Source organism: Neolamprologus brichardi, chromosome 7 (assembly GCF_056152115.1).
Source record: "Neolamprologus brichardi isolate AB-2024 chromosome 7, ASM5615211v1, whole genome shotgun sequence".
Classification (NCBI taxonomy): Eukaryota; Metazoa; Chordata; class Actinopteri; order Cichliformes; family Cichlidae; genus Neolamprologus; species Neolamprologus brichardi.
Genome location: NC_142110.1, coordinates 49127285 through 49271463, shown reverse-complemented (window position 1 = coordinate 49271463; position 144179 = coordinate 49127285). Strand labels below are relative to the sequence as shown.

Sequence of the window (144179 nt, the reverse complement as noted above, 5' to 3'; positions counted from 1 at the left end):
AAGACATCTCTTTGCATATGTAGATGCAAGACTCAAACAGATCAAAGGGACTCAGAGACCCTTTGGAGGCATGTCAGTCATTGCTGTCGGAGACTTCTATCAGCTACCCCCAGTGCGACAGTCTAAACCTCTCTGTGTGCACGACCCGTCCGAGATCGACCTGTGGCGGGAGCATTTTCAGATGATCACTCTGACTGAGATTATGCGTCAGAAAGATGATGTTGTCTTTGCTGAGATGCTGAACAGAATTCGTGTGAAAGGAAAGTTGGATGAGCTTTGCGAAGCAGATAGAGATTTGTTGTCAGAGGCCATAACTGAACCAGCCCTTTGTCCGACTGATGCGTTGCACATTTTTGCAACTAATAAAGAAGTGGATGCACACAACTCTTCAACACTGGCTCTGCTCCATACTCATGTCATTGACATCCATGCAGATGATTATAGAAAAGATCCTAGAACTGGCAGAATGGCACTTCAAGACAGACCATTGAAAGGAGGTAAAAACGAGTTACCAGACACACTGAAGGTTGCAGAAGGAGCTCGTGTCATGCTCACCAGAAACATTGACATACAAAATGGTTTGGTTAATGGCGCATTTGGAATACTACTTAGAGTAGTTTACTCTGAAAATGACCAACACATCATCAAGCTTGGACTTAAAATGGATAATGAGACATCTGGAAAGAATAACCGCACACCAGCAGACGACATGGTGTACATTGAGAGAGCTGAAGAGAATCTGAAGCAGAAAGGAGTGGTACGAAGACAGTTCCCAGTGAAGCTGGCCTTTGCATGTACAATACATAAGGTACAGGGTATGACAACCACATTAGCTGTTGTCTCTCTTAAGAGCATTTTTGAGCCTGGCATGGCCTACGTAGCTGTCAGTAGAGTGACGTCTCTCAGTGGACTGTATCTTCTTGATATGGAGGAGAAAAAAATATTCACCAACCCAGAAATCACTGCAGCGCTTGAGAACATGAGACAAGCCAACCTTGATGACATGATGCCTCTTCTACACGTGAGACAAACACTGAGCAGGTCAGACGTTTTCACCATTGTTCATCATAATACAGAGGGACTGCCAGCTCACATTAATGACATCAAGAGTCACCATGAATTGTGTCTAGCAGATGTTTTGTGCCTAACAGAAACACACCTGCGGGGCTCTTTTGTCGCAGAGAGTCTCCACTTGGAAAATTACAATTTGTTCAAACGCAACAGACACCTGTCCTACACAAACTTTCCCCAGATGACAAACAGAAGTGGTGGTGGAGTTGCTGTTTATGTGAAAAGTGACATTCAAGTGCATGAAAAACAGTACATCCATAATGTAACTGACCTTGAATTTCTGGCTTTAAAGGTTGAAGCACCAGTCAGTGCTCTGATTGCAGTTGTGTACAGACCTCCAGACTACACTCTGAGGCCATTCCTGAAAAACCTGGTAAGCCTATTAGACTCATTAGAGATCATGGACTGTCATCCCATCATAGTTTGTGGTGATTTTAATGAGAATGTTTTATCCAGTGCAAACAAACCAATCCTGGAGCTGTTTGAGTCTAGGGGATACGCACAGGTCGTCACTGCCCCTACCACAGAGAAGAACACACTGCTTGACCTAATTTTCATTTCTCAGCCAGAGCAATGTCTCCATTCTGGAGTCATGAAGACCTACCATAGTTACCATGACCCTGTATACTGTGTATTGTCCTGTGATGATTCATGATCTAGATCTTTGAATACAGTAAGTAATTTCTATATTTTTGAATGACATAAGAAAGTAGAGCGATATTTAAAAGTTGGCTTAAGAAAAAACGCCCTGCATTGCAGTATAATGTTTGAATTGTTTACATAAAATACAATTAAATGAATTAAGTAATGATATCAGTAAAAGATGACAATTTTATTTATTACAGAAAATCTAAAAATCACCTACAGTAATCTATGAATGTCAGAAAAATCAAATATACCAGTTTAAAACGAACAGTGTAGGCATATCCTCTCTGCAGCCAGGCTTCAAAATCCTGCCAGGCTGCCCCAGTCTCACTGTGGCTGGGAGGGAGGGAGGGTGGACCAGAGGATTGCCCAAACAACGCATATATGTTCAACAGCTTCTTCGTTGTTTCTGGGAGAACAACACAGACTAAAGGTTTAAAATACCTAATTACAGCAATAATGACAGTTAAGCCACTTTATGTGTGCCTTTATTTTAAAATACTATTTACAAAAATGTTATTGATTTTGGTTTGTTATAATCTTTAAACTTTTTCAAAAGTATACGATTATATTTTTGGATAAATCTTACGATGAAACATACATTTTTATGAGCTTTTATCATGTTTCAGCCAGTGCATTTATCAGGGTGGGTCTGGGATGATAAATGCACTGGCTGATAAATGCACACTTCTGGCCAGAAGTGTTTCAGCAGTGTCACATATGTACTACATATGTTACACTTGCTTTCTGTTACCAGCTGATACCCTACATTTGTATAGACATTGGACCTTGTGAGGCTGGGGAGTTGAGTGGGTAGGTGGGAGTTGAGTGGGGGGGGAGGGGTGCGGTGGGAGGTTGTTAGGTTTTTGTTTTTTTGTTTTTTTTAAGAGAGACACAGTCCTCCTGTGTCTTCTTCAAGCTTAAAAGCGTAAAAGCCAACAGTGTGAAGCACATAGCAGCCAGAAACTGTAATGCCACAGATCAGAGAGGCTTCATCATCACCATCTTCATTGCCGTACGACCAGAGTGTGAGACTTCACATCTGGAGCACAGGAGACATTCTGTCTTCCTTCTAGCTTGTCCCACAAGCAGTCGGTGAGATTTACTCGCATCAAAAAGGGTTAATGACATAATTTCCATTAAAACATGTATTAAGTTTTTGTAAAGTGTTTAAATTGTGTTTTCACCTGACCTTAGGAGTGTAGATTGTAATGTCTGTACTCAGGTGTTTCCCTCTGTGATCCATCCCTTTCAGAGCTGAGACACTCAGGACTGAACAGACTGCACAGTTTCTGTGACTGAGCCTCCAAAACACCTTCTTTGAAACCACACATGACAGAAGGGCTTCATATTTGCAGCAGCACTACTACAGGTATTCAGTTTATTACAGGATGTGTTTGTTACAGGACCAGCTCTAAGTGCACACTACCTAATATATACACCTTTCTGTTCATTACAAACCAACTATTCTGGATCATATGGCCAGTTGGCAGGAATGCTGCTTCAGGAAAACATCCCTGGAGATCACCATCATTGTCAGACTGACTGTGCCTCCTCTGTGCAGTGTCAAGAGCCTCCCTAAATGAGTGTGTAAGTTAACATATTCATTATTTTATTCCCTTTGACAAGACAAGTATCACTGATATTTACATTTACAACTACATATGTTCCTGTTTTCTGCTCTTCTTTCAAGGCCTCAGCTATCCTGCGTCTGTGCTGCTTGCCACACATCAAACACTGGCTGGATGACAGGGAGGATCCACTCTGAAGTCACTGGACATGATGAGGATCATCTGGGACTTTATAGTTTCACAGAAACGTTGTGCTCTTTGATTACAGGTTTTAAATGGACATAATGACTGCCTCTCTCTGATCAACAGGCTAAAGGATTGTTTTCATTATTAGAGCTCTGTACAGTGTATGCTTATTTACTATTTCAACACAGAGCAAACCTTTATTTATTTATTTAACATATTTTTATTTGTTTTAGTGTTGAATTAACTGTGGGGATTTTTTCAAGTGGGCACTCGGGATGTCATATGACCAGAAATGTGGTAACTGGAATTCAACAGTATGGAAAAAAAATTTGCTAAGAACAAAACACACACAAAACCCCCAAGAGAACTCAAATTCATTCCATGTAATCCAATCTAAAACATTTTAAACTGCTGAACAGCAAAACAAACAGTATTTTAAAAAAAACAAAACAGTGTTAACAGAATGATTATGATGAGTTTTTACCAAAGTTTCAGGTCACATGGCACAACTAGTGTGTAGTGTGGGGTATCAGCTGGTAAGTATAGGTTTTTTTATATTTGTGTCCTTAGAGTTCAGATGGATAAAGCCTTGTGTATAATAATTAGTCATAAACACAACTCAAAGGCAGGGACTTACTGAGATAACTAAATTTGGGACTTTGTGTCTGAGCCCAGGTTAAAACACTGTGTAAAAAAGCATTTAGTGGCATGGCTGAACAATGCTGTAAACTATTGATACTTATTTATCCATGTTCACAAAAAGGACTAATGTGTTTATTTGATTATTTGTATGTGTTAAACTGTGTCACCACCTTAGGCTTTCATTTGAATTTACTCAAAAATCTCTATACAGTTCTCTTTTACCACTGTGTGGACTCTGTTTACATTAAAACACAAAAAAGAATGAGTAATAAAAAGATGTGTAGACAGATCAGTAGATTAAGAAGACTGATAGAAACAGCTGTTCAGCCATGTTCTAAGAAACCAACACAATTTAAAGGTTCAGGGTTGTGGTTTTAAAAGTTTTCATGTATTTCATACGTTGCTTAATATTTTTATTTAGTTATTTAATTTAGTTATTTTTATTTATTCTACCAATCATTTTCAGAAAGGAGCTGTAAAATATGACTTAAGATTTTTATGTTATTTTTTTATGACATACAAAACAAATTGATGTATATAATACTATTAAACATAATATACACAATATGTCTGAAAAACATTATGCTGCATATTAAAGTTTGTATTTTCTCCAGAATGTTTGTTCATCTTTTAAGTTCATTTCAACAAATTTGTTTTTACATTTATTTTTAATAAGTTATTTTTTTTAATGAATTGGAGATTTATAATACATAATTCCACTTTTTAAGTGATTAGAAGACTATAAACTTTTAATATTAATTCAGAGGTTTTCTGACTCTAAATTTTCTTTTGTCAATACTCATCTTTTTCTAATGTTCAGCTATTTTCCAAATTCTTCCTTTGTGTAAACATCAGCTTTTAGCAGTTCAGCACTTTTGTTTTCAGGTTAAAAATTCATTTTTTTAATCTCATTCAACATTTTTAACTTAATTTCATCAATTAATTCATTTCAGTGCATACATTCAGATTCAAGCATTCACACTGCAGTTTCTTCAGAAAATGCACTTTCTAGTTCTATTTTTTTATTTTATTATTATTATATGTTCCGTACGTTTTTTGTACTCCATCTCCTTCAAAACCGTTCAACTTAGAAAAACCATTCAAACACCGTTAGATTCCTCTTCTTTTGGACATGACTGCTTCTATTTTTCTCATTTTTAACATTTATATTTTTAATTTTATTCAACTTTTTTCAACAAAAATTTCCCATGTATTTCAATGGGGAGACTCTTCAAATCCTCATTCAACTTACTCATTTTTCAAATCTAACTACTTCCACATACATTGACATAGAGCCACCATTCAAAATTTAAAACGAAGCCAAGACATTCAACTATTCAACTTGTATTTATCTTTTCAATATCTATTATACTTTTTCTTCAGTTCCAGTTTAAGTTTCATGATGTTTTTTCAGCCGTTTCAGAGTTTATAATGGGAGTGTATGGGACGGAATGTTGGCGCTAGAGTGAGACAGCTCAACTGCTAGAGTGAGAGGAGCGAAAAAATTAATCTTAAAATCTTTTTTAAAAACTGCTGCTGTGTCCGCAGCGTTTGCTCTACAGGTATGATTTTACCCTCAAAACGTAGCCATCGCTGTCCTCTTTCATCCAATGTGTTTATTATTGTACTAGGTGTTATGGTTCTTTCATAAATGTCACCAATGCACAGCCTCCTCCCTCCAACTCTTCCATAGACTCTAATGTTAAAATGGCTCAGAAGGTTCATTTGAAAATCAGAAGAGCATGGTGTCTTTACACTGTCACCACGTCCATATAATAAACTCCACAGGCATGAAAACTGAGAATTCAGTAGACCAGACATTGCTGCCGCTCACGGTGAAAGAATTTTGTCAATACGACCTGTACTTTTAATTTGGGAACGATTTGTTTCGACCTGACTTTTCTGTTCATTTTAAGCATCAAAAGTGAGGCGCAGGTCTGTGTGCTTGTCACACCTGGCTGCCTAACGAGCTCTGCCTGCCACTATGCCAAGATTCATCTTAAACACTTCTCTTTCAACTGCTGCTGTGTCCACAGCGTTTGCTCTACAGGTATGATTTTACCCTCAAAACGTAGCCATCGCTGTCCTCTTTCATCCAATGTGTTTATTATAGTAATAGGTGTTATGGTTCTTTCATAAATGTCACCAATGCACAGCCTCCTCCCTCCAACTCTTCCATAGACTCTAATGTTAAAATGGCTAAGAAAGTTCGTTTGAAAATCAGAAGTACAGGCTTTCTTTACACTGTCACCACGTCCATATAATAAACTCCACAGGCATGAAAACTGAGAATTATGTAGACTAGACATTGCTGCCGCTTACGGTGAAAGAATTTTGTCGATACAACGTGTACTTTTCATTTGGGAAGAATTTGTTTGGGGCTGACTTTTCTGTTCATTTTAAGCAGCAAAAGTGAGGTGCATGTCTGTATGCCTGTGTATGGAGCCATTGGGTGAAGTCACTACAGCAACTAGGCTCACACCTGCCTGCCTAACGAGCTCTGTCTCACTCTGCCAAGATTCATCTTAAACACTTCTCTTTGAACGACTTCTGTGTCCACAGTGTTTGCTCTACAGCCATCATTTTACCCTCAAAACGTAGCCATCATTCTTCTCTTTCCAACACTGTGGCCCTTTCTCAATTCTCAAGGACGCAAGTACGTACTCGCGTTCTCGGCGGGTACGTACTCGCCGAGAACGCACGGGAGTACGGACTCGCCGAGAACGCGAGCACGGACTCGCGATTTGTACAATTGGAACACCAGCGTACTTGATGATGTCACAGATCCGGAGTTTTTACTGCCGTCCTTAATTTAACTGTGAGTAATATGTTATGAAGCTTAACTTTAATCACAGCCAAACCGGTTTACTCAGGAACAAATAAAACACTGAAATAAACCAAACATTAACATTTAGAAGTGATCTAAGTGACTTATATATCATGTTTAACCTCAGTAGTGAAATCTCTATTAATAAAAATAGTGTACATGTACATACGTGTACATACCTTAATAAAAACAAGCAGGTGAGATGTTAGAACGCTTTTATTTTTATTTTAGTGGACACTCAATACAATAGACAACTACTGGGGTTTGGGGTTTGTTTAACCTGAGTAGCGAAAAGACCGCGGGGGGGTTGAAAACGATCTGCCGGGAGTCGGCTGTTCTCGCCGGCTGTAATAATCCTCGACCTCGCTGTCTGCTATGGAGCTGGCGGGTCACAGACGTCTCCGAAAACGTCGGACCTCGTTTGGAAATATATGATATCTTGATAAACTGAGCAGATATTCGAAGTTTACACAGCAACATTCTCGCTTGAAAAGAACTTAAAAGTTTATTTTGTGACCCAGAAAGAGTAATATTTAAAAGTTTTTAGACCCGCTCGTCCGCCATTGCCGCGTTTGAGTTTTGGACGAAATGCATTCTGGGATATTTAGCTGTACCAAGTCCACACAAGTCACCACCGATGCATGCTCGATAAAACGGGCGGAGCGAAAACACATCCGGGACTTTTTCGCGTTCTCGGCTTGATGCGTACTTCGAATTGGAACAGTACTTTGTCTCCGACTGATGACGTATCACGAGTACACGAGAACGCAAGTACGCACAAGTACGCATATTGAGAAAGGGCCTGTGTCTTTCAAAGCTCAGAGATGTAAACTTTTTAAACTGTGTGGATCCAAGTGGAGGGATCACATTTTAGTCATTCAGTGATTCAAAGAATATGAACTTTTAATATTCATTCAGATGTTTTCTGACTCTAAATTGTGTTTTCTCATTTCTTAGGTTTTCTAATTCACAATTAAAACAGTTTTAGCTATTTTCCAACTTCTTCTGTGTGAATGTCAGCTTTTAGCAGTTCAGCACTTTTGTTTTCAGGCGAAAATTTCTGTATTTTTCATTTCATTCAAAATTTTTAACTTAAATCAAGCAATTAATTCATTTCAGTGCATACATTCAGATTCAAGCATTCACACTGCAGTTTCTTCAGAAAATGCACTTTCTAGTTAGTGTGAATGCTTGTAAAAGCATTCACAGTATTGTTCTTCTAATCTTTATTAGTGTGAATGCTTGTAAAAGCATTCACAGTATTGTTGTTGTAATCTTTATTAGTGTGAATGCTTGTAAAAGCATTCACAGTATTGTTCTTCTAATCTTTATTCTATTTTATTCTGTATTCCGTACGTTTTTTGTACTGTATCTCCTTCAAAACCGTTCAACTTAGAAAAACCATTCAAACACCATTAGATTCCTCTTCTTTTGGACATGACTGCTTCTATTTTTCTCATTTTTAACATTTATATTTTTAAAATTATTCAACTTTATTCAACAAAAATTTCCCATGTATTTCAATGGAGAGACCCTTCAAATTCTTATTCAACTTACTCTTCTTTAAACTGTATCTACTTTCACATACATTGACGTAGAGCCTTCATTCAAACTTTAAAACGAAGACAAGACATTCAACTATTCAACTTGTATTTATCTTTTCAATATCTATTATACTTTTTCTTCAGTTCCAGTTTAAGTTTCATGATGTTTTTTCACCCGTTTCAGAGTTTATAATGGGTGTGTATGGGACGGAATGTTGGCGCTAGAGTGAGACAGCTCAACTGCTAGAGTGAGAGGAGCGAAAAAATTAACCTTGAAATCTTCTCTTTAAACTGCTGCTGTGTCCACAGCGTTTGCTCTACAGGTATGATTTTACCCTCAAAACGTAGCCATCGCTGTCCTCTTTCATCCAATGTGTTTATTATTGTACTAGGTGTTATGGTTCTTTCATAAATGTCACCAATGCACAGCCTCCTCCCTCCAACTCTTCCATAGACTCTAATGTTAAAATGGCTCAGAAGGTTCATTTGAAAATCAGAAGAGCATGGTGTCTTTCCACTGTCACCACGTCCATATAATAAACTCCACAGGCATGAAAACTGAGAATTCAGTAGACCAGACATTGCTGCCGCTCACGGTGAAAGAATCTTGTCAATACGACCTGTACTTTTCATTTGGGAATGACTTGTTTCGGGCTGACTTTTCTGTTCATTTTAAGCAGCAAAAGTGAGGCGCATGTCTGTGTGCTTGTCACACCTGCCTGCCTAACGAGCTCTGCCTGCCACTATGCCAAGATTCATCTTAAACACTTCTCTTTGAACGACTTCTGTGTCCACAGTGTTTGCTCTACAGCCATCATTTTACCCTCAAAACGTAGCCATCATTCTTCTCTTTCCAACACCGTGTCTTTGAAAGCTCAGAGATGTAAACTTTTTAAACTGTGTGGATCCAAGTGGAGGGATCACATTTAAGTCATTCAGTGATTCAAAGAATATGAACTTTTAATATTCATTCAGATGTTTTCTGACTCTAAATTTTTTTTCTCATTACTTAGGTTTTTCTAATTTACATTTAAAACATTTTCAGCTATTTTCCAACTTTTTCTGTGTAAACGTCAGCTACAATAAGTTCTGCACTTTTGTTTTCAGGTTAAATTCTGTTTTTTGTTTTGTTTTTTATTTCATTCAAACTTTTTAATTTAAAATTCAGCAATTAATTCATTTCAGTGCATACATTCAGATTCAAGCATTCACACTGCAGTTTCTTCAGAAAATGCACTTTCTAGTTAGTGTGAATGCTTGTAAAAGCATTCACAGTATTGTTCTTCTAATCTTTATTATTATTTTCTTTTCCGTACGTTTTTCGCCGTCTATCTCCTTCAAAACCGTTCAACTTAGAAAAACCATTCAAACACCATCAGATTCCTCTTCTTTTGGAAAGGTGTGCTTCTATTTTTTTCATTTTTAACATTTATATTTTTAATTTTATTCAACTTTTTTCATCAAAAATTTCCCATGTATTTCAATGGGGAGACCCTTCAAATCCTCATTCAACTTACTCATTTTTAAACTCTTACTACTTCCACATACATTGACATAGAGCAACCATTCAAACTTTAAAACGAAGACAAGACATTCAACTATTCAACTTGTATTTATGTTTTCAATATCTATTATACTTTTTCTTCAGTTCCAGTTTAAGTTTCATTATGTTTTTTCAGCCGTTTCAGAGTTTATAATGGGTGTGTATGGGACGGAATGTTGCCGCTAGAGTGAGACAGCTCAACTGCTAGAGTGAGAGGAGCAAAAAAATTAATCTTAAAATATTTTTTAAAACTGCTGCTGTGTCCGCAGTGTTTGCTCTACATGTATGATTTTACCCTCAAAACGTAGCCATCGCTGTCCTCTTTCATCCAATGTGTTTACTATTGTACTAGGTGTTATGGTTCTTTCATAAATGTCACCAATGCACAGCCTCCTCCCTCCAACTCTTCCGTAGACTCTAATGTTAAAATGGCTCAGAAGGTTCGTTTGAAAACCAGAAGTACAGGCTGTCTTTACACTGTCACCACGTCCATATAATAAACTCCACCGGCATGAAAACTGAGAATTTGGTAGACCAGACATTGCTGGCGCTCACGGTGAAAGAATTTTGTCAATACGACCTGTACTTTTCATTTGGGAGCGATTTGTTTCGGGCTGACTTTTCTGTTCATTTTAAGCAGCAAAAGTGAGGCGCATGTCTGTGTGCGTGTCACACCTGCCTGCTTAACGAGCTCTGCCTGCCACTCTGCCAAGATTCATCTTAAACACTTCTCTTTCAACTGCTGCTGTGTCCACAGTGTTTGCTCTACAGCCATCATTTTACCCTCAAAACGTCGCCATCGTTGTTCTCTTTCCAACACTGTGTCTTTCAAAGCTCAATCATTTAAAAATTTTAATCTGTGTGGATCCAATTGGAGGGATCACATTTTAGTCATTCAGTGATTCAAAGAATATGAACTTTTAATATTCATTCAGATGTTTTCTGACTCTAAATTTTTTTTTCTCATTACTTAGGTTTTTCTAATTTACATTTAAAACATTTTCAGCTATTTTCCAACTTTTTCTGTGTAAACGTCAGCTATAATAAGTTCTGCACTTTTGTTTTCAGGTTAAATTCTGTTTTTTGTTTTGTTTTTTATTTCATTCAAACTTTTTAATTTAAAATTCAGCAATTAATTCATTTCAGTGCATACATTCAGATTCAAGCATTCACACTGCAGTTTCTTCAGAAAATGCACTTTCTAGTTAGTGTGAATGCTTGTAAAAGCATTCACAGTATTGTTGTTGTAATCTTTATTCTATTTTATTATTATTATTATAGATTCCGTACGTTTTTTGTACTCTGTCTCCTTCAAAACCGTTCAACTTAGAAAAACCATTCAAACATCGTTAGATTCCTCTTCTTTTGGACATCACTGCTTCTATTTTTCTCATTTTTAACATTTATATTTTTAATTTTATTCAACTTTTTTCAACAAAAATTTCCCATGTATTTCAATGGGGAGACCCTTCAAATTCTCATTCAACTTACTCCTCTTTAAACTGTATCTACTTCCACATACGTTGACATAGAGCCACCATTCAAACTTTAAAACGAAGACAAGACATTCAACTATTCAACTTGTATTTATCTTTTCAATATCTATTATACTTTTTCTTCAGTTCCAGTTTAAGTTTCATGATGTTTTTTCACCCGTTTCAGAGTTTATAATGGGTGTGTATGGGACGGAATGTTGGCGCTAGAGTGAGACAGCTCAACTGCTAGAGTGAGAGGAGCGAAAAAATTAATCTTAAAATCTTTTTTAAAAACTGCTGCTGTGTCCGCAGCGTTTGCTCTACAGGTATGATTTTACCCTCAAAACGTAGCCATCGCTGTCCTTCTTCATCCAATGTGTTTACTATTGTACTAGGTGTTATGGTTCTTTCATAAATGTCACCAATGCACAGCCTCCTCCCTCCAACTCTTCCATAGACTCTAATGTTAAAATGGCTCAGAAGGTTCGTTTGAAAATCAGAAGAGCATGGTGTCTTTCCACTGTCACCACGTCCATATAATAAACTCCACAGGCATGAAAACTGAGAATTCAGTAGACCAGACATTGCTGCCGCTCACGGTGAAAGAATTTTGTCAATACGACCTGTACTTTTCATTTGGGAACGATTTGTTTGGGGCTGACTTTTCTGTTCATTTTAAGCAGCAAAAGTGAGGCGCATGTCTGTGTGTGTGTCACACCTGCCTGCCTAACGAGCTCTCTCTCACTGTGCCAAGATTCATCTTAAACACTTCTCTTTCAACTGCTACTGTGTCCACAGTGTTTGCTCTACAGCCATCATTTTACCCTCAAAACGTCGACATCGTTGTTCTCTTTCCAACACTGTGTCTTTCAAAGCTCAAACATTTAAAAAATTTAAACTGTGTGGATCCAAGTGGAGGGATCACATTTTAGTCATTCAGTGATTCAAAGAATATGAACTTTTAATATTCATTCAGATGTTTTCTGACTCTAAATTGTGTTTTCTCATTTCTTATGTTTTTCTAATATACAATTAAAACATATTCAGCTGTTTTCCAACTTCTTCTGTGTGGCTGTCAGGTTTAGCAGTTCAGCCCTTTTGTTTTCAGGTTAAAATTTCTGTATTTTTCATCTCATTCAACATTTTTAACTTAAAATTCAGCAATTAATTCATTTCAGTGCATACATTCAGATTCAAGCATTCACACTGCAGTTTCTTCAGAAAATGCACTTTCTAGTTTATTAGTGTGAATGCTTGAAAAGCATTCACAGTATTGTTCTTCTACATCTTTATTATTATTAGTGTGAATGCTTGAAAAGCATTCACAGTATTGTTCTTCTAATCTTTATTCTTCTATTTTATTATTATTATTATATATTCCGTACGTTTTTTGTAGTCCTACTCCTTCAAAACCGTTCAACTTAGAAAAACCATTCAAACACCATTAGATTCCTCTTCTTTTGGACATGACTGCTTGTATTTTTCTCATTTTTAACATTTATATTTTTAAAATTATTCAACTTTATTCAACAAAAATTTCCCATGTATTTCAATGGAGAGACCCTTCAAATTCTCATTCAACTTACTCCTCTTTAAACTCTTACTACTTCCACATACATTGACATAGATCCACCATTCAAACTTCAAAACGAAGCCAAGACATTCAACTATTCAACTTGTATTTATCTTTTCAATATCTATTATACTTTTTCTTCAGTTCCAGTTTAAGTTTCATCCTTTTTTTCAGCCGTTTCAGAGTTTATAATGGGTGTGTATGGGATGGAATGTTGGCGCTAGAGTGAGACAGCTCAACTGTTAGAGTGAGAGGAGGGGGGGAATTTATCTTAAAATCTTTTTTTAAAACTGCAGCTGTGTCCACAGGGTTTGCTCTACAGCCATCATTTTACCCTCAAAACGTAGCCATCGCTGTCCTCTTTCATCCAATGTGTTTACTATTTTAATAGGTGTTATGGTTCTTTCATAAATGTCACCAATGCACAGCCTCCTCCCTCCAACTCTTCCATAGACTCTAATGTTAAAATGGCTCAAAAGGTTCGTTTGAAAACCAGAAGTACAGGCTGTCTTTACACTGTCACCACGTCAATATAATAAACTCCACCGGCATGAAAACTGAGAATTCAGTAGACTAGACATTGCTGCCCCTCACGGTGAAAGAATTTTGTCAATACGACCTGTACTTTTCATTTGGGAACGATTTGTTTCGGCCTGACTTTTCTGTTCATTTTAAGCAGCAAAAGTGAGGTGCATGTCTGTGTGTATGCCATTGGGTGCAGTCACTATAGCAACCAGGCTCACACCTGCCTGCTTAACGAGCTCTCTCTCACTCTGCCAAGATTAAACCTACAAATGTCTACTGCATCTAAGCAGTTGTAGTAAGATGAACTTTTTCAATAGGTACAATAAGACAGATTTGACAGGGTTTTGCCACAGATTAATAGTTTGTCAGTAGTTAGTATATGCCAACTAAGTAGAGCATTGTGATTGGGACACAGGCTTTTCATATCTGGGCAGTTGGAGTCAGTTGATGATTTTAAAATCATTCTTTCTGACTGGATAATTAAAGCTCACAGCATCTACCTGTCTGTAGTTGATTTTTCCACATTTTAACTAACGTTTAACTAATCTAATCTCATTTAATGTCTCTGTTTATAGTCTGTATAGTTTATCTCCCCACTAACACACTTAAAGTAGTCTTAAAATAAAACCTACAAAACAGTTCGAGATGAAATACTTTTTATTTGCTCATGTAATTCCAGTTGCCCTATTTTTCTGTATGTCACTCATTCGCTTATACTCGGGCAAAAAGTACCAATTTGTACACTAGTCTAGTGTATTTTTTTCCCTTTATCTTTCTATGTCTCTCTCACACAGACATGTATATGCTCATTATTGCTGTTCAAACTGATGGTCAAATTTCCAAGCACCACCTGAACGCCTCATCTGTTTTTAACCCATCACTGGACCAACTGTCTCATTCCGCTTTGCTCTCTGCTGTGGTAAGTACAGTATACTCAGTACTGCACTGTTTTACTTTTATGATGGTAAAAATAGATGTTTGACATTTAAACTCACACATCAAGTCGAACAGAGTTCAAAGAATAGATAAAGAAAGAAAAAAGAATAACCTTCGCTATCATTTATATACGTTTATGACGTTTTGCTGTTAGCAGCAGTTCTATCGCTAGCTTCAATGCTAATGCTAGCAACAATGCTAACGCTAGCTATAGTGCTAACACTAGCCTTACCAGTTGTTAACTGACAAAAAGAATATTCCTGTGATATTTCTGTGATATTTCTTGGTGGTCAGTGAGACAAAAGTAACAAATGAGCTTTATTATTGCCATTGTGGCTCAGTTTTAAAAGTAAGAGTGTTAGTGCTAGCAGAATTGCTAATGCTAGCTGCAATGCTAACACTAGCGGCAGTGCTAACACTAACTGAAGTGCTAATGCTAGCCGGAATGCTAGCGCTAGCAGCAATGCTAAGGCTAGTAACAGTCTAACAGTAGCCTTACATAAGTGGAAATACTTCAGGTAATTAGTTTGAATTATGAATAAAATGGCTGCTGTTTCTGTTGGTGTGCTGTATTATTATATAACCCGCTGACTATAAGTTCAGTGTATCATGTCGTGTGGGCTTTGTATTTCTGTTAGTCTGATAACACTGTACAGACAACTAACATTATTTCTCGTCTTACACTTTCAGGAACTTGACTCACATCTGTGCTTTGCCTGGTAGGTGTGCACATACTGTAAGAGAAGTAGACCAAAAAAAAATAAATAAAATATGACTAATATAAGCTTTGATGGGTTCAAACTTTGTGCTAGACCTTTTAAACACAATTTTATAATAAATACACATAAGTGCAGCTTAACAATTGGGCTAAAATATTTTTTTCGTACATTTTTGTAGTCACACTACATGTGATTAGTTAATCATATTTGTATTTAGAAATATTATTGCTGAATTTAATTAAATATTTATTCTTTTAAAAAGTGCCCAATTATGCAACTTTTTGCACATGGCAGCCAACAACAGTTTAGCTTGAATATTTGTTTTATCCTTTTCAGTAGTCACAATTAGTTCATACAATTACCATGTGATATAATTTTAATAAAATTATTATTTTTTTCTTGTTTTTTGTTCACAGTGTGCAGAAGAAGAACAAGGACGAGATCTCCAGTCTTCTCTCTCACATCCCAACCCCCCAATCCCTCTATCCTCTGTCCTGCTCCACCTGTTGTCTCTGCCTTCTTTCCATCTGTATTTCACCCTGTGGTTTGTGCGAAATTGTGCCAAACCAAGAATCTTATTGCGGTTTGATTTAAAGCCGTGTCTCTCCTGCTCTGTCTGTTCTCTCTGCTAAATTTTCTCTCTACCTGTTTTTCACTCTTGGCTTGCTGCTGAAAAACGCCAAGCCAATAAAGCAACGAAGAGTGCATAGTTTGCCTCAACCTATGAACAAACTGAACAAACAAAGAAAACTCTACGGTTTGATTTCCAAGCCGTGTCTTTCGTGCTCTGTCTGTTCTCTCTTCTAAATTTTCTCTCTACCTGTTTTTCACTCTTGGCTTGCTGCTGAAAAATGCCAAGCCATTAAAGCAATAAAGAGTGCATATATTGCCTCTACCCTGAGAACGAACTGAACAAACAAAGAAAACTCTAATTCACGGTGTGATTGTGATTTCCAAGCCGTGTCTCTCCTGCTCTGTCTGTTCTCTCTTCTAAATTTTCTCTCTACCTGTTTTTCATTCTGGGCTTGCTGCTAAGTTGTGCCAAGCCAATAAAGAGAGTGCATAATATTCTCTCGACTGATGAACAAACTGTCAACTGAAAGACAACTGTTTCAGACAAATAAAAACTGAAATATAAAAACAAAGACATCTCCTGGTGTGTGCCACTCTTATCTTGTGAACATATTTTCTAAAGACTAAGAAACACTTGCAGGTGTGTGAAAATGCCAAGGAAGCAGAAAAAGTCACAAGCTGCAAAACAACGCTGGAAGAAGTTCCATGAGTTTCACAGTGTACCAATATGTGCACAAGCTGAGTTTGATTTTCCTCAGAGCTCTGCAGAAGACAGTGTTTCTGCAAAGATCAATTCTGACAGTGTTAAACAGGCAGGTCAACATGTTCCTGCACATGTACAACAGGTATCTTATGCTGATGCTATAAAGATTGGACTGCAGCATGAATTTAATGAACAACATGAGGTTTCAAGTCCCCCACAGGTGGGTTATGCTGATTCTTTGAAAAGAGGCTGTCACAGTGATGTGGCACGACCATCTCATGCAGAAAGAGTGAACCTTGAAAATCAGCCCTCTGTGACACATGTCTGTGCATCTCACAGCCAGGCACATCCTAAATATGGAGACTCCAGAAACCACCAGTGCACATGTAACTCTCTCACATTTCTTGCATTCCTTCATGAGAATGAAAACATGACTGCAGCTGACCTTAATCTGGTCTTGGATAAAGGTGATGTGATTTACAAAGAGGCCAAGAAAAGATTTCCTAAAAATATTCATTTGGCAACCGATGAGCTGCCAGACAAAGTTGATGCTCGCAGGTCTATGTATCATGTCGACATGACACAGTCTTCCCGGTATGGGACATTTGAAGAACCTCCAGAGGAAGCAGTAGATACCTTTCTCAGCTTAGAAGCAGGACTGAGCTGCCTGTTGTCAGATGTGCAGTATGCCTTACTGATTATGAGTGGATTGTGTATTGCAGTGTTCAGATCCACATCAGGCAAATATGGTTTCTTTGATCCACACTCCAGAACACCCAGTGGTCTTCCTTTACCACTACAATCACGTAATCGTGGTACAGCAGTGATGCTGAAATTCACACTACTCAGTGACATGATTAAGAGGATCCAAGATTCTTATGAAATGATGGAGATATCACCTTCTTGTAACTATGAGCTGAAGCCTGTGCAATTCTACAGTATGAGCACAGTCAATCTGAGTGATACTATCACAGACACAGTCTGCAGACCAACAGCTGCCACTGCTGTGGGACCTACTGACTCTGATAAAACTGTTGATGAAGCAAACTCCTCTACTCCAAGGAGAAACACAACCACTGATCTGACTGGGAACATCTTTTGTCAAATGTCCATTTGTATGGCACTGGTGAAACAAAAAGAAGTCCACATGACTCAGTTCACATCATATGAAGATCAGAATGAGCCTCCTAATATACCAACTGAAGAACTATGCAGTGAATTAAGTTTCCTTCCATCAAGGGATGCTTTTTTATGTCAATCAAATGCTGCAATAACAAATGTTGCTGCCTGTGATCTTTCTGATATAGTTTTACAAAAACTGAAAAAAGTTAATAAACAACAAAGGCACAAAATGAAAAGAAGATCAATGGCATCAGAGAAACCCAGAAATCAGAGAAAAGAAAACCAAAAAAGGAAAGAACGACAAAAGTATGCTTCAAACAAAGAGTACAAAGAAAAGAAAAAATCTTGCACAAGCGAGGCATATAAAAACAATCCTGAAGTTAGACAGAAACATCAACAATACATTAAAAGATGTTACCATGAGAATGCAGAATTTAGACAGAAACAACAACAGTATGTTAAAAGACGTTACTGTGAGAATGCAGAATTCAGAAAGAAACAACAACAGTATGTTAAAAGACGTTACTGTGAGAATGCTGAATTCAGACAGAAACAACAACAGTATGTTAAAAGACGTTACTGTGAGAATGCTGAATTCAGACAGAAACAACAACAGTATGTTAAAAGACGTTACTGTGAGAATGCAGAATTCAGACAGAAACAACAACAGTATGTTAAAAGACGTTACTGTGAGAATGCTAAAGTTAGACAAAAACAAAAACAATATATTAAAAGACGTTACTATGAGAATACTGATTTCAGAGAGGAGAAAAAAAGCTACACCACTAAAAGGTATCGAGAAAACCCAGAAGTCAGAGAGAGACAGAGATCTCGAGTGACTCAGCGTTATGCACGTGACAACGCATTCAGAGAGAGACACAGACAACTGATGAAACAACTAATGCGAGACAGGTATCAAAGTAATCTTGCATTTAGGATTATGCACAACATGAGATGTGCAATGAAAATAAAAAGGAAATACAGATGGGTGAACAGACAAACCCAAGAGAGTGACAACAGTGTGATCAACGAGGCCATATCTGTGTTCAAATCACAAATCAAAGCTGGACCATCATACCCATGTACTGTATGCTTCAAGGCTTCATTTCCAAACCAAGTGCGACCCTGCAGAAGGTCAAATTATGTGAAAAACCCACATGTGGTTGCAACATGTTTGACAGGAAGGTTTGTTCATGTTTGTGATGAAAACTGCAGAAATGAGCAGTGCAATGTGCCTGATGAGAGAAAGAGAGAGTGGATTTGTCACACCTGCCACAATCATCTTAAAAATGGATCCATGCCAGCACTTGCTGCTGCCAATAAACTGGAGCTTGCTGATATTCCAGCTGAACTGTCTGATCTCAACATACTGGAGAGACATCTCATAGCCAAGTGCATACCATTTGCCAAGATTATTCCTCTTCCCAAAGGCAGACAGAGAGCAATTAGAGGGAATGTGGTCTGTGTCCCATCAGAGGTACAGGAAACTGTTGAAGCACTACCTCGATTGAGAATTAATTCTCAGGTGATGAGAGTAAAACTGAAGAGACGCTTGTCTTACAAAGGTCATCAGCTGTTTCAGACTGTAAGCTGGTCTAAACTTGTGCAAGCACTGCATAAACTCAAGCAGATTCATCCACAGTATAAGGATGTGACCATCAGAGATGATCCTGAGCTCTGTGATCCAACACTTCCTGATGAAGATGAGGAGGAGGATGATGATGAAAACATGAATGAGGACGATTATGATGAGGCTGATTTAATGGAAATTGACAGCTGTGAGAAAAATGCACTGAGTGAAGCACAAAATAAAAATGAACAGGACATTGACATGTTACCCTGTGATGGTGAACAATCACATGAACAGATGAGAGATGATTCAGAGCAAGCAGATGGACTGACTAATGGTGGTTTTGCACTCGAGTCCTGTTTGCAGCCCCCTGATGTGGCTGAGGAGATATTATGTTTCAGTGAAGGAATCTACTCTGTTGCTCCTGCAGAGAGAAACAATCCAATAAGTTTTTTCAAAACACCTAAACTGGAGGCCATGGCCTTCCCTGTGCAGTTTCCTACAGGCCAAAACACACTTGATGAAAGAAGGCTGATCAAAGTATCCCCCAGTGGGTATTTCAAATCAAGACTTTTCTGCATTGATGATCGTTTTGCCAAAGACACAAACTATTTGTTCTTTGCACAGTTTGTGACTGAAATACACTTGGCTACTTCCAGCATGACAATACAGTTAAGGAAGGCAAAGCCTCTGACCAGAGATGGGAGAAAAATAACTTCAGGCATGTTACAAGATAAACATGAGGTGGAGAAACTGGTGCGAAATAAAGATGCAGTGAGATTCATGCAGCCTCTGAGAGGAACCCCAGCCTATTGGGAGAAAACAACAAGAGATCTTTTTGCCATGATCAGACAGTTGGGAACTCCCACGTTCTTTTGCACATTTTCAGCTGCTGAAATGCGCTGGCCTGAAGTGATTGAGGCAATAACAAGGCAGCAAGGTGAACAAGTCAATTTTGAAGGACTCGACTGGTCGGCAAAGTGTGACATCCTGAGAAGCAATCCTGTCACAACAATGCGCATGTTTGACAAGAGAGTTGAAGCATTATTCAGAGATTTACTCTTATCTCCTGCAGAGCCACTTGGCAAAGTCATTGACTACTTTTACAGAGTTGAGTTTCAGCACAGAGGAAGCCCACACATACACTGTCTCCTGTGGGTAGAAGGTGCTCCTGTGTTTGAGGAGGATGATGAGCAAACTGTTGTGGATTTTATAAACAAATACATCACAGCTCAGCTGCCTGATCCACATAAACAACCTGAACTGTACAAGAAAGTAACAGAAGTGCAAAAACATAGTAAGAACCACACAAAGACGTGCTTTAGGAGTTTAAGCTCCGGGTGCCGTTTTGGTTTTCCTAAACCACCCTGCAATGAGACAATGATCACAAGACCCAGTGAGGATGATGCACTGGAAGTAGAAACAGCAAAGAACAAGCTCAGACCACTGAACCAGCTGCTGAATGAGCCTGAAACTGCTTCCATGAGTTTAGAGCAGCTCTTGGCAAGATGCAAGTTGACACATGCAGAATATGAGAGATACCTGAATAAAATGAACACAAGGAGTACGATCATACTAAAGCGTGATCCAAAAGACTCTTGGATAAACGGCTATAATCCACATCTGCTTGAAGCCTGGAACAGTAATATCGACATAAGCTTTGTTTTAGATGCTTTCGGCGCTGCAAATTATTTAATGAAATATATATCAAAAAAAGAGGGCGGGCTATCTGAGTACCTGAAAACTGTCATTGAGAACTCCCATAAGGACAGTGTAAATGAGTGCGATGAAATGAGAGCCGTCATGCAGGCATATTCAAAGAAGCGAGAGATCAGTGCACAGGAGTGCGTTGCTCGTGCATGTGGTCTTCACATGAAGCAATGTTCACGTGCTGTAATATTCATACCAACAGATGATAATCCTGTGAAAATGAGTCGTCCCCTGTCAGTTCTGGACAACACAACACCCGAGTCTTCCAATGTTTGGATGACATCTTTGAATGACAAATACAAAGCCAGACCTGAAACACCAGAGTTTGAGGAGATGTGCATGGCAGACTTTGCTGCTACTTGCAGGATTGTCTATGGCCAACAGACAAAAGGTAAAGATGTTTTGCCCCTTCTCAATGAGATAGGATTTGTGCAAAGGCGCAAAAACGATAAGCCTGCTATCATCAGATTTCACCGCTGCTCACAAGAAAAACATCCAGAGCAATATTACGGAAGACTGCTTAAACTTTACCTTCCTCATCGTTCAGACCACGAACTGAAAACACCATCGTTGCCAACCTATCAGGCTTTCTATGGTGCTGGCTGTGTACAGCTACCAGGTACTGACCGTCTTGAGTACGTGCAACACATTGTCAAAAGAAACAGAGAAAAATATGAGAAAAACAGTGAGGAGATCGAGAGCGCTGTTGAGGAATATGAGCAGAACAGAGGTGTGACTGACGAATGGTGTAATCTGGCACCTGAATCAGATCTCGTAAGGTTGCCACTTGTTGAACAAGAAAGAGAGCGAGACAATGAAAATGAACAGGAAGATGTGCCCGACTACAGCCGTCAGGCTGATGCTTCAACAGAAGTCAGAGCCATCAGGGAACCCCCTGCTATTGATCCCACATTGTTACGTCAGATGTTTCAGAATCTGAATAAGAAGCAAGCCTGCATATTTTATGCAGTTAGAGACTGGTGCATTAAAAGAGTCTGTGCTCTAAATCCAGAGCAGTTTTTCTTTTATATTAATGGTGGTGCTGGAACAGGAAAATCACATCTTATCAAATGCATCTACTCAGAAGCATCTAAGATACTGAGCAAAGTGCCCAGATACGCAGACGACGTTGACATATCAAAACCCACTGTCCTGTTAACTGCTTTCACTGGGACTGCAGCATTTAACATTTCTGGAACAACACTGCATTCTCTTCTCAAGCTGCCTAGAAGCTTAAAACCTCCCATTCAGGGACTTGGCAATCAGCTGGATGAAGTCAGATCAGAACTTTTGAATGCTGAAATAATCGTCATTGACGAAGTGTCTATGGTGTCAAGACATCTCTTTGCATATGTAGATGCAAGACTCAAACAGATCAAAGGGACTCGGAGACCCTTTGGAGGCATGTCAGTCATTGCTGTTGGAGACTTCTATCAGCTACCCCCAGTGCGACAGTCTAAACCTCTCTGTGTGCACGACCCGTCTGAGATCGACCTGTGGCGGGAGCATTTCCAAATGATCACTCTGACTGAGATTATGCGTCAGAAAGATGATGTTGTCTTTGCTGAGATGTTGAACAGAATTCGTGTGAAAGGAAAGTTGGATGAGCTTTGCGAAGCAGATAGAGATTTGTTGTCACAAGCCATAACTGAACCAGCCCTTTGTCCGACTGATGCGTTGCACATTTTTGCAACTAATAAAGAAGTGGATGCACACAACTCTTCAACACTGGCTCTGCTCCATACTCATATCATTGACATCCATGCAGATGATTATAGAAAAGATCCTAGAACTGGCAGAATGGCACTTCAAGACAGACCATTGAAAGGAGGTAAAAACGAGTTACCAGACACGCTGAAAATTGCAGAAGGAGCTCGTGTCATGCTCACCAGAAACATTGACATACAAAATGGTTTGGTTAATGGCGCATTTGGAATACTACTTAGAGTAGTTTACTCTGAAAATGACCAACACATCATCAAGCTTGGACTTAAAATGGATAATGAGACATCTGGAAGGAATAACCGCACACCAGCAGACGACATGGTGTACATTGAGAGAGCAGAAGAGAATCTGAAGCAGAAAGGAGTGGTACGAAGACAGTTCCCAGTGAAGCTGGCCTTTGCATGTACAATACATAAGGTACAGGGTATGACAACCACATCAGCTGTTGTCTCTCTTAAGAGCATTTTTGAGCCCGGCATGGCCTACGTAGCTGTCAGTAGAGTGACGTCTCTCAGTGGACTGTATCTTCTTGATATGGAGGAGAAAAAAATATTCACCAACCCAAAAATCACTGCAGCGCTTGAGAACATGAGACAAGCCAACCTTGATGACATGATGCCTCTTCTACACGTGAGGCAAACACTGAGCAGGTCAGACGTTTTCACCATTGTTCATCATAATACAGAGGGACTGCCAGCTCACATTAATGACATCAAGAGTCACCATGAATTGTGTCTAGCAGATGTTTTGTGCCTAACAGAAACACACCTGCGGGGCTCTTTTGTCGCAGAGAGTCTCCACTTGGAAAATTACAATTTGTTCAAACGCAACAGACACCTGTCCTACACAAACTTTCCCCAGATGGCAAACAGAAGTGGTGGTGGAGTTGCTGTTTATGTGAAAAGTGACATTCAAGTGCATGAAAAACAGTACATCCATAATGTAACTGACCTTGAATTTCTGGCTTTAAAGGTTGAAGCACCAGTCAGTGCACTGATTGCAGTTGTGTACAGACCTCCAGACTACACTCTGAGGCCATTCCTGAAAAACCTGGTAAGCCTATTAGACTCATTGGAGATCATGGACTTTCATCCCATCATAGTTTGTGGTGATTTTAATGAGAATGTTTTATCCAGTGCAAACAAACCAATCCTGGAGCTGTTTGAGTCTAGGGGATACGCACAGGTTATCACTGCCCCTACCACAGAAAAGAACACACTGCTTGACCTAATTTTCATTTCTCAGCCAGAGCGATGTCTCCATTCTGGAGTCATGAAGACCTACCATAGTTACCATGACCCTGTATACTGTGTATTGTCCTGTGATGATTCATGATCTAGATCTTTGAATACAGTAAGTAATTTCTATATTTTTGAATGACATAAGAAAGTAGAGCGATATTTAAAAGTTGGCTTAAGAAAAAACGCCCTGCATTGCAGTATAATGTTTGAATTCTTTTACATAAAATACAATTAAATGAATTAAGTAATGATATCAGTAAAAGATGACAATTTTATGTATTACAGAAAATCTAAAAATCAGTAATCTATGAATGTCAGAAAAATCAAATATACCAGTTTAAAACGAACAGTGTAGGCATATCCTCTCTGCAGCCAGGCTTCAAAATCCTGCCAGGCTGCCCCAGTCTCACTGTGGCTGGGAGGGAGGGAGGGTGGACCAGAGGATTGCCCAAACAACGCATATATGTTCAACAGCTTCTTCGTTGTTTCTGAGAGAACAACACAGACTAAAGGTTTAAAATACCTAATTACAGCAATAATGACAGTTAAGCCAGTTTATCTGTGCCTCTATTTTGAAATAATATTTACAAAACTGTTACTGATTTCGGTTTGTTATAATCTTTAAACTTTTTCAAAAGTATACAATTATATTCTTGGACAAATCTTTCGATGAAACATACATTTTTATGAGCTTTTATCATGTTTCAGCCAGTGCATTTATCAGGGTGGGTCTGGGTCTGGGATGATAAATGCACTGGCTGATAAATGCACACTTCTGGCCAGAAGTGTTTCAGCAGTGTCACATATGTACTACATATGTGACACTTGCTTTCTGTTACCAGCTGATACCCTACATTTGTATAGACATTGGATGATGTGAGGCTGGGGAGTTGAGTGGAGTGGGTAGGTGGGAGTTGAGTGGGGGGATGGGGTGCGGTGGGAGGTTGTTAGGTTTCTTTTTTTTTTCTTTTTTCTTTTTTGTTAAGAGAGACACAGTTCTCCTGTGTCTTCTCCAAGCTTCACATGTAAGATCCAACAGTGTGAAGCACATAGCAGCCAGAAACTGTAATGCCACAGATCAGAGAGGCTTCATCATCACCATCTTCGCCGTACAATCAGAGCGTGAGACTTCACATCTGGACCACAGGAGAGATTCTGTGATAAGTCCTCCTTCTAGCTTGTCCCACAAGCAGTTGGTGAGATTTACTCACAACAAAAAGGGTTAATGACATTATTTCCATGAAAACATGTATTAATTCTTTGTAAAGTGTTTAAATTGTGTTTTCACTTGACCTTAGGAGTGTTAGAGTGTATTTTAATGTCTATACTCAGGTGTTTCCCTCTGTGGTCCATCCCCTTCAGAGCTGAGACACTCAGGACTGAACAGACTGCACAGTTTCTGTGAGTGAGCCTCCAAAACACCTTCTTTGAAACCACACATGATAGAAGGGCTTCATATTTGCAGCAGCACTACTACAGGTATTCAGTTTATTACAGGATGTGTTTGTTTCTTAGGACCAGCTCTAAGTGCACACTACCTAACATATACATCTTTCTGTTCATTACAAACCAACTATTCTGGATCATATGGCCAGTTGGCAGGAATGTTGCTGCAGGAAAACATCCCTGGAGATCACCATCATTGTCAGACTGACTGTGCCTCCTCTGTGCAGTGTCAAGAGCCTCCCTAAATGAGAGTGTAAGTTAACATTTTCATTATTTTATTCCCTTTGACAAGTATCACTGATATTTACATTTACAACTACATATGTTCCTGTTTTCTGCTCTTCGTTTAAAGTCCTCAGCTAGCCTGCTTCTGTGCTGCTTGCAACACATCAAACACTGGTTGGATGACAGGGAGGATCCACTCTGAAGTCACTGGACATGATGAGGATCATCTGGGACTTTATAGTTTCACAGAAACGTTGTGCTCTGTGATTACAGGTTTTAAATGGACATAATGACTGCCTCTCTCTGATCAACAGGCTAAAGGATTGTTTTCATTGTTAGTGCTCTGTACAGTGTATGCTTATTTAATATTTCATCACAGAGCAAACCTTTATTTATTTATTTAACATATTTTTTATTTTGTTTTAATGTTGAATTAACTGTGGGGATTTTTTTAACTGGGGACTTGGGATGTCATATGACCAGAAATGTGGTAACTGGAATTTAACAGTATGGAAGAAAAAAATCTGCTAAGAACAAAACACACACAAAACCCCCAAGAGAACTCAAATTCATTCCATGTAATCCAATCTAAAAAAATTTTAAACTGCTGAATAGCAACACAAACAGTGTTAAAAAAAACAGTGTTAACAGAATGATTATGATTAGTTTGAACCAAAGTTTCAGGTCACATGGCACACCTAGTGTGTAGTGTGGGGTATCAGCTGGTAAGTATAGTTTTGTTTTTTTTTTCATATTTGTGTCCTTAGAGTTCAGATAGATAAAGCCTTGTGTATAATAATTAGTCATAACCATAACTCAAAGTCAGGGACTAACTAAATTTGGGACTTTGTATCTAAGCCCAGGTTAAAACACTGTGTAAAAAAGCATTTAGTGGCATGGCTGAACAATGCTGTAAACTATTGATACTTATTTATCCATGTTCACAAAAAGGACTAATGTGTTTATTTGATTATTTGTATGTGTTAAACTGTGTCACCACCTTAGGCTTTCATTTGAGTTTACTCAAAAATCTCTATACAGTTCTCGCTTACCACTGTGTGGACTGTTTACATTAAAACATAAAAAAGAATGAGTAATAAAAAGATGTGTTGACAGAGCAGTAGATTAAGTAGACCAATAGCTGTTCAGCCATGTTCTAAGAAACCAACACAGTTTGAAGGTTCAGGATTGTGGTTTTAAAAGTTGAATTTTCATGTATTTCATATGTTGCTTATTATTTTTATTGACTTATTTAATTGAGTTATTTTTATTTATTCTCCTGTGAAGTGTTTAACAAAAAAAGCTACTTTAATTTCAATTTTATTTGTTTATTGTTTTGTAATTTGTTCTTTAGGAATGGAGTCGGTGCCAAAAACTAAAGTTGAACAGACACATGACAGAATCAGATTATTAACACCTTAAAACATTGCAAACGTCTCTTTTTAAAATGATTTTTATTCTATTTTGAAAAAAAAAAAACATTTGTTGAATTAATTGAAGTCCTTTTCAGAAAGAAGCTGTAAAATATGACTTAAGATTTTTATGTTATTTTCTATGACATACAAAACAAATTGATGTATGTAATACCATTAAACATGATATACACATGTGTATATGTCTGAAAAACATTATGCTGTATATTAAAGCTTGTATTTTCTCCAGAATGTTTGTTCATCTTTTTAGTTCAATTCAACAAATTTGTTTTTACATTTATTTTTATTATTATATTTTTTTTTTATGAATTAGAGATTTATAATACATAATTCCACTCAGTGATTAGAAGAATATGAACTTTTGCTATTAATTCAGAGGTTTTTCTTTTCTTTTACTTTTTAAACATTTTCAGCTATTTTCCAACTTCTTCTGTGTGAAAATCAGCTTTCAAAAGTTCAGCACTTTTGTTTTGAGATGAAAAATTCTGTATTTTCCAGCTCATGAAAAAATTTTTAACTTAAAATTCAGCAATTAATTCATTTCAGTGAATACATTCAGATTCAAGCATTCACACTGCAGTTTCTTCAGAAAATGCACTTTCTAGTTATATTTTATTATCTATTCCGTACGTTTTTTGTAGTCCTACTCCTTCAAAACCGTTCAACTTACAAAAACCATTCAAACACCGTTAGATTCCTCTTCTTTTGGACATGACTGCTTCTATTTTTCTCATTTTTAACATTTGTATTTTTAATTTTATTCAACTTTTTTCAACAAAAATTTCCCATGTATTTCAATGGGGAGACCCTTCAAATCCTCATTCAACTTACTCATTTTTAAACTCTTACTACTTCCACATACGTTGACATAGAGCAACCATTCAAACTTTAAAACGAAGACAAGACATTCAACTATTCAACTTGTATTTATCTTTTCAATATCTATTATACTTTTTCTTCAGTTCCAGTTTAAGTTTCATGATGTTTTTTCACCCGTTTCAGAGTTTATAATGGGTGTGTATGGGACGGAATGTTGGCGCTAGAGTGAGACAGCTCAACTGCTAGAGTGAGAGGAGCAAAAAAATTAATCTTAAAATCTTTTTTTAAAACTGCTGCTGTGTCCGCAGCGTTTGCTCTACAGGTATGATTTTACCCTCAAAACGTAGCCATCGCTGTCCTCTTTCATCCAATGTGTTTACTATTGTACTAGGTGTTACGGTTCTTTCATAAATGTCACCAATGCACAGCCTCCTCCCTCCAACTCTTCCATAGACTCTAATGTTAAAATGGCTCAGGAGGTTCGTTTGAAAATCAGAAGAGCAGGCTGTCTTTACACTGTCACCACGTCCATATAATAAACTCCACAGGCATGAAAACTGAGAATTTGGTAGACCAGACATTGCTGTCGCTCACGGTGAAAGAATTTTGTCAATATGACCTGTACTTTTCATTTGGGAAGGATTTGTTTGGGGCTGACTTTTCTGTTCATTTTAAGCAGCAAAAGTGAGGTGCATGTCTGTATGCCTCTGTATGGAGCCATTGGGTGCAGTCACTACAGCAGCCAGGCTCACACCTGCCTGCCTAACGAGCTCTGTCTCACTCTGCCAAGATTCATCTTAAACACTTCTCTTTGAACGACTTCTGTGTCCACAGTGTTTGCTCTACAGCCATCATTTTACCCTCAAAACGTCGCCATCATTCTTCTCTTTCCAACACCGTGTCTTTGAAAGCTCAGAGATGTAAACTTTTTAAACTGTGTGGATCCAAGTGGAGGGATCACATTTTAGTCATTCAGTGATTCAAAGACTATGAACTTTTAATATTCATTAAGATGTTTTCTGACTCTAAATTTCCTTTTCTCATTACTCATCTTTTTCTAATTTACATTTTAAACATTTTCAGCTATTTTCCAACTTCTTCTGTGTAAACATCAGGTTTTAGCAGGTCAGCACTTTTGTTTTCAAGTTAAAAATTCTGTTTTTTTCATCTCATTCAAAATATTTAACTTAAATTCAGCAATTAATTCATTTCAGTGGATACATTCAAATTCAAGCATTCACACTGCAGTTTCTTCAGAAAATGCACTTTCTAGTGACTAACTACTCTTGACATTTTGGAGATGTTAGCTCTTTATACAGTAAAGTTACAGTGGGATACAAATAACATCAGGCTGATCCTGCCACGATTTGTTCCCCGGTTCAAATCACGGACAAACAGCGTCCAACAGTTGTTTATGTTTTTGAACCCATTTTGCACAGGGATTTTTTGAAAAATGTATTGATAGCAATGTTGAATATTATTACACAGAAAAAAACAACTACATGTAAAATAATTACACCATGACGCCTCTGCCTTTGTAAATGGAGGGACAGTAACTGCATGTATATGTGAGTGTGTAAAACCTGCAGATAGTCAGATTAACAGTATTTCGTCTCTACCTGCCATTCTGCAATTCATCTCATGTAAACAATAACGTGCACACAGCGTGACGTGAAAAAAGGCACATACCTTTGACATTGCATGACGAACTCTGTATTCCTCGTCCAGTAAACGCAAAAAAGGAGTTTTAAAAAATCTCCATTCTCGGTGATTCGAAACGCCGTTTACGTGTGGACGAAACAGCTGCGTTTTCAAAAATACCCGTGTAGGTGTGGACATAGCGTAAAAGAGTTAGTAGTTTATTTTCTTACTACCTGTAATTTATTGCAGATTACTTGTAATTATTTGCTTAATTGTTTACTAAATGTTTGAGGTGTGAAATAAACCGCAATGGAGCAAAATATGGGTGTGTGTGGTTGGAGGATGTGTTCGTGCGCGCGTGCGCGTGCGCGTGCGTGAGGGGGGGTCGCGAACATTTTTCTTGTAAAACAAGGGGGGCCCAGCAAAAAAAGTTTGGGAACCACTGCTATAAACCATATAAATTGGTGCTCGCTGGATATTTTTGTCTTTTTTTTTGGGACCATTCTCTGCAAAGAGACGGTTATGTGGGAAAATGAGAAGAGAGATGAGAGAAAGAAGATGAGTAGTTTCTGAAATACTCAGACCAGCCAGTCTGGCACCAACAACTATGACACATTTAAAGTAACTTAAAATCACCTTTCTCCTCCATTCTGATGCTCACTTTAGACTTCAGCAGGTTATCTTGAGTATGCCCACATGCTTAAAGGCACTGAGTTGCTGCCATGTGACTAATATTTGGTTTTTGAGTGTATACAAATGTTGATCAGAACAAGATGGGCTTTTTATGGATATGTCTTTGCAGCAAGATCTTATTCTGTGTGAATAGATAAAAAAAGAACACCTTTTTAATCAAACAGATGTTGTAAAAATCACACTGATGCTTATAATACTGTCTAGTGATCTGAAACAATGTGGTTAAAAAATGTAAGTCACAATGTAAAACATGGCTTTATTGAAGTGTGTGCGTAACTTTGTGAGCCCCAGCCCTGCTGTGGTGTGACTTCCTGGATTCCTCACCCTCTCTTTGCTTGGTTATTAACTTAATAATCCTCGGAGGCCTGCAGTAGTACGCACAGTGACTCCTGCTGCGTCTGCGTGTACAGTGTATGTGTGTGCCTGCAAACACACAAAGCATTTCTAATCGAACATCCTCTGAGGAAGCAGTCTGACAATGCAGCTACAAGTTGACCACAGGGGCTGTTGAAGGTAACACAGTCTGATGTTCTCTGCGGGATTTCTGAGAGACTAAAGAGGAAACGCCTTCAATACAAAGAACCTTGAAAAAATAACTTTTTTTTCCTCATGCACAAGGAACAATACGCATGACGTAATCAGAAAGCAGCTTACCATTCATGTCAGTTCAAAGCGACTACATGCTGTAAATATCTGGGTGCTGATAGAATTCAGCACAGAATAAATCTCATTATAAAAGAAACTCTGTTTAAATTCTAGTCATCTAAAATCATTGACTATAATGACTATACTGACCATATCTGGATCAATGGTGTAATATCCAACAGTGTGACCCCAGGGCAGCCCCTCTACATCACACTGGATATTCACCTTCACAATGTTTCAGTAAATTGGACACATTATAGGAGTTCCTCTACATGTTGTATGTATGTTTAACTTTTACTGGGTAATTTCACACATCATTGATTAAAATGGGCACCTTTGCTGAAAATACTGGCAAATATTTTACCTATATTTCCTAACCATGCTCTCTGCCATTTGTGCAAAATGCTTGCAAACCTGTTGATGTCAACTATGCAAGGATTTGTCTTTCTGCAAGTGTCTTACAGAGAAGTTAGACAGCAGCAGCATTTTAAGTTATGTTTAGCAAGCATAGCAAAAAAAACCCAACAAAAAACCCAAAAGTGCTGCTCAAAAGAGGAAGCAGGGAGAGAGAGAGCGCAGGATGAGTGTACCACCACTAAAACTTCGGATTATCTGAGCTGAGCACAAGGTCTGAACGATGAAAGATAAAGTTGTCATGGATGAGTGCTTTGTGTTTTTGTAAAGTTTAGGTGTTGATAAAGGGTATTCTTACTGTGATACCTGCTTTCACGCTTCTGACCTAGGTGTTGCCAAAACACCTCAAACACTTCCTTCAAAAAAATTATGTCATGATAACCACAGAGAATGAGAGATGTCTCGTTTAAATGACAACTACTGCTATGTATTGTGCATCCAGAAGGTATTCAAAATGTTTATCATAATAACAATGATAATGACAAACTGACAAAAAAAAGAAGTTGGCTCGTAATTCTTGCCGTCTATTAAAAACAAAAAGATTGCACCCAAGTATTCTTTTTTAAAGCACCTCTGACAGCCTAAAATTTTTGTGAGTATGATGCTACAAGCTTGGTACTCCTATTTTTGGGCAGTTTCTCGCATTCACCTTTGTAGAACCTCTTAAGCTCCATCAGGTTTGGGGAGCATCGGTGCACAGCCATTTTCAGATGTCTCCAGAAATGTTCAACTGGGTACAAGTCTGGGGTCTGGCTGGGTCACTCAAGGACTTTAACAGAGTGGTCCCAAAGCCACTCCTTTGACTGTGTGCTTAGGGTTGCAGTCCTGTTGGAAGATGACCCTTGGCCCCAGTCTGAGGTCAAGTGTACTCTGGAGCAGATTGCCATCAAAGATGTCTCTGTGCATTCCTGCATGTATCTTTGCTCCACACTCTCCCAGTTCCTGCTGACAAAAAACATCCCCACAGCATCATACTCCTGCCATCATTTGGAAGCGCAAACAGGATTCACCTGAACTCAGTTTTGAGTATCACAAGAAATGCTGTGAATATTTATGTAAGACTGGTGTTTGTTTGTCTGTTTTTTCATTCTTAATAAGTTTCCAAGATGAAAAATGAATTTGATCCACTTTGGAATGAGGCTGTGACAACATGTGGAATAAGTGAAACGCTGTTGTTGTCACGCCTGTAACCTATTGATCTATTGGCAAACCAAGACTTGACAGCGACAACACCTACTACACACTTTACCTAACTGACTTTCTTACATGGCACTTTCTGACAAATCTCCCACAAATTCCAGGATTTCATGGGATATAACTCCCTATAAAATCACAAATAGTTTAATCTGGTCCAGTATTCCTGAACTATATTACACAATCATAAGTGTGCAGTGATTACATCTGCAGCAACTTGGAGTTTCTTTCTAGCCCAACTCTAAATAATGTATGTGTCCAGTAATAAACATATTTAATCATAAATTAAATAATTCACACCCAACCCTTCCAGTCCCATTCTTTATTGTCCCAATTCAAATTTAAATAGGTTTCCACCTGTCTTCTTGATGGTAAAACCTTCCTTGTCCCAGTTCTTGATCAACAGAAGAGCACAGACATGCCTAATTGGGTGACCTTGATATAAAGGCCATCCAATGTAGCCACTCCCTTTTCTTTCCAGTTTTTCCATTATAAAAGGGGTTTTTGCCCAAACATGGCTTTGGGTTCGAATAGATAGTGGATGAGATGTTTAAGTATGGTTGTAAATTAAACATCCGAGCCACTTTAATCCAGATTGCATTCAGATAAGCAATTTCTGGCTGATATTTTACTGCTTTAGCCAGTCTAGAAAAAAGACTCTGCAATGCTTGATACTGGGACTATATGATGATATTCAATACCATACAAAGGTAGGTCTCTCTCAGGGGTAATCTTACTTGTATTTGAAATCTAGTAATCTAAAGTGGTTTGCGTGTTAAAAAGTCATGAGTCATGCTCTTTAGAGGGAAGAGTGCAACACCTGGGTGTTGCTAACTCAAACACTTCCTTTAGAAAAAATGATGTAATGGTAGGCATAGATAGTGACAAATGAGCTACATTTGTACAACAACAAAAGTAAGTAGTGGCCGAATTTTTTTGCAATATTATAAGCAATCACCCTAAAAAGAGCAGATAAAAATGTACAATACATGCTGACAAAGAGTTACTTACACATCTAGCAGATTGAGCATTGACAGGCACACCAACTGTATCTGCCTTTGGGTGGTGCTCTCACTTTGGTGTTGGTTCTGTTTGCGGTGAGTATTACTTCTTGTTCCTGTCACAGTGTTGTTTTTGTGTAGTTTATCTGCGTACCTTATTAAATTCAAAACGTAAAGATAACGTCTTATTTCATAGTGTAATCTTTACGTGCTTCATCCAAAGCACACGTTTAGGGATTCGCTAGCTGAGGTTAGCTCCTAGCCTGGCCAATTTGCAAGCAGCATAGCCTCTTCAACTGTCCCTCCTGCACTTTCCTGCTCATTGTGTCAGATGTTTAGTTACTCCTTGGCACCTTCAGTAACAATGATACTTGTAATAAATTTAGCCTGTTTGTCATTCTGGAGGCTAGGATAACTGAACTGAAGAACCAGGCTTTGCAACCTTGTAACCAGTGCAGCCGAAGGTAGCGTAAGCCCTGTTAGTGATTGTCCCAATCACCAGGAAAACAGGATGGCTAGGTGATGGTGAGGAGGAAGCATAGTCTTAATCAGAAACTCCCAGGACACTACCAACCCATTCATGTGTAGCTGCACATTCTCCTTAAATTGCTGGCTGTCTGACTCCAAAAGACAATGTGGGGTTTATAGATAATTGGATAACCTTCTGGGGAAAAGCTGGTCTTGTTGGGAGAAACTGCATCCATCACACTTTGGATGGAGCAGCTCTCGTTTCTAGAAATCTGGCCACATTTATTACACCCCCCCCCCCCCCCCCCCCCCCCCCCCACACACACACACACACACACACACACACAAAATGCCACTGTCCAGAGTTGGGACCAGGAAGTTCCAGTCATAAACATTATGTCTCTTTCTTTCAAGTCCATGTTAGTACATGAATTGATAATTGATCAACAAATTGATTTACTCTGCCTGACAGAAACCTGTTTACAGCATAATAATTATGTTAGTTTAAACACCCCTGAGTTATACTAATTGCTGGAGAGCGAGGGCAGCAATCTCCCACTTCAGCATGTTAATCAACCAAAGACCTAGTGTAGCTGCAGTCATAGGCAACTCGCGCATTTAAGTTCATATTATTAGATATTTAAAGTTGAAACAATAAGTAGTTGAAATATTAATAAATAAGAAATAAATAGTAATTCATGTTTCATTGATTAGATTCATATGTTTAAATGTGTTATTTGTGCTAATTGTGCAATTAGATGGGAACCTTTTCTAAAGTTCCGTTCAGCAAGCTAATTAAGAGAAGAGCCACAAAGTTTGCACGTCTCCAGAAAGTTATGAAAGAGTGCCTTTTTTTGGATCTTGCCACGATGTAAAGATTAAAGTTTTATTCCCTTTGAGTGAGGCCAATGAGGTAAATGTTTTATTTTGTTTCTTATCATTCATGTGAATGCGCGAGTGTTGCGTGATATTCAAGTGCAGTTACCGCAGTGTGAAGTGTAATGTGCACTTTATTGATCCTTTTGTTGGAATGTTTTGTCATATATAATGCTTAAGGACTTTATTAGGAATATACATTTAAGTTTGTATTTCTTTTTAGTTCTGACGGCAATGTATCGGCTGTGGTTGGACGTCATTACATGTTAAGACATGTCGAAGAATCCTCCTGTCCGAAATAAATGTCAGTTAAAATGAAAAGAACAAGTTGAGCTTTGTTAAAACTCGTGGGGAGTAACACCTAGACAGTTTCTATTCATTTGAAAGCTGGATTCAATTGACTTGATTCAAAATGTAAAAAAAAATAAATAATAATCATACATCACTTTAATCACATTCAAGATCATGTTCTGACATATGGCATATCACATATCTTTCTGAAAGCGCTGTAACTAAGTTTAAGGATATAATTCATCCACTGTTATCTTCTTCAGTGCTTTGATAATGCCAAATAATGGAAAGAGTAGCAACCTGAACGCTACTCCCATAGAGGTTGATTATTAATATTTTTACTTCAAGTGTGCCTACAACTCTAGATGCTGCTCCTCTGAAGAAGAAAAAAAGCCTCAAATCAGAAGTACTTGACTCCCTGGTATAACTATGAAGCCTGCACCTTAAAGCAGATAACTCATAAACTGGAGAGAAAATGGCATCTCACTAATTTAGATGATCATTTAGCCAGGAAAGTTAGTTTGCTGCTCTATTTTTTAAAAAAAGCCCTCCGGTAAAGCTAGAAAATCTTGGTATTCATCACTGATTGAAGGAAATAAGAATAACCCTGGGTTTCTCTTCAGCACTGTAGCCAGGCTGACAAAAAGTCAGGGCTCTGTTGGGCCAAACATTCCTTCAACATTAACTAGTAATGACTTCATGCTAAGAGCAGTTCTGTTTCCATCATACATGCTTCCCTTAGGCAGTATCATTAGAAGGCATAGCATAAATTTTCACTGCTATGCAGATGGCACCCAGCTCTATCTATCCACGAAGCCATATACAACACACCAATCAGCACTGCAGGACTCTCTTAAAGACATAAAGACCTGGATGACCTCTAATTTTCTGCTTCTAAATTAGATCAAACTGAGGTTATTGTACTCGACCGTAAAAATCTTAGAAATGTGGTTTTTAGCCAGATGGTTACCCTGGATGGCAGAACCCTGGCCTCCATTAACTTTGTGAGGAATCTTGGAGTGATTTTTGACCAGGATATATCCCTTCAATGCACACATTAAACAAATATGTAGGACTGCATTCTTCCATTTGCACAATATCTTTAAAATTAGAAACATTGCGGATTAATGCTGAAAAATAGTTGATACATTTATTACTTCTATGCTAGACTACTGTAATGTGTTATGATCAGGATGTCCTAAAATTCCCTGAAAAGCCTTCAGTTGATCCAAAATGTTGTATTAGCGTAGTAGCAGTAGAGTACCGACACAGACTAGAAAGAGTGAGCATATTTCTCATATACTGGCTTCTCTTCATTGGCTTCCTGTTAAATCCATATCTTAATGACCCAATAGTAAAGTATCACTCCATTAGAGCTCTTTGCCCTGAGACTGTGGGCTTATTAGTGATTCCAAGAGTATTTAAAGTAGAATGGGAGGGAGAGCTTTCAGCTTTCAGGCCCCTCTTCTATCGAACCAGCTTCCAGTTTGGATTTGGGAGACAGACACTAACTCTACTTTTAAGATTAGGCTTAAAACTTGCATATTTCCCTTTCTTACGCTGCAATAGGTCTAGTCTGCTAGGGGATTAACCTAATGCATTGAGTGTTTCTTCTTCAGTCACCTTTCTCACTCACTATGTGTTTAAACTCCTCTCTGCATGTAATTATTTGGTATTACTAATCTCTGGCTCTCCCCTGCAGCATGTCTTTGTCCAGTCTTTATCCACTCACCCCCAACCAGTTGCAGCAGATGGCTGCCCCTCCTCTTCTTGAGGTTTCTTCCTGTTAAAAGGGAGTTTTCCCTTCCTACGTTTGCCAAAGTGCTTGCTCATAGGGCATCATATGATTGTTGGGGTTTTCTCTGTTTTCTTTGTATCATGTATTGCAGGGTCTTTATCTTACAAAATAAGGGGCCTTGAGTCAACTGATAAATAAAACTGAATTGAATTGAATAGCAGTCATTTCAAGTCACGTTTCTTGTAAACAGTATATCCTTTTTTTTTTTTTAATTCTCCTTCAGATGTGGCATTCATCATAGTTGTCATGGAATCCATTAGTTTTTAGTTACTAGACATTTTCTTCCTGTGCCCTCTGTGCATTCCTGTCTCTCTCTTCTTACTTATTGTTACTCTTCATGTTTCTCTATTGGTTGTTTTATCTTCCTGTCTTACTTTAAAGTTAGACATCTTCCCCTTATCTGCCTTCACTTAGCCCAACAATCGATCCCTATCAATCTGGCCGAGCAGTCACATGAAGGTGATTATCAATAAATCAACCAGGATTTACGAGTCCACCTACGAGCGTCCTCACATAAAAGAAGCAGTGTTGGCAGTATATGACCAGTCAGAAACATATACGGGTCTCCCAGCAGCAGAGTGGTATAAAAGATGAAAAGGGTACGCAAACAATATTATCTATCTAGTTATAGAGCTGTGTGTAAAAGGGTTAAGTGCAGAAACAAAGTATTAAAAGGCACTCTGTGAATATGTTTTCACTAAGCACTGAGATCAGTAAGACCAGAAAAGTGCTATATTAATGCTGACACTCAGCTATGTATAGCAATATAAGGTCTGGAAGTACTGTAAAGGTGCCCTGTTTTATGATCATGTCACTATATTAAGGCTTACAGAAAAATGCAATTGATTTAAACTTGCTTGCAGGAAATATAAAAAAGAAAAAGAAATAAATTAGCTCTGAAAAAAATCTATCTCTTAGTTGATGCCAATCTAAAAAAGACATCAAAGACATACACTGACTGGCCAGTAGGTGGTGATTTGGTGTGTGACAATCATTTGTCTTGAACATAATGTGCTCCCGAGAAGGTTAGGTTTGCAGTGCAGGTTACCATGGTAATGTAACATGCGAGCCAACTTTTAATACTGAAACAAGGGTTAACCCTGAAGTTATGTAGCTGCTCACTACGGCCCTTATCCAGCTCTGTAGAACAGGGCTTTGTATTTTGCTTGTTTGTTTGTGCTCTTTGTGTTTTCCTACATTTCTTTGTGCTTTTAATTCTTATGTTCTTAAGATGCTCATTTTTTATTATTAGTTTAGCCTGCCTCTGTAGGTTCAGGGGGATGATGTGGGTCTCAGCTTTGACCCAGAGTCTCCACCTGGTTGGATATGCCCCTTTACCTAAGGAGACATTCAAGAGGTATTCTAGTCAGGCTTACTCATGCTATTTGAGCTTCTGTACTTATATATAATCAAAATAGCTGCTTAAAAAATACCCCTTCATCATTTTAAACTCATGTCTTCAACCTGGTTGTGGTGGCAGCAACACCTGCACAAGGTTACAAAAATAGAGAGATACATGGCTTGCTGAAACAACACCAAAGTGACATCACTTCTGTCTTCCAGCATTGTTCATGAGGGATCGAATGCAAGCATGTGCCCAGAGTCCTCACCTTTCAGTATCTCTAATGGTGAAACAGGACAACCTATAGAAGAAACTAATTTCTGCTGCTTGTGGCCATAGTTCAGGGGTTTGTGATTCAGTAGATGGAGCAGCTGTTTGTGCATAAGAACAGACTTCTAGCCCTGAACAACAACCCAAAGGTAGTTTAACTTATCCATTTGCAGAAACACCCCAATTTCCTACTCATAATGCAGCATCCAACATTTTTCAGGTAGGAAGCAAGGCTTCAGGCTTGGAGGGACTAACTCTACTCTATGCTGCAGGAGTTCATCACCTGATTAGGCCAAGAGGAGGACATCATTTACAAAAAGAAAAGATGTGATCCCGAGTCCACTAATACCCGTACTTGTCAATATTAAGTGCTAAGAAGACAACACATTGACACTACAGAGATATTTGATTACATGTTAATGCCTAAACATTGGTTAAACTTTTGCAATGAAGTTGCAGTGAAGTTAAAATTAAGTTTTTTGCAACTTCATTTCAGTTTTTGATTTTAATATCAGTCTTGTGTCTTTGTTTCCGTATGGCACCAAATATCTGGAGGTTTGTTTAATAATGTGGATGTCTTTATGATCTTTGTGACACAAATTCAATTTTACATCTATATTTACTTCTATTTTACTTCTATATATTAATTCACAACAACAGTTGCCTCAAAACCCAACCCAAACATAATGATGAGTTTACTGTACTGAAATGGCATCCATAATCACCAGAACTTAATCCAACAGTGAACCTTTGGGATATTCAAATGATAAATCTGCAGCAACTGTCTGATGCTGCCGTGTCAATATGAACCAAAATGTCTAAGAAATGTTTCCAGCCCCTTGTTGAATCTGTTGAAAACAATTGAGGCAGTCCTGAAGGCAAAAGATGTATCTAATAAAGTGTCTTGTGAGTGCACACATTAGAGAATATGTTGTTGTGTATTAGAGTAATTTATTGCATGTGCTGCATTTTGTCATCTGCCTTCTCAGACTTTGGTTGATCAATGCTGTAACTCGCAGACAATCCCTCCACAGTTATCAATGGCAGACTGAACTATCAGTGTGTGTGTGCTTGGCCTGAGATAACTGGGGTCAGGAAGGCACCAGTCATAGGACAACCAATGAAATATTTATAGGAATACAACACTAGAAGGTTTTACTGTACAGAGCAAATTCACTGTATATAACTGTGACGGCAAGTCCGCACACACGAATTCAAGACATCACCAAGAAGATATAACAACAAAGAAAGTGTCTACACAAGGACCAGTTCTTCTTTTAGTTTATTCATGTTTATTTTTAACCATGAGGTGATTTTAACCACCCTCACTGACAATCCTGTGTGGAGTATTGTTCTCTTCCTGGGATCTAGTCCTAATTGTTTTTTTTTTTTTTTAATACAGTTTGACATTTAGGTTCTCTTAATGTTCCACACACACTCACAACTGAAATGAAGTCTAAATAAAGGTTTACATTATTAGCGACTGTTTTTAAATCTAAAAAATCTTGACCTCCAATTGCTGCAGACGAACAAGTAAACTGAAATATCCCAGTCTACGATATTTCCTGTGTCTTTTGTGATCAATTCTCTGGATAAACAAATGTGTATTGTTTCTACTATAGAGCTATACAGCCAACTTAGAGAGATTAGCTCTGAAGACAGGTAAGCTGCATATACTGGCATGTAAGTTTTCCATCCATCACCGGGATGCACAACAGGATTCTGTGGTATGATGTCCATCTGGAGTTAATTAGAAAAGCTATAGTGGTTTCCTGTACACTTACTATGCATCTTACAAAGCTTATTGCTAGCTAAAGAGACATTTTATTGATTAACAGGAAGCAACACATGACACACCATTTCTTCTCTATCTTGGAAGGCGTCAGCTGAAACCATACTGGTAATAGCCCGCAAGAGAAGTGTATTTAATTTTGAGTCTGTTGCTCTGGTGGCGCACAGACACAGAAAAATAAAAACAAAAAACAAAAAAAAACTGTTTAATACGGTAAGGCTTCACCTAGCCGTCTGCTGGAGCTCCTAGATGTCTGGTGGATGCAAAAATATTGATCCAACAGAGCATTTATTTGAGATAATATTATTATGCAACACTGATGTTGTCTGCCTTGCGCTAGAAAGAAACGATGATGGTACCTGAGGCTTCCAGTGGAACATTTCAGACATAATGTGGTTTTAAATATGCTCTTAAGGTAATAGTACGTAGGTTATGGGAAATTAATAAAAATAAACAGTCGTGATGACAGAGACATTGATTTGAAATGCATTTTGAGCCGACTTAACAATGGCATGTTGCTCCTCCGTATTTTCTCACCAGCTAAGCTCTTTCAGGATTTCAGAAATTTAACATTTAATTTTCATTTTACATAAATACAAAAACCTATTTAAAGTGTATACCGAACTGATTTTGAATCTAGTTTTTGAAGCTACTTTAAACTGTGGCCCATTATTGCACTGAGCTAATAATGATGGCATAGGCTTTTTACTAGTTTAAAATGTCAGTAACCTTCGTGAAATTTGTTTGAGTTGTCCAGAGAGGGAATACCTAATTGTGTTGAATATAGGTACCTTGCATAAAATTATATAGCTTCCATGTCATGTTACTTACTGGTTTAAAATCTTAAATGTGCAATTGCAAGCTGCACACTGTGTGGTAAGGTTTTGTCAGTAATGTTCAAAATACAGTTTACAGGTGTAAAGTTGACATCAAAGACATGCTAGGTTATTGTGGCCTTGGCCAGTTTGTTGCATCCATGGATCCTGCATGGTAGCTGCCCCGTTATTCTAGTTTCCCAATAGGGATGAATAAATATATCTAATTTGTTCCTCTTAGCAACAAGGCCAAGTTTAAAGATGGATGTGGTCCAATTCATGAGTATAACATGGTGATGGGTTCACTGAAGGGACCTACAGTCTATATGCCATCCATTCTCTTCTCATGTCCAGTTCAGGGTTGCAGGGGGGCTGGAGCCCATCCCAGCTGTAATAGGGTGAGAATACGCCTGCTGCAGGGCCAACACAGAAAGACAGACAACCATTCACATCTATGGCCTATTTAGATTTATTAAAATAAAATAAAAAATAATAATTAATAAAAAATGTAAAATATATTAACCTATTAAACCACTAACTGCATGTCTTTGTCTTTGTCAACTATAAGTACGTTTGGCAGTTTTGGTTTGGACCATTCACCACAATCTTCCCATTAATGGATCCTAGCCAATTCAGCTCAGGGTCCGCAATGATCAGAGAAACTGTGAAAACCCAGGAGCTATATCTCTCTACAGGCCTCAGTTAGTATGTTAAATGTTAAAGTTCATGACAGTACAATTAGAAAAAGACTAAACAAGTATGGCTTTTTTGGAAGAGCTACCAAGAGAAACCGTCTTCTCTTAAAAAACAAAACAAAACATGGCAGCACGGCTTAGATTTGCAAAGAAACATCTGATCAAACCTCAAGACTTGTGGAACAGGAGCGTCTTCCTTGGAGGGCTCAACTCGGGTTTGTGGTCATGACCTGTTATGGGCTTTGGTGGCTCTTAGATGATGGTTTTCTTGTGGCTGCGTGTAGTGGGGCTGGGGGAGGGTCGTGGGTTACTGACCTGGTAGCCTGGCTGCCCCTGGGTGGGTTCGGGGCAGGCGTGGGGTTCTGGTGGTGCTCTGTCTCCGGGCTGGGCCTTGGGGCCTGGTTGGTGTGTCGCTGAGCTTGTGGGCAGGTGGGTGCATGGGGTCTCAGCTCTGGCGTGGGGGGCCTCTGGTGCATCGAGCCAACTGGGGGCTCTTCAACTGGTGGGGAGGCTATATCATTGCAAATGTTCTCTTTGCAGGTGGGGGAGAGATTTTAGGAGAGGTGGAGAAAGAACTCCACCTGGGTGTCTATTGTCTTGTGTAGTGTGGGAGATGAGTGAATGTTGGGGTGGGTGCAGTTTTCCCTGTGGTGGGGTGGGGTGGGCGGCCCCGGACTCTGTGGGGCCGGGGGTGCTGCTGCTGTGGTCCCCGTTCCGGATGGGCCTGGGCCCCCTTACCCTGGTGGGTTCCAGAGTGTGGGGGTGCCTACTGGGGTCAGCGGGGGAACTGGCCCCAGGGAGGGGCCTCTTGCCCCTCCCTTCCTTCCCTCCCCATCTCCAGCTGCACGCCCTCTTCCTACTCCACCACAATTACCCACACATGCATGGCCTTGGGGTGCAGGTGTGCCACCAGGGAGCAGGGGAGGCATTCCCTGCCCCTCTGTCCCCTTCTGACCGCCTGTGCCTCAATTTTATTCAACAACTTAGACAACCACATTACCCGCACTCTCATAACACATACATATAGGACCTTGGGGGTGGACATGCCACACGGCATCTAGAAGACCATCAGGGAATACAACCTCACCTCTGGCACTGGTGCCCACCTCTCAAATGGATGTGTGTATCTGTGTGTGCCTGTTTGTCTGTGTCTATATGTCAGGTCGGGTATTAGACGCCACCTCTCTAGGGACACCTCAGGACGTCCAAGGTATGGAGGCCTATCTCCGCCCACCACTCCCCCTGCCAGTGGCTGACGCCCTCAGACGTCGGTGCATTGGTGGTTCTTGGTGTCCGGGGCTGCGCGATCAGTTATGCACCGGATCACTCACGGTGGCTACTTGTCAGGGCCTGGCGCCTGTGGCTTGGTTGGGCCCCTTCGGGGGGTGGGGTGCCCTCGGCCTCTGGGCCTGGGACTTGGTCCACTCTGGCACAGCTGGCTGCCGGCGCAGCTCACGGGCACTTCACTGCAACCCTCTCTGGCTTCTGCTCCGCAGCTGCTAAGTGACCCCTCATCTGGGGCTCTCCTCAGCTCTTTCTGGGATAGTGACGCGGCTATACCCCTGAATTGGACGTTGGTCTTCCTTGGTCTCTTGTGCTCTGAGGGCCTCTGGATGTCTGGAGTTTTGATCTCCTCCATACCTGCTTCATGCCCTGGAGGACGGGGCTATGGCTCCCCACACCCTCTAGCAGATCATTACATGAAGGAACCTTTTAAAAACAAGCGCATCCATGCTCACAGGTGTACACACGGGAGCTCACAGACACAAACTACACCCTTTTTGGCTGCTAAAGCACACTGTGCGCTGTCGATCTTACATGCTGCACAATAATATTCCATATTTAGTATTTACTGTTATATTCACATAGATTATCGCGATGATGTTGTTTATTATATTGCTTTCTTTTTTGCTTGTTTTCTCTACTTTTTTTTCTCTCTCAACAGGTGATCCAGGTGATTGATATATATATGTTTTTTTTGTCCCCCCACCTCTTTTTTGTTTTGTGCCCTTTATCACCGTTCCTCTTCCCTGCTGTTTTTCTTTCCCTGCTTCTCTTTCTTTCTCATTTTCCCTTCCCCCAGTCATGTCTGTCCCCTATGTAACAACTGAAAATAAAATAAAATAAACAATAAAAACAAAGGTCATTCAAATGGACCAATACGGCAAGGTTGGGGTGGTCCACTTGGTGAAGTAAATCCGTTGGGCATCTTCCTTGGCCTTTAGACAATAATTCTGATGGCAAAAGATCCAAACAGGACAGGCGGACAAAAAAAAAAAAAAAAAAAAAAAGACTTGTGGAACAAGTCCTTTGGACAGATGGGATCAAAGGGATAAGGATTAGGATTCAACTTTATTGTCATTACACACGTATAAATACAGAGTAACGAAATACAGTTTACATCTAATCAGAAGTGCAACGAGCAGTAAGTGCAACAAGAGCAGATTAAATATAGGTAAGGGTAGTATAAAAGGTGGGAACAGTTATGTACACAGCAAATTCAAAAGTGTTAAATGTTTTGGTGTTAGTAGTCTCAGAGTTAATTTTACTCTAAGTAGAGTCACATTCTTTTAATGTAACTCTGAGGTGTAAAATAATCGTAGTTAAAATCGAGTGTTAAAAATCAGTGTTTCTATTTCAAATCTGGAGGTGTTACAATGGAAACATTAACTCTTGACCTCTTAACTCTGAACTCCTACACGGGCTATGACACCAATAGAGTAAATTCACAGACTCCGCCCCCAGCACGGCTCCAATCGAAGCTGAAGTGAAGCCGTTTCAAAACATTTTGCTCTACATATTTGAGTTGTTTGCCATGCTTGGTAAGTCATGTTTTCAAAGATTGTTTCAATTATTGTTATTAGCTTTTACTTCTGTGGCTCTTTGGAGTTGAGACAAAGCTGTGTGAAAGGCATTAGCCATGTTGCTCGGTGATAGCATAATATTCTGTTTTAGCTAGCTGAAAGGTATTGTTTCCGGGCAAATACCACAGCCTTGAAAAAAAAGCTTGCATGTGAATTTTCAGTCAAATTTCTTGGTCAAATACACTTAAAACAATGTCTAGAATGTGAAATGTTGATATAATGGTGCTACTTGAAGCCTGAAAACGATCTCCCATAAAAACGAGCAAACAGCAGTATCACATGTCCCAAGTCCCGACTGAGTTCTACGTTAGCATTTAGATTCCTCCAGAGTTTTGTGCACACGGTTTTAGGTAAAAATGAAAAAGGTTTAGGTTTTACATTTAGTTCAGTATTACCTGTTGTCTGTGTCCTTGTCTTTTGGGAAAATACTTTACACAAGTAATGGCTCAAAAAGGATTCCTTTTTTTTTTTTTTTTTTTTTTAACTGTGCTGCAATTGATTTGTGCCATTAATTAGTGTCAACTAATTTTTATTCAATCTCCACATAGGATATGCTTGTGAAGATGGAATATGGGGGAGAGCAGAAGTGCGTTGAAGTTCCACAAAGTGATGAATTAAGGACATGCATATTGTATTTTGTATTTATTGAAATAAGTGATGAGAATGCTGTTATTTGCATTTACCAGCTCACCTATGTCAGACCTTTTGATAAACGAAATTCTAATGAAAGTGAGAACATGTACACTGTTACATCTTTCAGAAAATGTTTTGAAATTGTGGTGCACAGTTCAGAATAAATATTTTTCAAAAACCATTGCGTCTTTTTAGTGAATGTTTATTTCCAAAAGAAATTTCTAGAAGTTCAGAACAGTAAAATTCCCGCTTTTTAGAATTAATTATAAGATAACTCTTACGTAGCTAAACTAAAATACTCTTTGAGAGTTAATATATAAACTCTTAACACCAAGTGCCAAATTATCAACTCCAGAGAGATTTGGTGTCTAACACTAAATCAGAGTTAACGTACCAACTCTCCAAAAAGAGTCAAATTAACACTCTCTGGTGTGGACCCATATAGACACTTTAAAGTGTTGAAATCAAATCTGACAGTGTTAATTTGGACATGCTGGATTTGCTGTGTACAAATAAGTAGTGCTGTCAGTGTTAATCTTGTTAAAATAACGTTAACGCCATAACCGCATTAACGCGGCAAATCTCCGTTAGCGAGTCACCCCGTGCGTGGGGCTGCATGACGCTAATGTGTTAATGAGCTAACTGCGCTAACGCGTTGACGCCGTGCAGCCCCATGCACAGGGCGATCCGCGCTAACTCGCTAACGTATATTTGCCGCGTTAATCTGGTTATGGTGTTAATGTCATTTTAACAAGATTAACGCTGACAGCACTACAAATAAGTTAAGTATACAGAGGTTTGTATTGCTACACAGAGAGCAAATATACAGATGTACTACGGACAAATGTACAGATGTACTGATATACAGCTGAACTGTACAGCATACAGATGTTCTATATTGCTATACAGACGGGCAGATATACAGATGTACTATGAACAAATATACAGATGTGCTATATATTCAGATGTACCGATGTGTGGTTAACAAATCTAGTGCTATGAATATATCTACAGTAGTGGAAGAGTAGTGCTCTGAACAGACTATAATAGTGAACAGTGTAAGTGTAAGTACGTACTATAACAGAGACTATGCTATGTCAGTGTCCTAAACTATAGCAGTCCCCAATGTGAGCATACAGTGAATGTTGAGAATGAATGACAATTATGATCATGGTCACTGGGAGGGATAAGGGGGAGGAGGAGTGTAGAAGGTTAAGTGAGTGTGGGGGAAAGGTTCAGCGGAGGGCTGAGTTCACAAGGGTGACAACTGTGGGGAAGAAGCTGTTCCAGTTTTAACCTGCTGTAGCACCTTCTACAGGACCGTTCTGGAGGGGAGAAGCTGGAAGAGTTGATTGGCAGGATGAGAGGAGTCCCTGAGAATGATGTGTGCTCGGCGTACACATGTCTTCTTGTGGACATGCTCAATGGCAGGAAGTGGAGTCCCTGAGATGCGTTGGGCAGTTTTCACCACCCGCTGCAGTGCCTCGCGGTCAGCAACAGAGCAATTCCCATACCAGACTGTGACACAGTTGGTCAGGATGCTCTCTATTGCACAGCGGTAGAAGTTACCCAGTATGTCAGTAGACAGGTGGTTCTTCTTCAGTGTCCTTAAGAAAAAGAGGCACTGATGGGCCCTCTTGACTGGGCTGGAGATGTTAGTTGACCAGGACAGATTTTCAGAGATGTGGGTCCCCAGAACTTGAAGGTGGAAGTCCGTTCAACAGCCGTGCCATTTATGTAGATGGGGACATGGGTGTCTCTCTTCTGCCTCCTTAAGTCCACAATGAGCTCCTTGGTTTTGCTGGTATTCAGGAGCAGGTTATTGTCAGTGCACCATACAGCTAGGTGCTTTAGCTCTTCCCTTTAGTCAGACTCATTGTTGTCACTGATGAGACCAATCACTGTGGTGTTATCCAGAAAACTGATGATGGAGTTTGATCTATACCTAGGCTGCAGTCATAGGTGAAAATGGAGTAGAGAAACGGGCTCAGCACACAGCCCTGTGGAGTGCCAGTGTTGAGTGTGATGGTGGTAAAGCAGTTATGGCCTGACCTAATATGCTGGGGTCTATTGGTCAGAAAGTCCATGATCCAGTTACAGATAAAGTCCAAGATCCATATTTTTAGTGATCAGTTTAGAGGGAATAACTGTATTATTGTAACTGTAATATTCTTGTTGTCCAGGTGTGAGAGTACACAGTAAAGCTCTGTGGATATAGCATTGTCTGTGCTCCTATTGCTTCGATAGGCAAATTGGTGAGGATGCAGTGCGTGCGTGTGTGTGTGGAAGGGGGGGGGGGGCATGTTTTGAGGTGTACCAGGGCCAGTCGCTCAAAGCATTTCATAACTATGGGTGTGAGTGCTACAGGGCGATAGTTGTTCAGGCACGTTGGTGATGAGTGTTTCGGCACTGGCACAATGGAGATGGTCTTGAAGCATGCTCGTACTACTGCCTGGGCAAGCGACAGGTTAAACATGTCTGTAAAGACCCCTGCAAGATGTTCAGCAAATGCCCGAAGCACACGTACAGGAATGCCATCAGGGCCAGCAGCCTTGCAAGCGTTGATACTGCTCAGTGCGTTATTGACATCTATGATGGTAAGAGTGAGGGTATAGCAGTCATCAGAGGGTAGGGTTTTGGCAGACTTTTCCTTGTTGTTCTTGTTATAATGAGTGTAAAACTCATTTAGCTCACTGAGGGAGGACACATTCATGGCTGTCTGTGTGGAATTGCTGGCCTTATAGTCAGAGATGGCCCGAGTTCTCAGCCACATGTGTCATGGGTCAGACTTGAAAAGGGTTCCTCCACCTTCAGCTTGTAGCTGTGCTTAGCAATCTTGATGCCCCTCCTCAGATCTGCCCTGGACATACTGTAGGCCTGAACACCACCTGATCTGAATTGTTACGTGCCTTTAGTAGAATCCGTACTTTCTTGTGCATCCATGGTTTCTGATTGGGTACATTGTAATCTGCTTTTCTGTGGTAACATTGTCAATTGTGGTGTTGATGTATTCCAGTACTGAGTATGTGTAAGAGTCGATGTGAATGTGAGAGCCACAGGTGGCCTGAGATGCAAACATGCTCCAGCCCAGTCTGTGTTTTTAAACCAGTCCTGGAGTACAGCATCTACTCCCGCTGGCCACACTTCGATTGTCTTCATTAATGGTTTCATATGGTTGATGAGCGGTGAATAAGTAGAAATGTTTGGCAAAAACAAAACACACCATCTCATACTAACTATCAGCTGGTGGAGAGGTGATTATTTGGGATTTTTTTGCAGACACAAGATTTGGTCACCTTGTAGTTTCCTGAGGCTAAAGTTTGGCTCAAACATGGCATGCAACAGGAGAATGATCCCAACAAGCACAGCAGCAAATCTACAACAGAATGACTGACAAAGAAAAGAATCAAGATGCTGTAATGATCCAGGCCTCAACCTGATTGAAACGCTGTGGTGGGATTGTAAGAGAGCTGTCCAAGAAGAGTGGACCAAAATTCCTCCATAACAACACGAAAGACTCTTCTACAAGTTATGGAATCATGGTCTTAATTTTTAACAAGATTCCATCTGTAAGGTTTTATCCTTGTGTCGTGCACTGTTAAACCAACACCTCTACAAATAGTCTTTAGCCACAGGAGCTAAGGTTTTGGTACTGCCTTCATAGCTTTGAGCCATCCACGCAAAATGCAGATTGCATACTCATTGTGATTACAGTAACATCTGTTAGATTTCATGCAATTTGCAGTAAACGATCTCCCACAGGCATTGTAAATTATTTGCGTGACTCGTTTAAACATCCTCCTCTTGAAAGGGAAACTCTTACAAATACACGTTACACAGCCAGCTACAAAAATACTCCCGCTCGCAACTTTCAGTAACAAAACTGACACTGTGACTCTTTAGTAAATACAGCAGCGGACATCAGTAAATCTGGTCTTAAATGTTCATTCTTCCCCAAAATTCCAACATTTGTATTGAAGGGCTATCGTTTACATGCTGTTCTCATTTTAATGATCTGCATAAAACAGCGGAGTTGTGGTGAATTGAGGGGTGTGTCCATTTTCTGCAAATTGTAGTTTCAACACGGTGGACGCATAGCTTAATATTGTTAAAGACACTGATCAAGATTGTTTGGATTCTCAGCCCACCACCTTCCCCCTTCCCTAAGTCAAAGTTATCAATTCTCCTGCTCACTTTTCCTCAAACTCAATGATATTTTCAACCTCAGGTAGGAAAGGTGAGTAAGAGAATAGTAAGAAGAAAAAGGAAACGGAGGAGGAGGGGTGAAAATGTGAGAGATAAAATAACATCTGTGATGTGTAATAACTATATTTACACTTAATGCAATGACATTTTGTCATAACTGCTGCTAAATGGGCAACATTTGACAGATTTTGCAGCACAGACATCATATAAATCAATTTTAGCGATGACGCTGTTCTATGTAACATGCTTTCCTCTGTAACACATCTAAATTACTGCATTGGCTGCATCTTGCCAGTTTGCCAGTTTGTGGTTTAACTGAATTTCTTCTGACTCTAACTTCAAACGTGGTTTCACAGCAGTGTTGCACAGATGGATTTCTCTGTCAGCACAGAATTAAAAAGCGCTAACTTCAAAGATACTAACAGATTACAGATATCTATTCATTATTTTTGATATCTCTTTCTAAACAGAGCGGTGTAATAAGAAAAGGAACAGGTCACAAATGAGGCAGCTGTAAATAATGAATAAAATACATGCTTCACAGAGCTGTTAGGAGGAGCTATTATGAACTTTCTGGTTAATGTAATAGCCATCCATTTAGCAATAAGTCAGGTGATGAACAAAGACTGTTGGACATCAATACCACACTCTCTAAGTACTGAAGACCTAATGGACCTGAGAGAGGAAAGCACCGCTCAGCCTTGTGATAAATGGACTCCTGCACACGCTCACATTAACTGTTTGGACGACCAGTGCAACTGCACTCAACAAAGTAAAAAAAAAAAAAAAGCTTTTGCTCACTACCTAATGCCTACCACTACCTAATTCTCTTTAAGTTGTGAAAGCTTGTGGGACAGAATATGTTTTTAGAAGAAACACCATTACCCTTTAGGTTCTAATAACTCAAGATGATAGAAAACAAATGATGTCCTTGATAGAGTCTGGGTTTTTTCAGGATATTTGAAACTAAACTGAAGCTGGCTTTGTTCAGATGTTAATTTGCAGTCGGTAAATACGTTCTTTAAATTGAGCATTAAATACATAGAAGAAAACTTTGAACTCTCTTTGGCGAGGTTTCTTGTAATTTATTTAATGACACATGACACGACACATGGTCTATACCAGGGGTCGGCAACCTGCGGCTCTGGAGCCGCATGCGGCTCTTTTGTCCTTATACTGCGGCTCCCGGTGGTTTGGGAAAATAAATTAGAAGTATTTAGCTGAAGTGTATTTTATTTGTGTTTAGTTCTTTTTTTAACTTGTAGTTCTAAATTGGAAGATTATTGTGATTTTGAAATATAAAAATAAAATTATATCTTATTATTTTTTCACCGCTCAAAATAAGCGTCACACTCGCGGAAGCCGGTATACCCGCCGAAACGCCGTGCATTTATCGAGACTTTCAACCCCAGGTAGGCCAGTTATGGATCTTCGGATCCACATTATGTCAGCAGCTCCACCATGAACTATGTTAAAACAAACACCGCTCACGCCTCACAGATGACAGCTTACAGTCCTGCGTAAAGATGAAAGCCCCGATTTGCAGATGCTGTGCGCAGAGGTTCGGGACCATAAGTCTTATTGTAAACATATCACGGCAGACCCGACGAAGTTTGCATGAACATGCTTTTCAGCATCTCTTTACTGACCACTTTTCACACACGGTTGCTGTACGCATACAGCCGGCTGTAGCTTTTCAGCTCACAGCCCGACAACACAACAGCAGAGAGAACACTTTAAGGTGGCGAGGCGTGATTGCGGGTGCAGCTCAGGTGCGTCCGCCTCCCCTGCAGCGGCGCTGCAGACCACGCCCCGCCACACACATTAACCAGGTAAAATACATATTTAGGCAGAATTTTTCAAATATCTATTTTTCCTTTTTTAGCAGCATAGTGGTTTTTTCCAATTACTTTTTAAAAGTCAGGTCAAGGCTCCAAAAGCACAAAGGCGATATAAGGGTGGCGGCTCACAGCAGTTTTTGTTTACTACATGGATCATTTTAGTTCAGCTGGGTGTCTTTCCTTTTGTTATATTTCTTTAAGAGATCAAAATGTGTTAATTACATAAATAAAATGTAATGTAGCACTTCATGGATTTCATAAGCAGCACACCTTATTTGCTCTGTAGATTCTTTTAAAAAGCAGTTGAAAATTTTCCTGTTCAAACAAGCTCTACGTATTTTATATTCTTTACATTTTTTACATTTGATCTTTTACATTGTGTATAATGTCTATTGATTGTATTATTTATTTTAATATTTGTGTACAGCGCTTTGTGACTGCCTGTCTGTGAAAAGCGCTTAATAAATAAACTTTACTTACTTACTTTAGTTGTTCACACAAAGCATAAAAGTAAAAAACAATATATACAGTGTTATCTTCATTTTAGATTTCAGAAAGTATTTGCGGCTCCCAGTGTTTTCTTTTGCGTGGAAACCGGGTCCAAGTGGCTCTTTGGGTGTTAAAGTTTGCAGACCCCTGGTCTATACAAACAGACAGTTTGTATAGGATCCAAATAGAGGGTGAAAGGGAGGCCAGGGAGGTAAAAACAAAGAGAGCCAAGCACCCACCAGATTGCCAAGCACTCCTTTTTACACCGTGCTGTAGCAAGCTTCTCATTCCAACTGCTTATGGCTGATGAAGACCACGGGGTGGTTGATTCCCCTTACCTGCTGGGAGAAGTAGCACCCCAGAAACTGTACCTCACTCTGTCCAACAGCACACTTCTTCGGATTGGCCGGCTCTGAACAAGCCGAACGGAAGCGTGACAAATTGGTACAAATCACATGGAGTGGAGCTGGTAGATGATGTTTAACCTATTCCCATTTCCCCTGGAGGCCCCTCTATGAACTACTCCAAGACAAGGCCATCCAGGTGTAACTCTGGAGAGTTACTAAGGGTTTCAGTGTGTTATGAGCAGAGTTGGTCAAGTTATTTGAAAAAAATAATTAGTTACTAATTACTGATTACTTCTCCAAAAAAGCAATTAATTACTTAGTTAATTTTCAATAACATGATACACAACCTGAATACATAATAAAGCAATAGACCTTTCAGCCCAATTCTATTTTTTATGTATAATCCATCATATAAAATTGAATTAAATGGAAAGCCTCTTTCTAAAAAAAATTTATTTGTTTATTTTGTTCTTTTAATTTTATGCACATTGCATTAAGCAAAAAGTAAATTATATTCAACTGTCTTTGACTTGAAGAAATTGTTTCTGCTTATTCCATCATAGAAAATAAAATAACGTTTTGTGTTTACACTCGGTCTTTCAAATAGATGCAAGTAAAACACAGCAATAAATAGATAAAATCAAAGATTCAGTGGCATTAAGTCCTGTCACTCTTAAATCTGTTGTCACCTGTTTAGCAGGAGTGGAGCAGGTGGAGGTTTGTCCTGTGTGGCAGTGGTCATGTCAGTGGAGGGATCCGGGGGTTTCTCTGTGAATTTCACATTCCCATGGCAGTGTGCTAGGTGCTTGCTCAGATTTAAAGTTTAATCTGAGAAGTTTTCTTCCCACGCAGAGTGGACGCTAATGTTTTTGTCACTTTTTAGGAACTAAAACTTAAAGTAATGTAAGTACATCCACGCTTTAAATGCTGCATGGTCGTACTCTCTCCCGCACTCCATATATATATATATATATATATATATATATATATATATATATATATATATATATATATATTATTCATTGTTGATCTACACACGTCTGTTGCTGCCACGGACATTGCGCTCGCTTACATCATTGTCATGAGACACTCTCACAAACAAAATCACAACGATTTAGTAACCAGGTAACATGTATGCTGTAGAGAGTGTATGTTCCTGTATCAACCCCTACTTGTGTTCATTGTGAATTGAAAGCAGTTTAAAGAAAAGGGGATATGTTTTTTTGTAGTTGTGCTACGAAGCTGCACCATCACCATTTTGGAGCTTCAGGAGAGCCCATTTTGTTGTTTACTTTGGTAAGGAATTATCATTATCAATGTTATGTGATATTTTGTCATTCTTTCTGTATACTGGAGAGATGGAAAGAAATTATGGGAAAGAATGTATGTATGAAAGTCTAAGTGTAGATTTTTGAATGTGACTCTGACTGTGTTATACAGGTCAGGATTTTGTGAATGTACGGTTCATTGATGATCCAGTCCAAAGATGGCGAGCCACTGTTTCAGGATTCCTTGAGATGATTGGTCTGAGAAGAAAATTAAATTCTTTGGACGAGCCTTGAACTGCACTACTACTACTTAAGTAGCAGGATAGATTTGCACCTCATTTCTCCTTCGCACATCCTGCAAGGAGAGGCCTTATTGCTGGACTTACACTTAAGGGTGTGGGCAGACATGATAGAGACACAGATTCAAATCCTCCAGGGGTGTGTTTTGTTTATTATTTTTCTTGATTTGGGACCAATTTTTCCTGTCATGAAATGCTATTTTCAATTGTATATATATATATGTGATTATCAGTAATGGGAATAACAGCGTTACAAGTAACGGCGTTACTTTTTTCAGTAACGAAAAAATCTAATTACTATTTCTATCGTTACAACGCCATTACCATTACTAACAAGAAAATGCGGTCGCGTTACTATTTTTCAACAAACAGACAGTTGAAGCTGTCTTCAGTTTACCGCATCTTATATCAGTTGCACGGAAGTAGCTGTAAGTAATCTGGACGCTACAGCTTTAAGCAACTGCGGGCGCTCCCACAGGCAGCAATCACTTTCTGCCCAACGATCACTTTTTCCCACAACACCTGAAGCTAAGGGAGCAAAACAATCACATGAGTGCTGCTGTTTGACTGAGGAAGAATAAAGTAGTCATGGTAAGCCAATCACATGACCACTTCAAGATGACAAAGCAAAAAGGTGATATATACCAGTTTTTAAATTGTGTTGAGAGGCCACGTAAAACCAGACGAGTTATGATAAACAATATATACGCGCATTTTTTCCTGAATGCTTTTGTCACGTTTGTCACGGCAAGCACTCTCTGCTTATGAGCAAAAAAAAAAAAATTGTGACGTTTAGCGTGTTTGGAGTGTGTAGTTAGTGTGTAGTGTTGTGGATAGTTTTGTGTTGTGTGTCAGAACAATGAGGCGACTGCTGTCTCCAGGTAAAAAACAGAAGCGGTGATACACCTGCTGCTGTCAGACCTGCAGGTGTCAGGCTGTGATGTTCTCCTTTATAGTGGACAGAAATTATTTTTTTGGAGTGGCACAAATCATTTGTGTGGCATCTTATTTAATGGAGAACACCTGATGGTTATGTAAATAGTTATTTAAAAATAGAGGGTAAAAGGTAAATGGGTGCAAATAACTTATGATTTTAAAATTGACAATTTATATTTGCATTTAAAGTTATAAAATATGATTCATTAAACATGTTTGTGGTTGTTACAGTAAAAAATATAACTTTTTCTACTATGTTTTTTGTCTGATTTTAGATCAATAGTGTTAATACAGTATGTCAAAATGAAAACATAACTGTAAATTCAGACACGTGAGGTTGTGCTGAAAAGAATGATACCAAACAAGGCAAAGTAAATAGTTTTTAAAGGTGAAATATAGAGGTCAAATCAAAATTAGTTAAAATGGCCAATTATACTCTGGACCCCACAGGATTGAACATTTTTTAAAGTAACGCAATAGTTACTTTTCAAGTAATTAATTACTTTTAGAATCTTGTAACTCAGTTACTTTTTTGAAGAAGTAACTAGTAACTATAATTAATTACTTTTTCAAAGTAACTTGCCCAACACTGGTGATTATTCATTTGTGAATACAAGTTCATCAAACCAAGTTTTCTGAGCATTTAATTAGTCATCCACTTTGCTCTGCGGTCGAACCTTAGCTATTGGCCCAGCACCCAGGTAAACATTCAAATCTGTATCCTAACTATCAAAAGGGGTGTTACAGATAATTGGCGAGCCAGCCACAAGCAAGGGGCAGACTTGCAGATGTTCTGCTTTCATTTTTTTATCCTTTTGGATGAAATTCTTATCTTTTATCGTCATACCAGTAATTTATTAAATTGGTGACATGGAAGTAGTGACATGTGAGCTGGTAAAAATCCCCAACTCTTTTATGATTGGAGGGTTAACCTGGACTGAGGTGGACAATGAATCCAGACCTATTTAGACAGTCATGGTCCTGTGTATAGATGAATCAAACTCAGAGTTCCATAACAATGCAATTGTTGAGTTCACTTTTGGTACTGCGTTGCAAACACTTGCTCCCTTGTTGCCATTTTACCACACGGCCCAATGTGACTTTCCACGTACGTGCGATTGCTAGGGCATATACACCTGCAGTTAGCCACAGTGTTACTGAGAGTTAGATATCTGAGTTGCAAACCATTGCTAAGTTAACAGGGAAGTCATTTCAGCTTCTTTTGTAAGATAAGCTAACTTGGTTGAACTCTACAGTTCCAGCCACAGTAGAAAATTCCCCTCTAGACAGGAGCCATCATGAAGGAAGTCAGGCACCTAGTCTTAGCTCAGAGTTGTTACTGCCCAGTGCAATGCAATCAGGAATTGCTCCTGATACCACTATTCGAGGCACTGCACTGCGCTCAGCTCCAAAGATACAAAACCTGACCAAAGAGCAGGTTTTGTGAATACCACCACTGAGCCCCAGTGATTTCAACCCACCTGAGATACAAAAGGTGGCTGTGGAGCATACTGTACGAAATTAGGAGACACCAGCATACCATTACGCTGCCTCATGCCTTTGAGTCTTTTCAGGCAGATTGCCGCGGCTAAATAATGAAACAGATTATGAGACCTGGTGCTCAAGTTGTGGAACTTCTTTTAACAGACCCAGCATTGTCTGATTTAAGATGCTCCAGGAAGATTGTTGATAGCTTGATGCCCCCTGCTTCAGATTTCATTAAGCATCTTGGTTCACAAGCTTTACCTTCAGCAAATTTGCAGCTTCTTGACTTGGCTTATGGTGCTGCAAAATGCTGGTGAGAAACCATCAAACTACCTTCACAGACTCCAAGTTGTGCTTAACACGGCTACAAGGAGAGGAGGGGCCTCTACTGATGAGTTTGATAGGCAGTTGTTGAAGCAGTTTTGTAGAGGCTGCTGGGATAACTCTTTATTAGCAGAGCTCCAGAACAAAAGTTTCAAAACCCTCCTTGCTTCCTTTGCTGAATTACTACTCCTGCTACGTACTGAGGTAGACAACCATACTAACAAGGCAGTACATAAGAAAAAGCACCTTGGTGCCTCCAGACAACAGCCAACCCCACCCAAACAGCATGTTTGGTCTCAACTCCAAGGCTAAGGCTGCAGCAGAAACCAATCTTCTGAAGAAACAAATCACAGAGTTACCGGCTCAAATTGCTCATTTAACCCACCAAAAGAAAAGCAGAAGTAAAAGGGCAAACCCAAGTGCAACGGTAACTGTGCAGACAAATCCTACTTATCAGCAGCAGCCCTTGCCAGTGCCTGTTTGCCAGTGCATCAGCCACCTCCCAGGCCACGCCCATGGTACTGCTTTTGGTGTGGAGAGGATGGCCACGTAGCCTCGAGATGCAGTAATGAGGCAAACCCCGGGCTGGTAGCAACAAAAAGGAAGCAATTTCAAAGAAAACAGCATGACTTAAATGGTGTGGGTGCATAGAATGGCTCTGAGGACCCACACCATTTAAACTGACAGAAACTCCTGTCAACTCCTGTTGCGGGTCAGACATGAGTTGAGTTTAACACTAGTCCCTTTACCTCCAAGCAAAAAGGCAAAAGACAGCCAAAATGTCAGCCAAGTGGGCTGCCACAGAGTTTGGTTGGAAGCAAATGCACTGCTGAAGTGTGTGTTGCTGAGAAAAGAGTCAACTGCCTTTTTGACTCTGGATCTCAAGTTACAACGATCCTGTTGTCCTTCTATGAGAGCAACCTAGAGGACCAAGAAATTAAATCATTTGATGATTTGTTGGAGGTTGAAGGAGCTAATGGACAGGAAGTTCCATATTTTGACTATGTGGAAATAGATATCCCAAAGCGTTTGTAGGGCAGGAGGTTGAGATTCCTACATTGGCCCTTGCCCAAGAGCAAATCCTTATTGGCACCAACACTCTGGATGTGTTGTACTTAAATGTTGCTGCTCACATTAATGAATTTGGCCTACCTATCCAGAATGGCTACTATGCAGTCCTCAAAGTCTTGGAGCTTAGGCACAGACAACAACCAAATGGCAAACTGGGCCAAGTAAAACTCTCTGGGGAGAAGCCGGAGACGATTCCTGCTGGACAAACTGTTGCATTAGAAGGGGTAGCCCTTGTTGGGAGCTTCTTTAATGAAAAGTGGGCCTTGGTAGAGCATCCAACAACGGCTTCCATGCCTGGTGGCCTGTTGGTAGCGAATTGTTTAGTCACATTGCCTGCGAAAAGGGTGAGCACATTGGCTGTGATAGTCAATAATGAAACCGCCTGTGATGTAATAATCCCACCAAAAACAGTGATAGCTGAACTCAGTGCCGTTCAACAAATATTAGTACATAGGCCTGACACAAATCTAACTGACTCTGTCAAAGACAACTCAAGTCCAGATTTACAGTTTGATTTTGGAGATTCTCCTCTGTCAGCTGACTGGAAGGAAAGAGTAACACAAGCATTGAATTCAATGCCAGAAGTGTTTGCTCATCATGAACCCGACTTTGGTCATGTAAGTCAGGTCAAACATCATATCAGACTTCATGATCAAACTCCTTTTAAGACAGCACGACCAATGTTGCAGACGCAAGCATCAGAGAAATAATCACTCAGTTGCAAAGCGGTGAGGCACCTCCACCTCAAGTGAGAAAAGAGCTCCCTGAGTATGGACTCTTGTTGAGAAAAATGGAACCAGCTGGAGCTCAAAAATAAAGTCTTGTTTCGTAAGAGGCAGGGAGTGATGGGAGTGATCATCACCTTGTCCTACCAAGAGAACTGCGAGACATGGTACTTGAATGTGTGCATGACAACATAGGCCATCTTGGTATTGAATGCACCCTTGATCTAATGACAGCTAGATTTTATTGGCCTAAAATGTCCTCAGTGGTTGAAGAAAAGATGAATACTTGTGATCTTTGTGTGAAAAGAAAAACTCCACCAGTGAGAGCAGCCGCAATGGTTTCAATAGAGACCACCAGGCCATTGGAATTAGTCTGCATGGACTTTCTGAGCATACAACCAGATCAAAGTAATACCAAGGACATACTAGTAATAACGGACCATTTTACTAAGTATGCCCTCGCAATACCAACACTGAAACAAAAGGCGAGTACCATGGCTGAGTGTCTTTGGGAACATTTCATATCACATTATGGGTTCCCTGAGAAACTCCATACTGGTCAGGGCCCCAATTTTAGTCCCGTACCATCAAAGAGTTGTGTGAAATGGCAGGGATCCGGAAGTCGCAGACAACCCCATACCATCCAAGGGGTAACCCTGTGGAGTGCTTTAACTGAGCACTGCCAAAGATGTTGGGCACTCTAAATAACAAGGACATGTCTCATTGGAGAGACTATGGTAAGCCTCTTGTGCATGCATACAACTGCACAAAGCATGAAGTCACAGGATTTGCACCTTATGAACTTGTGTTCAGGAGACAACCAAGACCCCCTGTGGACTTAGCTTTCGGGCTTCCTGTTGATGCTCTGCCACTGTCTCATACACAATATGTGCAAGGCCTGACAAACCGCCTGAAAGAGAGTTATGAGCTTTCAAGCAGAAATGCTAAGAAATCTGCTGAGCGCAACAAAACTAGGTTCGACCAGAGGGTTACTGGGTCTAGCTTTGAACCAGGAGCTCGAGTGCTAATTCAAAATGTGAGACTGAGAGGAAAGCACAAGCTAGCAGACAAATGGGAGGCAGATGTCTACGTGGTTGTGTCATGTGCTAGTGACCTTCCCGTGTATATAGTGCCTCCTAAGGCTAGAGATGGTTGTCTTTGCAATTTATACAGGGACCTCCTGTTGCCCTGTGGGTTTCTGTCTGTAAGTGCTCCTGAAACCCCAGCAGTGCGAAGGCCAAAAACCCATCAAAACCCAGGTTATGTAACGGAGCATTTTGATGATGCCATATCAGACAATGATGAAGTGTATCCTTTAAGGGTGGTACTTTTGTATCCAGCTGCCTCCACCATAATGCCTGAGGTTGATCCCATGTCACCCGACATTGCATTAGAGCAGTTTCAGATGAAACTGAGGTGGAAATGCCGATAGAGGCAGGGGAGGAGCCCCCAGCAGCAAGCTCACCTCAGGTCAGCCTTTTTCACCTTGAAGAGCCAAGAAGAACGGGAGGTGATGAAAGTGAATCTTCTCGGAAGGATAGTGAGATTCCAGTACCCCTCATTTCACCTGTTGGGGAATCTCAGCTTCTTGACATTGAAGGTATAAAAAGTGTCCCTGAACCTGGTGACACAGCTAATTTAACCCACATAAAAACAGTCGCAGAAGTCAAATCTGTATCCCAACTATCAAAAGGAGTGTTACACAAGAGCCCCGCTTCCCCCTGCATCAGGTTGGGCTGCATCCAGTCCTTCACTCCCAACCCTGGAACCGGCAGTGATGGACCTAAGGGGAGACACCCAACTGATTTAGGATGGCCCCGCAGACATCAACGAAGCTGCCCCTTGAAGCCGCCATCTGGGTCTCACCTGACAAGAGGGGAAAAAGCCACAACGCCCACTCCTCTGGAGGCCACCAGCATGCCACTGCCATAGCCTGAAACACCTCCATGAAATATTCCTCCATCCTGTGCAGCATCACCGCCGGAACAGGAGGGCACACCAGCACAGCGGCCCCAGACTGAGTGACCAGGTTGTCCTGCATCTGCATTTGCTGCTGAGTCTGGGTCTGCAGCTCTTCCAGGTGTTACGTGTACCACCACCTGCTGCTGCTGCTGCTGCTGCTGCTGCTGCGCAGCCTCCATGTCAGCCATCATTTTGGCCAGCACCTGAATTAGCTGGAGGGCTTGCGGATTCACCATGTCATGCCAGTAAGTTTGTTACGCTGATCCGCCACCACAGTAGTCTTTAGGAATATTTCTCCAGGTTTCTTGAAGGACATTCAATGGTCTTCTCTGGATGTTGGCTGCTTTTTTTTGCATTCTCCATCAAGATGATCTCACAGTGCTTCAGGCCAGAGCTTTGGGGAGGCTGATCCATGATCCTTTGGATGATATACCAAAGATTACTGATGCCTGTGGTGGCAGTGGTATAATCTGAGTTGCTTCAGTTGGTTGGGTCTAAGTTAACCAATCCTAAGTGCCAAAGGATGAGGTCAGCTGAACTTCTGATTGTAATGAATGACCAAGCTCTTATATCATCAGTAAAAGAGTTTTGTGAAAAATTAACAACCGTGAATGCAACCATGAACGGAAATAAATGCTATGACATTGCAGAGGTTTATCAAGCAATGCTACTGCATGCTGTCATTAAAGCTAAAGAAAGTCCAACAAAACATTAGAGTATGTGATCTTTTTGTTGTTGTTGTTTTAGGCTGGACAGTGTAATTAATATGTATATAAAACAGCAGGTATTATTCATCTCTGTCTCTCTTCCAGTCACGTCAGATGGCTGCCCTTTTTGTGAACCTAATCCTGCTGGAGGTTTCTTCCTGTTAAAAGGGAGTTTTTCCTTCTCACCGTTGCCAAGTGCTTGGTCACAGCGGGACGTCTGAATGTTGGGGGTTTTTCTCTGTATTATTATACGGTCTTTACCTTACAATATAAAGCACAAGAAGATTCTGGGTTTGAATCTGCCAGCTGACTGAGGTCTTTTTGTGTGAAGTTTGTATTGTTTTGCCTTAAATCCCGCCAGGTATTGTGGCTTTCTTACGCTGTCCAAAGTGAATGAATAAATTATTGTTCATCTCTCTGTGTCGGCCCTGTCATGGACTAGTGACCCTATCCAGAGTGTATACAGGGCCTGTGTATACAGCTGGGTTCCAGCCGCCTTGTGCCTCTGAATTGGGTAAGAAGAAAATGGATGGGGGGACTACTAGACTGATCTGATAATGACATGTTATGGCTTTAGATCATTTACTGGCTATTATGTACTGAACTGTAGTTCAGGTATTTTGTTCCTTTATGCATGTTCCTTTATTCAAATTTGGAGCAGCTAAAAGCAGAAGATACATGAAAGTGGAAACAATGTGTGTGTCTGAATGCAACAAAACTTCCAGTAACCTTTGCCATGAACCATGTTAATTACCACAGGGTGCTTCCACAGCACTGTGCCTCTGAAAATTGTGAAAATTGTGACTTCTAGGGTTTTGAGGCTTTTATTTTTGTCACTGTATTTTATGCTTGTAAAGTAATGTCAGTCAGTCTGGCACTGGGTAGTATATTGAGGGCTCACTGTACTATCACTGAAGTCAGTTCCATTGGCAGAATCTCAAAACTCATAACCATCAGATTACTCCCACAGCTGGAAACAAATGAAATAGAAAATTAAAAGTGCTGCACTTAACAGTTAAGGAAGGTAAGAGCACTAAATATCCCTGCAGCCAAAGGAAATGACAGAACTAAAGACCTATTTCTGTCTGTGTGGCCTTCCTATGTTGGCAGACTAGACTAAACTGTGCCACAGCTGAAATTATGCCCCAGAAACCTCTCAGAGGCCTTGTTCTGTTAAGAGACCGCCATGCCTAGAAATACTGCCGCCACAAACCCACAGGGCAGGAGGGGACTGTCCGCCTCAGATTTGAAGCTCAGACTCACGGGGTGTGTTTTTTTTTGCCTCAAAATGGCGAGGGTGAAATTAAAGGCAGTGTCTTCATGTAATTGCACATGGATGTGCCCACTGCCCATGAATCTGACCCTAGCTCTTGCACTCTAATGAAAGGTTGAGAGCTTGAACAAGGCAAAACCCTGGCAGAGTGATGGCTACAGGGATTTCAGCCAAATAGATTTTGTAATGTGCCCATAGTACTATAGCAAAGGGCCCTTATCTTTATTCTATCCGGCCATTTTCATGTAACCACTAGTTCTCCTGTTTGAATGAGAGGCTATTATGTTAGCAGTCAGAACAAAGCATGATAATCAATTATGAATGTCTCTGGGATATGTTATCCAAATAGGTATTTGTAAGTGTACTTTCTTTTTGTATAGCATAACTATAGCATGAATAATTGATATCTTTATAGGTTTGGACCTCGAATCAAGTTATATTATTAGTTAAATGTTCTATATATCTATAGAGAGCAAGTTGACCTTGTGCAAAGCTGTTTAAGAATAATAGACACATCAAGCATGCTTTATTATACTGCAGGCCAAAAATGTCTAGATATATGTAAAGCAGTACAGGCTGCAACATTAAACTGATGTTATATGGCAAGGTCTCTGTAATTATAAGCGAATAATGTAATAGATATTAATGCACTAAAATAGAGGTTGCTAAGTCAATAACCTTTAGCCATAGAGTACTTCTACATTGTGCAGCTTTTACCTAAAGAAATTATGTTAATATTGACCGCCATGTCACATAACACTATATACTTTAAAAAGTCCGGGGCCGACTGTAGCTTAGCAGTGGAAAGTTTCCCCGAGGAATGGACTTACCATCTGTGAGGCCAGCTACTCTGAGGGAAGCAAGGTTATACTGTACAGTACTTTCAAATGATGGGTTGCAGCTTGTAGGTTATACTTAAATAATATGGCATTATAATAGCAGGAAATTGCACATAACACACATGGTGCATTGATGATTTAGGGTAGTTGTAAAACATCAGATCATAAAGAGTGGAAGCTACACACACCACTTGTTAAATTAGTGTCCTGCACACAAGATGATTCAGCCCGGTTTGAACCAAAGACGTCTGCAAAGGAACAATTTAGTGAGGGTGGTCTTGAAAAAGTGAAAAGCCCCCCACTTCCACCCATGCTCCTCTTCTGTAGGCTATGAATACACATAAACATAGACTCACTCTGACCACATATTATGGGTTAGTACTTGCTGATGGTTTCATATTTGGAACTACGTTTATGTAAATGCAGATGTGAGCCCCACATCACTGCAGTTTGCTGAAAAACCCAAGGTTTTTCCAACCATGCTCCCAGTTTGTTAATCCAGCTGCCTTTTACATACACCCACTCCGTGATTGGTCCCAGATTTGCTGCGGGTCCGGAGTAACTATTTGGCTTTTTCCCTGAAATTTTTCCCATTGCTGCTGGCACAGTGTGTGACCTGCAGGAAATGACTGAGAATTGTGACTGTAACAAAGCTAATGGACCGGTGCCAGACCGCAGCTGTTTATTTAACCACACAAAGCATTCTTCTGGGTTAATAGCCGCAGACACTCCAAGATATTGACTATTTAATGATTTGGTCTGAGACACAGTACAGTATGTGCTTGGTTTGGGGGGGAAATTGCAAAAAGCTAGATGTGTGGCACCATATCAAGCAAAGCAATAAGGTTCCTAGCAGTGGAAGCAGTGACTCAGTTATTCTGGGCTCGAGCTGCGGACTTTTGTTTGAAAATGGAGCTTTGTGTTTTAGTCCTACGTGGTTCGCTGTGTTTCGTTACAGTCAGGGAAGTCTTAAGAATCTCCTCAAAGCGCTTTGTCACATCTGTTTTAAGGAGTTATTATCTGTCAGTCTGCCTCTCAGACTCTTTACTGCCAGCCCTGCCCATCCTTCCAGGATGTGAGGTCACAAGAGAATGACCAGAACAAAGGATGGGCAGCAGTCATACACTCTTACAGCACCGCTCTCTCCTTTGGGTCCATGTCAAATAAAAAGTAGTGATTTGCATTCTGTTCACAGGTTTTATCAGTGGTTTACATCAGTTGTTGTGACTAGCATTTTGATTTTTCTTTCGATGCTTATGATTTATTATTTGTAGTTTAAAACAAAAATTATAACCAGACTGCTGACTTCCCACTGGGATTCATCATTACCTGAACCAGGTCAGAACCTCCACTCAACCTAAATTTAACCACTCAATTTAAACATTGGACTCACGTGAAATAAGGCATTACAGTCCTATCAGAGTTTTAAGTAGCCCAAAGATATATATTTAACATTGCTGCTCACATTAAGAGTCACTGTTGTTACCTAGTGAGCTAGCAACGCTACCAAAGCTCTTTAAACAAACAAACAAACAAACCCAAAACACTTTGATGCGCAGGCAAACGATAAAAACAAGTAGGTTTGCACCTTTGGTTCCCCAGTTAATAAAACCCTAAGTAAGTGTTTTGTTGTGAGTGCTATAACGAACATAGCTGAGGACAACGTGTGAGAATGAATCTTTGCATCTCGTGTCCACAAACATACCTCCTGTCGGCGCGCGCGCGCTTCTGACCCCCAGAGCAGCCTCCCTGCGCTCGCAGTCCGGGCTGAAGAAGGGGAGGGAGGGGTGTGACTACCAGCCGACCGTCGACAGCTCCGGAGTTTCCAGAGCTCAGTGAAAAAAAAAAAAAAAAGATGAGGAGCTGCTCTCTTCTGCCGAACAACGAAGAAAGAATTAAAGTTCAACGGAAAAGAAAGGAACTCAGATAATCGACTGCGATGAAATGTGCGTCCAAAAGTGCGGGACTGACTTTAAAAACAAAGCGAACTGCGAGCATCCAGAGGTAAGTTGTTTTAAAGCTGCTGGTTCTTTCTTGGAGATTTAGACAGCTTGAAGCTGCAAAAAAAGAACTCAGTAATTAAACTGGCGCTATTTGCTGAAATCCGTCGATAATTTACACGTGACGACTGAAATATGCTAATTTTATGCATAAATAGGTGTTTTCAAATGGGCAGCTTCGATTTTCAAGACTTCTCTGTTTCAAAGGAGAGGGGGGAAAGCGACATCAGAGTTTATTTCAAGGTGTTTTTTACAATAACGAGTGTGTTTCTGGTGAATAACCTTTTGTTTCTATAATTAGTGGAATTTAATCAAACAAACCGCACAAGGACAATGATGGCAGCATGATGTTCTGTAAATTGGCTGCTCTCTATAATAAAGCTCAATCTACTCCTGCAGTTGAACACAGTGGACACCGCGCTCCCTGCTCAAGTCTGACCTCCAGTGTCGGCAGCTGGTATTCTTTGGACAATGATCAACTCTCAGATCCAGCTCCACTACAACTACACAGGAAAGCTGGCCAACCGGCCAAGCATTGGCGCGAGCCCCGGCACTGTGGACACCAAAACCGTAGTTTTCCTCATCGTTTGCAGCTTCATCGTCTTGGAGAACCTCACAGTGCTTGTAGCCATATGGAGGAACCACAGGTTCCACAACCGCATGTACTTCTTCATCGCTAACCTGGCAATGTGCGACCTGCTGGCTGGAGTCGCTTACCTGGTCAACCTGCTCCTGTCTGGAGAGAAGACCCTGCAGCTCTCACCTGCTCTCTGGTTTGTGAGAGAGGGGAGCATGTTTGTAGCACTTGGAGCCTCCATTTTCAGTCTCCTGGCTATTGCTATAGAGAGACACCTTACTATGATCAAAATGAGGCCTTATGATGCGAACAAGAACTACAGGGTATTTCTGCTCATAGGGACCTGCTGGCTGATTGCTATATCTCTTGGAGCTTTGCCTATTCTGGGCTGGAACTGCCTGAATAACCTCCCTGATTGCTCCACAATCCTCCCTCTTTACACCAAGAAATATGTTGCTTTCTGCATCACGGTTTTCATGCTTTTGCTCTCAGCCATAGCCATCCTGTATGCCCGCATCTACATCTTGGTCAAGTCCAGTAGCCGAAAGGTGAGCAAGCACAGCAGTTCAGAGCACGCCATGTCCCTACTGCGCACTGTCATCATCGTAGTTGGAGTTTTCATCGCCTGCTGGACTCCCCTCTTTGTCCTGCTCCTGGTGGATGTAGCGTCCAAGCAGAGGTCCCCCATTCTTTACGAAGCCCACTGGTTCATTGGGCTGGCGGTGCTCAACTCCGCGATGAACCCAGTCATCTACACTCTGGCCAGCCGCGAGATGAGGCGAGCTTTCCTGGGTCTGGTTTGTGGCTTTTGCTACAGGGCGAAGGCGTCTGCGAACGGGAGCGGAAACAGACAGTCCCTGGAGCCCAGCCGCAGCAGGAGCAAGTCGTGGAGCAGCCAGAACCAGCAGGGCTCCAGGCAGTCAGAGCCGGAGAGAGGACAGGAGTCAGACAGGGGCCACGGAAAGGTTTCAGTGGTGGCTGGAGCAAGCAGAGGTACTGCTGAGGCTGCGAGTGACAGAGAAGATTAAAAGGAGACAGGAGTAATTTACAGTAATACTCTGAGCTTAAGGGCTTGTGCAGTAGTCACAACGGAGAGCATTGTTCCCCAAAAAAGTGTTTCTTTAAATGAAGGGTAGATTTCTGACATTAGCTGCAGGGCAGTGGTTTCTTTTTGCTATATGTTCATCATCTGTAATGTATGGCTCTTTCAAGTCCAGCCTCCAGTGCTCAAAACTTTGGAGTGCTCAAGAGTTTGGAGTCACATTGTCCTTTTTTTGTTGTTGGGGTTTTTTTGCTGGATAACAGTCACTTCCACAGATGACTGGTGCTCTTACCCTCAACAGAAAGGACTTTTACCTCCGTAGTTGCAGCTGTGATCTCCTATGATAAATTAGAAGTAAAAATTTACCCGCAGTTACCAAATAAGTGCAATTATATCACTGCAAAAACCAATGTAATGAAGAATGATTGTAGACTATTATTATTGCAATGACACACAGCTGAAGGTATTTATTAATCTACGTAGTTTGTATTTACTCAGTAATCCTACAGTATGCTGGGCAGTTACTGTAATCTGCATTGTATAATAACCAAGGCAAGAGTTACTCATAGTGAAGAAACAAACAGGTGCGTTTTTTTGTATTATATTAGTAGCATTGTGCTCAAAATGAAAGCGTTCGTGATACAAGGGCTCCATCTGCTGGTCTTACTCAGTACTGCTGCATGTTCTCTATGCAGCTACAGCAGTTCTTTGTGTGCATTTGTTTTGAGCTTTAAAAGCATGACGCTAGAAAGCTGAAGACTGTAAAGAGGCACGTGAATGCAGCATGTGAAATACAAATTGCAGATATTCATGTTAGATAAAAAAAAAAATCAGCATTCACTCAGTAAATTAAAATGGAAAACTATTAAATTTACTGTGTAACAATTCATTAGAATCACCTTGTGGCCAAGAGAGTGCAGCTCTGCTTTGTTTATGAGAGGAACTTATAAAGGCTTGGTTCACCAATAAAAGTATTTACTGTGTAATCTAGCCATGCTTTTGATTTTGTTAGTCAAGATTCAGAAGCATGGGTCTCGCTGTAGCTCACCTGGCTGTACAGGTGACTCAGTGCTGAAGGCTGCTGCAAAGGTTAGGCTCTGAGTCTGACCCAGACCATTTTCTGCATGTCCTTACCGCAACTCTTTTCCCTGCTTTCCTGTCCACTCCCTGTACTGCACCATCTAATAAAGGCTGAAAATGCAAAAAAAAAAAAGATAAAAGAAGATGTAAAATATTATGTTTTAACGATTTCTGGAGGCAATCTAACACACAATGCATATACACTAAGTTGTGTTTTCCGTGGCTCACAACATCTATTTCCTAAAACCAATTTCCAGTCACTGTGGACAATCCACCTGGAACTTATTTACTCTTGCTTTTCATGGGAACTAATATAAATAGTGCGGACTGTGGATGACCCAGAGTAACACATCTCAAAGACAAGTATATGTGAATGTGGGTAAATTAAAACCACCTGCGCGTTTTAGATGAGAAATCTGTGACTCATGAGCAGAAATATTAATACCTGAAACTATTACAGCAGAGAAACAACAGCGATTCTACACATTCACGGTTTTATTGCCAACAGTCATACAGAATAATGATTAACTAATACAACCAAAAGATTAAATCTGTAAACATCATTTGGACTTGTTGTCTCTATGTTTTTATTTCCTTTTTCCCCCCCAGTTTTTTTTAAATACCTGTCCCAAAATAGTGAGTTTCTGTGTGATTTCCTCTGACAAAGATTTATATTTAGAATCTCGAAATGATACATTTATAATATATAATAGAGAGGGAGGGAGGGAGGGTGGGAGACAGATAGTGAGAGGGAACAGTAGTCTCAAGCAGCAACACGCAGCAGGGCAAAAACACAACCTCTAGTGAACAGGCATGCCCCATTGAAGATCAGCTATTGCACTTTGAAGGAAGAGAGAAAGGAGAAATTAAAAACAAACATTGTACAAATAAAAGGCACATTTTCATCAACAGAAATCTGGAAAGACGCCATGTTCTTAGTTTTTGTCCCGGTGAGGAGTTTGGTCATTTCTTTAAGTCTCAAAGCTGATCCTCGGCGAGATTCGAGTGCGGTTGCTTTTGATATACGCTTTGTTTGTTTGGAATTTTGCACATTTTCCCAAAGTGTTCTTACAAATTCAGATTTTAGAAATAAAGCTTCTTTTTTCTTTACATTAGCAGAGTGCTTTTAAATAATTTAGCACATTATTCTTTCTTCAGAGTTATTTGATTTGATGAAATTATGTCGCAAAAAGAATGCAAAAGTAAATGACAAAATTCTCTTTGTGTCCTTCTCCATTGGGACACAATGAATCAAACACATTAACCCAAAACGGATGTGGTGGATGGTTTTTTTGATGTTGTTTTTTAAAATTTTCATAAGGACCCCAGTGCTGTGGGTTGTGAGATGCATGTACTGTACACTCCCTCTTGCAGCAAAACACAGGCACATTATATTACATTGCATCTGTCTTGTCAAACTCATTGAACACATGCTGATTTGGGTTCAACTGAAGTGATCCAGTGCATATCAGATACAATGCCCCATTCATTTGGTATCCATCGGTGTCCTGACATTAGTAAGGATAAAAGCATTAAATAAAAGAAAAAGAAGTCAGTTTCCAGTGCTGCTGTGTACCACTTCTATGAGCTTTTTAAAAACAACATAAATACTAAACTGTCCAGAGGAATGAGAGCGTACAGTGGATTGCAAACTGAAAATTAATGGTTAAAAACTGGCTTAAAAGCTGTATTTTCCTTTCAAACGCAGTGTTATCCAAAGCAGATGTAACTGACAGGGGTAACTATCCAACTCTAGGGTGACATCTTGTGGCAAAACTGTTTTTATCATAAGATGTCGACACTGAGAAATCAAAAGCTAACAGTAACTGAAAACGATCGAAAGCATCTTAAACATTTGGCGTAAACACAAGACACTCGTCTGACACGCGTGAACTAAGTGACCTAACTTTGTTTTGTGCTATTCGTTTCAGATCCTTCAAATAATAATAGTAATAATAATATTTAAGATTTTAAACGTTCACAAAAAGCGGAAAATGTGAATCAAAGTGGTGAGAATATCCATTGCAAGCCCCAAAACTAATCACCGACTACACACCTAAAATAATTCAGCGAAAAACCAATTCGGAAATAGTTTGAAAAGCATATATTTTTTGTCTTTTTTATTTATTTATTTTTTACAGTGTCAGCATACATAAGCACCTCTTTCAAATAAAGGGGTATCAAGGTCTACGAACATGGCCACGAGAACGGTTGATTTTAAGTCATGCGACTGCAGTGACACGAGAAAATACTTCTTAAAAAACTTTATCGTTAAAGCCATTGACAGCACTGTGAAAGGGTGGCTGTTTGCACCCCCTCCCCCCACCCAACAATTTGTGACAACTGCAAAGCAAAAGAAACAAAAAACACATTCAGGCCTAAACCCGATAAAAGCTAGGTTTTTCTTATAGTGACTAATCGAATAAGCTGTCACGCTTGTTGGTGAGATTAAAGGACGTTTTTCCGAACGTAATTTCGTTATAAAGAGCGTTTCCGTTTCCTCAACCTCTTAGCCGACGGTTCCTGTAGAAATGTGGTTGTGCTTGACAGACAAAACTAAAGTTTCAGATTTTTATTCTAAAATACTCTTGTTAATACCTCTTTGAGGTTTGATTTGCGCTTTGTCTAAACTACAAGAACAATAGTCTTTTTCTTAATCTTTTAAAACACCAAATCGAGATATTGTGTCCAAATGCACCTAAGTCTTGTCAAAAATATAGCATTTCAGTCATCACAACAAAATAATAACAGTTCTCTATTGTTTTTTTCATCTTTAACAACTCCTGCATCTTCCAGCGTCTCCGGTTAAGTAACTGCAGATCAGTTTGTCTCAATAACTCTTTGAGCGAACTGAGCCTTGAAGCATCGACTCATGTTTCATCTTCAAGCTCCGTAGTGAGAGGCCACTTTAGCGCTTCCTATTACCGGTCAGGCATCGCAAGCATCACTGTTTCCTTCCCACAGGCTGTAGGAGACACAGTTCACTCCCGGCTGAAACAATCGGCAGGTTGTTGTCACGGTGATGGCCAATAAGGTGGCTAATGCTGTCAAATATGTGATCTTTTGTCCGTACCTTAAAAAGAAAAAGGAAGACAGATATTCAGATTCTGCTTTGGTCTAATGAGAGTTTCATCTTTTACTTTCATGCATTCACAAAAGAGTTAATGAATCAAGCTCCGTGTGTCCTGCTACACCCCCCTCACCCGTCTTACCGTGCCTTCAGGGTCCACCAGCAGCAGGTGTTTGGCAATTCCATTGTGCATGCCTGTCAGTACGTAGGACCCTGGGTTGGTAGTGCTCTTACGGACGAGAAAGTCCCCGTCATTTTTCAGAAGTTTTTCAGCATCGCGGCGACTCATTTTACCGTGGTACCACATTTGGCCCTCCAGCTCCTCCTGAGCCCGGAAGGCCAGAGAGCAGACAAGCAGAGGGCTCGAGTTGTCCACGGATGCTGCCTTGTGAAGACCGGATACCTGGGACTGGGCCTGTCCCTGAGACAGCGGCTGGGACTGGGACTGGATTGCATCTTCGAAGGGCTCTGGCACGATGAGGACAGTGCCAAAAGGTGAGTTAAGAGAGGAAAAGTAGGTACAGTAAATTTTAAATCAGCATAACTATCAAATAGACAAAAAAGGAATATAAATGTGTTTCTTCCTTTTGACTTTGACACACCAAATGTTGATTTTGTCAATAACTGCAAATATATTAGCTTCATTTTTCTAAATTCAGTGTTCAACAGAGGTGATCCTCAAAATAGAAACACATACTGTATTCATTCCCCAAATATACTCCATCTGCCGTGCTGTGATAAAATATTTGTCCCCTTCTTGAGCTTTTAGGGTTTTTTTTATTGTGTATATTATCATATAAAGATAACACACATAAATCCAAACTGCAGTTTTTAAACAATGATTTTATTTATTAAGGGGATAAGACTATCTAAGCCTACCTGGCCTATTTGAAGAAATCATTTAATAACTGTTAAATCATGAATTAACTACATGAATTTCACTAGCCATCCTCAGGTCTGATTATTGAGAAATCAATTAAATAGAACCTGCCTGACAAAGGTAGGTAGGTAGCGAAACAATCTCAAAAAGCACCATATCATGATCTAAAGAACCAGCTGAGACACAAAGTCTTTAAAATCGAGCTAGAAAGCCATTTCTAAGGCTTTGGTAGGCTTTGGTACTCCAGCAATTCACAGTGAGAGCCATTAGCCACACATGGCTCAAAAATGTTAATGAAGGTTTTGGAGTGAAAATCCAGACATAAATTTGATTGGGATGCTGACCATAAACAGGGTGCTCATACTCAAAAATTCTCCAGTGTGACTGAATTCAAACAATTCTGCAGAGGCCACAATTCCTCCACAGTGACGTAATATACTCATTGCCTGTTATCACAAACAACTGATTGCAGTTCTTTCTGCCAAAAGTGGCACAACCAGTTATTAGGTTTAGGGGGCAGTTTTTCCACACAGGCCCAGGTAGGTTTGGATACCATTGTATTAATAAAAGAAATCCTCACTTTGAAACTGCATTTTTTGCATTTACTTTATTTATCTTTGCCAAATGTTAAATTGGTTTGATGATCTGAAACATTTAAATGTGACAAATATACAAAACATCCCCTGAATGTGCCTGTACTGTTTCCCATAGCATGTAAACTGATGTGATGATATGCCGATGACACTGTTTTGTGTCTGATGGTTTGAAAGGTGTCCTAAGCCAGGGTCGCAGAGAGAGGGCTGCTGGACTGTCAGCTGCCTACAAAGGTATCAACCTATAACTTAACCAATCAGAGTCAGTCACTCATTTGTTTGGATGGTGGGGAGCAGCTCAGAAACTGTACATAATATTTATGAAATAGAACAGTAACAATGTATGTATTTTTTCAGCTTAAAAGGTTTAGACAAAAGTACAGTTTTTTTTGTTTTTGTTGTGTTTTTACTTGTTATATTGTTATCTGTTGGCCCTCTTGACCAGGTCTCTATTGGAAAAGAGATTTTAATCTCAATGACTTTTACCTGGATAAAAAAAGGTAACAATTAACATGAACTCACTAAAATGTGATTAACTGTTATAGAACTACAGTAGGTGGACATTGAAGCCTGAATTTAAACATTTCCAAAAGAAACATTCACATTTAAATTGCGCAGCTCATGCTTTACATGTAATTTGTGTCATGGTTTCTTCATGTGTTTGCCTTTGATCTTCCATGTGTATTAATAGCAAAGCTAAAGCTGAAGTTAGAAGGAGGAAGGGGACAACCACACACTGCCATTATCACAGTCGTCCTTTTGTCTTCATACTGACATGATGTTATTATGACGCCGCGCTTAAGTCACTGAGAAACAAAATCTGGGAAACCTCTATAATTACGAACTCTGATTCTAGTCGTCTTACAGTATTATTCTGAAGGAAGCCAACAGATACTATTCAGCTTCTCTCTACTGCTTTATCATACAAGCATTAAATTATGTTTTCATCAAAGTCACGAAAGATAAAAAGTGAAAATAAATAAAAATGTACTGGCAAATGTTAAACTGTGTTTACCATAAAAATAAATCAGACAGTACTTCCAAATCCGATATCTGAATACGAACTGACTTTTTAATACAAGGTAACCAAGTCTTACTCATATCAAACAGGTCCTTCTGTGGGCTCTCTTTGGCTGCAGCTGCCATGCCCTTTGTCACATTTTCAGCCTCTGCCTGGAGAGCTGCGAGCACCTGGGCATCAATCTGCTGGGTGTTCACATAGGTGGGCATTTCTTCTGCATTTGGTGCTTGACCTTTAGTCTCTGGGAGTCCACTTATATCAAATGATCCTAGAGATTTGAAAAAACAATCAATTATACTTTTGAAGACATAAAATGTTGAAGAACTGAATATCTTGCATATTGGATGTACTTACCCTGTTGCATGAAGAAAGTCTTTCTTTCATCTCCCCAGCTTTGCCGCCCTTGGTAATATGTCTGATCAACAGATCCTGGACCCATCTAATGACATGCAGAAAAACACTGGATATTTAAGATTATTTTGAAATAAATGATGATGTGTTGATAAGGTTTAAGACTCATTTAAGTATTGTTTACTTTTTATATATACTCACTGGACACTGTATTAGCCACACCTGCTGAATCGCTTATTGACGCAAATGTCTAATCAGCCAATCACATGGCAGCAACTCAATACATTTAGGCATGCAAACATGGTCCAGGAGACCTCCTGAAGTTCAAACTGAGCATCAGAATGGGGAAGAAAGGGGATTTAATCGACTCAGAACATGGCACAGTAGTTGGTGTCAATCAGGTTAGTCTGAGTCTTTTAGAATCTGCTGATCTACTGGGATTTTCCCACTAAAACATGTCTAGTGTTTACAGAGAAAAGTCCAAAAACAAAAGGAAATATCCAGCGAGCAGCAGTTACTCAGGATTGATGTCAGAGGTCAGAGGAGAATGCCCAGACTGCCTTGGGTTCATATAAAGGCAACAGTAACACTCATTATAGCCAAGGTAGGCAGAAGAGCATCTAGCAGCAGAAGACCACACTGGTAGACACTCCTGTGAACTAAAAACAGGAAGTCGAAGCTATAGTGGTGTTGTTGGGGATGTTGGGGATATTTTTATCCAAACTTTGGGCCGTTAATACCAAAAACAACTCATTCTGCTTGAGTGTTATTGCTGACCACGTTTATACCCACAGTGTGCCCTCTTCTGATGGCTGCTTCCAGCAGGAAAATGCTCCATATCACAAAGCTCAATCGTAACTTGGTTTCTGGAATATGACATTAAGTTTACTTTTTTCAAATAAAGGCAAAAGGGGTTCAACCAAGTACTAGTAAGGTGTAACTAATGAAGTGACCAGTGAGTGTATATTCATGATTTCAGCAGGATCTCATTGGGCAAGTTTCCATTTAACTGAGATCTTGAAAAATGTCTAAATGGCACCCAGCAATTTAGGCTAAAATCAGACAACTGCTATGTGTAAACAAAATCACCAATGTAACTGCAGTGGGTCCAAAGAGACTAAGTGTCCTGAGCATGACCATTAGAGCTGCCAGAATAAGCTTCCAAACTATTGGAGATTACAGTTTTTAAGATATCTTATAATTTAGAGGTATTATCATTAGGTACACTGACAATCTAGAATACTGGAAACATGCTTAGAAAGAAATATAACAGGAATATAAAAGAGGTGAATCTCTGGTCATGGAGTGTGCATTGTGCCATATTCACAGAAACTGTCAAACAACATCAATGAAAAAAAGTGACATTATTTTGTATCATTTGAAAATATTGTTTATATCCTTCTGATTTCTTCCCCATATATCAGGACACAGGATGACACATTAAAAATAGCCAATCAATTTGTATACGTTTGTTTACAAAAGAAACACAAAGTTAAACTAAGCTGTACCTGGCAACCATCTGCATTTTGATTGGTCAGCCTGGTGTCAATGAAGCCTCCAGGGGGAGGCATCTTCCCGGGGATGTTGTTATAGTAAGGGTGCTCTGCTGACTCCTCCTCTTCCTCCGTCCAAGGTAACTCCTCCATGTTTAATACCCTGAATAAACACTTCAGTCATGAAACTTAACACTGTACTGCATTGCTGTGCTGTATTTGATAAAATTATCATCATCTATATTTTCTTGTGTTAGTGAACAGGTACTTTGTGATGCGCTATTTTTATCTCACCTGTCATGTGTGGACGACAGCTTGCTTGAGGGACACTGCAGGTACTGCTGGAAGCGAAGGTCAAAGGCCTGGCCGATGGTACTGATGACGTCCTGGGCTAGTCCATCAGAGCACTCCAAGATGTGGCACGCTGACAAGAGTCACAGCAACACATTTTCATAAGCATGACGCTGCAAGTCTACAGAGCGTTTAATCAATGAATGCTCACCTCTTCTGTTAACTGGGTCCTTTGCTACATAGGCAACATAATCTGTTGTATCCTGTAATGAATGATACATCTTGTAAAATACCACTGATATAATTAAAACTAATTATAAAATTAAACAAACAGAATTATAAAAATTAGATATAGTGTAGAATTTTATAATACATTCTATTAAAATAAAATATCGGCAGCATGTCAGTACTTAAAACAGCACTTATAATTGTATTAAGATAATTTTTAAACATCTTTAACAAAATGTAGTGTTTTCAAAGTCAAATTTCAAGTACTTTTTAAAAATTATATCCTTATTCTGTTATTTGAGTACTTACAGGGTCTCCACCTGATGCAAAGGAAATGGACTGCATGTGATGGTTGGCTATAATCTGTCAAGAAGAAAATACAGTGCATACGTGTTATCACATGGTAATGCATACATACAAGCATACATGAAGTCACTATGTTCTCATGTGTACTGATAAAATTTGAATTTCACCATCTGCTCTTTTATTAAAAAAAATCTTTAAAAGCTGACCTTCATCCCCTTAAAACTTCTTAGCAATAAAACTAAAATATGCTCCTATCTTTCGCTCACTTGTTAGGTGAATGTTCAAATCACTATACTATGGAGCCATTCCTGTGAAAATGCTAAATAAAAAAAAATAAATAAAATTATTAATTAATAAAGTTATTTTTGAGGTTTCAAGCATGTTTCACAACATGCCAGTGTCTGGGTTTTTTTTTTTTTGGTCTTTACACCAGCTGTTTCCAAGTTCATTAAGGTGTCGGTAACTTTAGCCCACTTTCCACTGTGTTCAGCCAGTTGAAACAGCTGTTTGTTCAGATACCCGGAGAGAACCTGAGTTTCATGGCATTGCAGTCTGAATCATGGCATGTGTAAAATGTGTTATTGTACAGGTATTTCCTTGGAAGTATTCTAGGAACTGCTAAACTGCTATTTTAGACTCAATGCTGTGTTCTTGCCTGCAGATTTTTGTTTTTACTAAATCTCTGGATATTCTTTTAAATAGATTACATTGAACAGATTTATGCTGCAGCTAATTAACTGCAGTGTTGCCTAACAATAGCTTGCCTTTTCCATATCTAACTCTCATAGTTTGATGTTTTTCGTTGGGTTTCTAAAGCTCATGCTTTATTCAAACTTCATTAAAAGTTGGTTTGTGGTTGCTTGGATCGGCTGTCCAGCGGCTTACAAACACCTGCTTGTTGCTAATTTGGCTAGCTTGCAGGTCTGGATTGTAAAACACATCTTTGACATATATGTTCGTATTCATGAGGTGCAACAACAATACAATACAATACAATTCATTCTCCTAAATATTTATCTTAGGTGAACTAAATGGCCACGCAACAATTCAAGGGGAACTCCAACATGCTATTGCTTCACATGGGTTTGGCTTTTAGTTTGTTTTTAGTGCAGTTTCTCTGTGGTTGTCTATACTTCTATTTCCTTTTGTACCAGGGTGTATTAGGATCTTGCTTTTTCCTATCAGAAACTACAAACAATCAAATCAAAGATTAGAGGGGTATTCTAGCATTTAAGGGAAACTGCAACATAATTTGTAGCCTTGTAGCTATATTAGGTGTTAGGTGGATCAATCACTCCCCTCAAAGTTGGGATAACTATAACTAGGTACATGCCCAGGGATTATACTGCCTTGGCTTTTATTGGTCTCTGGTTGTCACATTCCTGCTAGTCTCTTCCTGTGTGGATGCCTCTTAAACTCTAAAACTCTTTAAAAAAAAAACTCACTTCCTTGATGTAATTGTCTTAAGCAGCAGTTTTAATATTAGTAGTAGTATTATGTATTTCTACTACATGTTCTGTAATTGTTAACAAAGATCCCGACTGACCTGTTTGCAGTCAGGGGTCATCAGGTTGAGGCTACTTGTGGAGATGTTGAGGTTGATGGACATGCCGGCAAACTGCAGATTGCTCTTTCCCAAAATACTGGACAGAGCTTTGGATGGTGGCTGTAAGGATCAGACACAATAAAACACAAATAAAACAAAACTGATTTAGCCTAGAATAGAGACTTGGAAGGTAACAAAATCAGAAGACGAGCACCTTAGAAGTTCCCCAACAAACATGTAGGCTCTGGAATTGTTTGCATCCTGGTACTTTTTTAAACCTCTACTAGTTTCCTTTGGGCAGTTTCCACTGTTTATGCAAAGGTACACTAACCAGCTGCTGGCTTTTTCTCTTAAACATAAAACAGTTCCTTTACACAGTTCACTGATGCATAACTGAAGTGCAACTGCATAAAATCTGTGGTAACAGGATTGTTGCAAACACACAAACATGTGCTCTCCTCCTGCACGGAAATCCAGGCAGATGTTTTGCCAGTAAGAAAGACAAACAGGACTGTAAAGTGTTGGACAGGATATGTCCGATAAAGGTAGGATTCAAAGAAGCCAGAAAAAATAGTCAAAACCCATTCAACATTCTCAGCGTGAAGCGGATGTCACAAGCGTGTGTCTGTCACACAGCCAAACCAGCAGCACCTTATACCATACATCGATTCTAAGAGGAAGAAAAACTAGCCTGCTTGGATTTTGTGTTATGTACTCTTCCCTGACATTTGAACAAGCTCTAGAAAGGAGAGCAATGCTTCATTTCACACCCCACATTAAGACACAGATCCTCACAGGCTGTGGACGCACACACAGAATACAGACGGTCATATACATGCGCACCCACACACACACTAGCTTGGCGTCCTGATCACAGATATTGTGCGCTACATGAGTCACTAAGCACTGTGTGCGGTGTGCAGTGCATCGTGGGTTGGAGCTACACCCACGCACACAGTCCCATACCTCTTCATCTCTCCCTCTTCTCTCCTCAGCCTCTCTCTTCTCTAATCTCCCCCTCTCTCCCTCTTTATTTTCCCTCTCTTTTTATATAAACCAAGGAAGGAAAGGAAACATAGAGATGGGACGCTATATATAGAATGTGCATGGGTAAATTAATATGTAATGCCATTTCCTATTTTTCCAGCTACTGTATATCTTACTAACATTCAGGTCTCATGGAGTGGGCATTACTTTTCCTGTGATTATGCCATTCTTTTATCCTTCTTCCCTCCCTCCCATTCTGTACATCCATGCAAGCTACCTTTCTCTTCCGCAGAGCTCCTTTGGTCCCTGGAACAGCCTCACACACCAGGCTGATGGCTTCCCTAGAAGGAGAGCAAGAAGAAGATAAACTTGTAATTTTGATTGTATTTGCAGTAACTAATCATCCCAATCATACACAAGAAACGTATTCTGTAACTTGGTACTAAACCTCTTCACACAAACATGCCTACAGTGATGATGTTAGTGCAGTAATCTTCAGCAAGTTCGACATATTTGTTATTTCTTTAAATTTTAGTCTAGCATGCTTATAAATGATTATTGGCACACAACACAAGGTCCAGCGGAGGCTGATGGAAACTTAGTTTTTTTATTCAGATGTACAAAATAGGTTTTCTAGTTTCCAAAACCACAACATCAACCTTGTGGCAGTGCACTGAAAATTTGAACCTCCCGGCAGCAGTAGGTGACACATCAAAGTTGGCATGATTCATCCTCTGGGAACCTGAATGTGTGCATAAAGTTTAATGACAGCGCTTCCAATTCTTTCAACCAACCCCGTCATCCGAAAAGCTGTGCAACCAGCTTGGTTTATGATTGGGACGGGCATCCCATGATGCTTATGGCTAAGGCACAGATGGCATGCCTGCATGGCATGGTTATTGTTTGATTTTCAGGAGGACCTTTGCTGCAGCTCATATGCTTCCGTTTCCATTAGTTCCTCTCTATCTCTGTGCAAACTGTTTTGAAAGGCAAACTGTCAATAATGAAAACAGTCAGCTATCATAATTTTAAAAAAATAATATAAATTCTTTCTTCTAAGACCAACATGAGGGTCACATGTTTGAGTTCCCCTAACTTTCATAATGCCCCAAGGATACAAACTCCCAAAGTCCCTTTCATGTAGTACCATCAACATTTTAGTTAGTCCACTACTTTGTTCTATGCTAAAAATGTTTTAAAATGGAAACATAAACTGAGAGCCTCAACTATGTTTTGTGCTTAGTTTTAATTTGTTAGCATGCTAACATGCTAAGTCAAAATGATAAATATAAGGTGAACAGAACTGCTAGCATGAGCGTGAGCTTTGTTTTGGATTTGGAAGTTACTGATACTGATGCTCCTCACTCGCAGTTTTTGAAAGTTTGACCAAAAAACTACAGATAATTACATGTTTATAAAATTACTTTGGCTCATAGAGATTTAAGTAAAACAAAACAAAACAAAACAAAACCCAGCATTGCAGTGTTTTGTTTTGCACAATAGGATATATTACAAATACTCTTGAAATGCATTGAAGGGGAATCTGAACACGTCTCTCTCTGTATGTCTTTTTTTGCCATGCCTCTCCATATTAGAGAGAAACACAAACACGCAGTGGCAGAGAGAAGGAGAGAAAGCCTGCTACTGTGTGTTAGCTAATGTTACCAACTTCAGGAAGTCAAGCAGAAAAGTAGACATGACACGAACCGATTCGCCCGCCGCCCTTTGCCTGACTGCACATCGGTCAAGGATTTCAGAGGCAGAAAATTCCATGCAAACAAAATGTGCATCCTAAATGCACTCTAAAGTCATATATCCTTAAAGTGTTACATTTTTAAATGTACAATTTTCTTCATGCAAGTTTCATTGTGCAGGCATGTAAGGCATGGTAGAAGGTGAACATTTTGTTCAAATATTGTTTAATACAAAATTGGCTTAATACAAAAAAATCAATGCATCTATTAGTGAGAAGTTTAATGATATAATACATTTGGCCACGAGCAACTACTCAGCAATATGTTTCTAGATACTGACAGCAAATGTTTGGATGCATTTTTTTTTTAAATTTTCAATGAGTTTGATAGTTGAAATGAATATACAAAATATTTTGTTAATAGTGACAAGTCTCTTATTTTCCTATGGTTGTTATGTTATGCTATGTTATTTCTTAGATAGAAACCAAACTTGTAAAGAAAAATGGCAAAATTATTCCTTTACTTCACCCAGTAAAAACGTTCTCTCCCCCCCTCCCCCTTTTATTAACCTCAGCATGTGAGCTTGCTATTCAGCACTCTTTCATCGGTTGGATCATAAAATGTATTTTTCTACTTTTCTTATGTGTTTGTAAATTGGTTCACTTTTCAGAAACCAGATGTTGCACTTACACTTTCACAATATTCTTTATATTCAACATACGGTTATAACATCATTTTTCTTTTTTTTTTAATTTTTAATTTTTTTTTTATTTAATCAGTTATTATGAATTCATTATTTTTATCATACAGCACAAAATGTCAATTCAATAACAATGACATAAAAATTAGGATTGTGAAATATCATTTTAGGTCTGGTGTCATATGAATACTGGGTGCTGAAACCACATCTTCAATACTATCTGACAATGAAAAGATGCAAATACTGCTGATGTGGATAAAACCTGGGTTCAGCCTACTATAAAAGTGAACCTCCCCAGTATTTACTGGTGGTGACAAACATTTGGCATTGGGACCAAGACCCAGCATACCAAAAGGTCAAATCTGGCTCACTGGAAGGCTTTGGGAAACCTGAAGAATGCAAAAGAGGGCATAGATTTCCAACTTTTACATTTTTTGGTCAGTTATACAACCTTCTTACAAAGGAAAAATAAAACTGGGGCCTGCTATAAATCATCAACGTAAAAAAGTAACTCTGAGATAAACTCTGATAAAAATAAAGATTTTATTGTTAATATTTTCTTCTATTCTATCTTTTTGTTCTTGTTTTGTTTTGTTTTTACAGTAAATTTACAGGAAAAAGTTACTACAGTGGCTGTAGTGGGTGGCTGTAGCTCAGGTGGCAGAGCAGGTCAGCCACTAACCAGAAGGTCGGTGGTTCGATCCCAGGCTGCTCCAGTCTGCATGCCAAATATCCTTGGGCAAGATACTAACCCTGTGTTGCTCTCCGATGCATCCATTGGAGTGTGAATGTGTATGAATGGTAGACTACTTAGCACTTAGGTCAGAAAAAAGTGCTTGTGTGATTGGGTGAATGAATTAGTTGTATAAAGTGCTTTGAGTGCTCAGACAGAGTAGAAAAGCGCTATATAAGAACCAGTCCATTTACCATTTCTTTGCTGCACTTATTTTTCTTAAGACATGTACTTAAATGTCTTTACTTAAAAGTGTTTTTTTTTTAACCTTGTTTTATTTAGATTGAACATGTATGACACCACAGCTGGGATAGGCCCACATCCTTTTGCCATGGATGTGTTTCAGTTGTTTATTGGAAATAAAGTAATGGATTTAAATAGTTTTAAATGTGAAAGTTGTTCATTGCTGAACAATTTATGTGTGTGTGTGGGTGTGTGTGTGTGTGTGTGTGTGTGTTTAAGTATTTTATCAAACTCTCATCATAAGCAAGAATCAATTTAATTTCAACTTGTCTTGTCCTTGAAGAAATATAAATGTGTGAACATACCTTGTTATTTGTGACCTTGTAGTGAAATCCAGGGATCTCATCGACCTAAGGACTTCTATACAGCCCAGATACTGCAAAGTAAGAATGAAAACCCTGTATGAAATAAACAAAGACTACACATCATTATGCACAAAACAAATCTTTGTGTTACCTTTCAAGGCCTAAAAATAATAAATTACTGCAGTCTTTAAGAGCATACAAAATCACCACACACACAAGTTTTGACACTAGGGGCTTGTTCTAGAAAGGAAAGAAATGGACCCATTGTTTAACATCAGGCATGATACAGTTATTAAAACTTGTGACGCATGCATGACTTTCAAAAGCAGCGGGGGCATTTAAGTCAAGTTATCTTTACAATTCGCTTATTAGCTACTCTGAAAAAAACAACAATATTACGTTTGAGATGAAGAGATTGTATTTGTTTGGAAAGGAAATAAAATAAAATATTGAGTTTCTCTAACTTTTTAAACACTCACTTGCCAGTTCAATAGCTATATCTTGCTAACTCTTGGTAGGACCACATTTTGGTCTCAGAACTGTCTTAATTCTTTGAGGAATAGACTCAGTGAGGGGCTGAAAACATTCCTCAGAGGTGGCAGGAGGCTATTCCAGCAATCATAGAGTGAGAGGCAGGGTACACCCTGGACAGGTCACCAATCTGTCGCTGTGCTCCATCTAAATATCGCAGCAAAAACAGAGACAAAAGTTTCCCAATCTTCTGTTGTCCAATTTTAATGTCAGTGTTAACTGTAGCCTCAGGTATTTGTTATTAACTGACAGCTGTGGCACCCAGTGTGGTCTTCTGCTATTCAGGTATGCTCTTCTGCATACTTTGGCTGTAACAAAGGGTTATTTGAGTTATTGTTGCCTCCCTCTCAGCTCACAGCAGTTACAACACTTTCCTCTGACATCTGACATTAACAAGGCATTTTCACCAACAACTGCTGCTCATTTGATATATAAACCCTAGAGATGGTCATGTGGAAAAATCCCAGTAGATCAGCAGTTTCTCAAACACTCAGACCAGCTTGTCTCACGCTAACCACCATGCCACATTCAAAGTCACTTAAACGCCTTTCTTTATGATTCTGATGCTCAGTTTGAACTTCAGCAGGTCTCTTGGCCCATGTCTAGATGCCTAAATGTGTGATTATATAGGACAAAAAGTTAAACAGGTGTACCCAAAAAAGTAGCCAGCTAGTATTTATGTAGTATAATTAAAGATAATGGTGAAATCTGAGATCTTTTTGAACAAAACAAATTAAAAATAATCATTTTTCAACGTATGCTTTTGTAAAAAAAAAAAGAGCTGCAGGTAGACCGACACCCAAATTAGAACAACAGTTCGTTTTATGACCAAGCGGATGGTTTTCTAGTTAAAAATAAAAGCATCCAGCCATACAAGAAGTTTACAAAGTTAAATCTAATGAAGCCAAAGTTGATGCTAACTCAGAAATAAAACAAGTCAAGGTTTATTCACCATTAAAAGTTTCCTTTTAAATAATCAAATTATTTCCAGAACCAGACTGCAACAGATCATGCACAGGCCAGGAACATTTGGTGCTGATGAGTTCCATCACTTTTAAAATCATATTTTGAATTTCTCTGTAAACAAAACAGACTTCCAGACACATCAGTGTTTCCACTCTGGCCTTTAAAAAGAGCCAGTTCAAGAAACTAACTTGTTACAATCATAAATTTCCTTTTATAACTCTGTGTCTTTCTGCTCAGCATTTTGCGCTCAAACAAAAATATTATTTTGTCAACATGACATTCTCAAATTGCCTATGTTCTCTATTTTTATAAGGGTGTGTTTGAAGTGGGTGCTTTAGCAGGGCCAAAAATACATCAAGCACTTCTAAAATTAGCAGAGCTCTATTCTGAGCTCACGCAGGGTTTATATTCCCTTATGTTGTATAAGAACGCACATAACCGAAACTCTAAAACTGAATTTCGGATTAATAACTAGGTTTCCAAGTGATCTAGATCTAGAATACAAACTGTAATTAATTTCAAACGTTTCTAAATATTTAAGCCATACTGTATATTGCATTGTCTAAACCTGCTTCTGCTACGGTGTTTATTGTGTGCATTATCTAAAAATTTCTTCTGTATGAAAAGTGTGAAAAATCCATTGGTTTGTGCTCACGAACACAAACTGCCCCATCTTTTCATGACAGCATGCACAATTTTTAAACTACTCTTTTAACATGAAGTATATTTAGTGTCTGCAGCATGTTTTTTCTTGAGACTCTTGGGAGGAATCATCCTGACAACTGAACGCCCACCTTCAAGTGTGGCTTCTTTCCCCTATTTTAAAGGTGAAAATGTTTGTATATTTATGATCAGAAGCATGAAAAAAGGGAACATTTGTGTCCAAAAACAGGAATCGGTGGATAAAAAGTTGCAACTTTACACAGACTGCTTTGAGACTGTATTGCTTCTGTACAGTCTAGACAGGATAATCAGGTCCAGGAAATAATGCATGTGATCAATAAAAAAGAATAATTAATTGGTTGCAATTGAATTTAATAATCAAATAATCATGTGAGAATCGTTGGGGGGGGTTTTAGGCAGTAAAACATTTATGGGATACAACTTTTGCAATGCGGCAATGCGGTCAGGAATAATAACATAATTTAATAACTATAATTTAATAACTGGATTTATGTTGATCAGGTGGCCAAGCACACGTTTGCCACATCAGCTTTGCAAACAATCGATGCGTCAGTGTTATTTGGTTCTGAAATGCAAAGAAAGCAGGTCTAAGAAATGTAGAAAGCGATCGGTTAATTACAGCTTTAATATCCTGTATTTCTTTTATTGTTTATGTGTATTCTATACATATTATTGTGTTAGTAGTATTTGTCACATATTGCTCCTGTAAGTAAAGTGGTAGGCTTGTGCTAGCCTTGAGTACTTGGAAGAAAGGACAACTTGATTTTCATTCACTTAAAAAAGTCTACTTGCCTTCTTTTCAATCATTCGTGACCTGGATGACTCAGAACCTACACAGCCTGAACTCTGACCTTCCTAAAAACACAATGAAATACTAGGAAAGACCCCTGTTAAATATGTTTGCAACAGAAACTGCTACCAGAAAACCTTAACATATCTAATGTGCATTTCTTTCCTTTTTTTAATTTTTTAAAAACACAAGACTAGTACGAGATAAAAGTGAGAGTGTAAACAGCATCACTGTCAGTCAATGCCGCTTGGGGGTAATGGTGCGTGATGTGCGAGGAGTGACCACATGACGCTAATTAAAAGTGCTGTGAGCAGAACACCATGTTGAACTCAATACACACGGGACTGAAACCACAGGGAAAGCCGGGGGTGGAGGGTGAGCACAGGACAGACCCATTTCCCCTCTCACAGTGTGGCTGCTTTCAGCGGCATTGACTGGACAAATAAGTGCTCTCTGCCTTAATGCAGTTAATGGAATGTCACGCTGGTCACAGATACTGTAGGCTTTGTTTGGGCTAGCTGTAGTAGGTGTCATATGATGGCAATCGTAACTTGATTTGGAATATAACACATTTCCCCTGGCAGTGATGGCCTCAATTTTCATTTTTCTCCAAAAAGCTGCATTTCTCTTTGCACTGCAGTACAAGACAAGGCAGAAAAAAATAGCAAAATTATTCCTTTACTTCACCCAGTAAAAATGTTCCCCCCCCTTTCACACCTTAAAGAGCCAGGACTCTGCATCATCACTCCTTATGCTAGTGACTCATTGCCGGCATGATGACATTCGCAGCTCCTGTAGTTTTGCGCCAACTTGCTCACCTTTAAATGATGTACGACGGTTGGACAACAGTAACAGCAGCCAGCGATAAGTGTGATAAGACAAGGATGCTCCGAATATTTTTTCCCATTCAACCCATTCACTGTTGGCAAGCTAAAGCAGCCACAGAGGTGCACAATGTACAGAAATAACTCATCACCATGGTTACAAAAGCATAACGTTGCCTCTCTGTATACATGAGACTGGCCAAAATATCGGAGAAATGTAAATGCTTACACAATATTCACATGGATAATTACCGTTTTTGTTTTGCCGTTATGAGCTTTTCCTCTACTTTTCCCCTTAATGGTGACCTTCTCCTTTTTTCCTGAATTATTCAGTGCCAGTTTTCCGGTTGCTGCTATTTCACCCAGCCTACATACACCCACTCAAGGGCATGTTGTGAGAAACTACATTATTCCCACCCCACCCACCCCCACTTGCAGGTAGCTAAAACTACACTCATTCAAAGAAAAGAGAGAATGGGAAAATGACTGGGATGAACAAAGAACAAAACGAGACTGTGAGGGGAAAGAGTGAGTCCACCAACCTTTACAATGTATGTGACTCCGGGACCAGAGATCTTCTCGTTTGAGTCTAGCCATCCTTTGGAGGGTTTGCTCACCAGTCCACCGCCTCCACCTGGATTCCAGTCCTCTCCGCTGGGCTGGTGCTCATCCAGCCTGCTCTTCTTGCTCATGCTGACAGATGGCTCCAGCTGTGAACAGGGGGTTGAATGGGAGGCCGAACTGCACAGAGAGACACCCGCACCAGAGGCTGCCGCTGTAGCTGCGCTGGGACTTGGGCCACTGGAGCTGCCTGAGCCCGATCCCCCACCCCCCTGCAGCTTTGACACAGCCAGGTCCTTAACGGCCGAGGGCAGACCCTTTATGCCGAGCAAGCTGCCGGAGTTGCTGAATTTCAGGCTGGACACCTTGTTGATGAGGGTACAGAGGGTGGTGCCTCCATCTTCCAGGTGGTCAGAGCCATGGCCGGTGGGGTTGCTGGAAGGAGCGGTGGCGGAGGAGGGCTGAACCTCAGTCGGGGGTGTGTAAGACGTCTCGGCTGCAGACTGGGGGGTGGCCGAGACCTTGGGGTTCATGGACAGGCCGTGAAGAAGCTCATCGACGGATGTTACTGACTCATTTCTGAAGCGGTTGTATTTGGTACGGTGAAGCATACCCTTCTCTCTCTTTGCTCTCTCCCCTCTCTCCACCAACCAACACGCACAGCCTGCCTCGTTCACAAGCGTGCTGGCAGACGTGGCTGAGCGGTGCTGATTACCCTCTCCTGTAACATAGCAGCAACGGTAGGCAGCAAACGCCTTTTTAGCAATCACAGGCCACCTGACTGTAATTTTCTCTATTGAGGTTACAGTGGTGGTTGTGTTGAGCTGCTGCTGCTGCTGTTGTCGCCAAAGTCCAATCTCCTCTCTGTAAAATCCAGAGCTGCAATCCAATCCGTCAGAGAAAAAATATACAGACACAATCCATGGAAACAACACTGAAGCAGAGGGAGGGGGGGAAGGATGGAAAGGTCTCTAAAAGGCTTCCAGTGTTGTGGTGCAGCTTTTAGTTTCCAGCGGTGACGCTGCTGCTGATTTCTAGCTCAAAATCCAAAAAGTTAAGAACAGAAAAAGATCTGTGTTGTTGATGATCACGGACACTGCAAGGGAAGAGCAAATACCCTCTACTGACTGCTGCCTGCCTGCCTGCCGGCTCAGAGCTAAAGCATGACTCACTGATCTGAGAAAACCTTCTCAACAAAAGGCTTGCTGAACACTGCAAATCACTTCCTGTTGGAGGGAGAGGGAAAAAAAAAAACCTCCCACTTACAGCACACTAGAACCAATCAATTTTTATATTCCCCAGTCTCATATTCATTCTCCATAATTCTTTTCTCCTTATTTGTTTTTCTGTGAAAAGGAAATGAGGGATGAGAGGTAACTTGATTGTCTTAGTAACTTCGTGAAGTAATCATTCATATTTTGCTGGAATTTGCGTCTTGAACAGTGCCATAAAACTGACGACCTAATAAAAGTTTGATAAAAGGATGACACACCATAAACTAATCACTTAGATGACAGTAAATGAAGTGAAATATGTAATGAAAACATCCTTTCAATTCACAGCTAAACTGAAGCGCCTGTCAAAATCTTATGGCACAAAAATAAAATAGACATTTCTATTTAAAGAAAAATAAAGATTCACCTTAAAATGATGCAAAAGAAGTCTTCATAAATCATCAAGAGAAGCAATATTGCAAAATTTTAGTATGATTGGAAATAGGTGAAACATTAATATATTGCCCATGTTCAAGTATAATTGCATATTGTCAGCAGACATCAGTCCTGGACCACTCACCAAAATCTACCACCAGTTATTTCCACAGCTATTTATATTCGGGCATCAATATATATAAAAAGACTAAAGCAATTTTACTTTTTTAAGCCTAAAAATGTTGACAATCTGCAATAGGAAACAGTTCAACAATGAAGCAGAAACAGATTCACAGCCACTCTAAAATACCCAGCAACTGGTCCAGGCTGAACTGCATGAATGATACGACTCAAACAAACACATTCTGAACGGCATGTTTCTCAGGCAGATAAGTCAATGAAATAGCCAGATGGATAAGAGGGGAAAAAAAAGCTTCAGAGTCTCCTTAAAACCAACAGCAATGAAGCATCTTTGTCTCCCGGCAGCAGAAAGCACACATTCATATAAAATGTCCTCAAGAGCATCTAGCAACGGCGAAAGACTGACACTCATTCATAAGCAGCTTCCACTCTCACTGTGCTGCAGATTTCGCACTGCAGTCCCTCCCAATCCCTTTCCTGCCTGGCAAAAGGAAAAAAAAAAAAAAGAAGAAGACAGCACGTCTGCCTTCTCGCCTCAGAAACAAAGGCAAACACAGAAGCAGGGGGGAAAAAAGGCAAGCCCTCGCAAATCAAAAGTGACGGCAAAAAGAGAAAGCAGAAACGGAGCAGTGGACAAGAGAAAAAAAGCATGCAGTTTTTAGTCTTTTATGTGAATGAAATAGCAGGCTGGCATACCAGTGTTTCTGTGAATGGAAGCAAGGCCTTTCTGCCTCTGCAAGGCAATCCCTAGGGATGGCATGGTCTTATCCAATGAGGAGCCAGCTGGATGACTCATTCAGAGGAGGCTAGCAGAATAGTGGAAGAGACCATTCCAGACACAGGTGTACATTCTGTTTTCTCTTAACTGTCCCTTAAAAAGCCTATGTGCATCATCAGACATGAGATGTTTGCATAATTAAATAAGATAGTGTTCTGTTAACAGAGTGGGAAACGAGAAAAAGGTACAGGACATGAAACAGGAGGAGTAAAGCCACCCCCGTGATTTTGAGTGTCACCATTATCACCTTTTTTCCCTCTCTACATTCATGTGAACAGTTGCCACCTACACATTTAATTAGTAATTGACTTTAATATGTCTCTCACTCTCTCTCTCCCTATACATACACACACACACACACATATATGTGTATGTAATTATATACATACATATCTGAGGGCATTACAAATGCGCTACAACAACAAATATATTTAGAGCTAAAACTGGACATTTGTCACATGAAAATAAATAATTACCATCCATATATATTTTATTTGGGGTTTTATTAACTTGCAATATGACAATAGTATTTTTTTTAAGTTAAAGTAACATATATACAAAAACTAGCAAAGGGCAAGCAGGGCAATATATCCCCAGATATTACTGGTCATATGCGTGTGTGTGTATATATGGAACATAGGACAAGCCATGTTAAGAACACCATGATCAAGCAGATTTTCCAAGAAAAACTTGCTTTTTGCTGCATGTTAATTTATAATTTTACATAAAGCATAAAATGGACTACGTCTGGTTTCTCATGATGTGCTACATGCATTAAATTGTTAACAATACACTAATAATACAATGCTCAAGAAATTAAGGGCAAATATGATAATCACAGGATAACACAAAGTCAATCAGTGTCCAATTAAGGAGCATAAATCGTTGTACATCCATTTCATCTGCTCATCAGTTGCAAATGACAACAACAAGACAACTCCCAAAAAGGGAATGTTTTTTCAGATAGTGACCATTACTCTCTCCTTATCACTGAGACTATACCTCCAGTCATTTCAGGTTGCAGCATAGCACATCAAAACATGCTTTCACAAAAATCTTGGCCGAGTCTCCTAGCACGCTCTCAAAAGTAAAGAGAAGACATGAGGAGATGGGCCATTACATGAGGACACTGGGACCTGGCAGGACTCCATGTGGCTGGTGTGAGGGCCTGACATCCTTTAGCTCTTACATGGTAAACACATCAGAGGGTCACCCAGGCAACTGGAGACTGAAAGTGACCAGCTGTCGACTTCAAAGGTGATGCGCTTCATTGTGGACGTAGCTTAATCCACCCATCCTCTTACTGTTATCCAAGTCAGGTTCGTGTGGGCAGCTGGAGCCTATCCCAGCTATTATAGGGCAAGAGATGGGGTGTGTCGTAGTGCAGGGAGAGAAACCTCCTACTGACAATTTAGAATCACCAATTAATCTAAAACCCGCTTGTTTCTGGACTGTGGGAGAAACCAAGAGAAAGCTGACAGCAGCACCAGCAGAACATGTAAACTCCACACAGAAAGGCTCCGGTCTGGATTCAAACCCTATAACTTCTTGCTTTGAGGTAACAGTAACAACACCAATCACTGCACCACTCTGCTGCCCCTGCTTTTAACTACTTTAGAATATTTTTGTTTTCAAATTTTATTTGCAAGAAAACTATTGACATACCGTCTCACAAAACACAGTTTTGAAACTATACTCTTGGTGCTATTGCTTCAACCTACGTGCATTGAGTAAGACAGCTGAACTGAGCTAAAAGACATCGACTTGTGGGCTATAAAGTACTAGACGTAGTGCCCTGGAGTCCTGCACTGTAAATAGGTATCGGAGTTGTAGATGAGCTAATGCAATATTTAAGATAATTCTCACTCAGCTTTCTGTGACGGTGGTTTTATTTCTGGGTTTCTGTCAACTTGAATTTACAACCTGTTACCTGAACTTGCTATTTTTTATTTAAAGTTAAGTTTCAGTTGTTGAGTGTTGTGTGCACAACTTTAATCTTCTGGGTTGATCTAACTTTTTTTAAAATCACATGTTACCAGTTGACATCATATAATTAAACTGTTCCAACACTTCTCCTTTATCAGTGTGGTGTGCAGGAATGAACTATGATGGCTGGTCACGACAGGCGATTTTTGCCTATTGACCGACACTCAGCAGGAGTTTGGTGGTGCAGTATGGTGCTTGGCCTTCTCAGTATGATGCTTCCTGCCATATCAGGGGGCCATCTATGAACAGGTCACAGAGCACCTGATAAATAATAAATACCAGGTCTGACCTTCCCGCTTACAGGATATAAAAGCTTCTCTTTCAAGCTAAATAATGAGTTGATTGTGACATGTTATCATATGCAGCAGGCAAGTGTGCCTGAAAAATCTAATTTGACAGACTTTAACAAATAAATGGACACGGGTAAGAAAACCTGTGGTCACGGAAACAAACTATAATTTCTAGATGGAATATTTGGACATGAACATGAAAAGAAGCCTGATGAATACTGGAAACACTTTTTTTGGTAACATGAGGCTAAGAGGCACTTGTTTAGCTCAGGTGGATCCAGGATGTTTTGCGTGAACGTGGCCTTACTACCACAGCGAAGGAACAGTCCCAACCACGAAGCTCACAGGTGGGAGTGTGATGACATGGACATGCAGCAAGGGCGTAGATTTGTCATGGACGGAAGGGACATGTCCCCACCAATATCCAGCAATTATTGAATTGTCCCCACCAATAATTTGATCTCTTCGAGTAAAGAAAAACAAACCCGATAGAAAGAAAAAGAACGATCTCATTCACCCAGCGGTGCAGAAAGAGTTAAATTACGTTCTCTACTGGAGTCCTACCGCATGTGACAAATATGGCCAATGTGATTGGCTGTGCCTTTCAGGGAGCTCTGTTTAGTTTTAGCAGCGGCAAGCCTGCGCTGCGAGGAGGAGAGGAGGATGGCAGCAAAAAGGAAGAACCTGGATATAAAAAAGTATTTTTCAAATAAACCTGTGAGTCACTTAAAGCCAAGTTCACTCATAAAATGTGTCCGTCACAATAACGTTACAGGCTATGCTAGGCCATACATGCCAATTTTTCCGGGAGAATCCCGAATTTCAGTGCCCCTCCCGAAAATCTCCCGGAGCCACCATTCTCCCAAATTTTTCCCGATTTTCCACCCGGACAACAAAATTGAAAAACCATATCCCAGATTGGCCCAGCCAATTCCAGTTTCCAATAATGGCTACTACTACTGCAGCTACATACCTTTAATATTACTCTTATTACTCTTTCTGGGTCGCAAAATAAACTTTTAACATATTTTCAGGCGAGAATGTAGCTGTGTAAACTTCAAATATCTGAGCCGGTGTTGTGCCAAAAACTGATTTCCAATGTTTCCGTGTGTTTTTTATGTGTAACGTCATATGATGTTAAATAGACTTCTGTGAACAGGTATTACAAAGGGGTTATATATAAAATTTAAAAAATTACCTGTTCCTCAAGTATCTTTGTAACTGTGTTATTGTACCTACATTATAATCAATCACCTTCCTTTTGTCCACTTAAAATATGTTTACAGAACTATTTTTGCATTTGTTGCAATTTCAGCTCTCCTCTTGGCCAGATTACTCTTAAGAGAGACATTTTTAAAGTAAACAAGAACTTTTTTTAACTGCATAAATAAAGGATACATAAAAGTCACTGCCAAAAACTGACTGCAGGGTCTACCTTGTTACAGGAATGTTGTTTGTTGCTCAAGATGACTTGATATCATTCACGAGGGATACATTTGACATATGTTTCACATATTATAGACCAACAAGTTATTTATAGCAGTTTAAATACAAGCAATCAGTTTTTGGCAGGCAATCACAACACAACACCTGGTTCTCAGGTGGACGCAGCCTCTGAATTTGGACACGCCCAGCCTGTTTCTGGCCCCGGCCAATAATAACAGTGACATTTAACTTATTTTATCCGATAAATAAAATTCAGGTTTTGTGTGTTTGAATGTCTCCCTAATTCTGAGGGCTCAAGGTTGGCAAGTATGTGCTAGGCTTTGGCCCACATCAGTCTAAAATTGTATGTAACCATGAATAACGTGTTGCCATGTCCACCAGGAGAGACTGGACAGTATAGATGTAAAACAAATATGCCAGCAGTTTATCCCAGTTAAGATTTTTAAATGGTTTAAAAGCATGTAGAATAGCATATGTAGACAAGTATATTTCTCCTTTTTTTATTAAGAAGCAAAAACAAAAAGGAAAAAAAAGAAACAGGGCAGGGTTCGGTGGTTGAATCATTCGTCTCCACCAATGCCAAAACCAAATCTACGTCCTTGACATGCAGGATTCCAAAAGGTGTTGGGAAGTTGTAAATATAGATGGAATCATGAATACCTGTGGATACTAAAAAACAACCAAACAAACAAAAAACCCGGGTGGAAAGGAATCTTCTAACAAAATAAGAATCCAAACACATCACAATACTTTCCATAGGACAAAAAGTACTACCTGGGTCTAAATTATAACATTGTGGCATATTAAATTATTGGGGGGGAAAAAAGAATTGGAGTAATGAAAGATATGCTGAGTGGCAAAAACCCCTGTTTGAAGTCATGTAAGTAATAGTTCACATGGGTGTACTGTTACCTGTTTCCTATTGTAATACAAGTGTTCAAATCCAAATCCAGATATTCGCCATTAAATGGATATAAAAGTACTTTTGTAAGTAAGACCATTATTGCACATGTCACTTAATATCTGTCTTGAATGTTTATTTTTCACAGGAAGGTTAAGATGGATAAGAAAGGAGAGACATTTCTACCATGTCATTTTCCTGCCCATTTTCCTGCCCATCGTCCAATTCCGGGTCTATTTGTGACCATATTTCAATAACACTGTTGCCTGTGGTTATACAATCATGTGTCTAAAAAACTCAATGAAACACAAAATGATGAATAGCAGAAGGGAAAAAAAAATATTGATAGGTTGGCTAAAGAGAGCAGAGTGATGTAAGAGTTTCCGATGTGGACAATAAAAGCCTTTAGAGCCGTTTTTCATAATCATGTCTGGGATATCGTTTGAGCTTTCTGTAAATGGTTCATTAAAAAGCATCGGAAGCACAAGAAGATCACAAGAGTACGATTGTCAGTGTAGCTGTGAACGCACTTTAACCTCATAATGTTTATAAACACACAAGCCCTGGGATATTATACAGTAATGTGCATAATTTAATCTTCATTTCAACTGAAAGTTGAAGTGAAGATTCTCGTCTATTCTGGGTTTCCTAAAGGATGTACTATAAATCAAGATTAATGCTTTAGCAAGCTATGTCACAAAAGTGGCTAGCTAAATCACCGTGGTAACTTACTTACCACATGTTTTGAAGCACTGTATAGAGTCTATGTTGGAAAAATACATTTTATATAGGCAGTTGTCAAGTTGTACATGAGCTTTTCAAGTTCAAGCTGTGCAAACTGTGCATTGCATTGTAGCTGGAATTTGCATGAATTCAGTTAGGGGCACAGAAAATGTATAGATGGTTTTATACTTGGTTCTAATCTGCTGCCAAGTCTGTCTTACACTGCTTGAATTGGGACTACTAAAAAAATCGATCAGACCATTCAATCAATAAAATTAATTTCACTCTGAGCTGGCAGAGTCATTTCCATGACTTAGTTATTAAGCTATGAGGCAGTAACCTTTAATGTTTAAATGTATCCAGGTTAAAGTGTCAGAGCTCTAATGTGCAGCAGTCATGTAAGCTATCATCAATAGGTTAACATGCAGCTCGTCCTTTTTTTCAAAAGTGTTGCAATTTTTGTTATTTTTTTGTTTTATTTTTGTGGTCTTTATAGATTTTTATCATTATTATCTGATAATGACTCTGAATAGAGTGGGTACACTCACAGGGATCATTTTGTCCAGAAGAAGAGTGTTTTTATTTCAGCGTGCAAAGATTCTGAAGCAGAAGGCCCAGCTTAACAGGGAAATTTGTAGTAATACCCCTTTCTCCAACTGGAGTTTAGGTTTTGTTAAGCCAGCTTATACAAAGCAAGTGTGGCTGTGTTGAATTTGCTTCATTAGTATACTCTTTAGGTCCTGAGTGTAACTAGTGGTTTGCACCTTTTTCATTCGTGAAGATCTATCTCGATTGTTGATTATGATAATTGTACACCTATCTCCTCAAGAAAGTTCTTGACTTTGCTAGATGTTGTGAAGGGTTTTCCTTACCAAGGAATGTAAGAATACCAGGCTGTTGATTCGGCCACTCCAAAAGGTTTTGCTCTCTCTCTCTGGTAGGTTTATTTTGGTTTTTTAAATCAACAGTGGCCTCCATCACTTGCATCACCAACTCTTTAATCCTCATACTGAGAATTTCAGTGCTACTAAATGCAACTTCATCACTTGGAATCAACAACAGAATCTGTTTAATTTATCAAGAAATAACAAGGGAACAAGGTGTACCTGGCCATGAAACTGCTTGTTGATCAACTTTCCAATTAAGTTTGAGTCTCGAAAATAGAAGACTACAGTCATATGAAAAAGACTGTTTTCACAGGATTCACGGGAAGTACAACTAACCCATGATTCAGTAGCCTGTAGAAACAGCTTAAGCACCAATGACTTTTAGTAATAGTTTCCTGTATGACTTCTCACATTGTTGTGGAGAAATTTCTGCCCCATGCTTCTGTGAGGACTAGAAATGTTGATTTACAAAACCTGTGCTAGCAAATGGTATGGGGACTGTAATTAATTTTAGATCGCTTAAATAGTTAATTGCATACTGAGCCCTCAAAATAATATAAGTATAAAAGTTACAGACTCACATGATTTGAGAGTTGTTTGTGCAGACTTTGTGGAAGGCAGTGTGCAGGAATGTGGGAGTGATCCAGAGCAAGGTCAAGAAACAATAGGTCTCACAGATAGATGCTGCCACAGGCTATAAAACTAGATTACAGGTTAGGAAGAGGCAGGCCAGTGTGTGTGTGTGTGTGTGTGTGTGTGTGTGTGTGTGTGTGTGTGTGTGTGTGTGTGTGTGTGTGAGAGAGAGAGAGAGAGAGAGAGAGAGAGAGAGAGAGAGAGAGAGAGAGAGAAGAGTTAGTGATCCCTAGGTGAAGCTGTACCTGATGGAGAAGAAGAAGGGTGCCAATAAGAGGAGCTAAAGTCCAAATTGTGGCCCTTCTCAATGGTTTTTGACCAATCAGATAGAAACACATTCTCCTTTATAAATATGTGTACTATTAGTTGGGGTCATCTCTCTTCCAGAAGCTGGCCACAGCAAACTGTTGGCTGTGGTTTTCTAACTGGAAAGAGATCCACCTGCATGAATTATTTTTGAACTGCTTGAGGCAATAAATGAGAGAAAACTTGGACTGGGACTGAAACCCTCTTTTACCTTAGATAAAAAGAACATGCAACACTTCTTTACAGCATTGCTTCTCATCATCAAGGTTTTTGGTTATTTGCCTATGCACAGCTCTCTAAAGCTCTTGCCACAACATTTCAACCAGGCTGAGGTCTGGGCTTTGGGCTATTGCAATATGTTGATTCCTTTGTTTTTGAGCCATTCTGCTGTAGATTATGTTAGCCCTGCAACAGACTGGCGACCCATCCAGGGTGTACCCCACCCCGCCCTATGATAGCTGGGATATGCTCCAGCCCACTGTGACCCTGATAAGGATAAGCAGAAGTGAATGGATGAGTATTTTATTTTAACCATCCTCATCAGTAATAACACAGTAGTGTGTTGTGATGCATATTTAAACATGTGAGATATATTGTGTTTCTATTTTGTGTGAAGATGAACAACTACTGCAAAAGAGGGCTGAAAACAACAACTTAAGACACTCACCTGTACTTAGATGACGGCTCGATAACTACCGATAAAGAGGGAAATTCTGGTCACATGACAGAAGTCGTCCAATCAATACCTTTGAGCAATCTACACGGAATGAGCTACAGGTGGCCACTTGTTGTTATTCTACAACCCCAGTTTCTCGTAAAACTTTTCTAATAATTAACCTGATTTTTTTCTGTAAATATGTCTCGCAACCAGATCTACTATTCCGACAGGTACAGTGACGACCATTACGAGTACAGGTGAGCATTATTTGTTCCCATGTTTAACTTTAGTAACGTTAACTAAAGATTAGCAACAAAGAGAAGACGTCTTCAGTGGATATTTTCTAGGAAAAATTAAACGTAGACAACCGACACGAAGTGGTCTCAAAGTTTAAGCTGGCGTTTAGTCATGCTAATTTTGCATGATAGTGCGATTTAAAAAAAAATACCATATATATATATATATATGGTATTTTTTTTTTAAATAGAAATATATATATATATATATATATATATATATATATATATATATATATATATATATATAGGTAGAGGTGTAATAGTAGAATAATAATAATAATCCCATTGAATGTTGCCGTTCAATGGGAACACCACCATTACGGTGACAAACTTTTAGTGGATGTAAAGTGAAAGTCTGACCGCCAGGTGTCGCCAGAACAGCTCCAGTGCTCCTTGAAATGAAGCGACTGCAGTGTGATTTTTTTTTTTTTTTTTTTTTTTTTTTTTTTTAAATCCCCAAAATCCATCCTGTGAATGGGAGGGATTTTTGGAAGAGACGACCCTGAGTTAGTTCACATTTTCAGTTTTCAGTATTGCTACAGTTAATTTCCAGTGTGAATTTGCTTGTTTCTTTTTTTTGAGCAGAGCAGAGCTTTGTCATCTTGGTATGATGGCAAATGTGACCATTTTTTACATTAAGATTTTTTAAAGTAAGTTAACAATATCTTTGCCACCCTCATCACAGTAGATACGTTTAAGACCCCTCAGGCCAACTTTGTATTGATTTGCACTGCTTGACCTGTCCCTGCAAAGGAATACATGGACTCAAGGCATGCCTGCAAGATCCTCTGCACAGCATAGCAAGCCACTCAGTGGCTTAAATATAGGGTTTCCTTTAATTTGGCACCTGTGTATCGATCTCTATGTGTTCTTTCTGTAGACACAATTCACATATGACTTTCGGCTGCATTTTACTTCTTTTTAAATCATGATGAAAAATTTGTTCCTGGAGACTCCTGTATAGCAGGAACTCCCTAAAAGACTTTGAGTATGTTGTCTACATATCTGTCTCTGGACAGTTTTTATCAACATAACATCACAACTGCAAGATCCAGTTGACACTTTGCGTGGTTGTAGTTTAAATCATATCTCAGATAACTGGTGTCGTCCAACAGGATAGTTGCATCAAACCTTACAAGATATTTACACTCCACTAATGATTAACAATCGTTTGTTCTCATCACTAGACATGTTGTTCTGCCTCGGGAGATGACTAAATATATCCCAAAATCCCACCTGATGTCTGAAGACGAGTGGAGACAGCTGGGAGTGCAGCAGTCCCGGGGATGGATCCACTATATGATACACGAACCAGGTAATGCATGTAATATATGTTATTGGCTTGCTTTTGAGCTGCTGAAATGTTGGCAACCTGGACTTGGCTGCAAATAAATCCATTATGTTGTTAAAAACTCTTCTAAGTTGAAGTTGATTGTTGATGCTATTCGTGCACTGTTGTGTCTGGTTGACTAGTAAAGCAAAAGTAATGGTTTTCTCCCAGTTAATTTAAATGCATCACCAGAATGGCTGCAGAGTCGTACAACTTTGGCTGTAACTACAGTGTAGCACATCATTCTGGTAATAGGCCTTTAAAACACACAATGATCAGGCCTCAGGTCACTAACCTGTTGGTATATTTGTCTGCTATTGTTCTCCCAGAGCCACACATCCTTCTGTTCAGAAGACCCCACCCTCGCCCTACTGGAAGAGTCCTCCTGTGATCTTTTATTTAAAATTATTAAGTGTATACTGTCTAGCTGGTTGCTCACTGCAGCATATGAATTTCTCAGCTTTTTGATGTAATCCCTCTGATTTGTCTGATGCTTTTTTTTTCCCGCGGAGAAAGGAATCTTCTTTGTGACTTCAAACCAAAGTGAATTTATAAATTAATTAGAGATGGTTAAATCTGGTGTCAGTCTCTCTGTGTGTTCAGTTACATTTGTTTAATTGTCATGCTCTGACCTTTACAGTAATAAACAACCTGCTAACCACCTCCTGTTTTTGGGTTATGTTCCTATAAGTGGTCACAAGAGGGTGGTGTGGCTCCACTGAACACCACCATGAAACCACAGTGTTGTGCTGAAATACAGAAATGTGCCTTAGGAAGCCACATGTGGCATTTTCTCATACATTAAAAGAAACTTAACGGAGGACCAAATTAAAAACAATTTAAGATGAACAGCTGTAAGTCTACAAATCTGGGGCACACGTGTCAAAATCAGCTTGAAACTTTTTTTTTTTAATTAGATTTCAGTCAAGGCATTAACTATACATGATTTTCAAAGAAAATTCTTGATTATATTTTCTACCATCATCTGCTCACATGTTGTAATTTAAACACTAGAATGTGTTAAACTTGAAGGCATCATGACATAAGCAACAGCATTTAAACAGTTTATTTCTGCTACAGCGTCAAATAGGTAGTCAGTTTTAATGTGAAGAAAATAACAGATGAAAAGCAGTGTGTGAAATAAAAGTTGCCATACATGGGCTGAACTGCATTTCTTTTAAGATAAATTTTGCATTTTGATGACATGTTAAAAGAAAGAGCTACAGGCCCGATTCCTGCCATCAACTCCTATGAATTGGGTTTTGGGCTCGATGATTAAAGACATTTTCACTCAAGATTATACAAATTCCAAGTAGCTATGATGGACTTGACAGAAGCTTCTGAAGCCAGCACAGGTGCAAACATCTTAAAATGAATCTCACAATAAACATTTGACATGTTCCATCACTTTAAAAATGCGAAACGTTCCTTACAAGCACTGCTCTCAGGACGTTTGACAGAAATTGATTTTTGGTACAAAGGCAGCCCACGTGTTCTCAGATTGATGAGCTTCATCTCCTTGCAGAGTTTGGTTGGAGACTCCCACATTATCACTGCATATAGGTGACCCCAACCCCCCAACTGCCCTCACCCCTGCAGGAGGCAGATTGTAAATGTGTTGCTTCATGGTCCCCCAAACTCCTATCTAAGAAGTGGCATTGTTGTTTTTTTGACAGTTTCAGTGTCAAAGGTGTGGTCCACCTGCATGGAGGACCATGTTCGCAACCAGATTCAGCCAAGTCAACTCTTCACAGAGCTCTGTGGTCGTCACAGCTTTCCTAAAGTGGGAAAAAACACAGCTGTACTACACAAGCAGTGCGATTTAATTACACAAGAGAAATGCTGGGAGTAGTACTGATGCATTTCAACAGCTGCACATGCAGATGGGGAAATAATAGTTTGATCCCCTGCTCACGTCCAACGAAGGTAACAGTAAGTTTTATAGTAGTATCATTTTAATGGAGGCAGACTATTAACCAAAAACCCAGAAAAGACACATATATAATGTAAAAGAAGTATTTGATCCCCAAGCAAATCATGACTTATTACTTGCCTCCATTAAAATGAAACTGCCATAAAAATATGACACTTTCATTTATTTGTGAGCAAACTTACAAATTAAGCAGGAGATCAAATAATTATTTCCCCCCATTTTAAAGCCACAAGAAAAGTACTGAGTCATTGACTTTAAAATTCTGTAATAACCAATGCACTGCTTTTAAATCAACCCATTTGTGACCTACAGGTATTGTTTTCTATCTAGGAAGACAGACTGATATTAGTTAGATATTAGTCAAAAATGTCCAGTAACTTCAGTAACATCAAGACATTTAGGAAATTTAGTTAAATGTCACAAGACTCACACATGCCTGTATTGAAGGAGGAATCTCATTAGCAGCTTCTCTAAAAGGAACATAAGCTTTTAGTTACTCATGCAATTTACAAAATATGGTTAAAAGAACATGCGATTCGTACAACACCGTTAGATACATGACGTTAAAGGCATTTAAAGCTGTAGTTGATTGGTGTATTTAAACAAGTGAACTTCAAAGCTTCCATATCACCGTTTACAAAGCCCTTAAATCAGACCCTCATTTCGTTTGAACTAGCTTTTTCTTCGCATCCCTCGTTTCGTGTTATTGCTGCTATAAAAACGTGGACTTTGCACTTCTCCAGTACTCTTGATGAAAACAGCCTGGCAGCCTAAAGCCGAACATGCCGAGCAGGTTAAAACCGACGCACGTGACGCAAACACAATCCAGGCGACTGACTGGAGAAAACAGCACACTCAGACCTACCCAGGCCTTTTCCCATCTCTTTAGCAGTTGCTCGTGCTCTGCGAGCGCACCTCTCCACTGGCTCAAATCTCGGGTTGGAATGTTCTCTTCATCTGTTGAACAACAACACGCTTTATGGAAATAAACCAGTGCAATTATCCATCTCTGCCAATGGAAACAGCCAGTCCAGAACACTCCCAATTCCATTCTGCATGCAGGACTATAGTCAATATTTTCCACCTGATACCTCCAATAGAGAGCCGGAGGTCAACTTCAGACACGTCACTTCCTGTGCTGGCCTCAGCAACACAGTTATACCGTGCGTCCTTGATCAGCGGCCCCTCTTGGAGCCAGCTGCTCACTAAAACCTCCCTCTGACCAAGCGGCCGGCGGTACTCCTTTATGGGGGTGTCCAGACTGTGCCCATTTACTAGCCAGTGAATGTGGACATCACTGGGACCTGTGGGACAGAATTGATGTTGACCTCTGATGTTTAAGGCGCCACTGAGACATGCATGAAATGGGAAATACTTGCCTTTGGTTGGTCCACCTGTGGTCATCAATCGTGAGCATGCATACTGCCTGATCTCAGGTCTGATAGGCAAACATTTTCTAATTAGTATATATCTGTCCTCTCTATGGAGGCCTCATCTTTTGAAAATACAACGGATGATGATAGTTTAAAAAAATAAAGAAAAACAAACAAGGGTTGTAAACGTTTTACATTTTTATTTTGCCTCCCTACCAACAACCACAGCCCCATTACGTCACCTAGTTTTATGTACATCGTCAAATGGTATTTTTTCCCCATATATACAAATATATTTACATTTGTTTACAGGCACAAAAATGATCTGGATAAAGAAAGGTGAACCCACTAAACTTTGTTTTGAGGAAAGATTCTTAATATCCTGGATAAGGAGGATCCGTCCGTCCGTCAGAGTGTGGTCACTGGACCTGATCACTGAATTTTCCAGCTTAATGAATCCCAGCTTAATCTTTTTAAACATTCACGTTTGCTTTGTTTTTTTAATGAAATACTCTTAAAAATGGAGGTCAATCGTTCCCACAAACACAGAAAAAAAAAAGCAGGGAGGATCACTTGTTTCACACAAACAGGAACTCTGACATGCTCGCACTCACTCCCAGTTAGCTGATGTTTGCCAACATGCGAGATGCAGGAGAGGAGAGTGAATGTGCGAGAGTGATGGGTTAAAAAGCAAAAGGAAGAAATTCTGAGGGATTTAGATTCTGGGGTGTGAGCTCAGCCTATGTCACATGCACCACTCACCCAGGGCGAGGCAGAAGAGAAGGAAGGCCTCCTGCGCGTGAACCCCCCAGGCCTGGTCCTTCAGCAGGGGAGGCAATAGTCTCACCTCGGCCTCCCGAGCCTCCGCATTATGGGGCTTCGTGGAGGAGGGAGAAGAGGAATGGGGAAAGGAGGAAGGGAGAGAGGGAGTGCTACCTCCAGAAGAGGACAGGGAAGATGAAGTGGCGACAGGAGAGGAGGCTGTGAGAGGGAGTGACGGAAGAAACAGTACTGAGGAAAAAACAGGAAATTCAAACAGGGGCTGGCATGCAAACAGACAAAGGGGTGACGAATGAATGGCCTAAAAAGATCAAATCAGCTACAATAAAAAAAATTGAAAAAGTAAAAACAACAAGGATGAAGATCACAACTACTTAGACAAACTGTTACCACAGATGTGACTCATTATAAATAATAATTCTCTGAAAATTGTCTAAAACTGAAGGCTTTATAAAATTACAATTAAAAAAATAACTTCTGATGTTGCCCCCCTTTTTTGTTAATCATGTCACACTGTACATTTTTACATTATTAACAGAGCACATATGGAAAGATCTCCGACAAGGGTTAATACACAGGACGACCAGAGTTGTATCTGTGTGGGGAATGTCGATTTCATAGGAAGGAAAATAATAATAATACTAATAAAACACGAGAGTCTGCACGCAGGAAACACAGTGGTACAAACAGTTTGATTCATTCTCTTACTGCCAGTTCACTGGGAGAGATTAAGGCCCACATGCTCCGGGTGGTGACGCTGTGCTAACCTAGGCTACAATATACTGAGCAACTCTTCCCTGAGAAATCAATGTAATACTGAAGCATTCACTGTGTAATGAAGTATTCACTGCTTAAAAAAAAAAAAAAAAAAAAAGCTAAAAAGAGATGCAAATGCCCCCCCTCCCCCTCAAAGAGATGCAAATGCCCCCCTCCCCCTCAAGCTGTACAGAAATGTGACTGCACTTTGGAAAGCATCACAGTAACTTACCAATTTGGTAAACAATGTTTCCAATTTGGAATGTTTAAAAAAAAAATTGACAAAAATTCAAAAATTTAATAGCTTTTCTTGCTGGGCTAAGCTGAAGGAGCTGCAGCTTCCTTGAATACAGTTGTTTTTTTGCTTCTTTTTTTTTTTTGCTTCACCATCACCATTAGCCCTAAAATCAAGCAGAGGGAGTTAAAACTCTACAACCGAGCGGGAATGCCCGATCTGGGCCTCGGGATTTTCATGCCTTACAAAAATGTTGTGCCCTTGACAGAAGCTGCAAATGCAGAAAAAGCGCGGCCCCCTGCACTCTCTGTGCCGATAGGAGGGATCAAGTCTATTGTGGCTAGCGTTAAGCTTCTGCATCTGCATCTGCATACTGAATGTCCTGAGATCCACAGTCCACATCAAAAGGTTTCTCCTTGGAGGGGCTATCGTCTCCAAAACTGAGAGAGGGGACGCGACCGTTCCCGCACTCCGGCTCGGTTTCGTACCCCGTGTCGCGGAGTGCCCGGAGGTTTTGAGTGGTTTGGCTGCCGTTCTGGATCGGCTGCTCGGCCATGTTAATTTTCTCGATCGCAGAGGTTTCTATTAAACCTGCCTCACAGGCCCTGTACTCGGTCTGATGGGCGCTCTTGTGGCTGCCAAGTAGAGTGGCCCGCAGCCTCAAGCAGGGAGCTGGAAGGTACTGCATGTAGCAGTTGTACACCAGCGCAGCCATGAAGAGGAGGAAAAACAGGAGGAAGAGGAAGAGGAGGGCAGCGGTGTTGTTGTGCTGCAAATACTCTGCCGAGGGGTCCCGACTGTCAGGATGGGGGCCTTTGGAATTAGTGGGAAGAAGATTTACCTTTGGCTGGAGCTTGATTGTGCTGCTGGTGGGCGGGGTTAGTGACGCGTCGCTTTGGGGAGGGGAGGGTGGCAGGACTGTTGCTGCTGTGAAGCTGGGAGGGGCAAGGGCTGAAGTTAGTGCGGCTCTCTCCGTCTCTACTTTACCTTCAGCTGCACCTGTGGTAGCTGCCTCGTGGCCACCGAGGGTGGTGGTGACGGCATGCCCCGCCTGGTGCGGCGGTCTGGGCGGAAGATCCAGAGTCAGGGTGTATCCGGCCAGCAGGCGACTGAAGTTCCTGCCAGCAGCAGGAGACCACTCCACGGACCAGCACTCATAGTACCCTTGGTCCTCTGGAGCCACGCTGTAAATGAGGAGCCCATTTTCGGCTATGAGGTGGAAGCGAGAGGCCTCGGTGAGAACCGAGTCGTTAGATTTCCACATCACCTGGGCAAGGTTGGAATGTACCAGGCACGGCAGCTCGGCAGAGCTCCCCAGTTTCACCGCCACATGCCTGTAGTCCTTCCGAGACAGAGCTGGCACTAAAAATAAGCAAACAAAAGAGACAATTGTGAGTTTTAGATACTGTCTGGTCTAATGGGGACAATTCCCAACGCGAGGTACAAGTACCCCACACACTGCAGTAGGCAAGAAGTGTAGGGTGGGTGGACCTGAACAGGTTTCAGCAGAAAAGTTAACAGTTAACTAAGAGTAATGGATAAGCTGTAAAAAAACAGCAGCCAAATGGAATTTGCAAATGATGAAAACCGATAAGTAACGACCAACAACAAAATGAATGTTTGACATGGCATGCAAAAGTTATGGCTGACTTACGGTCACGATCTCTTCCTCTATGCATAACTTCATCTGAGTCACAGTTTAAATCACACAGCATTGTCCACTTTATAAAACTGAAGCCTGTATATGGGTGTGTGAGCGTGTTGAGGCCTACCTGCTGGACACATGTTTGCATCACCTTTCATGCTCTGGATCAGCCCCCTGCAAGACATGCATTGTTTTTATGAGTCAAAAAATACACATGCACAGTGCAATAACACAACTTCTATGCACAAAGACTGTAAAGCAGGTCAAGCTGGAGGACGAATCAGTGCACGTGCGTTTTTAGCTTTGTTTTAGTGGCAGTAAGAGTGACAGATTACCTGAGTGTTTGGCTGGCAGTGTCAAAGATGTTGACACATGTGGCAGTCTTCGGGTGCCAGGCGCAGTAGGGGTCTCGTGCCAGGATGCAGTCGACACACGATGAATACCTGGCACAGAAAGCTGTAGGAGACTGGACTACACCCAGGTCTGACCCAGCATACAGGGACTGCGTCTGTGGAAACGCACATTAACCACAAAGTTAATCGCATATATATCCAAGTGACTTATAAAAATGAGCCAACGTGATCCATATTTCACATTTTCTTCGTCTCGTTCTTTACTCATCTCCTAAATCTCATTAACAATAAAATAAATTGACCTCTGAGGACAGCAGCAGGTTTTTGATGGGTTCAGCGTTCTTCAGGAGCTGGATCTCCTCCACAATATGAACCTCATCTTCAACCAGCACCGACTTGTGCAGGACACCCTTATCTAGACATGAGAATAGTAAAAATGTCAGTTATTCTGCAAAGGTAATCGCAAGAAAACAGGACTCTTTAATACATTTATCTGCAAGTTTGTGGCGAGACGCGGCTTTCTCACTGCACAGACATTCAAAGTTGACTGACTCAGATTTGCATATTTGCCTGATAAACTTCACAAGGAAGTGCTTGTAACGGCTTCATTTTCATTTCATCTTAACTGATCACCTGTTCCAGTGAAGATGACGTCATAAGTAATTTTGTCAAGTGCTTGGACCCTCTCCACGACAATCTGGGTGTAATTGACGTCTTTGGTGATGAGGCGGGGCCTGTTGTGGATGGGCAGGATGGGATCCTCCAGCAGGGGGTGGTCCTTAACAAACTGAAGGGTTTTGTCGGGCAAGTGGAGCGAGTTGTTCATGTTCTGCAGTCGCATCTGGTTGTTAATACACTGGTGTGGAAGACAAATAGCGATGACGTTAGTAATGAACTTCATATGACCAACGCATCCTCTTTTTCCCCATGTAATTAACATGATTACTATATTGAGTAGATCACATCTTGATTACTCATGGCATCTACTTACAGCTCCAGGACGTGGAGTAGGAGTAATGCCGTTGTATCGTACCCACTTTGTGTGGGACTGCTCCACCGTGGCCTTCTGCATGTACTTGCCCTTGGAGAAGACGTCTTCCACATCCTTGATCTCGTAGGCACACACGGCTGACAAACCCACGTTACCCCTAGGTGCATATGTCAGGAAGAGACAAGGAGAAGAGTGAAAATGAGGCAAGGGAGTGAGTTTCGAGTTCTGCATTAGGCTGGATGTGAATGCTGCTCTTTGCTTGCTTGTTTAACGCTCCCGACCCAAACCAATCCCAAATCTTGAAATCACTGACCACTGAGAGGTGAAGACTCCGTAGACGACCGTGTTTTTGCGGTCTGTCCCCTTCAGGATGAAAACGTCATGAACCACGTTGAAAACGAAGTTGAGCTCAGGCATGGAGCACACCAGCTTGGCTTTCAGAAAGGACGTCCACTTTTTCTGCAGAGTGCGCTGCCCTCCAAGGTCACCCTGTCGTGACAATATTGGAGATATTTAGCAGTGAGGGATGAGAGGGCAGCTTCCACTTTTCCTAACATGCTAGAAACGCTGACCTTATCCAGCTTAACAAGGAGCTCTGAGCATTGCGCCAAGTGGATTATGCACTTTCTTGCCCTACATTTTGCCTCTCAGGCAACATACAGGGACCCCTGACTGGGGGTGGAGGATTACGTGCAAATACATATATGTCTAAAAACTGTACACCCATTATTGCTTTTTTATTTGGTAACAGGAAACAAGACTAAAAAGAAAAGATGTAGTTACAGTTGCATTTACATTTTCAAAGCAGTAAAACTTGAAATGAATAGTACAAAAATAACTATCCTGTTTGTTATACTACTAACTTTGAAACATTACAATACGCTGTTATGATGTATGTTGCAAGTTAAGTGCTTGCACTGGAACAGTGTTTTATATTGTCCACTTGCCATAAGTCTCTGCATGTGCATGCTGCAATTATGAGCTAAGGTTAAATTTAACTGGAAGGAGGAAGAAAAAAAAGGAGAAAAAAAGACTTGAACATACATACATACACAAACATGCAGGACACAGGAAATAGTGGCTAAAGATGGATGGATTGATAGCGCTGGTATGTGCAGATGGCGCACGTGTACTGACCTTACAGACGCGCGCCACCCTGGGGATGAACAGCTTGCCAAAGAATTCGTATTCCACCGACACCTCGGTGAAGAAAAAGTAGATTTTGTCGTCCTCGCCATCTGCTCCATTTTCCCCTTCTCTGATCACGTCGGCGAAAACGAAACTGGGTTCTGGGAGGAAAGCAAAGAAAGGTATTGGTAAGAAAAAAAAAATCCTGGAGGCCACCAGTTAGGGCTGCACGATTTTGCATAAAATGAGAATCACGATTTTTTTGCTTAGAATTGAGATCACGATTCTCTCACGATTTTCTTTTCCAGTATAAATATTTATTGCGCTTATTAACTGCACATCAACTTCGTAACAGTTGAGACTGAACATAAAAACAATAAATAAACATAAAAACAACAAATGTCTCACATTTTGTCGTTGCCGCAAAATGTTGTACTGCTTGAAATTCCGTCTCCACCGTTGCCTGACACTGCGTGTATAGAGCAGGTAGTGCAACAATAGAAAAATAGTTGCGGGACGGCACTGTGTAGCGTTTGTCTAGGGTGTTGATCATTTTCCTAAATCCCTCGTTTTGAACAGTGTTGATGGGAGCCATATTTTTGGTCAGGTGATAAGTAATAGCCTCCGTAATTTCTTTGTGCCTGCGGAAGTTCGACGGGTATAGGGACGCGCTGTATAAGGTTCCCGTTATTGATGTTTGGGTGGTTCACCGGGACGGATTTTCTCCAGTCACTTTCTCGTCATCCCTGACGTGTTCTCCGTTGTTTTTTCCCTGCCAATTTTAGCAGCATCACACGGCACAGCTTCTGTATCACGTGGTATAAGGCTTCGCCCTTGTCATTTGTTGAGCAGAAAGAGTGAGCGCTTGTTTTCATGCAGATTACGTCCCGGATCAAAATGCGGTACAATCGTCGCCTTTTTTTTATTTTTATTTTTTTTAAATCGTTGTCAGTTGGAAATGAGATCGCACATAAGTATGAATTGAGATCGCGATTTTCTAACGATTAATCGTGCAGCCCTACCACCAGTGCTACCCCTCAACCTCCTAGTAAATTTGGAAAATACTAGGTTATTTTAAGCAAACCTGACCTCTGAGCTTGAGGTCGAGGTCACTGAGATTTTAATTCATCCAAGATTTAGATACTAGATGTATCAATGCTATCAATTTCAAAATCCTATATCACTTTGTTCTCGAGTTCTGGATGGCATTTCCTCTGCCTCCAGAGGCCATTTTTAACCAGCAGCATATGTCCTTCAATGCACATCCATAAACAAATATGTAGGACTGCTTCCATTTGTGCAATATCTCTAAAATTAGAACTATCCTGTCTCAGAGTGACGCTGAAAACCTAGTTCAGGCATTAATTATTTTAAGGCTTCCTTTTAAAAGGGAGTTTTTCCTTCCCACTGTCACCAAAGTGCTTGCTCATAGGGGATCATATGATTGTTGAGGGGTTTTCTCTGTATGGATTATTGTAGTGCCTACCTGACAATATAAAGCACCTTGAGGCAACTGATTTTGTGATTTGGTGCTGTATAAATAAAACTGAATTGAACTGAGTTATCACATTCACAAACCTGGGTGTCCTGCCTGGCGGAGTGATGACAATACCCCATCAGCCTTTCACGGCCAAGGGGTAAAAACTTTAGACTGCTCCCTTATTTCCCAGGGGGTTGGCACAGTGGATGGATGTGCGATTCTGTGCAGGGTTTATGCCGCATAACCTCCCTGATGCAACCTTCCCACTTACTTGTGACCCCCTGAGACTGGATTTGTGTCTCCTCCCAGAATCAAACTGGGATTTTTCACAAGTAGGGTGATATGGTACTGTAAAAAGTCTCACTGTATTCCTAAAGGTGGGATTAAGAGTCCTAAACTTTGATTAAATAAGTATGTGACACATTTAAATCTGACACACAGAATGGAAATAATTTGGGAATCTCCCTCTGGTGACGTGTAATGCTGTGTTCATATCAGCAACAATATCTTAAAGAGCCAAGGCCAGCTGTGTAACTCTTCATCATCATCTTTGAGCGTGTGTGTGTGTGTGTGTGTGTTAACATGGGAGCATGACAGGTTGATACTTCACTGGTTTGAGGCCTACTCAGCTTTGATCTGTCACACAGTCACAAATTGGTAGCCATGTAGTTGAAAGCACTGCTGTGTTTTCTACACGGCCTCTAATTAACAAGAGGAAGGAGATTTTTTTTCTTGGTGTTGTAGTCGATGTATTTTGCCAACCAACAAAATACATATGTGAAAGTGATGCTGCAACAACAGGTCAATAAACTGCAGCAAAGAAGGGATTAGATCAATCCAGATCCATTAACATGAGTCAGTGGCACTCGGGGGACATTTCTACAAGATGAGATGTTTTCTCAACCTTCAAAACACATTTTTAAAAGCTATTCTCCCAGCAGCCTGACAATCGTTTAGTTCATTCAACTCACCATTAAGCCATGATGTGGAGTACTCAGTCCTCAGCAGAGACTGGGTCGGGGAGTATCTGGATATAATCGGTTCACTGCCTAAGAAATTATAAGCTGTCCCTGAGTACAGCACTCCATCTGATAGGAAAACAGAGAATAAAACATCAGAAAATTATTTTCCTTCTCTAAAAAAACAAAACAAAACAAAGAGGATTGTTATGAATTTCACTGCAGCCATAACCAAAATAAGCACTTTATGAAATGAGATAAGAGAAGAGCTGGGCTCAACTCACCAGCCATGACAGTAGTAAAGCTTTGCGAGGGGTCAAAGGAGCACTTCCCTCTGCCGTCCTCGGGTTTACCGTGAAGTGAGAAGTTGCCAAAGTACTGAAAGAGGAGATTACTTATGAGATGAGGCAGCGGTGTTGATAAGTGAGTTTAAACAGTGAAGTAGGGCGTCTGGGTAAAGAGCGGTTGAAAATTAACCTACCAAGTAATCACACTGAGGCTGAAAGGCGTGTGTGCCGCAGACATACAGTCGCGTGTCATCTACTGCTTGGAGCACTCGAATGTAGTTTAGACACTCCCTCTGAAAGAAGAGGGAACAAAACAAAAGGAGAATTATGACCTTGTGGTTACAGTTCGCCCGTCTAGACTTAATGTTAGACATTTTCAAAATTAAATTACATAACTTCAGTTATTTAATTTTGTCTTTCAGAAATTTGTCTTTTTCTTTGTCATCAGAGTATGAATCTTTGAATCGTCACCAAACCAGTGTTTTGGGAGGTCACACTGATCTTTGGTTGCCAAATTCTAATCAGGTCATCCTGAAGGAAAAAGTCCCTTAAAGAGACGGACGGACAGAGCAGCATCCATGCATACATCCCAGCATGTAAGAGCTGTTAAACTAACCTCTTTTGATTTTCCTTTCAGCGTGCACATATTCATAGATTTTTCTGTAACTGGCCACTGAACCTTAAACAAACAGGAATAAAGTAAAAAAAATATTATAATCCAGATTATTTAAAACATCCCTCCACATGCATTACCATGAATCTTTTAAGATTTAACTACCTTCTTGTTTCTGACGCTCACATTCTTCTTGCTGAGCTCAAAGATGGCCTCCCTTGCTCCCACATACAGCGCATCCCTTTCTTCACTCAGCAGTAATGCGGAGTAGTTGAAGATGCCCGGCTCTGAAAACTCCATCAGATCTAAATCTAGCAGAAAAAAAAAAATCATCATATACCATTTTTTTACTTTTTAATCTGTATTTAACTGTAGTCAGAATTTAATTTACAGCTGATATGGCTGATATGTTGAAATGACCATGTGTACAGTAGAAGTAGCTGCTTTGAGATATGGACCCACGCGCAGGCAAATAAATATTAACCAAGCCACAACAGTTTCAGCTTTCACATTCAGTCACAAGGGACAAAGTGCTAATACCCACTGTACACTGCTCTGTTTAAATTAGTGACTAGTAGGTGAACACGGTCGAGCATTAAGTAGCTGAAGAGCGAGACGTTTCTTTGACGGTGGAGCTAAACGGAGATCAAATGGACTTTTACTCATCGTGGACCCAGACACACGACTTTAGGTACATTGTTGCTGGACATGATCATTCTTTAAAACTGTCAGCATTGTGTTTATGGTGTTTCTGTGGCCAAAAACACTTAAAAACAGCTTTAAGCTTCACTGCAATAAGCTCCTTATTTTGATTCTTGGGCTCTACTATAGTAGCTTTGCATGATTCACAGTGCAAACTAATCTTCGTTCAGTTTAAACTGTATTAGTGGAGCCTTTCAGTTCATCAACTATCTGAAACAAGTCGCTTTAAGCTCCTCCTTCTTTAGGCCAATTTTCTTCTGATTGGCTGCCCAATTCGAACAGCATGTGGCTGGCACTGCTGTGCTCACAGCCAGAACTGGTCATATTAAGCACAGATGAGATCCAAGAGAATAAAATCCTATGTGAAACCAAGCATTCATGAAGCAGTAAGTGAATAAAGCGAGGTTGTTTTCTCCCTGGCCTAATAGCTGAGAGGTTTGCTGGATGAGGACCTGGAGCAAAACAGTGCGCTGTCTATTTGCAGTTTATGCATCAGAAGGTGTTCAATTAATCAAACGTTTCAGATCCGGTTTTGAGAGATACTCGAAACCGTTTGAAACTAAGGTGAAACTAAGATAACAAATACTGGAAACATTGGAAAGTCCGGTTGCTCTTCATTGCGTCATTGACTGTTTTTGTGCACAGCTGTGAATTCTTTAGCCAGCTGAGTGAAACTAGGTTTGCAGGAATAATCGGGAATTATATGAATCCACACACAGGAGAATAAGGCAACACACTTTAATACACTTTAAAGGGACTCAAGTGTACATATGTAAGCAGGAACATTAACCAATGACAGATAATGAGGGCAGCAGAACAATATTTTCTGTTCTGTAACCGACCGAGTTGCATCAGTTCAGTCAGCGACGACAAGTGAGGCTAACAAAAGGTTTTAAAAAGGATGAAAGGAAGGATCCATGGATGTATGTATGGGCATTCTAGCTGGAGATACTGGCAAGACAAGTCCCTTGTATCTTGAAAAAAGGCCAAAACAAAAAGGGAAGTCAAATTTTCTGTTACAGAGTCATCAGGACACATCAGCGTTTACAGTGTGGTCAAACAGGCCCCAGACTACCTCGTAAGCAATTTTTGTGATCGCATTACAGTGCATCCCTACAGCTGCCCCGCACTTATAATCACATCTTAGAGTCACACCTTTGTGCATCTCTGGGTACTCTGCATTAACATTATATAAATTAAAACTCTCATTACACTTTGCATTGCGATTGATGGGAAAACCTGGGGGGAAGAGTTTGTGTTTGGAGGGTTGTGCCAGGTGCAAGTGGGCTCAGGTTGCAGGTGCCAGGTCATAAACACTGCCACCATGAAAGCAAATACCCTCACTGACTGACTGAAACAGTGACTGTGACCCAGTGAATTGAGAAACATGGTTAAAGGGTGAGCCGCGCTTGTTCTCTTGCAGAGACAGAGTTACTTGAAGCTATTTCTGTAAACGGCAGCTTGCAAACAGCTTCTGCGTGACTGACACACACACACACACACACACACACACACACACACACACACACACACACACACACACACACACACACACACACACACACACACACACACACACACACACACACACACACACACACACACACACACACACACACACACACACACACACACACACACACACACACACACAAAGGAATCCAACTTGAGGGTCTGTGGTGAGGTTGTCTCAAGGTAAAATTAGGCGACAGGTGTTGACGTCTTTGCTTCACAGTAGATTGCTAAGTTATAACAGAACTGTGATATATTAGAAAGTAATACAGAGAGTGCAGTTTGAGTTCACGTCGTATTTGTGTTTCAGACTAACAAGCATTACATTCTTACATTCTCCGATTCTATCATAATAACCAGCCAGCGGCATGTTATTTCACGCCTTACCTTGATGTCTCCAGGAAGTGCGAGGCACACCGTGGGGCCCGTGTGTGGAAACCTCCAGGAGCAGCCCCAGAAACACCCCCAGCACGCCAAAGCCCATATTAGACTCTGATAACTTTGGAACTGTGAAGTTTCCTCTGCAGGGACACACAAAGACAGCGAGTAAAGCCACGCGCAAAAACCCGTTCTAACAAAGCATTTCATCACATGCTACAGAAAGATCGTATCAAGCGGCACAGACGCTAAAAGGGAACAGGTGTCAACTCTAGTTCCCTCCCGCTAAGCTAGCAGGGTTCATCCTCACACACAACACAAGCACACAAACAAATCAGAAATCAAAAATCAACTTTGACAAAATGATTCGATCACTTGTTGGCAAATAGCTGCAGCACTTGAAAGACTTTTTTGTGCGGTTAAATAAAGAAGAACAACAAATGTGGAGTTGAATGAGCTATCAGAGGAGCCAGTGAGGAGGAGACAGAATGAAGAGGCTGCACATGATCTAATATGACTTACAGTAGCAGGAAAGTTTGTTGTTGTTGTTTTAAAAAATAAGCACAAAACCACAGACACACACACCCTATCCGGAAGATTAAGGAAGAATGCAGTGTGTGATTTGGTGTGAATTACAGTTTGACATTTTCATTTGTTGTTATGCGCAGACTGACGTGCCATCCTGCACCGCGTTATTGTAGAAGACTCAGACAGGTGTATCCGCTTCCTCGGGCGATGAGGATGACAATGACCAGACTGATGACAGCATTCCTGGCAGCTACCAGCTCTTATCAGATCCGGATGTTCTTTTCCATTTGTCAATTTGGAGATCGCTGTGATCAGTCTTCCTCCTAACAGCTCAGGCCTGCTGCTTTCACCTCAGGATGAGCCTGATAAAGCCTCCATTAAGCTGCTCTGTGTGCCATTTACGCAAATGTAAACGTTTCCAGGCCTGTCTCAGGTGGCTGACACTGTCACATGAAATAAAGCCAAACAAATCACATTTTTGTGTGCAGCTCTGAGCTTTGAAAGTCACACATTGCCGCCGCTTCTCTTCCTTGAAATGCTGTGTCATGTTAGCATAACGAATAATACTCTGGTGTGTTCAGTCTTTTTGTTGGGATTCTTCCTTCAAATCTGAAATGGTTAATATCCTACAGTTCAACAAACCCACATTTCAAAGTTGGCAGTTTTAGGTCAGCAGCAAAGCTGGGGTAAAAAAGCAAAGCTTTAAAGCTTAAGTAAAATATTAAAATAAATCTCTAAATCTGTTCTCAATCCTGCTTGTAAAACACGCAGCGATTGCCAAATTCACTGCTCTGCAGGGGACAAAACGAAAAAAATGGAAGATTTGAGGTCAATATTATGACTGCCAACCAAACTCTTTCTGACATGAACGGAAGCTGGTTTACCTGATTTTATTTTATAAATATTAACACAGAAACAACATTATCTCTCAAAGTGATTAACGGACATAATGCAATTGCAAAGCTCAAGTGCCGGAGCCCTGTTGGCGGATGGGCACGTGCAACTCGCTGGTACCCTGCTTTGTCTCACTCATTTAACCCTTCTTTTACATAATTGGAGCAGACTGCTTACTGAGGCCTGCATTCCCTGTGTTATGTTCAACTAAAGCCAGTATTGTTGTAGTAAACAGGAAGCAGGTGGGTCAGGTGCTTTGCACAGTCGTCTCCTACGGAAGCGTATTGATCACAAAGCCGGTTTTTCTGGTTTGCACAACAGCACGATGAATGAAGTGGAAGCACCCATACAACACTGCAACAAACAAACCAAAACCAAAATAAAAAAAACGGGTGGAGTAGTCACGCATGGAATGCAATTAAGGGTTATCAGATGTCTCCTAAGATAAGGATTAAATTTCAGGTGAATACCCACAAGGCGCCACTTTGAGCAAAATGTGCATAAATGTTTTATTGGGTCGTTTGTCCTCATTGTAGACCTTTTAATTAAAATGATAGAACATCGTTTAAGCTCAAAGAACAGATAAATCACTGTCAACTACCTTTTAATGACCTACTAGCACCATTATGTCACATTCAACTCAAATATAGGTTAGTAATTAGTTATTTGGAGGAGGGGGTGATGCATCATACAGCAGCACATACAGCCAATCAATGGAGCCCACCCCCAGCTGCAGAAAAAGAGGCAGGATAATAACTGATTATTGATTTGGTTTTAAATGAGAACAAATGGCCCCAGAGGCCATGGCCCTCTTAATAATAGGTCCCCCCCCCTTTTTTTTGGGGGGGGGGGGGGGGGGGGGAGGTTTCCACCAACCTAATCTGGCAAAGATGGAATTCCATCCCGGCTTCAGGCATAGCCATGGACTCCACTCTGCTAAAGAGGGGGTCAAATACACAAGGACCTATTGTTTACTGAAGATGAGAGTAGCCTCCACTCTACTCCCACTCCACCACCCCCATCACATCCACATCATCACTGCAGAGCAGCCAACAATGAACAGTGAGAGAGAGAGACATCACTTCTCCCTCTCATCCCGGTCTTCTACAGTCTTGCCAATGTCTAAATGCCAGGGCAGCTTACCCACGAGGAAAGCCCAGAGCCAAACTAGCGTTTTCAAAGATCACACAAGCTCAGGAGCTCTGGATGCATCCCATTAAGATAACACAAACTGCTGGATGAGCACAGCTGAGACTGTATGTTCGACCAAAAAGGACGGACATAACAACAGTGTGAAAGGACGAGATAACAATGCTTAATCTGTGCTTAAGACCACAGGCACGCTGAATTTTTGTTTTTGTGCCTTTGAAAAATATCCTCTCATACCAAATTCCATAAATGAAAGCCTCCAAATACGTTCAATGCCCCATCTGTGCATTTCCGATGCCGCCCATCACTATTCCGAGTCACACCGAGGGCAAAGTTTAAGCTTCAAAACCCTCTGAGAGTCAGTGTTACAGTAGCAGAAAGCGCATACTGGCAGCTACTCTCTCCTGCTTTGAGATTTAGAGGAGTGGCCATACTGGCTGGGGATATTTAAGACGGTTACCATGCTGGCAAGTCTCTTTGAGGCCTTTGTGTTCCCCTCTCAGCTCCTTTGGCTGGGCAGGGAGGTTGACACCTGCTTGGGGCCTTGGGGTTCCCAGCACTGTGCTGTTAAATGGGCACTAATATTGGCAGGCGGCCCACTGAGGACAGAGAGGCAGAAACTGAAGCTGAGCATATCTGCAGTGTGAACTTTGAATGTCTGAGCAAAAGTAAAAGGAGAAGAAATAACCAAGTCAGTTTAAATGAAAGTAAAATGTAGGTTTGCACTTTTTTTAAAGGACCAAAGATGTGCAATCTTATTTAGCTGATTTATTCCGTTTCTTATTTTGCTTAACCCAATCACTTGAGGAAAACAAGCTGCAAGTTTTTGTTTTTTAATTTATGTGTTTAAACATTTTTAAAAACTGCAGTTCCTCAAAGAGCCACTCGAACACTGCTGCAGTAGTGAGTCAATCTCTATACACTCCAATGTTAAAGTAGTCAACATTTTTTGTCTGTCGAGCAACTTTTTGCATTGACAAAAAGTAATGCATGTAGATGTCAGCTATCAATGGGTATGTTAACAGGAGAAATTTTTTTAACTGCCATAGTTTTGTGAGTTACTCACTCAGTGATTGTGAGCGATAGATTCTGTTGTGATCCGTGTCTGAGGTGGAGCTGAGTCAGCAAAGACCCCGACTCATCCTTCGTGATCAATTTGGAAGAACAGGCTGACATCTAACCCTCTAATGAAACGGTAGGCCGACTTGTCACGTAGCCACACATGGCAGCTTTGTCACTTGCCGCTTCATTTCCAATGCAGAGAGTGCAGACAAGAGGCTCCGCATCCTGTGAGCAGAGAGTGGGGCAAAGATTCGGAGCGCAGTCGAGGGTGACGTGAGGGAATTAGACATTCAGTGCCTGCCAACAGCTCCAACCCCTCACTTCTTTTTCCCCTCTTTGCTGGATCTATTTCCATGCACTCACCCATCATCAGCATCAATGCACAGAGATGCTCTTCTTCCTTTGCCGCAGGACGTCAAGAGCCTGCAACTCATTTTTTTCTGCTCCGTTTGATGCCATTACACCAATGTGCCTGACCACGCACAAAAACTGTGTAATGGGAAATGTGCTCTAAGTAGCTCATTTTGTGGGGAGAATGTCTTTTTTCAGGATTCAGTATAATGCCCCATCTCACAACAGTAAAGAATCCTTCCAATAATTTCTGGACCCAGATCACTTCTAGCATGGGCCAATCTCCAACTCCGATACTCAAAAAGCTCTGGACTCCAGTCCACAACTTTTTGAGTAATGCCACTAACAGACAGTGAAACAAACAGAACAAACCAATCACAGACCCTTCTTGGCAGACGTAATCAGCAGGACCATCTGTACAGTATCCACCCAGCTGTGGGAATAATGATAACGCAGCACTAAGAGTGCATGATAACGAGGCAGCTTTGCACAGGGCTTGCTAATAGACCTGCCCTATCATTTTATGTCATCTGGTAACAATGGGATGATCGTAGAAGAGAAGTTATTGTGCATTGTTGTGAGGATGACCTCATTAAAGCAATGGGTGATGTCTTCAACAAGTCACAGTTCTCACAATTTGCATTCCAATCTTTCATCATTTCTAGATTAAACCGCATCGGTGACCTATCAGCTCACCACGCATTATCCTTCACATGTTATTGCACATGAAATGACTAATGTGACCTTGACCTTAAGCTTGAGCGAAGAACCATTAGATTATCACTGCGTGCAAGTTTGATTAAAGTCTGATCAATACTGCAGGAGAAGTAGTGAGTCTTTCAACCTCTTTTTTTTGGTTCCAGCAAGAAAAATGTAAAAAATTGTTTCTCTTCTTCTCCTCTTTCAAAACCATCTGGTTTTCTTTATGGTTGAGGTATTTCTTAATAACTTCAGCTGCATGTTGTCGTGCTATTGTGAAACATATTTGTTTTTGTTTTTTTTAAGTGAGCCAGAGGTCTTGTATTTGAAACAAAATACAGAGACCACAGAGGATGACACACTGATGGGGACAGACGTCTGCTTCAATGTCATTTACAGATTAAAAGGAGTTTAGCAATAGATGTGGCAGAAACACGAGCTTGCTCACATGCACACATGATAATGCCATCTGTAGGCATCAAATTGCTCCTATTAAACCTGACAGGGACCGTGGGGCCATCTTAAAATACTGCCAGCTGTATCCGAGTTTTGGGTTGCGTGAGCTTCGCAGGCTGATGAACCGATTTTGACATTCTGAGATGGCCAAGGCTTTACAGACACGCTACTGGCTCCAGCTGACTATTACGCTTCGATCAGATGATCAAAGATATATTCTGTCCCCTGTTTTATGTTTTCCCCACACTAATGGGAGTCATCTTAAAAGACTACGGCACTGATTCAGCATTACAGGGCTATAACAATCTTATTAAAGATGCTTTCCTTGTAAAACATCTCGCGCTTTAAATATATGGACTGTTTTTTACTGAATATATATATATGGACATTTAAACTAAATAAACTAGAGTTTATTTACTCTGGTGCAAATCGATTGATGAGCTTGTTTTTCCCTGAATTGGTTTCCACATGAACCAAAATGAGTCCCTACCAATCACGTGAAAGCATTCAGTCTGCTTATTGGCCATATTGGCCAGCTAAAGCTGCAGCCAACACCTGGTACTAGTGTCGCATCAAGATTAGATCAAGGTTGAACTGCTCTGGAGTTTGTTTGGAAACAAAGACGACCTCCAAAGGGTATCGGTTGTTTTGGTCTACTGAGTGCAGTTATCAAGGTCAAATCAAAGGGTAAAAAACAAATCAAGGTAACAGTTAATACAGGTTTGCACTTGTTTGTTTACTCGGGTCTGAATCAGTTGAGGAGTTCGTAAAGTTGTACCTTTTCCCTGTGATATGGTTTCTTTTCACACAGAGAAAAATCTCCAAGCGAACCAAAATGTGTCACTATGAATTACATGAGTACGTCCAATCCATTAACTGGCCAGATGTGTCTGGGGCGGCAGCAACAGAAGTACAATTAATACACAAAGACGGTGTTCTGGACTACTGGAGAACATGGAGAATGTCCATTAATTTCACAGCTAGTTGCTATCCTATAATGACCTTTGCACACCTACTCTATTAATCTATTAATTCGAAAAGTTGAAATAACAATTCAGTAATGTCATGATCTCCATTTTAATTATGCTGCATTTGTGATGTGGTTTCATGTTTGTGGGCTTTCATGAACATTTCCTGATTCCATTTTTATTTTTTACTCGGGGAACTAAGGTGTGTGATTCCAATTAACTCCTGTAATTTGTCACAGTGTATCCGGTCGTTAAGTCTGACGTCACTAGCCGTGTCTGGGCCTAAACTCCGCTGCAGGTCCATATATCAAACGATCACTATGGCATTACTGAGAGTTGAAAAACTGTCTAAAGTCTTTCATCTTTAATAAAATGATCAGTGTTCTGCTCTACCAGGTGTAACTATTGAGTTTAACATCCAGGCATCCATGAAAACGGAATTTATGACATTTAACAGAGTTAGAAGTTAGCAGGAAGTTAGCTCGCTAGCTTCTATCTAAATACAATATAGCATGTCCTGGCTGCGGGGTTTTGGAAACAAATTAAAACGTACAGCTCTGTTATTACTTCCAACATAAATGAAGACAGAAAACTAAACAGCAGTGACGTTTGTAGGGTTACTGAAGTTTGGCTAGCTGGTATATAATGATGTGCTACGTGACCGCTACCGACACAGCTATGTTAGCATAATATAAACAAGCTAACTTTTTTTCCAATCGATAAAAGTTAACGTGAGTGTTCTCGGTGGTCAGGAACAAATGTAATCGCATGGCAGGATGCTGTAAAAGGACCAAACTTCAGCCAGGAGAACAACTGAGATAATCCATCCAAAATACGAGGTTAGTCATTCATATACTGCTGTATGGGCTGAGCTGTAGTTACATCCTAAGGTTTTAAAAACTGAGCTTAAATAAATGATTAGCGGTAATAAAAGCCGAGGGAGGTCAACAGTGATCACTGACTGTTTTAGGAGCTTTTTGAGATTAAATAGAAGAAAATACAAAACATTAAACATGTTAACAACACAAAAGCCATATTAAACGCAGACTACTTTAGGCCCGGAAGTAGGATTCATCACGTCATCACTTAACGACCGGATTACGTTAATATGACTGATCCTTTATGTTTATAGTTATTACTCAAAGTTAACCCAGCTGTTGTAGCTCACTCCTATAAGCTTGCCTTATTTTTCTGAATTAATTAAACTTTATTAATTTAGTGTATCCAGTATCCATGTCACAAATAATTAAACTTGAACTGCTGGTTTTCAAGCTAAGATTTGTGCTTGTCAAAGTGAACAGTCAGACATGTATGAAGTATTGCTTCGCCAATCCTGCAAACAGACTTTGATGTGATTAACTTGGATGTGATTTGCTTAACTTTTCAGGATAAATCAGCACAGCAGTTCAAGCTGTAGTTATGGTTCAAGCCATCTGGATTTCACTAAGGATTGACTTCAGCCTACAGCTCAGACTTACAAAGCCACCTAGTAAAAGCCCCATTAATTTAACAAAGTCCTCTGAAAGCCAGTGAACAGCTGTACGACCTCTGCGGCACAGCTGACTATTGGTCATATGGGAGAAAAAAATCATCTTAAAACTGCAACAGATGATACAGCAGTCACTCTACATTATCCATGGTGATCTCACTGGGATGCGCTGGGGGGGGGGGGGGGGGGGGCTTTAAGATCAAGGATTATCAGCAGGATGTATCAGCAGGGTTCACTATATCCATTTACATTAAGACTGAATGCTGACAAAGTGTGCACGGTTCTCATTTCTGACCAAAAACAGGCTAAAAACCCATAATTTCTGGGTTTCATTTAGTTAAACAAGGTAGAATTAAATTCTAGGTAAACCATCGATGACAACCCAAATGTCTAAATTGAGGAAAAGAGCTTGTGTGAAGGCAACACTATACAGGGGACGCAAAATGGAAACCCTCCTATATAATTACTAGTTGTAGGGCCCCTGTTGAGCTAGCCTGTCGACCTAAAGTGGCCACAGCAAAGGCAAATGAGGGGTCAGGTCCAGTAAAGGGTATATTTAGTCTGCCGATGGCAAGCTTTTTAAAAACAACACGCCCTTTCCCTAAGTCACATGGCTCTGGAAAAACTTCCCTATAAACATACAGGCAAGTGAAGTAAGCTAACTAGAGGAACAAGGATTACTGTGTGGTGTTCTCTGTCCAAGTACTGAATGTGCCTCTGTAGTCTAACATGAAAACATAATCACCAGGCTCTTTTTCTTTTAATTAAAAGGAGGGGAAAAAGTGGAGGAGTTTTACTATTGACATCTGTACTGGCAAAAAGAAAAAGGAACTTCTGGTGATCACCAAGAGAATATATAAAGAATCTGAAATTTGCTGTTTTTTGTTATTATTTACCAGTGTTCAGAGTTTGTTTTTTTAATACAACAATGGTAATATTATTGGTACACAGTGCAAAATGCCAAACTATTAAGAAATGCTAAGTGCTGCATTGAGAATCCATCTAATTTTTTAAGTGTTGCCACTCTGTCTGAGGTAAATAACTTCAATCTATAATATAGTTTGGGGTCACACAGAAGCCACCGCTCTCAGTAAAATCATAAACCTTTCACTTGATGTAATTTCCTTGAGGCTGCTGTGATGGGGCACATAATGTGAGACTATTTTGGGAAGCCCAGCTGAAGGTCCCAAGCTCGTGAATGGTAGTTGCATTGGTGGTAGTTTAAAAAAAAAACAAAAAAAAAAACACCTTTTTAAAACAGCAACAGCAAAGGGCAGGTGACTTCGGCACCCAGAGTGGGATACTTCTCTGCAGCTGGATTTTAAATCAGCTAATGTTAGCCAACATTTTAATGACTTTTTCTGTTAAGTGGTTAAAGAGTGCAATAAGGTAAATCCAAAACAAACAAACAATCTTCCAAATTGCAGTTTCCCACCAGTCAAGGAACATTCAAAATGAGCTGTAAACATCACTGAAACCTTGCTATATTTTCTCCGATCCTTTCCGCCTTTAAAGAGGACCCCTTTCTCTTCTGCCTCTCTCTCAAAGCACTCTTCAGCAGGCACTGATTTCACGGTGGTAATTTTGGCCCGGCATAGACAAAACCCTCCTTTGGAGTGCTGTGTGAAAACTCATCCCATCGCCCACAGGATGCCACAACACTAACAGTGTGTCCTCCTGAACTTGGCAAACCAGTACATAAAACACTAATTTCACCGTTTCCTTCGCAGCACTCGGAGAGGGATAAACACAGAGCCAAGAGAAAAACTTCAAACTCCTCTCACACCGATTTCTCGTGATCTGGCCTGCAGAATTAGGTCAAGTGTTCACTTCTCACAAGTGGTGCATACACAGTTTACAGTGAAAGTAGCAGATTAAAAATAAATCCAATACAAAAGGTCCATTTGTCACCAGCTGACTTTAATTATAACAAATGTTTAAATATTCAACCGACCGCCATACGCCCCCTGGCCTTATGCACACTGTAGATAGTTTTATCATGTGACTGTTGTCCTATCTAAAGTATACATATAACGTAATAACTGAAATAACAATAATAAATAAATGGATAAAAGAAACATGAACAAGAGGAGCCTACAGAGCTCATTTTGGAAAAGCACAGTGTGTTTGGCACAACAGTGCATTCTGATCATAATTCTGATAGCAAAAAGCTGCCGAACAGGACAGGATTTAAGAAACAACCCCCCCCACAAAACCGAATGTTTTCACCAGCCAAAATGGATTGTAACGCTACAAATTTGGTAATAGATCACAGCTGATTTAAAACTACCTCTAAAGGAATAAACTACCATTTTAATGCATGTCTTTGGTGAGCAGAACATTTGTCAACACTTTGCTAATCAGTCCTATTTCTGTTGAGCACTTTTGGTGTTGATCACAGCTGAAAGAGGTGCGGGCTGATGGCTGCGGCTGGAAACTGCATTATGTTGATAGGCCTCGAGCTGCTGAGGGGGAAAAGCAAACATCCCACAGGTGTTCGGATTCTTTTCATAATCGAGTGTGGCTGAGCGACGCATCCTGTACTGACAGTTTGCTGGGAGCGAGGCTCCTGTGACTTCACTCCATGCTGCCAACTGATTTTTTCAGACTTTATCTCATCAGGCCTCCCTACCTGGAACGCTAACTTTGTGTATTTTGTGTACGTTTTAGAGCCGAGATGAAATTGCGGCGATTGTGGTTCAAACATTCACTCTCACATTTAGCAGTTTCTTAAGGGAAGTGGTTTTCAAACAGTCTGTCGAGTCTGCAACCACTGCAGGTGGAGCAGGGACGAGCAGAATGAACGAACACTGAGTGAGGAATTTTTCAAGAGAAAGAAACATTTAATTTCATGAAAATTAAAAAAAAAAAAAAAAAAAAGTGAACTACTTCTTTTTAGCTTTGGTCCCAGATTATAAATGAACACGTTTTAGATCAAACAATGTGTTCGTTACTTTGTTACTTACGGGTCTGTAAGTAAGAAAGAAGAGTTTATTCTTGCTTTACTGGTTTTGAGATGAGAAAAAGACGCTATGGCTACTAATTTTAGTATACCTGCATCTTCTATCCCATTTGGCAATTGTGCTGCTCTTGCAAACCGTAACCCCACAAGCTCAACACAGCTTTGAAAGTTGCTTAGAAAGGTAGTGAAGCTGGGCACGCTAGCATTTAAACATGCAGAGCACCAAAACAACACTTCTGCTCTCCTGTTCAAGTTTCAGAAAGTTGATAAAAAGACGGCACCCTCCAAACGCTTTCAGGTGCCAAGTTTCTGTCCATCTTCAGCCAGCCGGACACCACTTTGGCATATGGAGAAATTCAAAGCTTGACAGACCTGCCGTGCCTAGTTACGGTAGCTAAGCTGTGACTGGACAATTGCTGTCTGGGGGGGCCTGAGTAAAGCCAGAGTGAAAAGCTAGTTGCATGTGTACACAATACCCGTCACTACATGCATCATTAGATAACAGTAATTAAGGCAACACAGACCGATAGCTTGCTTCCAAGCGGACGCAGAACAGAAGAATCACGACTGGAAAAGCAAAGAAACACCAAATCTCATAGAGGAAAGCACAGGGGAATGATGGGTGGGGGAAAAAAGGAAGTTGCAAAAACAAAAGGATTCAAATCAGAATCAGGCTGTCCAAGTGAGATCATGCAAGGGAAACGCACACACACACACCAAAAACAGTAAAGCCCCAAAGTGGTTACAGGGGAAGGGGGTTGGAGAAGGTTGGAGAAGCATGCAGCATTCGTGTTGAAGCCTGCAAGCCAGCGAGCAGTGCACTGTTGGTCTGCACAGCAAACAGGGAGGGGAAGGAGGGAGAGGAGTTGAGTTTCTGACCTGTGAATCCTTAAAGGATGCGACGCTCTTCCTCCGGAGAGAATTATAAAATTCTCAAGCTAGGGAGGGGGGGAAGAAGACAGAGAGATCAGACATGACATTTATGTAGTGTGTGAGAGCCTACAAGAGGAAGAAGGTTCAATGTGGCTAGTTCTTTTTTTTTTTAGACCATGGTGACACAGATATAGTGATGATTCAATGCAAACCATGTTGTATATTCAGAATGACAGTAAATAACATTTATAGAAAGATGAAGCAATAGCCACAATCCCCACACACACATATTTATACACACACACACACACACACACACACACACACACACACACACACACGATAGATAATAATTTTTTTAAAAAGACAAAACAATTACATAACAACTTAAATATCCACAAAGACTGTATTATCATGGTGATATCATGATACCATATTAGAACCAATAGTGAGCGGCCAGTTATGACCATTAACCTCAGCTAAGGTTCCACTTCCTTTCCAGCCTTGCATGTCAAATAACCACATGTAATTAAAGAAGTATTTGCTCTTCCACACTGAATTTTATTTGCTTTGTGTGCTAATCTCATGAGAGATCCGTCACGGCCAAGCCTCAAAACCTTATAACTTCTGTTCTGCATAATTTCTAAAGGATCATCGCTCTAACAAAACGACAAAAATGTTTAATTCTGCATCAGACAAAACGCTAAATTAAATCTGTTCCTTTAATTTCATAAAATAAAAAGTTTTAGTAAAAAAATTTAAGTCCACAGCTTTCAGGCTGTATTTTGCCATAGCAGTGCTTTGAGGTAAATGCTACAATGCCATACAACGACAATGGCCATTTTCTTAGCTTAGCATGTTAACACTGAACTGTAAAGCTCAGTAGAGGCTCTTGGGAATGGTATTAATTCTGTGAATTTTGTTTGTTAAGCCACTTAACTCTGACCTCTGAATCACTCAAGCATAAAATAGGCACCTAACTCAAAGAACCAGTGTTGTCTCTACACATGACAATTTAGGAATCTTCAGGCACTTTGTTACCAGCAGCCTGTTACAAAAAGCATGTTATCTTCAGTTAGAGCTGAGAAAAATGCCAAAGACAAGGTACTTTTCTTGTTGTGCAGCCTTTGAACGAATCTGAGGAAACTGAACAAGCAAGAAGTGACAGGCCTCAAAGCTACACACATAAAAATAAAAAAATAAAGTCACACTATCTTTGGGGCGATCATGGCTCAAGAGTTGGGAGTTCGCCTTGTAATCGGAAGGTTCGAGCCGGTTCGAGCCCCGGCTTGGACAGTCTCGGTCGTTGTGTCCTTGGGCAAGACACTTCACCCGTTGCCTACTGGTGGTGGTCAGAGGGCCCGGTGGCACCAGTGTCCGGCAGCCTCGCCTCTGTCAGTGCGCCCCAGGGTGGCTGTGGCTACAATGTAGCTGCCATCACCAGTGTGTGAATGTGTGTGTGAATGGGTGGATGACTGGATATGTAAAGCGCTTTGGGGTCCTTAGGGACTAGTAAAAGCGCTATATAAATACAGGCCATTTACCATTTACCATCTACAGCAGATGAACAGTATCTGAAAGCATGTCCTTAAGAAATAGGAAAAAAATCCAGCAAAGAACAGTTTGTGGAAGAGCTTTGGAATATCCTTCCAGAAGCCTGGGGAATTATTCCTGAAGAAAGTTAAAAGAAACTCGAAGAAAGCTTGCCTAATCTAATGTTTCAGTAAATCCTTGGACCTTTTCCCCTCATTTTACTAGAATATATTAAAACATGATGTGTGCCTCAAGACTTTTGCACAGTACTTTAAATAGAATTCTAGGAGCAGTAAATGTACACTAAAGGTGTCACTGTCTACTTCGTGAACTTCTTATTAAAAACTAAATTCTTAACTCTTCTGCTTCCTCTGGACTGCATAGCTGTTTGTTGTGCTGCCACTCAGTGCATCAAATTGTTTCAAACGTTACTAAAATCCTGGTCAGTACTTTAAAAAGTACATGAAGTATCCTCTAAACCACTAGAAAGAACAGTCAAAGTAGCAAACAGAGAAACTCCACAGTTGAAAGAACTGTAGAAAAGTATTCATGAGGAAACACCCTGAGCTGATATTTTTTAAAGAGCTTTTGAAGTTTCGCACAGTCTGAGCCCTGGTGTTGTGCATCACTAACGAAACATAAAGATAACACAGACATTAGGGAATAATATGCAGCCAGGTGGAAAATTATTTCCCTTTTATTTTTTAGTGCATAAAAATACGATTTTTTTTAGTCTAAAGAATGAAAGTAGAAATCTTCTTATTGTCCCTGAAACAGATGGGTGGGCCTCCATTCACAACACTTTCCAGTCAGTTCCCTCGGACCGCTTCTCTGAGCAAAATGAAAACAGGCTGAATTAATTCTTCCTACACGAGTAGACCAGCTTTATTCACACATTCCTCTAAACTCAGAGTGAAGAACACGGCTTAGAGTTTCACTTGCTTTGACTAGAGTTCAATATGTGCCTCTGGGTCAGTTTCAACAGGTTCTTAAAAAGAATCCCAAAAAAAAAACGCAAGGAAATATCGACAACACAACAAGGGAAAAAAAGACTAAAGCTGAATCGACATTGTTGCTGGAGAAGTCCCAAACTCTATCTCAGAACAAGGAGATAAATGTTCCCCTCGAATAAATCCAGGTCAGCTAAATCAACCCAAATATGCAGATTCATTAGCATTTGCCTGGTAAGCTACTATAATGGAGGCCCCCTACACTACTGTATAAAAGAATAATCTGATTATGTTAAGCAGTGACGACTACAAGCATGGTTAGTTCTCTGATCGCATAAATAAAGCTTTCGATTTGCACGAGCATTGCCAACATATTATCGCTCTTTATTAAAGAGGAGACCACAGTATTCTGCAATGGGGTGGGAGAGGTCGGGCAAAATTTAGTCTGCTTGACACATTTTTTTCCTCAAGTAGAAATTTCTCTCCTCTTCTTCCACTTTTAACTAATTTTCACTACGAGACCAACAAACAGAAAAAAGCTTGTATACAAACGAGCGCTGCCTTGTCTCCCTGACTCTCTGACAGCATCAATGGAGAACTGGGAATAGATGACAGACGCAAGATTGATGAGCCGAAGGCCAAAGGGTGCATCCCCCTCGACATCTTCAGGAAGCGCTTTGACTTGGCTTTCCTCTGCTCCCACAAAACCCTGTGACAGCTGATACAAAGTTTTTAAACCGTGCACCCACAAACCTCAATGACACAACTGACACCACGCCTTCACATGTCTCAATTCAGGATGTTGAGACTGGGCGCAAGCCGAGCCTGTGCCCCGAAACATGCCCTTGGTGACACAGTGGTCTGGAGAACGGACGGAGAGGAAATGGAAATGTCAGGGTTTTTAAATTGATGAGTGGACTTGAATGAGGATGGGGCTAAAGTGTCCTTTTGAAGACTCTTCAAGCCAGAGCAAACGCTTTAGTAGCCCTACTTCAGGAACTCAGCTAATGGTAAACATACTGACCCCACTCCTCTGTGACACCCGATTTTCTCAGTTTGAACTACTGTTGGAACGTCTTGTCAAGATCTCTCTCCCCGTTTGGTAACAGTAATGAATTCAGGAACTTTGAAACAAATACTTCCTATGGCTGCACTCTCAGATTACACTATATGGACAAAAGTACTGGGCCAAATTGCTTAATCTTTGATTTTAGACATTTTCAGTCCCACTCCCACTGGTGTATAAAAAAAGAATAATCAAACACTTAGCCATACAGTCTACCTTTGCAAACATTTGTGAAAGAAAAGGTAGTTGTCAAGAGATCAACAGACTTGAGCGCGATACTGTAATGGGATGCCATCATCGCAACAAGTCAGTTTGCAAAACTTCTTCCCTTCAGGTTATTACACAATAAACTGTCTGTGGAAGAATTTCAAAAGCCATGAATTGTCAGATTGTGCAAAAGATACAGAATGAGGTTTGCCAAGTGTGTAAAAACTGCCCGTGCTCTGTTAGACTCAATAACTCCTTTGCCATTAACATTGGCAAAAAAATCTGTGCACCGGGATCTTCATGTAATGGCTTTCTATGGCTGAGCAGCTCCTGTAGGTGTAATGTGGCCCAGTAGCTTTTTTTCTCCCCCCACATAGTGCATGTGTCATAAAAGTTTAAAATGGCAAGAAGTTCAACGAGTAAAAAGTTCAAGCCAAACCCAAAGTTGTATTTTAGGTATCTCAGATGTCTATGGCATGCCTTATCAGCTTTGGTTCCCATTCATAAAAGTACACAGTAACTCTCCAGTCATGCAAGTGGCTTTTGGTGAGTCATCAAACAAAGTTTATTAGGTTACACACAGGTTTGGCACAAAGCTACTCTGAATAGCTCCTTTCCACATCCTAACATATTTCCCAAAGTAAAAATGCTTATTTTGAGCAGTTTGGTATGTTTTTCTGCTAACATTTGCAATTACCACAAAGTGCAGCTGATGGAAGTGTTATTAGTTTTGAAGTATGTGATAAATCCAACTGGTGGGGAAAAAGGAAAAATGAAGGGATCATTAAATTGGCAACTGTTCATCCTGAAAAGGAAACAAATGTCTGCGCAAATTTATTGTCAGTTCATCCCACAGTTGTTGAAACAATTTCCTCAAACCCACAAATGTCACCCTGGAGGGAAGGTCTGGCCTTTATTTAAGTCATCAGGATTCATCTTCTGAACTTCATCGAATTGTGCACAAACTCCCACAAGTAAAGACCAGTATTATCCCCTGTTTTATTCAGGTGGCTGGAGGAAACTAGAAAACATTTAATAATAAATTTCCAATAAAGAAGTCAAATTGCAGAGTGGTGAGCCCTTAAATATCTTTACTCACAAGGCTGCAACATTTAGCACATTTCTGGTGCCACTGTGGTTTTTACCGTAAGCAGCCATTAAGCATATAACCAGCTTGCATCCTCACTCCCCTGAGACTGACATGATTACACACACATGGGGCCTAGACACAGATAAGCAAAGCGCATAAATAGACACCACACTGTCAATGTGCATGTGTCAACCTCGTGCACATGCACACTGTGCAGCTACCATTACTGTCCATCTATAAACATCCCAAGTTTCTGACAAGGCTGTCAGCAAACACCACCACAGGTGGGGGATGGAAGGAAAATGGTAGCAACAGAGGGAGAGAGGGAAAAATGGCTTTGCTAAGAGAGAGAGAGCAAATTCACACAGTGGTTGTAGAAAGGGAAGAGAACAGATGCGGAGAGCAAGGAAAAATGAGTAGGAGGAGGAATCTCCTTATGGAAAACAAGACGGGAACAGTTACATAAAGAAAGATGATAGTATGGTTTGAGGGCTTAAGGAACAATGCTTTTTTTTTTTTTATCTTGCTGTCCCCATTTTCCTTAAAGACCAGAGGCACCAGATGGAGATGCAATTCACAATGAAGAGCTTACACTCAGCGCACTTCTGTCTGTATCTGAGTGTGTTTGAGGCACTGTGCTTCTCTTTGTCCTTCCTATGTGATGTAATATATTCAACCCTGATGCAACTCTTTTAAGAGGGAAAAGAAAATAGGTGAAATTCCTGTTTACTCAACATACACAGAGTGAACAGAACATAGACTCTAGACTTTAGCACACGTGCACGCACACACACACACACACACACACACACAAACACACACACACACACAAAACAGTGCGTTGTAAAGGATTACGCAGGCTTGAATTTAACCAGGAAAAAAAAAATGCCTCCAAGCACCAGGGAGCAAATCTGGCTTTAGAACCTTTCCTCATCCCAGAGCATCCTGGTACAAAAGGAAAATCCAGCAACTGAAACATGTTCGTGTCTGAGGATACTAGAGCAAATGTACAGATGGATAATCAGCTTCTGACTCAAGCAGAAAATCTGATTGGAAAACACAGATCAGAGCTCTTCGATTAAACAAATGCCAGAAAATTATAAATAATCCAAAAAACACCAAATATTCTTCGTGTTTCTCACGTTTCCAGAGGCCAGCTTGACTTTGGGAATACCAAGTGGAATGCACACATCTGCAGGAATGTCCACTGGTATCCAGCTATGTGTAAATGTTTGCTCATGAGTGAGCTAAGAAAAAAAAGTGTGTGTGTGTGTGTGTGTGTGTGTGTGTGTGTGTGTGTGTTGGAGAGAAAATAAGTGGCCATCTTTTTCTGCCTTTGTGTGAATCTTAAGTAGACCCATGTTGAGGGAGGCTTTGTTCGCCGTCACCATCGGGGGGCACGTCCTCCAACTTTTCCCCTCACTTCCTTTCAACATAACATTTATCATTCATCCCAGTCAAACAATCATCCTACAACACGGGCGAGCATCTAGCACACAATAAGCTACCCTCCCACCACCACCACTTTCTGGTTGCTGGGATACCTTTCATCCAGCTTGTCAATATCATCATCTCTTACTTAGAAACTCCCCGTTCCTCGCTACAATTGATTCCGTGCAGCAGAGGCTTAATAAAAACTCTGCCACGTCTTGTTTTCAAAATAAAGTTTCCAAGAATATCTTCTCTTCTTTATACCGCATCCAAATCATTATAAAAACGTCTGGCTCGGCAAAAATTGCAATGCATCCTTGAGGGAACCTTCTAATTTGCAAGGGAAATTCCCTTCTGGGCAAATATAGGATTATTTGGATTTACTAAACTCAATGCATATTTTACGCTGACATTACAGAATGCCAGTGTTAACCAGGGAAGACACCCAAAGGCCTGCTTCATATAAAGACAGCGTGATTGACCAGATCCACCCCTCCCTTTTCCTGTTGCACTTTCAAAAGGGTTAACAGGTGCATTAGCAATAAGTAGAGAGATGCTGGAGTTGCTGACCCACAGCTAACAACATAATCTTATCAACTGTACTCTGTGCATATAACCCTGTGTCGCTTTACCAATTTCTCTTTCTTTTTTATAAACTCAAGCACATAATAGTTTGGGCCTTGTTTGACCTTTTTTATGCAGTTTTTGTGCGCATCCCTTTCAGCTGACTGACCTGCACCGCTTATTCTGCCTATAATGATTGCTGACAGCAGATTATTTTTCCTACTGCACCCAAATTCTCCATAGATCTCTGCAGATCAAATCCAACAATCACTGGAGTGAGAAGCAAAGGCCAAGTGGACAAAAGAGACAAAAAGGAGACAGACAAGTATAGATAGAGACCTGCAAAATGAAAAGGGGGAAGGGAAACAAAATGAATAAGCAAAAGAAGAGGCAGCATGAAAAAGGTTGAAAACCCTTTAAACGACTGTGTTTTGTGAGGGAAATAAAGAGCTGCTAGCAGCAACAGCAACATACCAGCACAGCGAACGAGAATGCAAATCAGCCCCCGATGCAAATGACATACATCTACAGGGGCCAAGCAGACTGTCTTTTTACCAACACTGCCTACCGTAAACCACATCAAACATCTCTCTGCGCTATCTGAACCCATTCCTCCTTGAATTCTGCACGGTTAACACACTTACAGGAATGCCTACAAGCTGATGCAAAGCAAAATAACCACAAGAACAAGCATCATCTGGTTACTTCTCACTCAAACAACACGCCTGATTACTGTGAGCTCTTTGCACGCCTACACATGAACGTGCTCTCCAGAAAAATAACAATAAGTCACTTACTTGTCCGTCATCACGTCGGCTAGCGAATACTGATTCATTAAATCTTCTTTTCACGTTCCTTCACACAGCTGAAACGGTTGAGCGAGACGCCCGGGGCTATGGTCGCAGTACACGTCTACAAGAGAGGTTAAAAAAACAACAACAACATTGGGTTAGAGTAAATCATCGGAAATGAGGAAAAACAATTGAGTACCTGCTTTCACTCTTCTGCATATAAATAATAGCAGAACACACGTCACAACGGGACTGAAAAAATAAAGCCAATGCCCAAAAAAACTGCAGTTCCTCAAATGACCACTTGGTGACTCCAAGCAAGTCGATCCTTGTAGACTCCTATGATAAATTATTTGACTTTACACCAGAAATAGACATGTTTATAAAAATGCTGTTTTGGTCTATCGTAATCATTTCACACGCACAACAAACATACTATGGTTGATTTTCTTTTTATATTTATTTTAAATTGGCATGCCGACATGGGCAAGATAACTTGCTGCATGAGAAGGTGATTTTAGTGAACTTGAATCCGGCACTGTTGTTCATTTGTTGATGCCAGAGGTCAGAGGAGAACTGCCAGATTGCTTCAAGCTGATAGGAAGTCAGCTGTACCTCATATGAGTACTACTGATTACAATCAAGGCATGCAGACGAATGTCTCTAAATGCACAATCCAAGAAACCTTTAAGTAGATGAGCTACAGCAGCAGAAGATCACACTGTTTGCACAGGCTCATCAAATTAGCACAACAGAATATTGGCTAAGCATCACCTGGTGTGATGACACTCGATGACTTCTGCGATATTTGGATGGTGGGGTCTGGATGTGAAGTAATCGATCCTGCCTTGTATCGATGGTTCAGGCTGCTGGTATTGGTGTAAAGGTGTTGGGGATATTTTCTGGCACAATGGGTATTGCTGCTGTCCATTTTCATCCCTTTATAACCCACCTTCTGATGGCTCCGTCCAGCAGAATAACGCACTACGTCACAAAGCTCAACTTAATCTCAACTTGGTTTCTTTAACATAAGACTTTAGGTGGAGTCACTGAACTGGACATCTCAGCTGTTTTCTGGTGTTGCCATCTTTTGGGGGCATTTTAAATACAATTATCTAAAAAGCACAGCCTGCAGGAGCTTGGCCTATAGTTACCCGCACTAAAAACCTGTCAAAGTTTATGCTGTAGTTGTTTTTTTCCTGGCCTTAACTCTAGTTTCCACTTTGTATTTATATAGGCATTAAATAACAGCTAGCTTAACACTTCACTTCATCTATTTATGGTCACTTAGCTCAATAAAAAACAAAACAAAACTGACAACTGCTAACCTTTATAATAGTAATTCAGTAACAGTATTTCAATGGGTGGCACCATATATAGTCCCCATTTCAGAAATGTATTCAAATGTAAGATGTGTTTTAACAGTCAATTAAAAAAAGAACTGCCATTCATTTCAGATATAGCAAAATTATGTAATAAAAGACACAACTATGCATTTTTGACCAATGACATCTTCAGAATATTAACAGGCATCTCAGTTTCTCTTGGGTGAAAAAGTTCAGCACATCTTTGGCTCCAAAAGACAAACATTTTGTGGAGAAAATTTTTTTTAAACCCCAAAAACCATCTTACATGTAGTCCGTGCTGGGGAACATCTAACTTTTGCAGACACACTTGACTTGCTCACAATTAGCCAAGCAAGGCCTGGTCTGTTCAGCTTTACTGTTTCCATAGCTACCAAAGCAGCCTACCAGCCAGCTAGCTAGCATAAATAGAGTGCACCAAGGAGCCCACCGGGTAGTGAACAGACACTATGAATCAGTGGGGCTGATTATAATCCAGGATCAAAGGATGAATAATTCATCAATCATCCTTATGAAAAGGTCAAAAGATAATTATCAACAAGGTGTTAAAAAATACCATACATCTGACAAATCTATTGAAAAAAATGTTTAGGTAATGCCCCTCTAATGATGCACATTTACATATGCACATAAATCATAAATCAGCAGATTAACTTTGCTGCCAGGATCCTGAATCTGAAAGTTGAATAAGCTGATCAGATGAGGCGTATCCTGTCTGTGTCCCGCTGGCTGATGCTCCATCTCCAAACCTGGCATTAGCTCCTCAGCTTATCTGACCTTAAAAGATTATGATAGCAGCACATCAGACTTATAGATTATACTCAGTTATGTGTTAACGTGACACAGATTACAACCTGCAGGAGTGGGATTTAGCTCCTGTAAGCAGATAAACATTAAATACCAATTCATATGCAGCTAAATGTGCATGAGGGGGAGGGAAGGTAAGGTCTCTGCCCCACCCAATCCAATCGTAAATCAGCCTCAAGCCCAGAGACACCAGCAGCCAGTCAGTGAGTGGACAATGGCTTTTCCTGCTCCTTTTATCTATGCAAAAAGCTACTCTTCACCTCCATCCTGAACTCTAAACTTTACATCTGCCAGCCATCTTTTTTCCCTCTCTGATGCATTGATTTCCTTCATCACTCATATAGATGTTCACTGAACTTTAGTCCATCTTGTGCATTGTCTGTATACAACCAAGTAATTGATGGTAATCGATTTAGAGGCCATTTCCTCTGCTCCCTCAGATGCTGTTGTTATTGTTGTTGAAATTATTTCCAAAAAGGATAAATAGACTCCAGAACAAAATGAGTTGTCGCTGATAATTCTGAACTCATCCATGACACCAGGATAAATCTAACGTCAGCTTTCCTTCCAGTATTTCCAAAATAACATTTTCTTACAACACTGGACTTTTCCAAATATGCAAGAGGCCACAGTTTTGCACAATGTGGCAGACACTCAAGTATGAAACTACCTCGTGCCCACTGTGGTGCTGGACCCATTTGGGGTTTTCCTGCAAAAGCGAGGAGTTCCTTACCCAGAGCCCCAAATTAAACCGCCTTCTCCTCCTCGTGCAAACAATGATGCAGTGCCTCGATCCTGGCTCGGTAACTGTGCTGCTAGATTTAAGCAGCTAGTGGTGAGGGAAATAAATAAAAAAATACATAAGTGACACGAATGCCAAAAGACCGGTGGTTTCCACACATGCAAAGCAGAAAGAGGACCTGCTCAGAGCTAGAAGTGAGAAGACAGGTGAAGTGAGAAGACATGTGTGATCCACCTGCAGTCTAAACAAATTAACATTAAATAGAACAAATTAAAACCCAGCATTGTTTCTACAAGGATTTCATACCCAGATGAGGAGACCAACTTGTGGCAAGCTACAGGAAAATTTAAATATCCAACCTGGGGGGAGATTTATGAACAGCTTGTAAGAAGACGAACACTTTCCACGTCTGCCAATAAACACCGATTTCCATAAATAAGATACTGTCCTTTTCTGTTTCTCCATTAATTCACACAGCCAGAGTGAGACAAAAAGCAAATAAGGTAATGTGGAAACTCCCTTGCTGCATGCCCCAGCACACCCAGCACATTGAATTATTTACCTCACATATGAGATTTGGGTAAAAATAGCATGCACCATTTTGGATACTCTCTCCACCCTACAGAGCAAGCTTTGACAGGCATCTTCTATTGCCAAAACAATAAATAAATAAATAAAATTCTGTTGATATCTATCATTGTTAGGTGGCAGCATACAGCAGGAACTGTGTGCGACGTGAATCTTACCATAATCTGAGTGGGAAGATCCTGCAGGTACAGAAGCTCTTCCAACGTGGCTCAGTCACACTGTTATTACTGGTACAGTCGTGAAAGGTTTGCATGACAGATGTTAAAAAAATAAATAAAATCTGGTCATCCAGCACAACTAGCCTGTCACCTCCTCCCTCTCTGCTCACCAGTCAAGAGCAATCTGTCTCTCTCTCTCCATCTAGTATGATCAACACTGAAGGTGAAGAAAAAAAAAGAAAAAAGGAACGCAAGATGCTGCAAAGGGTGGAGAGACAGGGCTCGCATTCAAGACCTATTTCACTTTGGCACATGCCAGTGACAGGCTGTCTCCATCTGAGCGTAAAGCGAAACTGCTCGTATTCCCTTTCCTCCCTGTCGCAGCAGTCAAACACTGCTCACCGGCGGAGAGCGAGAGCCCTGAGATCGCGTCTCTGGAAAGCCTCAGTGCACACAATCGCTGAGGAGGGGGAGGGGGACAATTTGTGGGGGGCGGTGGGTAAGGGGAGAGAAGATGGGGGAAGGGGAGGTTAGGGTAGTGACTGTGTGTGCATCTGTGGGAGTGTGTCTATTGTTGACGAGTGTTGAGGAGCCCCCCTTTTTTTTTCTTCCCCCACTTCTCTAAGGAGTGAATGGGGACTGCAGGTTCAGCCGGTGCACTCCTTTATTCAGCCCCGGGTGACAAAAACTCCACACGTAGGTTAACAGCGAAGACAGTTTGCATCCTGGGGACATAAATAAGAGGAGCTGGGACTTCTTCCTGTTTATCCAGTCAGTGAACTATCAAACGTTGAGTGACGTCAGGCTGACAAAAGAAAAACTATCCTCTTTAAACAAACCCAGCTGAGCATTTGACAAAAGAATGACTACTTTATCTCAGATGAAAGATGTCCTCCTCCTGTCAGCTGTGTCACACCGTGATATTCTCCGCAGCGACAGAATGTACTGTATATAAACGTCGTCTCCCAACTCCATTACCTCCCAGCTCCCTGCTCTCAGGAACACAACGCTGGGAACCTTTTCAAAACATCAAACAAGCTGTCGATAGCATGACAGCGCCGGATCACTAAGCTTCCTGCTCTCTCAGCAATATCAGTCATAGCTGCGGGGGCCAGCACCTTGGGACTCTCACAGCTTTCCTGTATACAGTTTCATTATCGCGATTAGTGTTGTCACACTTTCTAACTTGCAACTAAACTCTCTTGCAATCTTCAATAGCGGCGAATGAAAACCATTACAGCAGCCAAACCCTGAAGGGTGTGGACTATTATTGGAATATTTTCTCAGAACGTGCTTAACAAAAGACACAGAACACAGTTTCACACCCAGTGTTTGCCTTCGCCTACGCTGACTCAAAACCACCATTCAATGATGACACGATCTCTGGAATGCAGCAGTGCATTATGCATGGCCAGTACCATGCATGCAGACATAAAAGTGCCTACACATGCCACTGTCTGCTGCTGATGTGGAACCAGATGCTACTCTGCAGCCAGAAGGAAATTATTCCAGCCTGAGGGATACTAGGGTGTGCCACGGAGGGGGGGGTTGGGTGTTTCCAAAGGAAGAGGGGGGGGGAGGCCGCCACAGATGTCCATTTCATCGAGCACACCTCAACATCAGAGGAGCACAAGCTGGCCACTGACCCCTAGCCTTTAACTCCAGCAAGACCAAAACAATGAACCATACATCACACACGTCCCCCATATTTCCGTGAATGGCGACGTATGAACGCCGAACGCCACGCAGGTGTGGACTGAGCTTTAAAGAAGGAAGAAACGTGTTTACGCTCTCTTCTGCCTTAAGCAAACTGTATTGTTAATGAGAAGGGGAGAACAATGAGGATTATGCATCAAAGACAAAACACCTTTTTACGGTGACTCCCCCAACCTGCCAAAGCAGGAGGGAGAAGGTGCCACTGCCCAGATCAATTGCAGGTATTCTTTTCTGCCTTTTTAGGGAGAAGAGCTGGTAGACAAGTGAAAGGAAAAATAATAAAGGCTTAATTGCTCAGGCCACCTTAAAAGCCATTAAGACTTTATTCAATTCATACTAAATACAGTGCAGGTATGCCAAGAAAGGTGGCACGTCTAAAAGTGTTGTCTTTAAGGTGGCTGAATAGTTGTGTTTGCATGTGAACACAAACACAGTGTGTGTGTGTGTCTGTGTTTGTGCTTACTGCAAGCTTCCTATACAAAAATGCTGGACCTGCTCCAGCAAGGACCAATTTCAATACTTTTTGTCAAATTCCTCTCTGCAAAACAGCGAGAGCTCATTCTGAAAACCCAAACAGGGCATCCAACTAAATAAGGCCTGACATCCATAACAAGTCACAGCAGAAAGTTCAGATTTAAAACAAAACTTTCATTCAGCCAAGCGCTTCCTGACTCAATGTCCGATTTCCCAACCAGCTTTAAATTGATTATTGACTTTCCTAAAGGACTCTAAAGATAGGTTTGCGTGTTTGTGTGCAGTTAGCATTAACAAGCAACGGTGTCCTGTGTGATTTCACTTAGCACATGCGAATCCTGTGCTTTCAATTAGAGACATGACCTAATCACTCATCCTAATCTGGTACGGGGAGATAAACAAGAGTTGTTGTTTTTTTTAAATGACTGTAACCAGACTGCTTTTAGACTAAACACTAACTCTGCAACATTAACCTTTCTTTCCAGCAGATGTTCCAAAACCAGAAAGAAACACTGGCAACCTTAAAAAAAAAAAAAGCACAACTAAAACCTCTAACCCAAGGGAAAGTCAGAGTGACAGACAGAAATGTCTGACCCGCTCAGCAGCAGGCAGCCAGTGGTTTAATGATTTGTCTACTGCTGGTGAATGATCACACAGCAATATCCTGTTCTGGCTAGTTCTGTGAACCCCCCCTGAAGGCCCTGCCTGACATGATTCTGGCGTGCTTTGGTGCCAGCTAGCCCATCATATTGACAAGATCCGGGTGTCTGCCCCCCGTGCCTAATGTGACCCTCCGAGGACCTCTGGAATGAAAATCGACGAGGCAGAAGAATTACATATTGAAGCCGTCAGGGAAGGCTGCGATGCTGGACGATGAGAAGAGAGAGGCGGGGCTGGTAATGTCACTAACAAAGCTGTGAAAACAAGATGCTGGCACCTTCCAAAATTCTTCAGCGCTTATGCAATGTAAACCAACCTTGTATATAATCATTGTAATATCATAGGGCTGGTTTATAACAGCATTCAGTCATTAACGTATTGAGGTAAGACAAATACTGCAATTTATAACAACTTCTGTTGTACTAAAGTCTGCAGCTAACAATTACTGCGTTATCTATAAATTATTTTAGACATAAAAAGTAAGTTGAGACTAAGATAAAAAATATATATATATTTTTTGTTGAAATTGTCTAGTTCCCCCTTGTCGTGCATGCATATTTTCTACTCTTCATGGTGTTTTGAGAACAGACACTTTTTCCTCCAGCCCATAAAATGGAAGATTAACTTATAATTAAGGCAATAATTACAACAATTTTTTTTTTTTAAGTTCCTCTTTAGTTTTCCTTCAGTCATTTCATCTGGCATCAGGAGAAGAACTTGAGTCTGAGAGGCCACCTGTCCCTATCCTTCCCTCCATGCTTAGAGAAGGTCAAGAGCAGGCGTGAGAGGATCAGCAAAGAACCAAAAACAGTCACAGAGAAATGCAGGACTGCCAGGTCAGAGGGCAAATGTGGAGAGGAGGAATACAAAAAGCATAACCTATTATTCAATGCAGCCTGCTCACCACCTAAGATTAGACATGCATGCAGGTGAAAACGCTCTCCTGACGAAACCCATGCGCAGGTCACTGCCGACCCTCCCCAGTCTTGGTAGTACAACATGCCCTGAAACTTGGAGAACTCCTAAAACTCCCCCAAGAGGCCTCAGAGTGCATGCTGCAGGTCTTTATTTCACTCGGTGACATTTGGGTGCTCTTCATATAAACTGTGGTTACGTGGCTGTGTGCTTCAGCGCTGTCAATAAAGGGCTTTTGTTGCTGCAGTGAAAGCGCACTCTTGATTTATGCATGCCAAGGGTAGAAAACCCTCGACTGACCTCTAAGGTGCCAGACTGGCATTTTAAAATAACAGTTTAATACTTACAAAAAATGCGTGTGAGCTGGGGGACAAGAGATAATGAAGTACAGAGGAGGGTTTTTGCGATTAAAAGACAGTATGGACTCCAGAGCCGCCCGCTGCTAACATCTTATTTTCTGGTCTGAAACGTCGAGAGGGAGTAATGTAAAAGCCGAAAGCTGGAGTTGAAAAAAAATGGCTTAAAAGTAAAACACTGAAACGATGCATTTTCCACACCTCCCTTTGTCTCTGTTGAGGTTTCAGCTACAGCGCAACAAGTGCAGCTGAGCTTGAAGTCTGCGACGGCACGCACGAGTACGGAGCCGCGAGGCTACAGCCCTGAATCACTCCGCGTTTTAGAGAAAGTGAAAAAAACACAGACGCTACTTTCACCGAGCAGATAGCCGCAGGTTAAACATTTCACTGAACTTAAAGGTACTCACTGTGGGACGTTTCCCGGTGCGTACGGAGATGAGGGTTGAGGCAGCGTGACAAAGTTTGACTTGTCGGTCTCTCTCTCAGCTCAGCATGGCGGCGACTGAGGCCACAGAGTGGATTCAAAACTCTCCGGGCTGAGATATCAGCAGACAGGGGGAGGGTGCACAGGGAGGCGGCGAGAAGACAAGGTATCTCCAGAGAGCGCACAGCCACATTCAGACAGGCTCCTCTTTTCTTTTTTCTTTTCTTCCAGGCGACCTGTCTAGACTGAAAAGACTATCATTTTGAAATACTGTACTTAAACAAATTAAATACACTTTTTTTTTTTTTATAAATCCTATCGTACTTATTGCACACCTTACATTTACTGCACATACTCGGATACTGTACTAACAATATTTTATACTGCTAGTAAAAACTTTAATTTCATTTATAACATAAATTAATAAAATTATGTATTAGATGGGTTACTCAGGATATGTTAAATATGAGATCTGGAATGTTGTTTCTGTTTCTGTTCATTTATTTATTTCAGGAACCATGTACAAAATACATTAATTACATAAAAGGAAAAGATGTACTGTATCACATTCAGCTGCCAGGTAATTTCCTTGTGCAGTTCCTGGGCATGTAAAACACATTACAAAAACTCACATTCCCACATATATACACATGCAGACACACAATAACAAAAGATAAACAACTCAAAAATACTAAAATATCTTCTTATTTATTATATTTTAATATTTTTAATTGATATTTATGTGCATTTGAGAATTTTTGCAGTGTGCATTGTCACTTCAGTTCCAGCTCCCTACTTTTAAATGCATAGATAGATAGAGCTAGCAGACCTACTCGAACTCATGAAAAGTAACATTGAGGTACTTGTTTACTTAGGTTTATGTAAATCAGCCCTCCATAAAAATACAAAATCAAAATATTATGTGTAGTATTGTGCTCATGTTTCCAAATGTCATCCACAAACAAATAATCACAGCTGCACTTTTATTATCCTTTTATGAATGTTTCATTTGTTCTTTTTCAGCTTTAAACCATAAAAGGCAGCTCCCAAAGGAAGATCATAGTCCAGATGTTTACTATACAATAATAGGTGACTGATTTGTATATTTTAATGATATTTCATTATACTTTAACAGAGACTGAACCTGGCTCAGCAGCCGCGTCTAACTGTAACTAATTATATCTGTGGATATTATTTTAAAGTTTCACAGTCTTGCACTGCTTTTCACGTATTGTCTTTATTATTTTTTTTAACATCCTTGTGAATAATCCATCTGTAGGTGGGACCACTGGGTTCAAAAGGTCACTGCCAAAGTTCAAAGGTTACACAATATTTTCCTGAAGGAGAAGTGACTTGAAAACACACTGGGGAGGGAAAGACAGACTGACCCTTGTCTTGTTGTGCAGGACAGAGAAGGAGGGAGTGGGGCTTTCCATGGCACCGCAAGCTGAAAACAATACCATCTTTGAGTCAACGACAGATTGCTGCTGCTACAAGATAGAACAGTATCACAGTACACCTCTGTGACTACTTTGTGGGTTCACTGAGCAACAAATGCCAAGAACTTTACCTGCCCAGCTGAGCTGCAGTAAGCCTCTAATGTCCTTTATTGCAAGTCGTTGGTTAGGCTGTACCCTTAAACATGCCAGCGCTTCCAGGCATCTTCTGCTCAACTACAAATTGTTTATTTTCATATCAGCCCCCGGTGATTTGAGAGCTTTGAGCTGAAGGCTGGCTGTAGTTAAAAGGGGACGGCCAGTGCTGCCCTGAAATTAATACGAAAAGCAGCTGGGTTTATCTTCACTCACTCTGTGACATGTGCTTCTAAGAGAAAACAGGTGACCCAGGAGGAGGAATGTATGCTAACTTAAATGTAATGCTGCAGCTCGAGTGATTTGCTATCACTTAAAAGATCTGCATTTTACATCATATTAGATTTACTAATCAGCTTTATACAAGTATCACAAATTTGCTTGTTTTTCTAGGTCTTTCTGAGCTTGTCTGCCTCACCTTGTTTAAATAGACGTCCAAACTTAGGTTTGTTAGTGTTAAAAAAAAAGACAGATATATGGATTAAAGAATCTTATTTTCCTGTTGCTGTTGATAGGAATATCAACTGATTGCATGAAATCAAAAAAGCAAGAGAGTGAGTGTCAGAGCACTAAGTAGACGCACATATACTTACACACACTGGCACACAATAGAGCAGAAAAATTAATAGAGCAAGGTGTAGCTTTCCAGTGTAAGTATATGATCTTCATGCCCAAACCCTTCAGACACACTGGTTGGATATATTTAGAGTCCCTCGTCGGTGTATCCATGCTACAAGGCAGACCGCAATTATTCCCAACAGTGGAAGGGCCAGTGCTGGTCTGAGATCAGTAAAGAGGAGAGTGCGTGTGTGTGTGTGTGTCAGCTGGTACGGGACAGGATTAACGCCACAAGAGTCAGAAGCCAGCTCTGCCAGTAGTCCATTTGCATTGAAAACAAGCCCAGCAAACTCAGAATGTTTTGCTGGGCTTGTTTTTACATTCAAATCCTAAGTAGTGCAATTCTAAAGAAATTAAGCTGTAAAAAACGTAACCATGTGATCTATTATAACAGTACAAGAGCAGTTGTAGAGCGTGACTGGTTCACTTCATGGTGCTGAAATAAAAATGATGATAATAATAACAACATATGGCAGAGAAGTGAGTTTTGCTTGTGACTTTTTTAGTCATCTGGTAAGCAGTCTGTGGGAAATTGGACCCTTGAATGCTGAATTCATGTGTGATTTTATCACAGGCGTGCAGAAGTGAAAGAGGAAAGGAGTTTTTTGGGCTCCTTATTTAGCTGGCCTCTCCTCTGTATTTACTTTTTGTTCTTATTTTCCTTTTCTAATAAGCCATGCACAATGAAACGCATGGTATTTGTTTTACAATAAAGCATGTTTGTTTGCCTAAGTACTTCTCTGAATTCAACGCCTAGTTATGAACACCAAAACAACTAAGGCAGCTGATATGTTTGCCTGAGGCAGCAAGGCTACAGTAAGTATGTGGTGCCAGATTATATATGTTTGAGTTCTTTTAATTCTACACTGGACCGCAGTAATAGAAACAGTCATCTGTGCCACACAACAGCACAGTGTCAATTTCAAATCTCATTTAGAAATGTTTCTGAATACCTTGAACACTCTAATGTTATGCCCTACGAGTGCTGCAAACCAGTATTGCTCTGCAGCAGGTGTCTGCCTGAAG

At 40.4% G+C, this 144179-nt stretch overlaps 4 protein-coding genes and 2 long non-coding RNA genes across 13 annotated transcripts; 4 read left to right on the top strand and 2 right to left on the bottom strand.

Moving 5' to 3' along the window:
- Positions 1-13834: 13834 nt before the first annotated feature.
- LOC148102208 (uncharacterized) lies at positions 13835-16426 on the top strand. Of its 2 annotated transcripts, XR_015719364.1 has the most exons (4): positions 13835-13919; positions 14397-14521; positions 15229-15257; positions 15674-16426. It is a non-coding gene; the product is annotated as an uncharacterized LOC148102208 (long non-coding RNA). The 2 variants fall into 2 exon arrangements; XR_015719363.1 differs by lacking the exon at positions 13835-13919 and having other exon boundaries at positions 14091-14521; positions 15674-16423.
- A 27851-nt stretch (positions 16427-44277) lies between these two features.
- LOC148102207 (uncharacterized) lies at positions 44278-45434 on the top strand. The gene is made up of 2 exons (XR_015719362.1): positions 44278-44581; positions 45172-45434. It is a non-coding gene; the product is annotated as an uncharacterized LOC148102207 (long non-coding RNA).
- Positions 45435-64824: 19390 nt separating this feature from the next.
- Positions 64825-67819, top strand: s1pr3b (sphingosine-1-phosphate receptor 3b). The gene is made up of 2 exons (XM_006789036.2): positions 64825-65032; positions 65428-67819. Exon 2 carries the CDS (start codon positions 65500-65502, stop codon positions 66631-66633), a length of 1134 nt encoding a protein of 377 aa, XP_006789099.1. The 5' UTR covers positions 64825-65032; positions 65428-65499; the 3' UTR covers positions 66634-67819.
- Positions 67820-68429: 610 nt separating this feature from the next.
- shc3 (SHC (Src homology 2 domain containing) transforming protein 3) lies at positions 68430-89031 on the bottom strand. Its single transcript, XM_006789035.2, has 12 exons — positions 86506-89031; positions 82169-82239; positions 78771-78834; positions 77507-77626; positions 75964-76017; positions 75638-75689; positions 75430-75559; positions 75151-75298; positions 73646-73730; positions 73368-73559; positions 70940-71265; positions 68430-70800 (listed from the first exon to the last, which is right to left on the bottom strand). The coding sequence occupies exons 1-12, from the start codon at positions 87133-87135 to the stop codon at positions 70672-70674; spliced, it is 2001 nt and encodes a 666-aa protein (XP_006789098.2). The 5' UTR covers positions 87136-89031; the 3' UTR covers positions 68430-70671.
- An 8089-nt stretch (positions 89032-97120) lies between these two features.
- Positions 97121-99046, top strand: zgc:86839 (Cyclin-dependent kinases regulatory subunit 2-like). Its single transcript, XM_006789034.2, has 3 exons — positions 97121-97179; positions 98409-98536; positions 98881-99046. The coding sequence occupies exons 1-3, from the start codon at positions 97121-97123 to the stop codon at positions 98940-98942; spliced, it is 249 nt and encodes an 82-aa protein (XP_006789097.1). The 3' UTR covers positions 98943-99046.
- A 399-nt stretch (positions 99047-99445) lies between these two features.
- On the bottom strand, positions 99446-141035 carry sema4d (sema domain, immunoglobulin domain (Ig), transmembrane domain (TM) and short cytoplasmic domain, (semaphorin) 4D). 7 transcript variants are annotated; one of them, XM_035906886.2, is made up of 20 exons: positions 140927-141035; positions 132746-132860; positions 113686-113819; positions 111250-111395; positions 111088-111150; positions 110666-110764; positions 110469-110562; positions 110197-110313; positions 107755-107906; positions 106931-107106; positions 106618-106774; positions 106260-106482; positions 105929-106041; positions 105609-105781; positions 105401-105447; positions 104616-104990; positions 102620-102838; positions 101576-101788; positions 101350-101441; positions 99446-100329 (listed from the first exon to the last, which is right to left on the bottom strand). In XM_035906886.2, exons 2-20 carry the CDS (start codon positions 132781-132783, stop codon positions 100300-100302), a joined length of 2661 nt encoding a protein of 886 aa, XP_035762779.1. In that variant the 5' UTR covers positions 132784-132860; positions 140927-141035; the 3' UTR covers positions 99446-100299. The 7 variants fall into 7 exon arrangements, with proteins under 7 accessions (XP_035762779.1, XP_035762780.1, XP_035762777.2 ...); XM_006789030.3 differs by lacking the exon at positions 99446-100329 and adding an exon at positions 125114-125172 and having other exon boundaries at positions 100370-101441; XM_006789031.3 differs by lacking the exons at positions 99446-100329; positions 140927-141035 and adding exons at positions 125114-125172; positions 136399-136821 and having other exon boundaries at positions 100370-101441.
- Positions 141036-144179: the final 3144 nt, after the last annotated feature.

Bases quoted from the DNA above. Each gene is read 5' to 3' on its own strand.
- sema4d (XM_087843768.1), bottom strand. From the start codon at position 132,783: ATGAATCAGTATTCGCTAGCCGACGTGATGACGGACAA. The intron at 110,563-110,665 runs GTAGGTTAATTT...CTCCTCTTTCAG, and splicing joins AGCCTCAGTGTGATTACTTG to TACTTTGGCAACTTCTCACT. The intron at 110,314-110,468 runs GTGAGTTGAGCC...TTTTCCTATCAG, and splicing joins CTTTACTACTGTCATGGCTG to ATGGAGTGCTGTACTCAGGG.
- zgc:86839 (XM_006789034.2), top strand. From the start codon at position 97,121: ATGTCTCGCAACCAGATCTACTATTCCGACAGGTACAGTGACGACCAT. The intron at 97,180-98,408 runs GTGAGCATTATT...TCTCATCACTAG, and splicing joins GACGACCATTACGAGTACAG to ACATGTTGTTCTGCCTCGGG. The intron at 98,537-98,880 runs GTAATGCATGTA...TTGTTCTCCCAG, and splicing joins CTATATGATACACGAACCAG to AGCCACACATCCTTCTGTTC.
- shc3 (XM_006789035.2), bottom strand. From the start codon at position 87,135: ATGCTTCACCGTACCAAATACAACCGCTTCAGAAATGAGTCAGTAACA. The intron at 78,835-82,168 runs GTATGTTCACAC...CTCTCCTTCTAG, and splicing joins ACAAGGTCACAAATAACAAG to GGAAGCCATCAGCCTGGTGT. The intron at 71,266-73,367 runs GTAAGACTTGGT...TCATCGTGCCAG, and splicing joins GAAGGACCTGTTTGATATGA to AGCCCTTCGAAGATGCAATC.
- s1pr3b (XM_006789036.2), top strand. From the start codon at position 65,500: ATGATCAACTCTCAGATCCAGCTCCACTACAACTACACAGGAAAGCTG.